The sequence below is a fragment of the Gordionus sp. m RMFG-2023 genome, chromosome 1 (genome assembly GCF_954871325.1).
Source record: "Gordionus sp. m RMFG-2023 chromosome 1, tfGorSpeb1-WG-v2, whole genome shotgun sequence".
In the NCBI taxonomy this organism is placed as follows: Eukaryota; Metazoa; Nematomorpha; class Gordioida; order Chordodea; family Parachordodidae; genus Gordionus; species Gordionus sp. m RMFG-2023.
The window spans coordinates 29,380,334-29,524,512 of NC_088775.1; the positions used below are offsets into that span (position 1 = coordinate 29,380,334).

General features: G+C 27.1%; 5 protein-coding genes and 1 long non-coding RNA gene across 9 annotated transcripts; 2 read left to right on the forward strand and 4 right to left on the reverse strand.

The window, feature by feature from the left end:
• Positions 1–3,625: 3,625 nt before the first annotated feature.
• LOC135922289 (uncharacterized) lies at positions 3,626–4,427 on the forward strand. Its single transcript, XR_010570828.1, has 2 exons — positions 3,626–3,809; positions 4,297–4,427. It is a non-coding gene; the product is annotated as an uncharacterized LOC135922289 (long non-coding RNA).
• Positions 4,428–12,740: 8,313 nt separating this feature from the next.
• Positions 12,741–16,701, reverse strand: LOC135923943 (proteoglycan 4-like). Its single transcript, XM_065458970.1, has 4 exons — positions 15,947–16,701; positions 15,511–15,681; positions 13,053–13,215; positions 12,741–12,843 (listed from the first exon to the last, which is right to left on the reverse strand). The coding sequence occupies exons 1-4, from the start codon at positions 16,677–16,679 to the stop codon at positions 12,741–12,743; spliced, it is 1,170 nt and encodes a 389-aa protein (XP_065315042.1). The 5' UTR covers positions 16,680–16,701.
• Positions 16,702–20,964: 4,263 nt separating this feature from the next.
• LOC135923951 (uncharacterized) lies at positions 20,965–27,014 on the reverse strand. Its single transcript, XM_065458981.1, has 9 exons — positions 26,963–27,014; positions 23,846–24,054; positions 23,462–23,596; positions 23,383–23,407; positions 23,070–23,248; positions 22,134–22,378; positions 21,183–21,229; positions 21,029–21,111; positions 20,965–20,984 (listed from the first exon to the last, which is right to left on the reverse strand). Exons 1-8 carry the CDS (start codon positions 27,012–27,014, stop codon positions 21,059–21,061), a joined length of 945 nt encoding a protein of 314 aa, XP_065315053.1. The 3' UTR covers positions 20,965–20,984; positions 21,029–21,058.
• A 20,557-nt stretch (positions 27,015–47,571) lies between these two features.
• Positions 47,572–48,288, reverse strand: LOC135923959 (putative uncharacterized protein DDB_G0288973). Its single transcript, XM_065458994.1, has one exon. The coding sequence runs from the start codon at positions 48,286–48,288 to the stop codon at positions 47,572–47,574; it is 717 nt and encodes a 238-aa protein (XP_065315066.1).
• Positions 48,289–62,496: 14,208 nt separating this feature from the next.
• On the reverse strand, positions 62,497–75,666 carry LOC135923007 (syntaxin-5-like). Of its 2 annotated transcripts, none has more exons than XM_065457593.1 (9): positions 75,536–75,666; positions 75,415–75,491; positions 75,320–75,375; positions 75,044–75,156; positions 74,677–74,760; positions 74,539–74,595; positions 74,171–74,315; positions 63,888–64,116; positions 62,497–62,861 (listed from the first exon to the last, which is right to left on the reverse strand). In XM_065457593.1, the coding sequence occupies exons 1-9, from the start codon at positions 75,596–75,598 to the stop codon at positions 62,702–62,704; spliced, it is 984 nt and encodes a 327-aa protein (XP_065313665.1). In that variant the 5' UTR covers positions 75,599–75,666; the 3' UTR covers positions 62,497–62,701. The 2 variants fall into 2 exon arrangements, with proteins under 2 accessions (XP_065313665.1, XP_065313664.1); XM_065457592.1 differs by having other exon boundaries at positions 74,162–74,315.
• A 2,789-nt stretch (positions 75,667–78,455) lies between these two features.
• On the forward strand, positions 78,456–117,967 carry LOC135932063 (protein UXT-like). 3 transcript variants are annotated; one of them, XM_065469409.1, is made up of 5 exons: positions 78,456–78,528; positions 78,732–78,813; positions 79,255–79,322; positions 79,368–79,539; positions 117,556–117,967. In XM_065469409.1, the coding sequence occupies exons 1-5, from the start codon at positions 78,464–78,466 to the stop codon at positions 117,586–117,588; spliced, it is 420 nt and encodes a 139-aa protein (XP_065325481.1). In that variant the 5' UTR covers positions 78,456–78,463; the 3' UTR covers positions 117,589–117,967. The 3 variants fall into 3 exon arrangements, with proteins under 3 accessions (XP_065325481.1, XP_065325480.1, XP_065325482.1); XM_065469408.1 differs by lacking the exon at positions 117,556–117,967 and adding an exon at positions 88,117–88,185; XM_065469410.1 differs by lacking the exon at positions 117,556–117,967 and adding an exon at positions 86,260–86,365.
• Positions 117,968–144,179: the final 26,212 nt, after the last annotated feature.

Consider the following 144,179-nt stretch of genomic DNA (forward strand, 5'->3'; position numbering starts at 1 on the left):
AATTTTTTTTGGAAAATCAGTTAATGGATGTAAAAATTTGTATCCTTTTTGCATTTTACATAATTTTAGTTCGGGGAACTTTTATCAGATTATTCCTTAATATGATTTAAAATTCTTTATTATTTTTAAATAAATAAATTTTTTATAAATAATTTTTATGTAAAAATATTTTTTTTTATTATTATAATATAAATTTATTTCTACATTTCATTTAATTATTTGTTCTCACAGGAGCCCCATGCAAATCATTTTTCTTAAGGAAAATAAATTCCGAAAAAGATAGTATATAAGTTTTTTTTTCTTCTTAAAATTTAATCCTATTATAGGATTACATAAAAAGATGTTTATATAGCATAAATTTGTAGAATGCACTTCTCTTATTAAAAATGATCTATTATATCATTAATTTTATTAGATTTGGAGTTCTTCAAAAGTTATGCCTCTTCTCCTGATGTAAAGGCAAAATACCACTTGCTAAGAAGAAAGCTTTATTTAGCTAGGTAATTTCTCACGCGCGTTTGACAGAGTATGAAGAGATTATTGTCAGAGCAATTATAAATATAAAAAACCCATAAGGATAAAAAAAAAAGAAATATTATAAAATTTTACTTAAGTGTATAATATATAATAAACATCTTCAGTTAAAAATGTTCACAATCATTATTGTTATACAATAAAAAATATTTATGATAACATGATTCTTTTGCAAATAAAGTTTGATATGATATACACGTGTCGTTGTTATACTTTTATACATCAGAGATAGTTTTGTTGAAGTGGTCATTAAAATATTATTATTTTATATTTTTTTAATTCTGATTTATAAAAAATAAATTACCTGGAATTCGTGATATAAAACCATCAAAACATAATGTAATTATGTAATTAAAATAAACATTCTTTAATTCAATTAAATTTGGTATTAATTAATTTTAAAAATAAAGGGTTCATAACTGTGTAAACAAATCGGGTTTTAAACTAGATATGAAAAAAAGGATTAATTTTCTTAAATTATATTGAACATGAAGTGAGTGTTTCCATTCGATTTTAAACAGGTTAAAAGATTAGCTGCCCGATCTTAACGATGCTCTGATATAAGTCCTACTGACATAATTAACACGAAACGAAAATTATAAAATAAAATTGAGAAAAAATCCTCTTTACATAAAATATGCAAATATACATCATATTATATATTCACACCGATTCCCCAGCAAAAATGGACTAAAAATTAGAAAATAATTTGAAATTGGAAAGAAAAATTCGTTACAAATATATTCAATGTTTATTTTAATTAATGATAGCAAAAAAAACTAATTCAGGAGATGACTTAAATTAGTGATCTGCATCGGGCCTAATTTTTCAAGCCCGGCCCGAAATTTTTTTAAATATAGAAATTAATTTTTATAATTACTCAAAATAAATAAAATGTTATATGTCGTTTAGTTTCAATAAATAAAATCAAATATTTTTGTTTTACATAAAAAATTCAATATAAAATTGATAAATTTAGATAATTTAAAAAATTTCTAAGGTCCGACCCGACCCGGCCCAAATTTTTTATTAAAAATAATAAGTTCGGCCCGAACCCGATTATTTTAAATAGGGCTAGGGTATGGGCCGGACAACTCTGCAGATCTCTAACTTAAATATTTTTAGAAGAAAGACCAAAAAAGTTTATATAATGAGAGGGGGGGGGTGGAGGTGTTAACTAAAATAAAACGCTAATAAGCAAAAAAAATATCCACAATATTTTAAGGAAATTTATTTATGATCATATTAATTTATCAAAACATTCTTCCTTAGAATCATAGGCCGAGCCAGAGGGAAGGGCAAGGATAAATCACCCCCCCCCCCCTTTTTCTTAAATTTGACTGTTTTCATAAATATCATTAGCTAATAAAAAAAATTCCCTCACACACGCCCCACTCCCCCAAAAATGTATCCAATATCACTATGAAGAAGAATTTGAAAGAAAAATTAGTAAAAGTTAATAACTTTTTAAAATAACGACTGTAATTCAAAATTTTTTTTGAAAAAAAGTGAAAACTTAATATTATTTTTATAAGCCATAGGCTTATAATAAGTGGGCCTAAGGACCTCCAATAAAATTCATGGGAAAAACCCCAACCTAATAATATTTTTTTCCTCTCCAAAATCCTGACTACGTCTATGCTTAGAATAATCTTATTCTAATTGTTTTTTTTTAGCTATATGAAGAGGTATATTTAAATTATAATAAAATTATTAAATCTAGGCTCCGACGCAACCCTGTCTGGAGACGTGTAAGTCTTTAATAAAGATACTATGAATGAATTATGTGATTTGATTTGTATTAAATATTTGTACATAAAAGCATGAGCTAAAATACCCACACATATATTCTCCAGAAATGGAAAATGAGGGACAAAAATCACCTATATACAAAAATTGTAAAAAATCGTAGGAATTTACTAAAACTACAACTTTTTTTGGGGAACTCTTTCCGCCTTAATCCTAACACAGTTAAGGAGGTTGGTCCAGGTGTGTAACTTCTGAGTTAGATGTTTGTAATAGGCTGCTTTTTAACTAACTCTCCCATTCACCCATTGTTTATGAAGAATGTATTCTCTTTTTTAAAATAAATTCACCCGCCTAAGTTTCACTATAAAATTTATTCGCAATAAACGACATTTACAAAAGTGTATCGCTATAAAAGTTTCACTGAAGAAGAATCGTATTTAACAATCTCTCAGAATTTTATTCAAAGAGAAATTTTGGGAAAACATGGGAATATAGAAAATTGCAAAATATGTTCAATCTCTGATATGGTGGAAAGGCCTTTGACTGCAACCTATAAATAAGATCACCTTAAAATTTTTATCGATTCCTCTAAAGAATGCTGCTCAGAAGAGAATTTGGTCTTATTTTGGAAGAGCTGATTCCATAAAAATCGTAATAGACTTATTAATAACGCGTGGGAAGTTAATTCCCATAAAATGCAATTTATATTTACAACATAAAATAATTGATACTAGATACAGTGGCGTATCCAGGATTTTCTTATAGGGGGGGAAAATTTTTTGGAGGCTTCGCCCCCAAACCCCTTTTACCTGGCCTTCGGCCACTTTCCCCCGGCCTTTGGCCGGGTCTTATTTAGCTATTCTATTAAATTATGAATAATTTAATAATAATTATATTTCTATTTTTAACTATTATTTACTAATTCGTGCTTATGGATAGGATATTACAAGCCTCTTTTTTATTATTTCAAGTTAGGTATATTATATTTAATAAAGTTTTTTTAAATGTAAAGGTTTATTTATATGTAAAGTTGAAATAAAATGTAATGTCATTTTTTTTATAAAATTTGCTTTAAAAACTAGCCTCAGTTTAAATTCTCATACAATATAAGTAGAATATAATTTTTTTTATTGAAAATACTAATAGTAGTTTAAAATATTGACTAGAAAATAATTAAATTAACAAGTTTTTTTTAACTTCTTATCAAATACAAGATTTTTAATTATTTCGTTTGTCTTTGGAACCAAATCTCTGTGTATATTTAACAGAGCTAACCCATTTAGCCGAGATTCAGTGTTGTAATTGTTGAAAAAAGAAGAAATAAATTTAATATAATACATAAAATGTCAGTTATTTTCTGACAGGGGAATTAAGTTTTCCTTGGGGGAAGAAGAGGAGATGATGATCACGGGGTGTATTTCATTGTTAGGAAAAACCCCTAGTGGGAGATGGGAAAATATTGAATAAGATGTCAGCTGTGAACCTTTGGGAGATGAAGAAATGGATAATAATTATATTAAATTTTGGTATATTTTTTTATGTTAATGTATAGAGATTGTTGTTGATGTTTTTAAAAAATAAATTTGAGTCTTATTATTATGAAATTATGGTTTGTTTTGTGTTATGGGATATGGTTTGTAATATTTATGGTTTGATATAGAGGTTTTTGAAATTGGTGCACGATGACTATAGGATAGTTTCGATTCCAGGGTTATTCGGTATTTTAAAGGTAAAAACAAAATTTTTGTATAAATATTATATGAAAAATTTTAACCATGCAATGTACTAAAAACTATACAGATACGTGAGTTTAAAAATTTCTATACTTTTATATTTAACTTTAAAAAATGTAAGATTGAAAGTAGGTAATGAGTATTAGGCAGAAATATGGAAATAAGATCAGGAATTTAAGACAGTAATATTTGGTATATTATCTTATGTCTAGATGTATATGGTACATCTAATTTTGATCATTATTTGGGATGCCTTAAAACTCATTGAATGGTGTTATAGGTATTCCGTCATAGGAAGCTGAAAGACCTCATGAACAGCAGGACAGAAAGGATTGTTAAATATTTAAATATGTGAAATTTATGAAAATATATATGGATATAGACTTTTGTAATAAAGTGTGTATTATTTAATTATGCATTTTGGGTTTGTAAAGGGATGAATATGTATGGGATAATTTATTATTAATTAATGTTAATATATTGCATAGGTAACATATGATATATTTAACTATGAATTATTATTTATAATGTTAATATATTGTATAGGTAACATATGATATATTTAATTATGAATGAGAATTTGAAGTATGATGAAGTCAGAATAATATCTATAATGTTAGATGTGGATAGTTATTTTGATTTAGTGTCTGCATTTAGTGTATATATAAATTGGATAGGAATTTATATGATACATTAGATGGTGTATAATATTTTTTTTTTCAAATTATGAAATCTTTATATTTAATATATATATTTTTTTTTAAATTATAAATTTTTATAAGAAGTTTTATTTGCAATTATTATATTATTTGTGTGGTATGCAATGATGTGAAGGGAAAATATTTTTACAGAAAAGGTCAGCCCGTGTTGAGGGGTATGCCTTGAGGTGAAAATATTGTTTAGTTTGCATACTGGGGAAAGTTTTTTTTTTGTAAATTTATGCTGCATAATACATTTTTTTTATCTTTTTAATAATTTTATAACACATCACATTTTACTATTTAATTATGAACATATTTTTAAAGAAAAGACTCAAATTATTTTATATTGTGAAGGTATATTAAAAATTCTTTACATATATACCATATAGCTCATTATATTATCAATTTTTGTTACTTTGCATTCTACATTTTTGTGAATTTGTGCTAATTGTGATGACAGAGTTAGGTAGAAATGGTATATTTTTCTTAGGATACTGAGTAATTCCTAGATGGAAAATATTGTATTTTCTACATATTATATATTTGTTCCTTCATATATAATATTAAATGTATTTATATACGTATGTATTGTAATTTTATTTATAATCTTTGTTCGGCCAAGTTTCGCAATTATTTTTAATACCTAAAGATGGATTTTTATATTCATTTTAGGAAATATTTATAAAGATGTAGCTTTGTTTTTTTTCACATGATAGAAGGAAAATTACATGTGTTGAAATTGCATTTCACACTTAGACAATGTTTTCACATTACATTATTATATGTAAGATCATTATTTCCTAATTACCATGAATCATACCCTAATAATGTATATTATAGCTAGTAGTTCCCAAATGTCTTAAAATGAATAAATTATTATGTTTTGCGGATATTACATTGTCCATATTAATGTTCCGTAGATTATAAATGCAGGTACCCCAATGTACATGTCATTATTGATAATGTCTGTTTTGGCGATTTTATATTGAAATGTACTGGAGTTATTATATTATAAATCATTATAAGGGAAGTTGATTCGACAGATTCCCTGAACGTCTTCAAGGCGTCTTGATACAATTCAAAAAGGTGATTCGATACAATTCAAAGGGGTGATTCGATACAATTCAAAGAGGTGATTCGATACAACACCACCACAGAGAGAGGGACGCTGGGCTTGTGAAGGGTGGGCGTGTTGTAATTGTTGAAAAAAGAAGAAATAAATTTAATATAATACATAAAATGTCAGTTATTTTCTGACAGGGGAATTAAGTTTTCCTTGGGGGAAGAAGAGGAGATGATGATCACGGGGTGTATTTCATTGTTAGGAAAAACCCCTAGTAGGAGATGGGAAAATATTGAATAAGATGTCAGCTGTGAACCTTTGGGAGATGAAGAAATGGATAATAATTATATTAAATTTTGGTATATTTTTTTATGTTAATGTATAGAAATTGTTGTTGATGTTTTTAAAAAATAAATTTGAGTCTTATTATTATGAAATTATGGTTTGTTTTGTGTTATGGGATATGGTTTGTAATATTTATGGTTTGATATAGAGGTTTTTGAAATCAGTACTTCGTAAATATGTTTTCAACCTTCTCAAGTTGGAAAAAGTCCTTTCATTTGTACATGTTGTAATAGGCCAACATGCAAGAATATAAAACAACTTCGAAATATTAGGAAATTGAGCCAAGGTTTCTTTACACCGATTGAGCGCATCAATAGCATGCTCAGGTAAAATAGCTAAACGTATAAATATTTATACCACAATTCGAATTCACTGATTAAATTTATTTCAGTATCAATCTCATAGGAATAAAATTTTTCTAAATATTTAATTTTACCAATAGTGGCATTAGAAAATGAAGAAGGATCTTTGGGTAATAAAACTTGAAGATTGCTAAAGACTTGTTTTTTATCTAAAACCCGTACTTTTATTTGCTATAAAAAAGTATCTAAGAATGGGATGAAAATGGATATTTTAGAATATTCTTCAGTTGAGCCAATATTTATTTTCATCTCAAAAATGGCCTAGGTGCTAGAGGAGGTTTAATTAGTATTATATCATAAAATTTAGCCTTCGATTCAACGTCTAGATAAATATTATGAAAATATTTATCTACATTCATTCTTATTGTATCTACCTGTTCATGTATATTTTCCGCCAAATCAATAACTTGAACCAAATCTAAATTTGGTTTTTGTAAATTTCTACAAAGTAGTGAGCTAAAAATAATTTATTGATGCAACTAGCAGCAATGATAAACTCTGATTGATCAATTGAATTCAATAATGATATCGCTGCTAACGACACATTACTTTTTTCATGCTCAGCCTTATTTATAAATTATCGTTTGATTTCAATCTCTTTGACTAAATATTTTTACAATTTTATTAATATTTTTGAATAATATGTTGGAAAATTAATATTCAAATATTTGTAAAATTTTGATTTGTGTGGGTAGGGGGGGGGTCTGGGGGGGTAAAATTTTTATTAGCCTAAAATGATATTTATGAAAATAGTCAAATTTGCGATGGATGGGGGGAAATTTCCCCCTTTCCCTTCCATTGGTTACGCGCCTGACTAGATACAAGTATAATCATTCAATTACTTCAAATCCTGAAATTTTAAAAAATGGAAATATATCATAGTGATATCACTATAGAGGATAGTTTGAGTAGAACTCAACATTCTAGGATTTATTAAATTCATATTTATAAATTTCGATCATTATATTTTTAAGTATGTTAAATAAAAGTTTATGCATTACAAATAAATATATTACTGTTTAAGATTTATTTATTCTATTTCTTAAATCTATTTCATTGAAGTCAATGATTTATATTAGACTAAAAAAAGTTTGTTAAAATTTTTTGATTTACAAATTTCCTTAAATCCTCCAGAAAATTACCGATATTCCCGGGAATTCTATAATAGTAGACCCCTTGAGTTCCTTTGGCAATTTACATTTTATTTAATTCTATACACAACGACAACATAATGTAATTTTTAAGTAAAGCCAAAATATTAAATTTTGATTGATGAACTAATTAAAGTTATCAACTGATTGTAAACAGATGGCCCCTGAAAAAAAATCATATAATTTATTATAAAATTTTCTATTCAGTAGCCCGAAAAGGATATGAATAACGATATAAATTTCAAATTTTGAATGAGTTTTTCTAATAGGTTATTCATAAAGTATAACATCGGTTATGTGCCTCGGTAGAAAGCCTTTTTAGTATAGCTAAGCTAAAAATGTCTTTGCAAATAAACGGAGAGGTGCTTTAATGATATAAATTCTGAGAATATTCTATTACTGAAATCTAACAATTATTATTTATTATTAAATGATATATTTTTTCTATATGTATTATTAAAATCTAGCAATTAGTGTTTATCATTTAATTACGTATTTGGTATGGATATATCTGTTGGAAGATTCAAATGAGTTAAAGAAAAATGAATAAAAAAAATGTATTATTCAGATTAGATAAAGTTCAAGATTATTCAAGTTTGTTGTTTAAACACTATGTAAATGAATAGTATAGAAAGGTATATATAATCGGGAATATTTTACTTGTAATATAATTATTATTATGAATTTGCGAACATCAGTCGCGTACGCAGGAATTTGGTCTGGGGGGGGGGGGGGGATAATAAAATTTTTTAAGAAATATTATTGTTTTTTAAAAATATCAAGCATAAATTTATTAGGACTAATAACTATTTCTAATACACAATTTTAAATTAATGTGAATTATAAAAAAATTATATGTAAAGAATCACTTAAATGACCCAAAATAGAAATTTGAATTTTTTGAGCTTTAAAATTTATATATAAAGTATAAAAAATTTAAATGTTAGAAATATAAATTAATACACAAAAAGCTTAGGGAATAATTGTATTTTGTATGTTATATATTTACAATGTAAAATCCAATCTTCGTTGGGATTGAGCTATTTTTTCAATTATCTCATCCTTGCTTGTTGTCAAATGCCTATGAATATTCAAAAGATCCAAACCTTTCAATCTACTTTCAAAAGTTGTACTTCTTGGTATGTTTTTCAGAGGCCGGGCCCGAAATTTTTTAAAAAAACACCAGGGCTGTGAGCCTGAATTAAAAAAAAAACCTCTAGGCCGGGCCTGAAAATTTTTTTAAAAAAACCTCTAGGCCGGGCCTGAAAATTTTTTAAAAAAAATATCCGGGCCGGACTGTATATTTTAAAACAGCTTATATTTGAAATCGTTATTATTAGCTATAAAAATCAAAAATTAATATAATTTATTTTTAAAAAATCCGGGTCGGGCTTGAAAATTTTATTTTAAAAAAGGCCGGGCCGGGCCGGGCCTGAAAATTGAGCTTAGCCGTAAAAATCTTTAAAAAAATCCGGGTCGTGCCCTGCAAATGGTACCTCTGCTGGGCTCTGTTATTCTTCTTAAAAAAGAGAATGTTCTCTTATTAGGTTACTATTGGGAAGAGTTGCTAATATATATAAACCCTTTTAATACATTGGGAATATAATCTAAAATGTATTTGAAATAATGCAGAGCATCCATAGCATTTTTTGGGACTGTATCAACCATAGTTAATCTTATAAACATAGTTATTCAACAATAAGGCATCATAAGATACTTTAACATCTTCATGATAAAAATCCAACAAATATTTTTTTTTCTATCACCATCTGAAAAAGGTTGGGAAGGCTTTTATGAAATTAATTTGCAGATTGGTAAGTGCTGCATAATGAATTAAAAACCATTCATTTATTTGGTTTATAAATGTATTTGTATCTAAGATATACTCTTCTATTGATCCTATATTAATGTTTTAACTATGAGCTTGCCTTGCTGCAAGTCGAGTGAGACAAATATTAAACACGTATAGCTCTGCTTTTGACTTAACAATAACATATAAAATATGAAATTCTTCATAAACATTAGCCCTAATTTCCTTAAATTCTAATAAAATGCTCTCCGTTATTCTCATCTTCTTAATCAAGTCATCATGTTTTTGAAAAGTAATAAATAAAATAGTTGTACATTCTAATGAGAAAAAAAATTTGGAATAAGCATTGAATCCAATAATTTTCTTGCTTCTAAGGAAAAATTTCTTTCAGGCCATTGTGATATGTCAGTAATAGCAAATAATCGGCTCTTCTAACTCCATAAAAGCTGTTACTGCTTGATGGCGGAGACTCTATCTCGTAGGACAAGGTTGCAATTTCTTTCTCCTTGTTGGACAATTTCAGATTAATTATTATTTAACTAGAAATTTAAAAATGGTAGATAAATATTACGCCACTAAAAATTTGAAAATAATAAGATGATATTACGCCGGAGAACTTGAAATAGAAATTAATTGATAAACTTAATGATGAATGTGATAATAAATGTAATTAAATATATATTTAATATGAGATAGGAATAAATATTAACAAATATAAATTAATAAAGTACTGTGTAAATTTAATTCAAAACATTTCCATATTTATTAATTTATTTGAAAATAAAATTATTTGACTTGTAAAAAGTTGTTAAAATAACATATTTATATATTCTTATCAATTTTTACAAGTTAAAATTTTTATTTACAAACGAAAAAAAATAAGGAAATGTTTGAAATTAAATCTGCACAACACTCTAAACAAAAATATTTTTGAAAAATATATCCGGCATCTGCATTTTTTGGCTTGTGGGGGGGGGGGGGGGGGGGGGGGGGGGGATTTGCCCCCCCCCACTGCGTACGCCAATGGCGAACATAATTTTTAATCTTTTAATTTTTCTTATATTATTTAATTATGTTTTATTTAATTACAATTTAGATTAATTAATAAAGTTTTAGTAATTAATATATTTATGCTATTTATTTGTATTCTCTAAATGCCCACTTACAAAAATATCTACTTAATAATTTTTTTAGTGCAGTTCAAAATATGAATTCTAACAATAAAATTTAAATTAAGCATTATACACACCTTTTTCATAATTATAAATAGAAATGTATCATGGGGAAAGTATCTAGATTCATATACCTCTTTAGATAATGTGTCTGTTTCTATATAAATTTAAGAAGTATATTTTAACAGTTACTTATCATTTTAATTTACCAAAAATACCTCTATTTTATTCAAATCAAATCAGAATCTAAATATGCTTAAATAATATAGATTTTTTCCTAAAAATCATCATACAATATAGGAATGCTTATAGTATTGAAATTATATACAACAGTATTATTGTAAAAAAAATAAATTCAAAAAGTAACACTATGTGTTTATCTAATTTCAGATTTTGAATCAAAAATATTTAGATCATAGAAGGCTTAACATTGGATAAAGCAATAGATATCTCTATGTCAATGATGTCAACAGAAAAATGGGTCAAATTTTATAAAGTCAAATTTGATAATAATAAATAACAAAATAAAATTAACAAATTTTAAATAAATATAAGATTAATTTTTTTTGAAATAGTTAAATTTATTAGGAATATACCTAAATAACATAATTTACTTAAAAATACGATAATAGATATGCTTTATGTTATAAGATATTTTAAAGAAAAAGCTTAAATTTATATAACACCTTTCTATCATTGATTTTCAAATATTAATTTTTGGTCAAATAAGAGGGCTCACAAAGCTAGAACGACTAATAATTTCTATCAATCATAATAACCAAATTTTGTAGAGCTTTGTCATTAATCCTCGCAATCCTTTTTTTTACATATCATCAAAAAGGAGTAAAATAAAATAAGAAGCCTGAATTAAAAGTTAAGAAAATTTATGAGATTCTGAATGAAATTTTTTAAGCTATATGCTGGGATATGTGATAATCTCCATAATTGACAAAATTAGAGTTGAATATGCAACGGGGGGGGGGGGGCAAGTTCCCCTACCCCAAGCCAAAAAATTTAGATTCCGGCTAAAATATTTTTCAAAATTATTACTATTTTATGATTATTAAGTTATATTTTTTAATAATCATTGCTACCTTTTATCTCATATATATTTCACATTCGAATTCACAATAGAATACGTTACTAATTTATTCTATGAAATAATATCGAAATTTTCCTTGGCGTTATATTTATCTACCATTTTAAAATTATCTACTAGGTCATTCAAAAATTTTTAATGTAGAACAATTATTTCAAAAAAATGGCATCAATTTGATTGAGGCCATAAGAATAGAAGCATTATATAGAACTTAAGGAAATTAGGGCAAATGTATATGACTAATCAGAAATTATATTTCATGGTTGAGTCGAAAGCAGAGTTCTATGAATTTAATATTTATCTACCTCGACTCGCAGCAAGGCAAGTCCTCCTCCAATACTTTAAAAATAAATCTCTTTATCCCGCTCTTGGATACTTTTATAACCTAAAATAAAAGGTTCTTTAATCAGGCCACACTACAAATCTGCAAACATTATTACAACAGAATCCTTTCGAATCTCTATTAAATCTTGATAGAGAAAAATTAAATATTTGGCAGATTTTTATTTTGAGGATATTGAAGTATTTAATAATGCATTACTAGCTGAAACCATAGTAATGTTAAATATGGTTAATAATGTTCCAAAAAATTTTATAGATGCTCCCCATATTTTTATTCAAAACGAATAAAAATATACTTGACTAATAATGTTGTTAAATGACTTGATTTGAGCCGATTTTTAAAAAACGGCTAACTTGTTATTTTAGCCAAGAAAATATTATGCAAACCTAAAGACTTTGCTCATATGGCTCATGTTTGGACATCTATTAGGGAAATCTCAAGGCAGGCACTAGTTTCAACTTTTAGCGTCTACAATAGTGAAATAAATTATACCATATCATGATAAATTATTTAAATAAATTCATTTGATAAATAATTATATTTTTAAGAAATATAGTTTCAATTAAATATAATTCAATTTGTATAAATTAAGTGTAAAAACATTATCGTAAAATAATAGAAAACATTTTTTTTAAAAATTAATTTGGAAAAAAAGTTATAAAAATTTAATGTCATTATTCATGGTTTTCGGACTCCAAAATCTTCCAAAGACTTTTTGATTGGTACATCCTTGCCTTTAGGCTTATCAGCCCCTTTGGCGAGATCTTCATACATCAAAATCCTATTTAAATAAAATTACAAAAATTATTGCACATGCAGTATAAAACTATGATTGTGTATGGCCAAACCAAAAGAGAGGTATTTTAATTACTATACCTTAAAAATAAATATGATTATTTATGACAAGTCTTTTTATAATAAATTTGAAATCTTTAAATAAATATATATTTCTTAAAATTGCTTATTAAAAAAAATAAATTCAAGATTTACTTTTTCAACACAGAGCTTTGCTTGCCAAGTATCATGGAGATAAAATCCATATACGTTATTACCCCAGATTTGGTGGTGTCCACTTCGGCTATCATTTTTTTGAGTTCTAAGTGGGTCTTGGCCTGTCCCAATTTTTCCATCATAATTTTGACATTGTTTAAATCTATGAAAGTCAATATTACATGATTTTATAAAAATTTAATTATATAAATCAGGATAAAACAAATTTTACATTTTTATTATGTTTTTGTTTCTTAGGACTGATAGGAGTAACCTTCGTCTCCTATGTTGTCTATAAACAAAGAAGAAGACTCTTTATTTGGTCCTTTCAAAATTTCGATTATACATTTAATATTCTTACCTTTAATAAGCACTTTCCATACCTTACCATTGGTGTACGCAGCGGGGGGGGCAGGGGGACAACCCCCCCCCCCCCAGAGCCAAAAATTGCAGATGCCGAATATATTTTTCAAAAATATTATTGTTTATATTAATTTATATTTGTTAATATTTATTCATATCTCATATTAAATATATATTTAATTACATTTATTATCACATTTATCTACTAAGTTATTTTATTAATTAATTTCGATTTCAAGTTTTCCGGCGTAATATTTACTTATTATTTTCAAATTTTTAGTGACGTAATATTTATCTACCATTTTCAAATTTCTAGTCAAATAATAATTATTTCTGAAACTTCGTGTCCAACAAGGAAAAAGAAATTGCAACCTTGTTCAACGAGATCGAGTCTTTGACATCAAGCAGTAACAGCTTTTAAGGAGTTAGAAGAGCCAATTATTTGCTAACTGAAATATCACAATGGCCTGAAAGAAATATTTCCTCAGAAGCAAGAAAATTATTGGATTCAATGCTTATTAAATTTTATTTCTCAATAGAATGTATTATTTAATTATACAACTATTTTAAGTATTACTTTTCAAAAACATGACATTGACTTGATAATGAAGATGAGAATAGCGGAGAGCATTTTATCAGAACTCAAGGAAATTAGGGCTAATGTTGATGAAGAATTTTATATTTTAATTTTATTGTTGAGTCAAAAGCAGAGCTATACGTGTTTAATATTTGTCTCCTTCGACTTGTAGCAAGGCAAGCTCATCGTTAAAACATTAATATAGGATCAGTAGAAGAGTATATCTTAAATACAGATACATTTATAACCCAAATAAATGAATTTTTAATTCATCGTGCAGCACTTACTAATCTGCAAATATTACTTTCATAAAAGCCTTCCTAACCTTTTTCAGATGGTGATTAAAAAAAAAATATTTGTTAGATTTTTGTTATGAAGATGTTAAAGTATCTTATGATGCCTTACTAGCTGAATAACTATGTTTATAAGACTAACTATGGTTGATATAGTCCCAAAAAATGCTATGGATGCTCTGCATTCAAAAACATTTTAGAATAAATTACCAATGTATTAAAAGGGTTTATAAACTCTTCCCATTAGTAAACTAATGTGAGAACATTCTCTTTTTTAAGAAGAATAACAGAGGCCTGCAGAAGTACCATTTGCAGGCACGGCCCGGATTTTTTTAAAAATTTTTTACCGCCCGGTCTGGGTTTTTTTTTAAAAAATTTTCAGGCCCGGCCCGGCTTTTTTTAAAAAAATTTTAGGCCCGACTCGACTTTTTTTTAAAAAAATTTGAGGCCCGGCCAGGCTTTTTTTTAAATAAAATTTTCAGGCCCGGCCCGGATTTTTTAAAATAAATTATATTTATTTTTGATTTTTATAGCTAATAATAACGATTTCAAATATAGGCTGTTTTAAAAAATACAGCCCTGATTGGGTGTTTTTTTAAAATAATTCAAGCCCGGCTTGGGTGTTTTTTTAAAAAAAATTCGGGCCTGGCCCGGGTATATTTAAAAAAATTAAAATACTGTCCAGCCCGGGGGCCGAGCCTGCAGATCTCTGAAAAACATATCAAGAAGTACAACATCTGAAAGTAGATTGAAAGGTTTGAATCTATTGAATATTCATAGGCATTTGACGACAAGCAAGGATGAGATAATTGAAAAATTAGCTCAATCACAACGAAGATTGGATTTTACATTGTAAATATATATAACATACAAAATGCAGAAACTTTTTGTGTAAAGGCTCAAAAAATTCAAATTTCTATTTTGGGTCATTTAAGTGATTCTTTACATATAATTTTTTTATAACATAAATTTAATATTGTGTAAGAAATAGTTATTAGTCCTAATAAATTTATGCTTGATATTTTAAAAACAATAATATTTCTTAAAAAATTTTATTATCCCCCCTCCCCCAGACCAAATTCCTGCGTACGCGCCTATACCTTACTTATTCATGATTAGGGATTTGTTTTACATTTCTGAAATCGATATCTCACTATATATATTATATTTATAATTTATTTAGATCAAATTGGTATTTCATATAATTTTTTTTTTAAATTATCACTTAAATGGCCTGTCATGTCCACATCATATATCATAAACTTTTGCTTAAATTTTTCCAACTTAGCAGCCAAATCTGGTACATCGCTATAAGTATTCTTTTGAGCAATTTCTTGGTTAATATGATCTAGCTTGGTCTCTAATTCCTGCTTCTTATCCATTTTCTTCTTATCATCTATAAAATGTTGTTATATAAAATTGTAAATAAATTTAGGACAAATAAATCCTATTTTTTTAAAAAAACCTCGTATTGTTTCTCAATGTTAAATTTTTTTATAACTTATAAGATATTCGAATAATTTGTGTTTTAATGTGAGCGAAACTGAGGTTAAGAAAGATTTTTGATCAAGCCCTATTTTGAATATTATTATACGATTTCGATTCGGCGTATTTTCCCTTCAAATTGAACAATTAACCTCTAGAAGTTATTACAAACTTACCTTGTCTTTTAGCATTCGAGGCTGGCATCTTGCTTTCATCTTTGGGTGACGGAGCTTTGGGTCTACTACTGTCAACGGTTCCGGTCGGAGGTTCTTTAGTAGCAATCTTTGCGGTGGGCTCTTTTGTACAAACCTTGGCTGCAGGCTCTTTAGTAATAATCTTGACGGGTTCTTTGATGTCAGCCTTGGCAGGTTCTTTGGCAGCAACCTTAGCGGGCTCTTTGATATCAGTCTTAGCCGGTTCCTTACTAGCGACCTTGGGGGAATCTTTGGCATCAGTTTTGGTGGAAGGTTCTTTTGCAGATATTTTAACGGATTCTTTGACATTAGAGGCAGGTTCTTTAGCTTCAGTTTTGGCAGGTTCTTTTACAGCAATCTTGACTGGTTCCTTGGTATCCGTTTTGGTAGGTTGTTTGGCATCAACCTTGACGGGTTCTTTTGAATCATGCTTGACAGGCTCTTTGATTTCCTTCGCACAATTCTTTACATCTTTGGAATCCTTGGATGACTTAGAGTCACGCTTATCCGAGGTACCAGCCTTGCTTAGTCTCTCCTTTGATTTAGCATCTTCGGGGGCTTCCTGATTGCTAGTCGTGATTTTTAATTCGGGCTTATGGGCTGATGGATGATGGGAGTGGACATTTGGAGCTAGGCAACACTCCTCTTCATTTACTTCTTTAATTTCATTATCAGTCGATGATTTAGTTTTAGGCAAAGTCTCTTCGGATGACATGGTCCTGATTTATAATTTTGGAATCACAATTTCAGCTTTAAAAAACAGGTGGTTATTTAATTGATCAATAAAGAAGATTTTATAAAAAAATACTAGAGTATATAATTTATAATATCATTCAGTTTCATCAAAAATTTAATTAATGAACATTAACATAACAGAACACTACGTTTCAATGATCGATTCAAGAACTATTAATTGATGACGAGATGTAATTATATTTAAATATTATACATACATTTTTATATAAAATTTTCTTTAAGAAAAAACGAAAGCTAACAGAAATAAACGCGCATTAAACGCAAGAGAAATTTTCTTTTATGCATCGTATAAAAAAACTTCTTTTTTTCACATCTTCACTTAAATATTTTGTTCATTATATATTAAATGATGCTATTCATTAGTTAGGCTATGCAACTTGCCGTTTCTTAAGGCTTATATTTATAATTTAATTATTATATAACCGCATCCAAAACTATATTTTTTTAACTTTTACTTAAATAAGTTATTTTGGACCATATCATAAAAAATTGGTCAAAGCTAGAGAAAAGTCGAAATAAATATAATAAAACAGCTTAGAACGTAGAGTGAGAGTGTGTTAACAAATATACAAATTTAAATATATATTTGTATATTTATTAAACGTAACTTTAAAGGTAGGGGGAGACCGGGGTAAAGCGATTGAAGGGGTAACAATGCTGTTGCGAATAATTTCTCAACTCTTGATCATAAAGATTTTAATTTGGGGTGAAGATGTATTTTTATATCTTATTTCTTACCTATGTTTATCTTTTAAAAAACTTTCCCGGTTTATTTAGTCAAAAAACCGTTTTATAACCCAAAAATGATAAAAATCACTCTCTAGCTTTTTCTCTCTTTCTTTTAGCAAAATATATTAAGGTTCAGAATTTCAAAATTTGTATACATCATATTTAAACCCATGGATATAATAAAATTTATCGGAAGTTTAGAGCTTAACTAAAAGTCACGTAATAACCATTTATACAATATATATCACCTTGTAGTAAAGTGGCTATTGGTAACGGTAACACGGTTAAAATGTTCCACTCTTCTACGTCATATAAAAAGAAACTTTTGTGAAAAAAAGAACATTAATAAATAGTTTGTGTTATTTGGAAAATTCTAGGAATAGTCGCAAAGGGGAGAATAATTGAAATATATTATGTGAAATTCTATTCAACATGGTAAATTTTATATAAGCCAAGCTTGTTATCAACAATATTTTATCCAAAACACAAAGTAATAAAATAAAATAAAAATTTTATATTCAAACTGAAACATTAGCCATGATAAGCAGGTTTTACACTCCTTTAAATTTGCCAATACTGCCCTCAAAATATAATCAACTAGAAAAAAAATGCAATAACTTTTTATGATGTTAGCCAGCTTTTATAAATATAAAAGAAGCATTTTAAATCTAAACAAATAAGATACATTACTCTGAAATGCTTTAAGCACTGCATATCTTTTAACCATTGGAATACACGTGAATCTCGTTTAAGATCCCTGAAACATTTCTTACTGCTTTCTTATCTCGATTGGCATGATTGAACAATGAATAAATTTAATCAATGATAATTACACCAAATAAAAGCTGCCGAGCCACCGCTCTAATCAAAGTTACTCCATTAATCCTTTTACTCATGTTTGAGGCACCTAGCTTTGCCCAACTAAAAATTTGATAGATAATTTCATGGAACTAAGTTTGCATATTATATTTTTTTAATATTAAACCTCGTGTTAACCGGACATATATATCTATTAATCTTTCAACCGGCTTAGGCGTTTCACCATTCTCAATAGTAACAAAGCTATATTGCTTCTGGTTTCGAAAATGTTCTATCAACTATAAAAAAGCATCTGTTAGATTAATTTCCACTTGAATTTTTTTATAACCATATTTTTCATGTCAAAAGATTGGAATTCTCTTTTGTTCATTTTTTCTCATCATCTTGGTGGTAAAATATTTTGTAAAAAAATTCTTAAGTACCCCCTTTCTAATATTAAAAAGCAGTTGATTCTAACCCCCCCCCCCTTTATAGGGCCACTGTTCCATGGTGCATCTACACTGAATAATTCAAAATGTTTATAATATATATTTTAACCCATTTGCTTCAAAAAAATTTAATAGCGAATATCATTTTTCAATGGTTTATTTTCATTGAAATTTTAATTTAATATGTTAACAATTTATAATATACCCAATTGTCTATAATTCTTTTTAAAAGCTTAAAAATAACGAATATGAAAAAAAGTTTTAAAACAATGCGAATTCTTGAAAAAGATTTTGTACAGCCTAAAAAGATAATAATTTTAAAAAAAAGAAAAGGGAAACCGTTAAAATTTTAAATTATATTTCATTCAAAATGATATACAAAAATTTATATCATATTTAATAAGGTATATATATTTATTTTATTATATAACCATCTTTTGAGATGTCAATCGACACCATAAATAGGTAAAAAGTGAAGAAATTGTGCCTATGATGTTGATGAAACAGCTACCAATGTATCGGAGAGAATTCAGCCAACTATATTGAGCTATTCGCCAATGGAGAAACAAAACATGAGGTGTTGGAAATTGCCTATATTGCGTTGTGTGATTAGCTATTTTAGGTAAAGAAACTTCCCATATTTATTTACGTATTATTGCCACAATCGAAGTCATACTCATTATAGTATGATTTTGTAAATAGTAATTATATTATACCAGTTTCCATGAGATAACGTATATTATTTCATACATATATACTTTAAATTAAATACTATATTTAAAATAGGGAATTGGTCTAATATTATGATTATCATTTTTGTTTTAAGTGCTGCTTTAAATAAACTTATTAAATCTTTTTGTCCCCCGTTATCATTTAATTTATTAAGCCCCAATTCCTATACCCATAATGTATGGGTTCGAGATGTTAGCAGATTATCAACGCAATAAGAACCACTCATAATATACCCGAAGATATCTTAAATATCCCTATAAATCATGTAATTTTTTTACAAAAGCTTATACAACCATAATTTAAATTGGAAAAAATATTTTATTCGCTATATTTATTATCATCCTTCCCCAATTATTCGTCAATATGTCAAATCACAATATTTTTAAAATCCTTTTTAGAATAATGAACATGTAAATATATTGGTAAACAAAAATGAAGATTTTTTAATGGATAACTCCAACAATACAGAAGTTTGGTTATGAAACAGTTATCGGTCATATCACAGTATTTTATAAAATTTTTTGGGATAATGTTTTACACATAATTATAGCAAAAGAAAACAAAATGAATATTTTTAATGGATAATATAGCAAAGTGTGTCCATCAATAATTTAATAAGCAGTCATTGATTTGGCGATGAAGATTTTTAAAAAAATATCATTTAAAAATGATAATTCTGAACTAATTGCTAAACACAATAAAACTTAGATTTAAGAATTTAATGTAACAAACAAATCAAGAATTATTCTCAAAAATAAAACCATAATCAATATTAATTTTTAAAAATATCAAATTTTATATTATTGAACCTTCTTATAATACCTAATTATATATTTTTTTAATAAGAAAATAAAAGTGATAATAGTGAATTTATTTCTATGAGAATTCTCCTATTGAAGTAACATCAGGATTCAATACATTTTTACATAAACTTTATATTGTAGCTACTTTTTGTTGCTTGCCACAAGGAAAATAAAAAAATAAAATGGCTAATTTTAAACAACCTAATAAAGTTTTAAACAACTAAAACTAAATTGAAAAATAGAAAAGTGGGAGTCCATAAGTTGCTCAATATGAGACTCTGATGGCTAATCGTTATGCAACAAATCTTTGGAAATAGTTAATATTCAAAGGAATGCAAGTAAAGATGCTATAACAGTCAATAAGACGTTTACAACGTAAAATTAAGTATAAAAAAAATAGTAGGCGAAAATGGAAAAAACAGAGGTTAAAATTAAATTAAAAAAAAAAATAATATTCCCAAAAGTAGGGAAAATATACAAAAATATATTAAAAGGAAGATAAATCAAACTCTCATCAAAATAATTAAATTTCTTTAATTATTCGAACTATCAAATTTTTTGTATATATTATATTTTTTTCACTTTATGAAATCATAAACAAATCAAAACAACTTTATTACAACAACGAAAATATGGTTGAATATTTCATATTGAGAATATTTTGAAGACCATTCCAAGGCGAAGTGTTGAGAAGGTAATATTTTGATGAATTAATGAATTTTGAACTTGATACATAAAATTTAGAACTTGGAGCTTTATATCAAAATAAAAGTATAGCTTCCATGTATTTTTAAAACTTGAATGTTTGTGAATTTAAAGCCATCATTTTACACCTTATTTGGTTTGGCAAATGCGCTATTCGCCCCGAAGGAAATGAAAACTAAAAAATATTTAATATTGATTATTAGAAAAAATGGTTATAATCATAAAATGCTTTAAAAAAATTCATACCATTGTAATTGCTGGAAAACTTTCTCCACGGAGAAGGGCGTGGTGTTCTACAATATTAAATAATTAATTATAAAAATTCTGAATTATTTATTCGAATTTATACATTGTATAATAGATAAAAGTATAGCCATAGAAAGTATATGTGTTATAGAATACATGAAATTTTTCAAATTTAAATCATTTACAGCGCTTTTTTTAAAGATTTATGCTATAAATGTATTCATAAATTTCCGAAAATCGTATCCTCAAATTTTGAATCAATTTTTTTATATTTAAATCATCTTTCCAATATATTTTTGTGCGTTAATTTATGTTAAGGAGAAATTTTCTGATATAAATCTTAAGTTGAAAAAATAGCCGCAATTATATTGTGCCATTAATCCGATTACATAAGGTTTCTTTCTAATATGACCAATATTCCCTGGGCCATGGTCAAATCCCTTATTTAGGATTATACACGTTTCTTATCATTTCCCACTAATAGTAACTTACTTACTCAAGCAGAAACTAAAAAAAAATAAACAAATACAAAAGCTTCAGCAATTTTATATTCTCACCAATAGCAATCTACCACTGGACCATTTGCTCCTATAACTTTTAGAAAATTTAGCTCACAAAATTAATCGCAAACATTTGAAGCCAGATTTCATTCCTTAAACACTTAGGAATAATTATGTTTTTCCTGATTTTTTTTTTTTAAGTTTATATTATTTTTTGTTTTAACATTTATATAGATTTTATACAGAAAATTACACCATTTATAATATAAAATGATGACCATTCAACGGTCTTAGTTAGTATCCATTTTATAACTGAAGCATTTTCCATTTTCATCCACCAAACCCTCAGCATAAGGAGGTAGAACCATCTAAATTTAATCACTTTTTCATTTATCATACTTATTTGATTAATAATTTTTTCCTAAACCTCTAAAAAATATTTCTTTTATACATAGTTATATCCGTAATTAACGTAGTAGTTTTGGGAGGATAAGTCGATAATAATGTAGTCATTTGTTCCGTAATGTCAAACGTAGATGCATTCAATGTCGTTAGATCAGCAGTGGGTATAGATCTAAGTAAATCAGTTGTAATATTTAATTTCTGACATCTAAACAAATGAATTTCGAACCCAGCTTTACCCTTGTATTCGTTCGGTAGCTCTATTATTATACGGTTGACATAATCCTTGCCTTTCTAAATCTCGTAGATTCATGGAAAATATAATATACAAATTTTATTAAATTTGGAATCGAATCAAAAATTAAGATAGGTTTTTGGTGTTGTTTACTAACTTCTTACTATTGATTTTATAGAAAATTATCAATTTAAAATATAGGTAAATATTTTTTTTCATGTCAAATTTATCCAGCTAAAATGGATAATCTCCAAATATAAGTAAGCCTAGCTACTTATATTATTAATTATACTATCAGTTATATTTTAAATTATTGAATTTACACCTACAGAAGTTATTGTGGTAATTGTCAATGTAAATTGATTATGCGTTATTTGTAAAAGAATTTTTTTAGTATGCAAATTTTATTTGTTAAAATTATTATAAATAATGTTTGTAAATGTTTAAAAGGGATCAAGCGAAATGTAATAATAAAAGTTATATTTTTCAGTTTACATATTTTACTTTGTTAATTTTCTAATTTAATTATTAACTTTTGTATTAAATAAAATTAAAGTAATTTTGTATTTGTTGTTATATAATATATATTAAATTAATTCTTTAGTTTCTTATTTGACAACCTGTGTCATATACAGTTATCTCAAAATTTATTTACGCTTAAATCTTTTCTAAAATTTCCATAAATATGGTAAACAATAAATCTAAAAAATTTGTTACAAATAAAATCTATATCAAGAAAAATGGTTGAACCAAAATAGTTCCACAATCATCGTAAGGTACGGTGAACGTTAAGTTTTTAGAGCCTATGCCTTGGTACAGGCATTTCCTTTTATTGGAAGGAGAGGCGCTTGTAGTATACAATTGGCCATCGAATGGCTTATCAAATATCAAATCAATTTGAATGTTCTGAGGATTGCATTTCGATTTTACTTCAATTTAAATAATAGAAGAAATTTTATTTTTTTATATAGTCTTTATCTTTCTTTCTTTTCATTTTTTACCAGTAAATATGAATAATTATTAAAATTTCTAATCATGTGCTAAAATAAATGAAAACACTTACATTTAGCGGTATTAGTTGATGTTACCTGTTAATAGAATAAATAATAAATTTTTAAGTTTGGACGCTATATAAAAAATACCTTTATCTTGCTAACATTGGACACTTTAGGCATTAACACACGATCCTTATAATTACATAGGATATGGTGGCTAGTATTAACGCCTTTCTCTGAGTCCTCGACAAAAATAGTATTTTTGTAGGTGCCCTTATTTACCTAAATATAGGGAAATAATATTAAAACCATATATAAATGTATCAAGAATAAATTTATCTAAGAGGTTAATTTATACACCTAAAATCAGAGAACTCAATTTTTTCATTAATATATGTGAAACAAAAAAAAATTTCCCTCGTGATATAGACTCGATTCATTTTCCTAATTCATATGCTCATTTATGATATTTTGGTGAAATTTTTCTTTTGTCTTAAAAGCAAAATATATTGTACACATATATATAAATACCTTAATTGAGCCACAGTGTTTAAAGGGGATTCTGAATGTAGTGATGGCGGTAGAGCCATTGATAGGCTTTATATCGGGATGATGTTCAACGTTTGTAGGAAAAAAGCAAAGGCTATTGTTGCCTTTCGAATATATACGTGATCTTTTCTCGAGACTTTTATCGAAAAATATTCTGACCTGAAAGTGGTCAGGTTGGCAAACCAAATGGACTTTTGTTAAAAGCCATTTAAAAAAAATATAAAGAAATATGATTTTAAAAGGTCAAACATCCCCACTTAATGTTTTTTTAGTATTAACCTGTTAAAACAAAATTTTTAGATAGTATTTAAAGTTAAATTTTTTAAAAACAAGTGGCGGGAGAGTGGTGTTCAGGTTAAAAATCCGAACATTGCACACCTCCCAGATATTCTAATAAATATTTTGCTAACAAAGTGATAATTATTTAAAAACACTATTTACTTTTTGTTTTTCCGTATGTTGGACTCTTGTGATTTTTTGAGCATTTTTTTGTATAATAAAAATAAACAAAAATAAATTAATTGCACATATAATTAGGTAATGAGGTTTCATTTTACAACTTTTCTCAATATTAAATATTTTACTTTTATTTTATGATTTATTTAATAATTTTTTATATTGAAAATAAAAACGATAATTACTTACTATGTAGGCGAGTAGGATTAGTATTGTACACACAAACACCATTATAAGCATTTATAAAATCTTTTTGTATATTGTAACAGATCAATCTTTCCTGGAAAAACCATATCTAGTAATTGACTAGAGCGATTATCTTATTTTAGTTAATTTGTTAACCGATTTTTCATAATAATAAAAAATAAATATAATTCTAATTTAGATTTAAATCCACTCATTGATAAATAATAATATTTTTTTTAAATAAGTGGTTATGATTGATTTTATTATCATTTTTTTAACATAAAATATATACCATATTATATAATATGTTGTCTTATTGGCCAAGGTCAAAACTTAACTAAACCAATCCAGTAAAAAAAAATACTTTGAAATATTTATTGTTATAATTGTATTATACCAAAGTTTGGAGGCCGGAAATAAAAAAGTGCCCTTTCGGTATTAAACAATTTTATTTCTAAATTAAACCCAATTCCCATCGAGGGCAAATGATAAAATTTTGAATTTATTATAACACACAAAGAAAAAAAACTTCTAAATTCAATGTCAAAGGAAAGATTTAATTTAACTTAATTATTTTCAATTTTATACATATAAATTAATTGTATACTTTTTGGTAGAAGATGGGTTTCAAATTCTGTTTTAATTTCTGTATTAATGCTCATTCATAATGATAAAAGAATACATCTAACTTCTATCTAATTATTATCATTAGTTTCTTTAAACAAGTTAGAAATTTAAAATATATAAATTAGTATCATATTATAAATGTAAAATAATTAAATAAATTTACCTATTACAGGTTATCCTGAGTGCAAATCATCTCGAAATTAAAAGACATATTTTGTTCCAAAATTTTTATAATTTAAAAAAAAAATTATTAATAAAATAATATATATACTTTGAAAAGCGTAAAATTTTAAAAGCAATTTGATGGAAGTTTATATTTATTTCATTTTGATATTTAAATAAATTTTTTATTAAATTTTATAATTTTTTTTTACCTATTTTCCTTCATTTTAAAAAATTCAGGTGATTAGAGATAATGACAATTTTTTTTATATAATTTTATATTATCGTAATATCCATTTTTATAGATAAACTAAATTACTGTAAAATTTAATAATTTAAAAAAATAAATTATTATTGTTCCTAATGCTATACATTTAAAAAAGAAATTTCTTTTTATCTTTCAAGAAAATTTTTATCCTATGAAATATATTAAGGAAAATGGTTATGCCAATTTCTTCGTCACAATAAAGAGGTGACCAATATATAGGATATTACATTTTTATAGAACATTCTATTTTTAATAGGATTTTGTTTGCATAAGACCTAACCGAGCTAGAAATGTCATGAAGTGAAGATATCCTATGGTTTCCAATCCACGCTTCTGAAAAGAAAACGTATTACAGATTAAGAGTAAGAAAGGGGCTATTTATGAAAGAGTTTATCTTACAATTTATATGTGAGACTCGACAGAAAGAATCACATTTAGATGATCGATAGCTGAACACTTTAAATAATTGTTATTAGTTTATTTACCTATAAAATAGTTATGCTTTAAAGGATAAGAGTCCAAACTATGGGGTAGGATTGGAGATGGTAGCTAAATACCCCCCCCCCCAAAAAAAAATCTAAGTAAATAGTCATAAATATATTAAAATGTAACACAAAATATATTTAAATGAAGCATTATATACAATTAAAAAGTGCAAATCCCCATGCCTAGGTAAACTACAAATGTTGTAGGTATAAATTATTTATATATACTAAGTTCTGATTTTGTATCTTATAAAATGAATAAGTAAATAAAATTAAATCACTGAATGTATTTAATAATGAAGTAACATATAATAAACATGTTACATTTTCTCTAATAATAGTTTAAATATGGGTAGCAAAATTGATTGAAGAATTAATAAGAAAGGCGTTGAATTTTAATGCAAACCAAACATTTAGAACTTCTATATTCTCATTCTGGCACGATGTCAATTTTTTTCTTATATTATCAATTATTTGAAAACCTTTAATCATCAGCCAAACATATTAATGAATAGACTATACTTATTAAGGACTACTTAATGGATTATAAGTTACAGAATGAATGTTTCCAAAGCTTGGCTCACTCCACACTAGCGTTACAATAGTTTTCAATTTGTTTTTAACTCGGTTTTATTTTGTGGTTTGCAAAATTGATTGAGGAATAATAAGTTATTGTAAACCAGACATTTCGTTCTTCTATATTTTCCATACTGGCATAATGCCAAATTTTTTTTAATATTTTACTAATAACTTTTTTTCTTCTTTTTATTGTCTAGGGTCTACAAAATATGAATATAATAATATAAGATACAATCACTCACTAAAGATAAAATTTTTAAAATTAATGCCTTCAGTCGCTTTTTAATAGTAAGACTGACCAAAATCTTGATATTAATATTTTTTTCCTCATTATACCGGCTACTATACTGATCAAGGCACTCGTAGGCAGTAATAAAGCACGAAACATTTGCATAGATTTTAAAATTAATGCTTCTAAATGTCCAGTAATGGTTAGTGGAAATGATATTAAAAAAGATTACATATTATAAAAATGGCAAAATAAAAATAGCCAAGGGAATATCAAAAATACCAACCTTTTTAATATGCGTGACCGGGCAGAATCCCGGGCAAATGAGTGTTTGGGTATAAAGTTGCCAAAAAAAATTCGTAATCCCTTCCCCCTGGATAAATCTGGTTACGCCCCTGATAGTATTATTAAATACCCTCTTTCACTTTGATTAGATTTATACGCATGTCTGTGATCAAATGATATTCTTATTTGTTCCCACAAAAAGAAAATACTAACAAATTTATTTAAATAACTATTTTAAAATTTTGTTTATTATTTTACATTTTTTAAAAAAGAAGTAATTGATACTAAATATTAGTAAATAAATGAATATTTTTCACCAATAATAAAATAAACAATCAAGGTAAATTACCAATTAAATACTTAAGAAAATTATACCATGATTTAGTGGTCAACGTTAAATTTTTAAAGTGTCATATTATTATTTTTTTAATTTTGTAACATTTTATAATAAAAAAAATTTTTTAAACATGATTCCATCAGTAAAAGTAAAGTTCTTTTTATATATCAATAATTTTTAATCTTACTCTTCCCATTTTCACCTCTGGAAATATTCATTTCGTCATTTTTTTTTATATAATTCTATAAATTTTTTTGAAAAAAAATAGTTCCAGCATTTTGTCTTGTTATTGTGCTCGGCTTCTATATTCGGGCAACGTTATCAACAAGTACAAAAACCTCCCAAAAATACTTATGATCGGAACCCTTTGAGGGGAGGAGTTCAAAAGCCTCCGAGAGTAACAAATATTCAACAGAAAAGCGGCGTTACCACATGTAAGAAATTGATAGCCGGAAAATTTTGCAAGGATCCCAGTTCCTACCCAAAGTTTAAAAAAATAATGAACTTTATTTGAATTAAATAATATTTTCATTAAAAAAATTAAACATGTTAAAAAAATATATATATAATTTATATTTAAAACAAAGGGCAAAAGAGTTGTCTTCCTTTGGTAAGTCTCAGACTGGAAGGAGCTTGTTTATCGTGGATGACCCCATTTTTATTCCGCCGGTAGTACGCTATTGCAAGGAGATATTTGAGGTCTTGGCTCCGAGATGGGCACTCAACGTTAACGGAGAAGGTAGATATATCGTTCAAAATGAAGATTTCGAACAAAAGATTCTTTTCAAATATTGTAGCAGGTTTATAAAAAGAAATACTTAATTTTAACCTTAACTTTATTATTATTATCATATATGATTATGTTCTCTAACTTTATAGAATAAGGTCCATTTGGGTTTCCCCAACACAGTACACATTTAAAATTTTTAGCTAGTTAAATATATTGAGTCATTTTATTAAAATAAATTACATATTTGTTTTTATAGAGGATTTTCGGGTCTTGGTGGAACATGCTACGATTATGGTAGGTGTGATCAACAATATTACAATATTCAGTTGAGAGTATACGACGAGATTAACGGAATTTTTTCTGATTGGTTTCAAATACCTTCTGGTTGCTATTGTCAATTCAATTAGTCTTTGAAAATTGGAAAGAAAAATTAAACATCTTTTTAATTGTAAAAATTTTAGAAATTTTTTAACTCGTAAATTTTTTAGAATATTATTTTTTTAATCATTTTTATGAAAGAATATCTTGAATAAAAAATTGAAGTTAACAAATTTTTCCACAAAAATTGAATATATTATATTCCAAAAAACAATCTTGATATATTGACGGGGTGGGGGGGGGGGGGGTTCTAATTTTTTATCGTTTCAAAATATATAAGCCAAATGTATTTTATAATATATTTAATTACAGACTTTAATTAAGTTAGTTATGTTACATTTAAAAAATAAACTAAGTTCCATTTCACATTTTTTACATTTCTAGCAAACATTAATTAAACTAGCATAATCCCTTGTCCCAATGACGTGAAACTAGTTATATATATTATAATGATAAAACTAGAGTTATTTACAAAAAATATTTTATCTCAAGTAAAAAAGTAACTTTGTTTAAAGATAAAGAAAAAACCCAAATTTATAAAAATATAGGAAAGGGCTACCAAAAAAAATATAAGAATGTTAGAAAAAGGATAATATAAAATCTTCTCGTCATACTCTTCGCGAGAGGAAAAAAGATATAAAACGACCAGAAATTATGTGAATAAATCATTTTCGTCAGAAAAAGTATCACTGTCTACCCATGTGTAGTCATGAGGAGACATTGCTAAATAGGAATAACTACTTTTAATCATAAGATAAATCATTACTGATTTTTAAGGAGTTTGAAACCTTATGGAAAAGTAATTTTGGTTCCTAAAATTTTCAAGTCACACTTGTACTTTCCAGTTTCTAAGTTTTTAGGTTGTGTTTTTGCAAACTCTGATTCTAGGGCATACCTATGGTTAATTTAGCGTCATCTTAAAAAACACAATTCACCTAAGTTTTTTGATGATTTTTCGCAATGAGAACTAATAACATATGTATTATATTAAATTTAAATCATAAAATGAGTAACACATTATAAAAATAAATCATAAACTAAAATAATGCAATTTATTTATCCTCCTCACCTTTTTATAACAACTATTAAATCGACTAGGGATAAATAATTAGAATTTATGCCTTTTGAATTATTATTTCAAATTAGATATTTATAGATATTTAAGGTTTTATAAATTACGCCTTTCAAGCAAGCAAGCCTTAGCTTATTTGTAAGTTTTTTTTCTATGAAAAAGAAAAATTTTTATTTAAAAAAAATACAAATAATATTATTTTATATATGGTAGATACTTTAAGCGCTAACTTAATACTCAAACGGCAATTTTATTTATGGCATTTAGGCCATAAAATACGATGTCGATCATAAATATTTCTATCACTACCAATGACACTAATATTAATACTAACCCAGATTAATGATTAATTTATTAAACGTGTACGTACATTGAAGTTAACTACAATTAGACCTGTATGCCGATAAAACTATAATAGGTGGACGAGATGTTTAAAAATCGAATTAGCAAAGAGATATTTTTATAATATATACATTAATTTGTTACTTTTTATAAACGCTAATTGATTTAACGGTAAAAATTATTACAATAAAACATTTGTAATTTTACAGTCATGATGCATAAAAATATTTTTATTCAAATTTGCCGGAAGGATGATTTCTTTGAATTCAACGTAAACCCAGCCAGCATCTTCATGAGCGAGGTAGGGGGGTAAGGGGATGTTACATTTTGCGTCTAAATATTCTAAATGAGGGTTGTGGAGAGGCATTAATGGTGGGGGGTTATCATTATTTATAGTGTTATTTATTACATTTTTGAATGATTTACGGATAATATCCATAATATATATAAAAGCCGTGTCATAGTATCACAATTTATAATATATATTTAAAAAATCGTGAATTTTGAAAAGCGTAAGCGCTACCGCTATCGCTATTTGTCAAAAATAGTAGCTCGCTATTAGCTACTATTTTTTAAAATTAGCTTTAGCTACTTTTTAAAATATATTTACAAACATTTTTTTTTTGCCTATAATTTTATTGTATAGTAAATATATAAAAATCAACATTTATAAATATTAAATGTAGTTAGTTTTGATTATAAAAAAATTTATGTAGTAAAAATAAATATTTATGGAAATTTGTTGCAAATAATAAAATCATTCAATATTATCATCCCCTAATCTAGAGCGACGATCAGAAAGTATAAGTTTTGCCTTACTAAATAATCTCTCGACACTAGCACTTGAGGGTAAGGGCTTATTTAATCTTATATATTAATATAAGATAGATTATCAATAATTTTATTTGCAAGTACATCGTATGTCTGGCATCCTATTATCATTTTTATATATATGATATCTCTGATAACTCTACTATGCATCTTTCATCATTTTAAAGTTATCTGCTATTTTATTCATTAGTGTCTGGCGGCATAAAATTGTTGTACCAGTGGATTTAATGATGGATTATCAACTGGCATTGGCTGAACTGTATAAATTATAAAATCAACAATAACTTTATCAGCCAATTTCTGATAAATATTGTCATTTGCATTATTAATTAATTTGGTGAATTGAATTAGTCTTTTTGGATAGTCACTTATACCAAAATTATTTAGATGTTTCTCCATTTCCTTAAAACTCATAAACAGTCTTATAAAATAAATATTATTGGAAAGTAAAAATGATAATTTACCTTTAGGTGTTTCTTGAGGTTATAGCTACTGGATTAATTTGAGGAAATATTATTTTTTTACATTTTAAACAAATAAATTTGAAACCAGTTTTGGTTATATATTTATTTTAAAAAATTTTCAAATCTACGGAATGGGAAATTTGTGTTATAGCTATTAAGAACATTTTCTTCCCTGGAGTTTTCCATTTCATTAATATCATTTTCTGAATCACTTTCAAAGATTTGGATATCCATAGGCGATGACATTTTAAATTATTAATACGTGATTTAGGTTTATATTACAAATGAAAATATAAATTACAAATTGAAAATATATTTCAATTTCAAAATTAAATAATAAATCAAAAAAATTATAATTAATTATGATAATATATTTAAATTTTCATGTTTATACTTACCTTCATTATATTTTTTAAAAGTAGCGAAGTAGCGGCAACTTAGCTACTTTCAAAAAAAGTAGCGCGCTAAAAAATTAAATAATTACAAAAAAAGTAGCCGCTATTAGCTATAGCTACCAAAAAGTTAGCGCGCTACCTTAACAACTCTGCTGTATCCTAATCGGTAAGAGCATCGCTAATTTGATGGCTTTGGGTTCGAATCCCAGCAAAGATCATTTTTTTTCTTAATCTAACTTGGTGGTAGTGTTGTTAAAAAGTTAAGTTATTACTACTTGCGACTCGAGTCGAAAAAACGGCTCCGACTCAAGCCGATCAAGAAGCCGCCTCACTTAGTCGGCTCACTTAGTCGGCTCACTTAGTCGACTCGCTGGGTCTGCTCAAATTTTTTGTTTTTTTATTTATAAGTAATTTATATTTTTATAAAATCTGGTAAATTGCCAAATTTTGGGTTACTGATTTATGTGAACAAAATTATAATTAGAATATTAATGTCGTAACTAAAAAGGGTTCAGGACCCGAATTCGGCTTCAGAGATCTTAGACTTAATTTTTCACAAAATGGTTAAAATATAATTTTTATTGTAAAGATGTTAAATTACAAATTCAATGAAGATGAATGGCAATTGTCATAATCGTTATTTGTAAAGTTATTTACATTTTTTTGATGTAAAAGTGGTAAAATAAGTATTGTTAACATGTTTAAATAAAACTTCAGTGAAGGTGTACCATAGAAAAGCACCATGTCATAATCGTTATTTTTAAAAAAAATTTACATTTTTTTGACGTAAATGGGCTAAATTAAGTATTGTTAACATTTATAAATAAAACTTCAGTGAAGATGTACCCTAGATATGTGACAATTGTCATAATCATTATTTTAAAGTTTTTTAAATTTTTTTGATGCAAATGGGTTAAAATATAGATTTTAAACATATTTGTTAGAGATGGACAATATTTAGAATCATTAAATTTGATTTTTATATACATTCATACATTAATTTGTTATTATTATTAAATTAACCATTTTTAGCATTAACATTTTTAGGTTAATTGATTGTGAATTGATATAAATACATGTTAGAAAAATATAAAATTTAGCAATAAAGTATTATGTGATAAAATATTTAAAAACTTATTTGTTGCCTTCCATCAAACTTTTATGGTGGCAGTGGAAAAAGTATCAATGGACACTGGAATGGTGGAAATGGACATTGGTTTACTCTAAATGAAATAAATATCAAGTTAAATATCATAATTCTGAAAGATTATAAATTCTATTGGATATCATGTAAGAAATTACAAATTAGCAATGAAACCATTCGAAATAAAATAAAAAAAAATGATATAATTATAAGCACAAATAAAAATAATTATAAAATAAAGTACATATTTGATGAACTTAAATTTTTTTTGAAATAAAGTAAAATTTAATTGATATGAATTATCCTATTTGGAGTGAAGACAATATAAGGAATTATATTGACGAAGTAGAAAATTTATTTTTAATTAATGAAGTTAGAGATAGCAGCAGATATTTAATTTATAAACTGCCTGATCATCTATATGTAAAGATGAAGGCATTTGAACCAAGAGACAGAGATTCAACTTTTGAGGAAGCTATTACAATATTGAAATTATTATGTAACTATAAAGTAAGAGCAAATATAAAAGTCGATGATACTAATATTAGAGAAAACATTAAAATTAAAGAAACTCTTATAATAAATTCAAAATGTGAAAATAATTATTGTGATGATTATAAAGACAATATGTCTATAAAAGTCGATGATACTAATATTAGAGAAAACATTAAAATTAAAGAAACTCTTATAATAAATTCAAAATGTGAAAATAATTATTGTGATGATTATAAAGACAATGAAATGTCTATAAAAGTCGATGATACTAATATTAGAGAAAACATTAATATTAAGGAAACTCTTATAATAAATTCAAAATGTGAAAATAATTATTGTGATGATTATAAAGACAATGAAATGTCAACTAATGAAAATTTTCAGTATAATGACTTTAATAACTGAAATTTTAAATAAAGAAAACTCTGATGATACAAATATAACAAGTAACACAAATGAAATAGATGAAATCTCTATATGGAAAACTTTAAATAAAATAGAATCCATGATTTATAGTAAAAAAAGTAATTGTAGGAACTGTGAAATCTTATTTATACTTAAGATGAAAGGATTTAAATTTAAAAATCTCTTAAAGTTTTAAGGAGGGAGAAGTTATAAAAAAAGATATGATTAATAATATATCTCATTTAAATCTTTAATTTTGACTTTATCAATGGAAAATTATTTTTTGACATATAAAAATAAACAAAAAAAATAAATAAATATAAAAAAAACTATATAAAACTCAATGTAAAATAAAAATAAACAAAAAATATATAAATAAAAAAAAATGATATAAAACATTATAAATAAAAAAAAACGATATAAAACGCAAAATAAATAATATAAAAAATTGTATAAAACGCGACACAAATAAAAAAAAACATTAAAACACGATTCTTTATACATTCTTACAAATTCAATATTATTTTCTAAATGATGATTATATTCAATTGGATCGATCTTATATTCAATTGGATCTATTCTTATGATTCCTAATTATTCTTGATTAACTAATAATAATGATAATGATTTGAAAAATAATAAAAAAAAATGATAATAATGACTATGGAAGGTGAACAAAACAAATAAGCAAAGAGACGAAACGTTAATAACAAACCAACGAGGTGAAAACAAGCCAACGATAAAACGTGACAAAAGCAAGACAACGCTAAAAGATAAAAGCAAAGTGACATATGAAACGATAATAATAGTAAAAAATCAAGAACATCGGGACGATTTTTCGGCACTCAAAGAGACCTAGGCTGGATTTCTTTGGAGGGTGGAATGTTAGAGATGGACAATATTTAGAATCATTAAATTTGTTTTTTATATACATTCATACATTAATTTGTTATTATTATTAAATTAACCATTTTTAGCATTAACATTTTTAGGTTAATTGATTGTGAATTGATATAAATACATGTTAGAAAATATAAAATTTAGTAATAAAGTATTATGTGATAAAATATTTAAAACTTATTTGTTGCCTTCCATCAAACTTTTAATATTAAATTAAAATTTCATGAAGATGTGCCATAGAAAAGTGACAATTGTCATAATCGTTATTTTTAAAGTTAATTAAACTTTTTTGACGTAAATGAGCTATTTGCCGGTCCAAACCACAAATTTTTTCTAAAAGTTTAACCAGCCCTGTCCGATTTTATTTAAATATAGAAATTAATTTTTATAATTACTCAAAATAAAAGACATGTTATATGGCGTCTATATTCATCATTTTTTAAGATTATTGAAACTTTGACACAAAAGGGCAAAAATAAAATTGATATGGTAAAGATGTTAATTTATAAATTCAGATGAAAATGTTCCTAGTGACAATTATAATAATCGGTATTTTTAAACATATTTTATTTTTTTTGACGCTAATAGGCATAAATATGTATTTTTAACATGTATAAAACTTCAGTGAAGATGAACCATATAAAAGTGACAATTGTCATAATTGTTATTTTTAAAAACTTTAAAAATATAAGACAATTGCCACATATCTAGGGTCATCTTCACTGAAGTTTTATTTATACATGTTAGCAATACTTATTTTAGCCCATTTACGTCAAAAAATTAAAAAAACTTAAAAACAACGGTTATGACAATTGTCACTTATCTAGGGTACATTTTCACTAAAGTTTTATTTATTTAAACATGTTAGCAATATTTATTTTAGCTCATTTACGTCAAAAAACTTTAAAAAATAACGATTATGACATTGTCACTTATCTAGGGTACATCTTCACTGAAGTTTAATTTAAACATGTTTACAATCTATACTTTTACCCATTTGCATCAAAAAATTTTTAAAAACTTTATAAATAACGATTATGACAATTGTCACATATCTAGGGTACATCTTCATTGAAGTTTTATTTAAACATGTAATCAATATTTATTTTAGCCCATTTACGTCAAATAACTTTAAAAAACAATGATTATGACTTGTCACTTGTCTATGGTACATCTCCACTAAAATTTTAATATAACATGTTTACAATCTATATTTTTACCCACTTGCGTCAAAAAAATTCAAAAATCTTTAAAAATAACGATTATGACAATTGTCACTTATGGAGGCTACTTCTTCCTTAAAATTTTAATTTAACATCTTTACAAAATGACTTATATTTAAACTATTATATGTTTAAAAAATTAAGTCTAAGATCTCTGAAGCCGTATTCTAGTCCTGAACCATTTTTAGTTGCGACATGAATATTCTAATTATAATTTTGTTCACATTAATCAGTAACACAAAATTTAGCAATTTACCAGATATAAAAATATAAATTACTTATAAATAAAAAAACAAAAAAATTTATAAGATCCAGCGAGTTGACTAAGCGAGCAGACTACACGAGTCGCCCCGAGTCGAAGTTGTTTTATCAACTAGAAACTAGACTCGAGTCGCAGCTAAATCGACTCGGCTTAGCCGTTTAACAACACTACTTGGTGGTTCCATCCTTGGGGAGATGATAATAAGTTTTTTAAGGATATATCATAGGCAATGGAAGTTAAATTTTTTAATTTAATTTATTATTTTTTTTAGATTCCTGCACAAGATACCATTCAACAAAAAGATACTGGAAATAAACAATCAAATTGTAGTAGCACCGAAAATCAAGAGCAAGGTATTATTGTTTCAACATCCTTAACAATAAATTTTATATTCTTTTTAATTTTTATATAAACTGGTTACAAGTAAGGTCCTGATAAAAAAAAACAAAGACCTATATAAATTTCTTATTTTGATTATATTTTTAAATGCATAATAATTTTTTTCTGAAAAACCATCAGATGTAAAATTTAAAAATTGCTGCCACGAAGGTCCCATTTTATTGCCTTCTCTACAATATCCAGATTTCATATATACATCATAAACATATATCTATAATAATATATATAAAAGCCGTATCACTGTCACAGTCACAATTTAGAATATATATTTAAAAAATCGTCAATTTTGAAAAGCGTCTGTGGCCTATTGGGCAAGGGCGTCGCTTACAAATTTGATGGCTTTGGATTCGAATCCCAGCAAAGATTTTTTTTTTCTTAGTGGTTCCATCTTTGTGGAGATTATAATATCTATCTATAATATAAATAAAAGCCGTGTCACAGTCAAGGTATCACAATGTAATATCCAATAGTATTCTTTTAAAAAATATTCGTCCAATAAAAATCACCATAGCTTATTCGGTCCAATGATAATAACATTTAAGCTACTATAACATATATACTAGAATTCTTAGGTTAATGATATATTGCCTTAAGGTAGTACTAGTACCTATCAAATTTATATTTTGTTTATTTTTTATTTAGGTACTACCAAATTTATTTATAATATATATTTAAAAAATCGTGAATTTTGAAAAGACTCTGTGGCCTAATCGGCAAGAGCGTTAACTTACAAATCCGATGGTTTTGGGTTCGATTCTCAGCAAAGATCATTTTTTTTCTTAATCCAACTTTGTGGTACCGTCCTTGGTGGGAGATTCGACCCCCTGATTCCGTTATGATATATGTTAAATAATAAGGGTCTTATTACATTTCGATAAATTTTGCGGTATTTAGCAAATTGGGTTGGTATTTAAAAAATTGCTATACATTGATTTGGTAGTATCTAATCATTAACTGAATTCTTACAGGTGAAATATTCATTTTCAAATGTATAATTTTTAACTAATTTTATTTTAAACAAAATCCCAAAACTCTGGAGAACATTGTACAAGGAGTGCTTTGTGCCTTTCATTATAAATTTCCCACAATCTAAAAAATATTTGTATTTTATACAATTATATATCTTTGTTACAATCTTTTAAAAAATTGAAATTGGGTCAAGCAAAACTTGGGGTGTGTTAACTAAGTTCCCATTGTGCCTGAAAATGTTGTCATTTAATGCATAGAAAAATAAAAGTGGCAGGGGTATACCATTTAAAAATGGATTCTTTGAGCAGAGGTAAAATCCATTATGATCTACTCCGATGTAATTCTAACTAGAGGTCTGCAATGGGCAAGTTTTAGTTCACTTGCCTGCTCAATTATTTAAAAATTTTGTTTAACTTGCATATCCAATGTTTAAAAATTATTATATTGGTTGAATTGGCTCTTCATGTATTATTTTAATGTTTTACTTAAACTTATAAATTATAAATTATGAAATAAAAAAATAATATCTAATAATAAATAGAAGTCAGTTGCTCATTTTATTTGAAATAATTTCAAATTCATCTACCCATGTGAAGGGGCGTCGCTAGCCTTTCCAATCTCAGGGGCTCACTAAAAAAAATTTATGGGGGGCTTCATCCCCGTACCCTCTAATTTGCGGGCCTTCGGCTCGATTTTGTACGGACTTCGGCCGGGTCCTTTATTAATATATTATACTTTTTTGAAATTTGCTAACTCTGGACAATTATTCTGAATTTAATATTTTGTCATTTTTTATATTATGCATACAAAATAAATTAGGGTTAATGATGCTTACTACCAAGTGAATGTATGGAAATATTCTAAATACCAACCTAATTTGCTAAATACCGACCAAAATTTATTAAAATGTAATAAGATCCTTATTATTTAATATATTAATACGGAATCACGTGGTCGAGTCCGGCCTCCTATATATTATCCCCCCAAGGATGGAACCACCAAGTTAGAATAAGAAAAAAAACATGATCATTTCCAGGATTCGAACCTGGGACTATGGTATAGTAAACCAAGCTCTTGCCTACTAGGCCATAGAGGCTTTCCAAAAATCAGGATTTTTCAAATATATATTATAAATATATTTGGTAGTGCCTATCCAAATGAAAAATGAACAAAATTCAAATTTGATAGATAGTACCTTAAGGTACCAAGCATCATTAACCATAAATTAGCATATAAATAAAAAAAACAATATAAGACATTTCAAAAAATAATATTTATAATACAAAATCTATTTATTACAGTATAAAATATATTCGATTGCTGATATAAAATAAAATTTGCGTCTAAGGAACTACAAGTGATAAAAAAAGTTAATTAATTCATACATATGCCTCAATTGTAATGGTTTTTAAAAACTACATAATATAAAATAATTCTTAGCAACTTACATTGTTAAAAGTTCATGAAGCTAATATAACTCTCTTTTACCATTTTAGACAATGTTTTATAGAATGGACTAATAAGGAAAAATTTATAGGCCTAACCAAATCAACAATTCTTGAAGAAAAAAACGACCAACTCAAATCATAAAACCAGGGATTCGAACCGAACCCGGAGAAGTGAGCCCGGGTTTTTAGAAAAAAACTCTGAACCCGAACCGAACCTGAACCCCATTTATAAAATTTTCAAAACCCCGAACCGAACCCAAGAATTTTATTTGAACCCGGGTTCAATCGGGTTCAGTGTATTATTTAAAATCATATATTAATATATGTAAATACAAATATTATATTTTCAAATTTCCAATTAAATGAAGTCTTAATAAATTTTAAACAACTTAATTCATTTATGCCATTTTTAAATTTATTCTCGATTCCTATTGGAGTGTTAAAAAATTTTAAACAATTGAATTAATTTACGCCATTTATTTTTAAATTTTTATCTTATTATTCTTAAAGATTATTAATTAGAAGAAAATGGTTAACAAATCAAAGTAAAAATTATTATATTGTTAATTTAAAAAATTCTAAACATCTAACTTAAAAATTGTTAAATGTAGGGCAGTTTTTGTGAACTTATTAAAATGATTTTAAAATTTATATATGCTAATCATTTATTTTTGGTTCAGTTTAATTTTTACAAGATATTAATGAAGTGCATATTATAAATGAAATTAAATTTATAAATATCTCTTTTTTAATTCTGAAATCATTGCTATTTAAAAAAATTGTTCTCTTTTTATAGATTTAAGATTAAAGATAAAGTCATATTTGATAGGCATTTTACCCTTAATACAATAGAAAAAAAATCAATATGTTCATATTGCAAAGTAAAAATGTCTGGTAATCACTTGTCAAATTTAGAAAGACACCTGGAAAGAAATCACAACAATGAATATTTAAATTATTTAAATGAAAAAACCAAATATCAGGAATTGTTATTGGCAAAAAAACCTAAAATTAATATAGAAACCTTTTTTCCAAAAAAGCATATAAGTATAAATATATCATCTAATGATTTGATGAGTTCTATATTAGAACTTGTTACTGTAAATGGCCGGCCTTTATCAATTATTGAAGATTCGGGATTTCAAAGAATTATAAATCCACTCCTATCTGGGCTCAATTTAGTTATAAACAAAGAAAATTTATCCAGAACTATTAATAAAACAGCCCAATCAATTAGAGACAAAATATCGAGAGAGGTAGAAGGAAAATTAATAAGTTTAAAAGTTGATGCAGTTCAACTACTAGATAGGTCAATTCTTGGTGTAAATATTCAATTTATATCAAAGTCCATTATAAATTTGAGGACTCTTGGAATTGTAAAGCTGAAAGAGAGATGTACAGGAGAATATATAAAAGAGAATATATTAAACTTTACTAAAATTTAAAATTAATATTCAACAAATATACACAATTACTTCTGATAATGGTTGTAATTTTTTAAGAGCTATAAAGCTCCTGCAACCTGAAACTGATTATAATATAAGGAGTGAATCAGCAGATGAGGAAAATATGGATGTAAATGTATATAAATATGATATTGATGATATACAAAATACTTTTTTATCAACTATTATATCCTATCCGATTTATAGTGTACGGTGTGCAGCTCACACACTTCAGCTGGCACTTCAAGATGCTATAAAATTATCACCTATTGTGGAAACCATTGCAAAAGCTAGGAGCCTAAATTTAAAATTAAGACATCCCACTTACCAAAAGTTATTAAAAAATATGAAACTCCCTAAGCCTGTGTTAGATTGCCACAGATGGCATTCAACCCATGATATGTTAGAAAGGCTGATTTTACTAAAACCCAATATCGAAGATTTTTTTACAGAGCAATCTGATTATTTATTGACTGAAGATTGGAAAGAGATAATAACGATTGTTGAAATTTTAAAACCGCTAAAAATCGCAACCAAACAATTCCAATCTGAACAGTTAACACTGACAGATTTTTATGCAGCATGGTTAAGATGCTTCATCGAACTGGAAAAAATCTAAACCAATTACTATATTCTTGTCTTAAGAACAGAGAAGAAAGGTTTATAAAGAACGAAATTCTCTTAGCTGCCATATACCTGGACCCAAGATACAAGGTTAATTAAAAGCTTAGTAAATTAATTATTTTAGATTTATATTAAAATTGTTATTTTATGAAATATTTAAATATAAACAATATAAATCCTTAAATATTACAGGTATTACTTAGTGATGATGATAAGATTTGTGCGAAAAAACATCTTGTCAATTTATGGAGACGAATTAAAAGCTTAAAAAACGCCGATTTTATCTGATGATATTAGTTCCGATGAAGTTATTGAACAAGAAGATGATTTAGAGAAATTGATACAACTTAAAGAAAGGCAGGAGAAAATACTTAAAAGAGGGCCAACGATTGCTGAGAAAAGTATTGGAACAATAATTACTGGATTTAGCGATTATAAAAGATTAGATAAGAGGAAAATATTTTGCATTTTTGGGAGTCTGCTAAGCTGGAACACCCTGAATTATATATTTTATCTAAAATCTTATTTGCTGTTCCTGCAACCCAAGTTAATTTTTCATATTTTCACATATAAATACATTTAACATAGGTTAGCGTTGAAAGATCTTTTTCACATTTGAAATTCATTCTTTCACCACATAGATCGAGGATGAGTGAACAACTCTTGGAAGATATTATGCTAATACGTCTAAATAAAATTTTTAAAATTGATACATGACTATATGCTTTGTATTTTTAACTATATTTGCCTATAAATAAAATAAAAAATTTATTTTTTATATCAAATTTATGTCTAGTTTTTTATTATGATTTAAATATAGAATTTTTTTTATCAACTCAAAAATTCTTGAACCCGAACCGAACCAAACCCGGGTTCAAAAATATTTCCCTGAACCGAACCCGAACCGAACCCACCTTTTTTTTATACCCCGAACCGAACCCGGGCAAAAATTTTGTCGGGTTCGCATCCCTGCATAAAACTATATGGTGGTTAGAGCTTCCTCTTAGATGACATGATGGAAGCTTTAATAATCGAGGAAAAAAATTGTGAGATATTAAATTTCTAAAAGATTATCTTCCATTTTTAATGATATATAAACGATTACACAGTTGATCATTATTGCTTATAAAATATGCATCATATGCTCTCAGCAGCTGTAGTAATAATCTTAAATTACATAGCCACACAAATAATAAATGCTGGTTAATTTGCAGTCATAGCCATGACCAATGATATACATAACATAGATTGGCGATTCATTCATTAAATGCATGATAAAAATGTCCTCACATTGCAATCAGCTGTAGCGCCATTTTGTAGTTTGGATATCCATTATTTGTCAGCATGAAATATTAATACATATATAATATTCCCAAAACTAGTCTACGAAGATAATTTATTTTGAAAAGTTTCCATTTATGATATATTATTTTTCTTATATTCTTAAATATTATGGTAAGATTATAATTTGTTTTAATTATTTCTTAGTCTAGTGAATTTTTATGAACGTAGATTAGCTGATTATACATAAAAAAAATGATTCTAAGACTAACCCTCCTTTTAATTTTTTAAAATATAGTTTAACATAATTCAGTATGGACTTATAAATCATATGTTAATGCATTTTAGGATACATACAAAACATGTCTTTTAATATCACAATCATTTATTATTTTATTTAGATAATGGGAGTGTGCTGTGTTCAGAATTGTAATAAAACAAATAAAATAGTAAACAATTTCCATATATCTTATAACAAGTTTATTATTTTTAATTAATATATAATTATATCAAAAATATAAATTTTTACATTATTAAACATTAAAAGATAATTATTATGTAAAATTTATATTATCTAATATAAACATAGCATTAAATATTAACCCTTCCTTTTTTAATATAGATTTCCATTAAAATCCAAAGATTTATTGGAAAAATGGTTGCAAGCTATAAATAGGAAAAATTTTATACCTAATAAATATAGTATTATTTGTGGAAGGCATTTTACTTCTAATTGTTTTATACATACTTTATCTGGTAAGATTTTATTGAAAGATGATTCAATTCCATCAATATTTAGTATATCTAAGCCACTTCAAGATGTATGTTAAAAAAATATTATAAAGTTAAAATAATATTTTAAAATATATATACTTTTTAGATAACGAATGTTTATTCTACCACACAATCACTACTAAATAGTGAAATATTATATGAAAATGATCAAATGATACATGTAACAAATGATCATAATTATTGTGTGACTTATAAAACATTAAAAAGAAAAATTCTTTACCAAGAGGTACTGATTAAACGTTTAAAAATAAAGGCACATGCGTATTATAAGCGCTCAAAAAGAAGGAAAAATAAAATAACCAATTTACAAACAATAATCAAATCATTAAAAGATGAAAATTTATTATCGGATGAGGTCGAAAGTATTATAGACAGCACTTTACAGGGACATCTTCTATATTCATAAAAACACATATACACAGTGGAGGCATTTCAAACCCACAAAAAAAGATATACAGATGAATTCCGTCAATTTGCATTGACTATGCATTTTTATTCACCTAAGGCTTATATATGTATCAAAGCGCACTTCTGTATGCCTTCAGAATCCACATTAAGGGCATGGAGTTGTAAGATTGAAATCATGCCAGGTTTATTATATTATTATTTTAAAAAATAATTAAATTAAATAAAGGTTTCCTTTCTATTTCATTTACGCAAATTAAAAGCTACCAAAATAAATCAGCAAAGCAATTATGGGACAAAATCAACAAAAGAAGATGAATCATGTCCAGAAGCAACAAAGGCCCTATTTCTTAGGGCAACCTGTATTAATAGCAGCTGGAAAATGCCAATAGCCTATTTTCTAGTTGCAAAAATAAATTCAGATATCTTAGCTAATTTAGTGATAGATGCATTACTCAATCTAAATGAAACTGGAGTAATATGCAAAGCCATTGTATGCGAATTATTAGATTTTATACTATTTTTTTTAAAGATATTTAAATATTAGATTTTATCATTTTGCTGACTTAAGAAACCAGGAATTGAGAACTGGTATGCCACAGAATCTTACGAAAGCAATACAATTTAATAATCAATAAGTCATATATAATAATATATATATCTTCTATTATATTTTAAAAATTATATTGTATAAGGAATGACCAGATATTAGGCATATTATAAAAATTATGATCTTATATATTATCTATGCTAATTAATTTTATTAATTTTTTATAGGTGATGATATAATCAAAAATGACGAAAATGTACTCAAAAATAATATGAAAGTGAATTGTTGCAATATCTTTTCCTTTTCAAGGCCTATACATTTATATCATTATATACTTATTAAATATACTTTAAATAAATGATTTATATAATATAATTTATACTCAAGCAAAAAATGATATTATTACATTATGTATTTATTGAAAAAAAATAAAAGATATTTTTCTATTTGTCATTTATAATTAAGATGAAATAATCAAAACAAAACAAATGATCAACTATGAAGAGAATCTTAATAGTATATACTTTTGGAGTTATCTTTAGTTCTTCCTTTATAATAAAATTAATAATACAAAATAAAAAAATTAACAGCACCTATTTCTCTTATTAGTAACAAAATTTGTAGATTTTATTTAATTTTATCTATACAGGTCTATTTTTTACATAAACTTATGAGTGATTATTGTTTTAAGTTATAAGCCACTATATTACATAAAATTAAAAGTACCAGCTACTACAATAAATATAGGTGCATCTATGATATTTATTATTAAGACAGGAATCATAAAAGATTATATATGTAAAATATAAAAATAATATATTTATTATTTTTAATTAAAAGATTCTATAAATGAACAACATGTGTGTAACAAGATTTTTATTGAATTATCAAGCTAATATTCTTGGAAATGAGGGGTGGTATTGTGGCTTTTTATATATGTATATCTTGAGTCTTATATTTTAGATTACTAATAAAATGAATTGAAGAACTTGCTAAAATCATCAATTGAGGTGAGAATTTATTTTGTATTGATATAGAGAATTTAAAAATATAATAATAATAGATGAGGCATTTGATCAACGTTCAAGCTACAAAATGGCGCTACAGCTGATTGCAATGTGAGGACGTTTTTAATGAATGAATCGCCAATCTATGTTATATATATCATTGGCCATGACACTAACGATGTTAACTCATATCAGAATTTATTATGTTAGATAAATTGATTAAACAAAAACACTAAAAATCTTTAGATGAAATTATGCAAATATATTGAAGTTTTAAGTTATTTACACGGCAAGAATGCTATATTCAATGATATTATATCATTGGCTATATTAGAAATAAAACATTTTTAAAATAAGAACCAGAGTGATATTATAAAAGCAATTAAAATTTTATATATTATTGTCGCACCACCTCTAGTTGGTATATTATATCTTAAAATAATACTAGTTTGTAAAAATCCAAGAATATACTCGTATTAAAAATTTACCTCAAAAAAAATTAGCTTTCCTAAGAACCGTAAAAAAGAGAAGAAAGTTATCTAATTTATTACATCCATAGTGGGATGAATAATAAGATGTTAGATTTTTAATAATATAAATAAATAGATGGCGTTAAATATTTAATTGCAAATTGTTACTTATATTTATTATCAAAAGCATTTATTAGTAAAATTTATTAAAATATTAACTGTAATATATTATATAATTGTCTACGGCTGTAAAAGTGGCATTTTACCTAATAGTTTATAACCAATTATATATAATAGAGGATTATAAACTATATGTCTACTTACTTTTTATAAAAAGTCAATTAAGCTTCAACTGTTAATGCTAAATTAATATTTATTGAGTGCACGATATAGCGAAGACCGAAACAGCAAAAATCAGGGAATGTTCCCAGTATGGCGAAAATTTTTGATATTATAAAAGTATATAGTTTTACAATGAAAATCCCAACAGTCTTCTAAAATTGAAAAATAATTATTAGGCGTAGAAAATTAGATATTCAAGTATAATAAATTTTTATAAACTTTTATTTGTAAATAAAATATTAATTAGAATCAAAAAGGTAATAATTTCATAATCTATAAAGGTTATGAATATATATACCATAAGAAAGGTAAGAATGCAACTTTACCTGTAGAAAAAAGGTGTGGAGGCCGAAATAAATTGATGGCCGATAACAAATATATCATAAATATGAAACATGATATAACTTGCAAATTAAATCAAGGTACATAAATTTAATGTGATACAGTAAATAAATTTAATAATTTAGGAGCAAATTCAATTCATGCCTCTCATAAGAGATAATCAATCCTTTCCTCTTGAAAGTAACTAGTGAGAAAGATAATTATAATGCTTGAATATTTAAAGTAGAATGGTTATTAGAATGGTCGCACAGGATGTAATATAGGCTAATGAAAGAGAATTTATATGGCTTGAATATTTAATCTAGACTGGTTGTTATAGTAATTTGGTATTTTATTTATATAATTTAAAAAGAAAACAATTCAAGTTATTATATATGAGAAAAACAAGTTATTATTGTAAAGGAAAAAGAAGTAATCGCAAAATAAAAATATATATTAATTTATATATATATTATGTTGCCTTGAGATATATATACAAATTATTTAAGTATTTAAATATATAATAGTTTAACTAAACTTTAAATATAAATTATTCAAGCATTTAATAATATAATAGCGCACGCACATGCAACATGCACCCCCTCCCAAAGAAAAAATATATATAAAAAATGAATATTGAAATAAAAAATAAAAGAAACTACAATTAATAGGGAATAAACGCTCGCTTGACATACGGGAGGTAACTCTTATAATGTTACATGCGTAATAATGTTAATATTTAATGTTACAATAATGATATCATTATTAAAATAATACCCTATACTTACATTAAGATTAACAAGGAATTATATAACAAATAATATATATGTAATTTTAAATCTTGAAAACACAACATGGTACAAAAAAATGGGGAAGGAAAGAATTCTTTTGGCATGCGAGAGGTAATTTATTTTTAAGAATGAAAATATATGTATCAAGGGGAATTGGCACCATAGTTGTACATGATAGTTTTTTATGTAATTACCCTTACAAAAGGTATAATTACACTATCGATAGGTACAATTAACACTATAGGTGGCCAATAAACAATAAATATATTTGGAATAAAATTAATACAAAAAAAAATTTGGAGATGGTGATAAAAAAAAATATAAGAAAAGCGTATTATCATAGAAAACAATTATAATTAAAGAACCATTATGATCTAAATGAATAATTTTGACCTTAGAAAATTTGAATTTAAAATGACATTACTGATCCTCTCAGTGACAATACCCCCACGCCATAATTGATTGATGCTCACTTTGAAAAAAAAAACGGAGTTGCGTAAAGTTAATTCTCAAAATTTAATTCTTTTAAAATTAAGGTAGTAAATCAAAGTCATTGTCATTTCTTTTAAATTTAAGGTTATAATCAAAGTCATTGTCATTGAACAATCAACCGATTCCTATTCGAAGCGATAACGGATTATAAAAAGTTAAAAAATTAACCCTATCTCCTATTTCTTTAGTATTAACAACTTCATCCTTCGTAAGCTTTTCAAACTCTTTCATGGGCAAGGATGACACCGGAGAACCAGTATCTATCATAAAAGAAAAATCATAATTATTAACTTGAAGGTCAATCATAATATCATTAATAAAATTAATTTTATTTCTTGGCCTTAAATTATAAGGGGTTTGTATCATCTCCGTCTTTTTGAAATTGTTGTAATCGCTGTTGTTGTTGTTGTTGCTGCTGCCGTTGTTGTTGTTGCTGCTGTTGTTGTTGTAATTGTTGTTGTTGGTATTGGCCTTAAAAGTCTGCTTGTTCTCTTTCCAAGACGAATAGCCTTGCCAATCGGTTCTATCCTCTTTTCTCCAAGAATCTTTCTCTACATATGTTTTATTATTATTGATCTCCAACGATTCAAATTTGACAACAATGTCCTCTATAATATTAATCTCTGTAGTACTTTCTTCAATCAACCTTGTTTTTAGCTTTTTATTACGACAATTCAACATAAAATGCACCGACAAAAATTCAGGATTGAGCCCCGAACCATACCCTTTCAGTCTATCGAAATACTCTCTGGAAGACTCAAGTCTGTCCGGTTTTGTATTGAACAACTCCAAAATACTCGTGATCTTTACATCATTCCTATCCTCCACCATAATGGGAATGATAAATTATAAGGCTTGAATATTTAATCTAGACTGGTTGTTATAGTAATTTGGTATTTTATTTATATAATTTAAAAAGAAAACAATTCAAGTTATTATATATGAGAAAAACAAGTTATTATTGTAAAAGAAAAAGAAGTAATCGCAAAATGAAAATATATATTAATTTATATATTATGTTGCCTTGAGATATATATATATAAATTATTTAAGTATTTAAATATATAATAGTTTAACTAAACTTTAAATATAAATTATTTAAGCATTTAATAATATAATAGCGCACATGCGCACATGCAACAGTAACCAATTGTCTTTAATATGTTAAATGATTTTAGGACCAAATTTAATTCATCCAACCTATAATGTAGTAGAAAAGGGATTATATTTAATTTAATTTTTTAGGTGCAAATTCAATTCAGCTTGCAAATGAAAATAAATCAGCAGAAGCAGCTATTGAAAGATTTTAATCCTTTAAATAGACATAATTAATATCGCCGGGGTGGCCTAATGGGTTAGATGACTGCTTGGAAACAGAAGGACGCAGGCTCAATCCTGGTATAGAGCATAAAAACTTTCAAGTTTTTCTTCGATGGCTGATGTGTAAAGACATATGGTAAGATGAATTTCGGAGCTTAGAGATGACACCCCGGTCACCGACAGGCCTGGACAGCTGAGTGCTAAGGATACCTGTCCAATAAACAAAATGAAGGAAACAAATGGAAATATGAATATGAAAGCTAGGGCGTTCCCTATAAGCGACGCGCAGGGTGTAGACCTCCATCCTGTGAAAAGTAAAGTAAAGGTCAAAGCAAAGAAGACAAGATTAGCAAGTTTGAATATTGATACGCTTAAAGGTAAGACGAGAGAGATGGTATCAATGTTGAACAAGAGAAAAATTGATATAGCGTGCATACAAGAGACGAAATGGAAATGTCAAAAGACTAATGATTGGAGATGGGCATAAATTATACTATAATGGAACTGTTAGCAATAGGAACGGTGTCGGCATCATCCTCAGTCAAGATGTAACCTCCAGTAGTAGAAGTCAACAGGATCTCTGATAGACTAATGAAGATAAAACTCTGCATTGGTCAATCAATACTACACATCCTTTCAGTATATACTCCTCAAACGGGTTGCAAGGAAGAAGAGAAAGATGACTTTAGAGCTATCCTCGATGAAGAGGTAATGGAAATCCCTAAGGATGATCTAGTCATAATTGGTGGTGACATAAATGCGCATGTGGGGAAAGCGAGATAGCTACAAAAGGCATCATGGTGGTTATGGATATGGAGAAAGAAATGATGAAGGAGAGCACGTACTGAAATTTGCGCAAGCCTTCGACCTTGCCTTAACCAACACCTACTATAGGAAAAAATACGAGGAAAACACAGATAGATTACATGCTAATCTCTCGCAGAAGATTAAAAGATGCAATAGACTGCAAAGTCGAAGATATCGCCGCACAACACAAGCTACTAGTCATGGATTTACACATCTCAAATAAATCCACTCAAAACAAGATAAAACTGGAACCATGCATCAAATGGGGCAAATTAAAAACAATGACAGTGCAATCAATGCAAACATTGAAACAATAGATTCCTCACAAGTCAGTTAAAAAATGTGGACAGACCTTTCTTCCAGATTAATAGACACTGCCAAATTGACACTAGGCTTAATCATACAAAGAACTATGGTGGTGGAATGAAGAGGTACAAACCACTATAAAGGAGAAAAAAGCCCTATATAAAATATGTTTCAAATCCAAAAACTCAGATGACAAGACAAATTACAAAAAATCCAAAGGCGGTGGCTAGGGCCAAATATATGGCATACGATGACATGTATGAAGAACTACATACCAAAGAAGGGCAAAATAAAATATACAGATTGGCCAAACAGTGAGAAAAGAACTCTAGGGATATAAACGGATCTCCGAAAGTTATCAAAAATAAAGATGGGGAAATGATAATAAAGGAAAAAGAAATAATGAATAGATGGAAAGAATATTTTCAGGAGCTTCTTAACTTTAATCCCCACATACTACATCTAGATATACACTCCCCATGTCAAAACTTTGTACAACCAATAACAGAACAAGAAATAATCACATGCCTCAAGCATATGAAAAACAACAAAGCTAGGGGTCCCAGATGATATTCCAATAGAAAGCCTTAAAGCACTAGGAAATGATGGAATACATTACTCACAAATCTATACAATAAAATACTTGGAAATGAAGAGGTTCCTCAAAAATGGAGGCAGATCTTCAAAAATAAAGGGGATCCATACAATTGTCAAAATTACAGGGGCATAAAACTAATGTCACACTGTCTAAATCTATACGAAAATATTTATAGAAAAAAGATTAAGAGACATAATCGAAATAGGAGAGACTCAGTTTGGCTTCATGCCTGGTAGATCAACAACTGATGCTATCCACGCAATTAGGCAAATGAGTGAAGAATACAGGGAAAAGAACAAAAAACTACACATGGTCTATCTCGATATAGAAAAGGGCTTCGATATAATCCCAAGAAGACTTTTCTGGTGGGCGCTACGCCACAAAAAGGTTCCCGAAAAATATATAAGAATAATACAGGATATGTATATGGGCCATACAACAATGGTCCGTAGCACAACAGGTACTTCAGCAGGCTTCACAATAGCCGAAGGAGTTCATCAAGAGTCGGCTCTCAGCCCACTTCTCTTCATTACAGTAATAGATGTATTAGCACAGTCTATACCTCAAACAATCCCGTGGAATATGATATTTGCAGATGATATTGTGATACTTGCCGAATCCAAGGATGAAATGAAAGAAAGATTAGTGAGTTGGATAAATATCCTAGAAAAACACGGACTAAAAGTAAATAGAGAAAAGACGGAGTAATGGTGATAGGAGGAGATGAAACAGAGAGTATTGATATAAATGAATGGCAGATATCGGCAATTGAAAGCTGCAAATATTTTGGCTCCACTATACAAACAAACAGCCAAAATAAAAAGAGATAAAGAGTAAAATTAATCATGGGTGGTTAAAGTGGAAATCTTTATCTGGAGTGCTATTCGACAAAAGAATCCCACACAAATTAAAGGGAAAAATTTACAATTCCATAGTACAACCAACTATTCTATATAGTTCGGAAACATGGCCAACCAAAGAATCAGACGAGAGAAGTCTACAAACTATGGAGATGAGAATGCTGAGGATGATTGCTGGGGTAACAAAAAAGGATAAAGTGCGCAATACAAGAATACTAAGTAGTTTAAAGGTAGTGCCCATTAAGATTAAGTTAATGGTAAACAGACTTAGGTGGTATGGGCACACAATGAGAAGACCTATGAACTACATAGGAAATAAGGTTGAGAGTTTGGAAGTGATGGGCAAACGTAAAAGAGGAAGGCCAAAACTTCAATGGGGCCATAAAGTTAGAGCCAATATAAAGAAGTATTAATTAGATAAAAGAGATTGTATGAATAACATAAAGTGGAGAGAGATGTTGAAGGAGCTTATCACCAGAAAAGGTGAAAGCTAAAGAGAAAAAAATAATAAAAAAAATAAACATAATTAATAAATCTATTTTAGATGATGGTGATTTTCCAATAGATTTAGAAATGCTCTATTGATTTACATAAATATAGTTTTTATATATATTTAATATGCAATATAGATATGAATTATGCTTATTCAGTGCATGGGCCCCTACAACGGGGGGGGGGTCCAAAGCAACTGCTTCAGTAAATTTGAATGGGGTACTTTTTTTTACATCCATCATGATCATGTGATTTCTGGTTTATAAATGTAACAATAAGACCCCCCCCCCCCACTTAATATTTAATTTAATATATTGACGGAAATTTTGGTCGATGTTTAGTAAATTTTTTATCCGAAATTTCTTGTTATAAATTATTTTTCCAATTTTAAAATATGCCTAAAGATATTAACCAATATTGACAATAGCAAAATTCCTAGAAATTGGATTACTTATAGTATTAAAATGTATAAAGTATTTTGCTTAACATGTCTCTTATTTGGTGGTCCACACGGAAAATCAAAATGGACATGTGAAGGTCTAGATAAATGGCAAAATATTAATCGTGAAATTATTCTGCATGAATCTTCACAGGAACATATGATGGCCTATTATGGAAGGCTTTCTCATAATAAAAATTCGATATTAAAATTTATAACACCTCAGAATGAATGTGTAGATAATAACCGTTCTATTATAAGAATTATAATAAGATGTTTAGATTATTTAATATCTCGTAACCAAGCTTACTGGAGGAACAGGCAACAAGAAGGCAATATGATGGCCCTTATTAAGCTTATTGCAGATTCTGAACCTTTACTAAAAATGTATAACAGCAAAATAAAGAAAGAAAAAAGGATAAAAAAAATAAGGGATTAAAAACGAAATTTTATTCAAACCTATTATCATATAATAACATAAACATTCTCATTGAAACCATGAAAAATATGGTTATAAAAAAAATTCAAAATGAGATTACATTTAACAGGTGCTTTTCAATCATAGTTGATGGCACATACGATGTTTCGAAATCAGAAGCAATAGATTTGATAGTAAGATATGTTGAAAATAGTGAGACGCCGAAGCCTGTTGAAAGACTGAGGAAATACACAGGTCTAGATATAAAGCATAATATAATATCCAAACTTGGCTCGATGAATATACCCCTTGAATATCTAGTTGGGCAAAGTTATGATGGCGCCTCAAACATGAGTGGAAGAATCAATGGTGTGCAAGCCTTGATTAGAGCAGAGGCGCCAATAGCAGCTTTTATTTGGTGTTATTGTCATCGATTAAATTTAATCGTTGTTCAATTATGCCAATCAAAAGAACTTCGAAATGTTCTAGGAATACTAGATGAGATTTATGTCTATTTTAATGGTGCAAAAAGATATAAGCTCAAAAAATTTCAGTGTAATGATCTGAAAAAATCGCAACGATTTCTACGCGTCAAGAATACCACTCGGTAATAGTTCCTTATTTATTTAAATTTTAAATGTTTTTTTATTTAGAAGCTGGCTATCGTCATATAAAGCTATTGTAAATTTTTTTCAACTTTATGATGCCTTGAGGGCAGCTTTAACAAATTTAAAGGATTCTGAAGATCCTGCCACTTCCACTATGGCTAGTGCTATAGTCTTTAGAATATAAAAATTTGATTTTATCTTATCACTTTGTGTTTTGGATAAAATATTGTTGATAACAAGTTTGGCTTGTACAAAATTGCAAACCATTTCGAAGGATATAGGGTATGCAATAAATCAAATTCAATTGACAAAAGATTGCTTGATTAATTTGAGAAGTATAATATAAATTATTGTCTTAATTATTTTTTAATCTAATAGATAATAACACTGAATTTTTGGATGTTTTTTCAAAGGCGCAAGATTTTATGAAGGAGAGAAATCTACATTTTGATTTTGAAAGTTCTAGACTTCAAACATTACAATCCAAAAAGGAGAGGTATATATACTTTCATCATTAAATATAGGAATTTTTTTTAGCTTTAAAATAGGTGTGTTTTATGCTGCACTCGATTTAATTATTATGCAGTTTAACGAAAGATTTAATGATGATTCCATGAAATATTTACATCAAACATCATTTTTTACGCCAAAGGGAATGGCAGAAAAATCAATTATTAAAGAAGATGTCGAGGATATCTGTGAATTTTACAATTTAAATTCAAGTCAAATTTTCGAAGAAATGTTGAAGTTTAGAAATATTTATAAGATGGCCAAAATGGGGAATGTAATTAATACTCATGACCTAGAGGTTCAAGAATCTAAAGATTTGTCAGATTCTAAGAATTGTAAATTTATTTAATTAAAATATTTTTACCAATACATTATTTAGCTTCTTCTGATGATGATGATAATTCAGGGACTTACGATCCAGATTATTGGAAAAACTATTCATTTATTTTACCTTATCGTTTACTTTAAAATTTTTCTGCTTTACCTAATTTAAGAATTTTATATAAATATCTATTAACCATTCTCACAACCTCATGTCCTGCCGAAAGAGTCATGAGTAAAATTAAATTAATTAAAACAAGACTGCACAGTACCATGAAAGATTCTTTTCTCAATAATTTAACCATATTATCAATGGAAAATTTTTTATTTAAACAATTAAATACTGATGAAATTATAAATTCATTCGCTTTCTCTTCCCCTAATTTATCTAAATTATTAATTTAAAAATAATATTTATAAAGTTATATTTTTTGCATTTTATTTATATTATATATAAAAATTTATGCAATAAAAATTATTTTTGAAATTTATGGGTGTCATAATTATCATTTTTTCGAAGGGGGGGGATACTTTTCAAGGGGGTATTCTGCTTCATTCGCTCAAAAAGTGTAGGGGCCACTGATTCAGTGTTAATATCTTATATTAATGCATATTGTATTATATATTATTCAGTGCAAATATAAATAAACAATCTGTCTATGCAATGTATAAATACTTAAAATAAATCATTTATTAATATATAAAGAAGACTTTAACACTAAAAATAAAAAATCAAAAGCCTATTAATTTGATAGGGACACTTATCAATAAAGTGAATGTAAAAGTTATTATTTAAAATATAAATAATTTAAAAAAACCCTTCATTTACTATGAATGAATTTTTATAAGAAAGATATATTGTTTGCCATGCTTTTAAATTAAATTTACAAAAAATCAGTATTTATAAATTGGAAATATATAAATACCATGTTTAGGCTTTAAAAATGATTCATATTATATTAGTACATTAGGCAATAATAATTGTGAAAAAATTAATAACATATTTATTGCTCTATAAGTAATTTTGTATAAATCATTTTTATATAATATTTAAAAAATTAATATTAAACATTATATTTAATTAAAAATACACTAAATAAACAAATTACTAGTATTTTATTGATAATATTTAAAGAGAGTTTATCTAATAGCCATATCCATATATATATTAATGTAATATACAAAAAAATAGTATTTATAAGTATTAAAAAAGTAACTTTGGTCAGAAGATGCTAAGATAAAAAGTAACTTTTGTCAGAAGATGCTAAGGTAACGCCTTATGTCTACATCTTATTTTGTTCAGTATTTCCCTCTTATTTCTGCAGTTTCTGTAGGCTTACTCTAAATAAAGTCCATCTTTAGTGTTTTCTATTTAACCTTTAAACCTGAGTTCTTTTGCCCTACTAAACAGGTTTCTTTGAAATTGTACTCTAATTTAACTGTTCCTGATCTTAACAGTTATCAGTAAAATTATGCAAATTAGAATACATTGATATAGCAATTTTCATCCTTTTTACTAATTTTATGGTTACTTAAGCGATTAAATTCTAAAAATTTAGTTGTACTAAAATCGTGGTAGTCCCAAAAACCGAACGAAGTCATATTGTAAAACCTCCTCTCGATTAACAATGTATTATTATACTTTTTCATGATTTCTTTTTATGAGAAGTAAATAAGTAGTTTAGACTACCCTTTATGCATAAGTAGTTCGAACACTACCACTAGAAATATAATGTTAAGAAATAGGAATCTATTCGACTATTAGTAGAGTGGTTTTTTGGAATTATTTTTCTTTATGAATTATCTAAGCATGGTAGGTTAAATAGAGGACAAAGTATTTGTTTTTTGTCCTAAATTTATTTTAAGGTATGATTTTCTAATTTAAATTTCTCTATCTTTTCTGTATCCATATTACTCACGCCTAAATTTATTTCAAGGTATTATTTTCTAATTTAAATTTCTATATCTTTTCTGTATTCATATTACTCACGGTTGGTTTGTTTAGGAATTATTCGCAGGAAAGCTACAAATAGCTTCATTAAATATAAATGGACTAAATAATAAATTGGCGGTTCTTTTAAGATTGTTGGAAGCAGAAGGAGTAGATTTAATAGGTATCCTGGAAACTCATTGCCCAGGTAACAGTACGGCGAATTTTAGTGTATATAAGATGTTTTGTTTGGGAACCACTTTAGTTGGGCCGGAATCGCCTTTTTGACTAAGAAACGTTTACATAAATACATTATAAAATTTGTACCCGTGTCGGAGAGATGTGGACTTCTATATCTAAATACCAAGTTTAGACCCACTATTTTTGTGAATTTTTATGCCTCACCAAATAGGAACATGAGAAATTGGACAAAATGATAAATATATTAAACTCTCTCAAATAGATATAACGTAATAATCCTGGGTGATCTCAATATGAAAATAGGTAAAGACAGTGAATATATAAGTAGAGGAGTTATAGGGCAAGCTGCCATTCAACAATCTAATGATGTAGACAGCATAAAATTCCTAGATTACTGCAGTAACAAAAACTTTAAGGTAGAAAATACTTTTTTCTGCCATCGTGATATCAACAAATATACCTTTGTGAGGGGCAGGCAGATATCTCAAATTGACCTTTTTATTTCTAATATTCATAGTTGGTTTGTGGATGTTAAAGCATCTACCAGGGTCAACATATCTGATCATAAGATGGTTACTGCAGTTATAAAAATAAAAAACATCTGGGGATATCATAATAATAGTATTCCTAACTCAATGGCCATCAATGTTAACTCGTCCAATATAATTTTTCCAAGTAAATCAAACAAGTTTCTATTGCAAGGAAATAAAACCCTCTTTGAACAATCCCTTATTTCGAAAAAGGAACCTTTATTAATGTTACCAGAAATGGAAATGTTGAAGATTGTTGGGAACTTTTTAAGAAAGAACTGGCGGAATCTTATGATAGACTACCAAACGTAAATCTTGTGTCTAGGAAAGAATGGATGTCTGATGAAACTCTTGAGAAGATATATCAACTAAGAATGACGAACAGCTCTAACATCGATTTATGGAAAGACATTAAAAGATTACTACGAAAAGAAGGAGAATTTTTATAGCTAAAAGGGCGGCAGATATTGATAAAGATATGAAAGAGAACAGAATCTACGATGCATATAAAAAATTAAAGTATTTCTGCAAATCCAGTTGCTTCGTGAAACTCCCTATGATCGTCTTAGAGAATGGGAAACCCATAACAGACCAAGATGAGCAAATGGCACTGTGGCTGGATCATTATATGTCGATTTTTGACTCCCGCAAGGCTACTCCTTTAATTACTATGAATTCTCATACAATTATATCCCCGGCTGGTTTCTCTTCAAATGAAATTTCAAACATTGTAAAGAAATTACGGAACAATAGAGCTCCGGGTTTGGACAACATTACAGCTGAATATTTAAAAATATCCCCGAACATAATCTCTTCTTTTCTCCTTGCTCTCTTTAATAAAATTTGGGAAAGTGTGAAAACTCCGACAGAATGGAATAAATCTCTCCTGTGCAACTTTCCGAAAATTAAGGAATAATTCGCGGACTATCGGGCAGTAGCTGTCACCTCATGTGTATCGAAAGTCCTTATGACACTCATCAAGAACAGGATCTTAACTTCTACACCCCATCTTCTTTCTAAATATATCTGCGCATATAGGCCAAATAAAAACATTTTGGAACCCATTTTATCGCTAAAAATAATTATGCAAAAGTGCTGGAAATACAGGATTCCGTCTTATTACACTTTTATTGATTTTAGTAGGGCCTCTGATAATGTAGACCATAACGCCTTATGGGTAGCACTATCAGATACAGGCATTGTACAAAATATTATCTCCATCTTAAGGAATCATTATTCCAAATTAACTTCATGTTTTAAAACAAACGATAAAATATCACCCTCCTTCAAGATAAAAAAGGGAGTAAAACAAGGTTGCACTTTATCACCGCTTCTCTTTAACATCATAATAAATAAAGTCATAAAGGAGGTAAATGCTGCTGCCGACTTGGCTGACTTTGGGTCTAATGAAAATTTTCAGTTTGTTAATAAGATCGTTTCGTATGCCGACGATATTGTTGTAATATCAAAAAATATTGAAGAGACTGTAAGCCTGATTTACCTAATCAAAACCATAAGCCTCAGAGTTGGTCTAAAAATTAATTTCAATAAAACGGTTATTCTTTCCTCGCCAAATACACCACCACTCCAAAATCTTTTGGAAGGCGGAAACGTTATCAAAAAAGTAGATAATATTAAATACCTGGGTGTGATGCTCAATAACAAGGGGGAATGCAAGGAGAAAATGAAAATTAGAACGCAGAAAGCCAAAAGTGCGTTCTATATGTACATGAAAATCTGGAAGTCTAAGGAAATATCGGTTTTTACGAGGTTGAGGCTATTCAACTCTACTATTATCCCCATTTTATTATACGCAAGTGACATATGGGAAGCTAACAAGACTGACTTAAGACGCATTCAATTCTTTATAAAAAATTGTCTGAGAACTATAAATATATTTTTTATCCCAGAGTCATCTCTACTAACCTCTGGAGGAAATCTAGCCACACTCCGATAAATATTACGTTAAAAAAACGTCGGATACAGTTCCTAGCCCATATAATAAGGAATTCAGATCACAACCTTGCACATGATGCTATCGTTTGGTTATATACACATAAAGGGAAACAGTATACTAAATATAAACCGTTATGGTATTACAAAGCTATAAAAGACGTGATGGAGCTGAATGTAAACATGAAACAATTTATAAAGCTTAATAATTGCAAAAGGTCTATCAGAAAACTCTTTTGCATCAAAGATAGATATTTCAGATGAAAATTGTTCCTAGGGATCTCTCGTTCACATACCTTTTTCTTACTTTTCTTCTTCGATTTCTTATGTGGATTTATTCCTCTCGAAAGTATTTTTCTTTAATTACCTCAAAAATAAATAAACTTGCTTTAATATAGTAAAATTTTTTAAATTAAATTATCCACCTCCCACCTTTAAAGTAATTAATTTTAAAAGCAGTTCTTGAGTATAGGGTATTTTTTGGTCCCGCTCTTTTCCTCTAAGCCTATAGACGTTTTAACAACATTTCTTAGAAATGCTGTGCGTACAAGTACGTGCGGCTTGCCCACAAACGTGTGGAGGGCTCCTCATATTTTTTTCTCCCCCAAATTAATAAATTCCAATTAGATGGAAATGAGGAAAACCTAGCGTTGCTCTGTTGTGTATTCAACGTTAGATGCGAATGCGCTATATATCACGTATCACGTATTTTGAATTTCGCTTTTCGTACAGAATTCAGTGATATTGATATTTTATTTTTAACACAGAATTTGATTGCAAGCTGACATAGTGAAAATATAATTTATAAGTATTAATCTAATCTAATAATTAAAATAGTATTCATTTAATAAAAATTTAGATAGTCTTATTAATTTTTAAATAATAAAATTAAATTTATATATTACTCAATAGAATTATAAAAGAAATCGTTCAGAGGGCAATTAAAATTATTAGTTCAAGGGGATATTAAGGAGCCATTAAAAAAACTATTCAAGTTTTTCAGAGGGCTCGAACCCCTGCGCCCCTTTCCCTAGTGACGTCACTACCCATGTGTCAATTATTTTGCTAATAATCTTCTAAATACCCCATTGCAATGAGTGGATACTACCACAGTGTTTGTGAGTTAATCAGGTTTGCCCCCATAAATGATTTGAATCTATAATTGCAGGTCATTTTTTTAAAGAGTATTTAGGTAGGTTTTAAAAACAATTTTATGAGATTAATGTAGATTTTATACGAAGTGAGAGGACAAAAACCATTTTGTCTGGATGTGGAAAATTTGTTAAAAGAACTGATAAATATAATAACTCACAAATCATTGTTAATTCAATATTTTCCAATATTTGGCCTTTTCTCTAAAAATTTATAGAAATCTTGGAAGAATGAATACGGATAATCTATTCCTCTCACTTGACCATTCTGATTCATCCATCGTCAAATAAAGGTAAAATTTATAATTTATCCATAAGGAGAAAATTCTGATTTTCCGTCATTCTTGACGAGCTATCAGCTAGTATTATAATAATTTATCATTTAAAGCATAAAAGTTGCAGAAGTTTAATGCTCTTTCTTTTCCAAAAATTTATAGCAAAGCATTTATATACTGCGTATAAAATTTCCCGAAAACAATATGACATTTTTGTTCTAATTTATTCGTAAAAGAATCTTATTCTACTTGTCATTGAATGTTTACTTGCTGACTTTGTTAGATAACGAGATATCTTGGCTTACATTCTATAATTAAATCTCGTATCCTGATTCAATATATAATTTTTGAAATCGGGCTTCTAATATAAGAATCCAACACCTAGATAAATATTATTCGCATATCGCTAACAGGAAGACTTGAAAAATATATTTTCCCTATGAACCTCAGAGCTATCATCCTTTACTAATAAATGGTTGTCTACCTTACCTCTCAAAAATGATGCTAAATTGAAATTAGACTTTTTTGTGATAAAATAAATTAACATGTTTCCTTAAATTTTGAAAGAAATATTAAGAGCTTCTTCTCTGTATATATAATTCGCAGTTATTTTTAAGATGTTGTTTTCCAATTCTTTTTAAAACATTATTAAGCGAATTTATATTAGCTCCGAACATATTTTTGAACATATCTAGCATAGTGCCATCTGGCTATGACGTTAAGTTTTATTGTCTTCGTGTGAGTTTTATTATTGTGCGTATCATCATTAGAATCACAACTTGGAAAACGGTTATCAGGCTAAAGATTGGTGCTATCAAGATCTATGCCACCTATTCGAAAATAGGAAGCCAGCACCTTTAGTTGTAATCAATGTCATTGGATGTAGAAGACGCCATTGAAAGGCATTTCGTCTACATAACTTTCGCATTCCCTCTATAAGTCATTTATTGGCGGATTCCAATATATATGCACTTTTGATTACATTTTAATGATGAATCGCTGTTCTATTATATTGTTTCTCCCAACATAAAATAAAATAAGGGATCTCTATAGAGCTCAAATGTTGCCATTGATGCCGATGAAATATCTATATTTAAATAAGAGCTAATAATTAAGAATTAAATTTTTATATATTGAATAGCTGGTAGGTAAAAAAAATCGGTAAAATTTTCATGACCCACATTGAAGCATTTTATCTACTTTTATCTCCTTTCAAATTTTACTTAAATCTAAAGATAAATTTATTAATAAGAAAAAGGGATACAAAAAAAAACATTACATATCGGTGACAACGGAAGAAGTCAAAAATATCTTATAAATTATATAAATATGGGTAGAGATGGAAAATCCATGCATGGCCTAGAGATAAGCCTCGAAGCACCATTTTCACGTTACATGAGGTTTTTATAAGGAACTCTTTATTAATAAAATCGTATGCGATTTGTTTTATCAATGATAATTTAGTGAATCACCACGTAATTATATGCACTCCAATTTTAAAAACTTACAGCAATTATTCTATGCATTATTTTGGTGTGTAAAATGAATTGAAAAATGGGTACTCTTTTGATATGATTTAAGAAAATATTCAATTATTATTTAAAAGAGTTACAAATAAATTCAATGATTATTAATGTCCAAATTTGGTATTCGTGGAAATTTTGATACTTTTATCTAAAAAAAATAGCTTTTTTAACGTTTATTAAAGAAAAAAAATAAATTTTCTCTCGACGTTTTATTAATATTTTAATGATCTAAAATGATCATAGAGCGACTGTAAAATGATATATTAAAAATTTGGAACGGGCTCAAAAATAAATTACAAATCCGGCCAATGCCAATAACTTTTTTTTGTAAAGCTTATGCGAAATTCTTTAAAATAATTTTAAATAAATTAACTGGAAAACAATTAATAGATTGTTTAGCATTCATTTACTGGCTGATATACTGATTTTTTTTATTTTTAACAATTTACAAAATATAAATTATATTATATGTGCGATTTCATAGATGCAGAGTTGTTAAAATATACTTTTTAAATGTATCTATATACAGAGCCCATATAGATACCATATTTTTGTAACTCGATACTTTAAAAACTCCGCATAAGCGTAATCAAGATTTTGTTAGAATTTAAAAAGAATAAAATATATCAAATTCTCTAAAATTAATTTTCATACTTTAGCTTTCCAATAAATGTAAAAAAAGTTTTCAAAAATATATCTGTTATTAACATGGATAGACAATTCAAATTTAAGTAACGATCTATTCATTAAGTAAAGGAAGGCTAACAATTAATTAATAGGCATATATCGAAACATATTTAAAAATTAACTTTTATTTGAGATAACCCAATGTCAACAATTAACAAACAATGGAATAAAAATGTGTACATATATAGGTAGTTAATAAATATAAATAAATAATTACAATAAAATAATTCAATAAGAATGTAGGGAGGGGTATATTTTGATTATAAATATCTTTCCAGCGCCTCAAAATTGGAAATGTGTTGAGGTGTTTTTTTAAGCGAAGAAAATGACGAATAAAACGACAAAAATAACGAGAATCGCGAAAATTTTTATCATGAGCCAACGATTGGACGAAAGGCTGTGAAAATATCTTAGTATTTCGCTATGAGCCGCCTCTATCGAAAAATGGGTTTCCTCGACGTTGGCATCTATCCTATTTTTTAAAAAAGGTAATTCATTTCATCGATATACCATAAATATGAATATGAGCGTTACGGTGTTAATTTTTATGAAAGAGTTGCCCAGCCTTATTTATTTTCTACCTCACCTTTTTCGATCTCATTTTTCAAATTTTTCTTCCTATCTATATTTATTTTTTGATCGCACCCTTTTAATTAAGTACAATTTTTGTATAAATAAAGGTGCTAAGAATGTTGTAATGAATATATTTTAGACAGCACGTCTCAGAAATTATCAAATGACGAATCCAATATGAGTTCTGTTCCTTGTCTTTCAATGCTGGTTCAAATCTTTAATCTAGAAATATCGATCCGCCAGAACTAATAGTATATTTGATTTAGAAAATTCAAATAATTAAAGAAAAAATTTATTTAGGTTTGGAAAAATAAAAGAATAATAAAGAAGTAAAAAAAAAGTTGGTATGGACGAATCTATAGAAGATGTCGAAATCGAAAACGGTATTGAAGCCTCATCATTATTAATAAATATTAATCTCCAGCAATTAATTAACTTTTTATCAATCATACACTGCACCAATAAAATCTCGATACAAATTATATATGCTATAGCTATTAGTGTTATAACTTTCTTAAATTAATCATTTTATCCCTCGTTACTAAATATGATCTTACCATCGCTTTCGACCAAATGAAGAATTTGTGTATTTTTTTTTGGTGTTCAGTTAGAGATTATCGTTTTTTCGGTCGACTTAATCAATCTCTCCAGTTGATTTCGACTTCTTTCAGCAACTCCGAATAATCTCGATCACCAATTTTGACTATGAGTGAATTTATGAGATTTCATTCCCAATTCTTTTGTTCACATTTTTAAGTATCATTCCTTTCCCCTCCAACTTAACTAATTTTCTTCCCCTATCCTCAAATCTTTAGCTGGTAATTTTCTAACAGACTACTCGATAAGCAGTTGATTTTTAAAAAAAAAGGTTAGTGATATCCCTGATCAGTTATTTATTCCCCATTTTTTTTCGTCCATGTACTACCTCTGAATAATCTCGTCCTGTTCTTTGACCATGTTAGCTAACTGTGTGAATATGGTGCCGAGTTCGACTATGGTTGATTCGATGGTCTGCACGGCTCCAGCCCGGCTCTCGAGCAATGAGTCTGTTTGGTCTCTCATCGTGGATTGGGCCTGGGCTTGCAAAGGCATAGGGATAACGGCGGTAGCGGTGCGGAAAACGGTGGGGTCGTAATTCGTAGCGAGAGCTTTTTCTGTTAAGTGGTTATCATAATTATATTAAACTATATACTACCCTACCTCACTTATATGTGCCGATCCTTGATTTTCGGTGTATGTTCGTTTTTAGATTCAAAATAATATTACTAATCTCTATTTTTAAATCATTATTAATATAAATATTTAGGATATTAATTATTTCAAATGTAAATTATATTAATTATTATAATATAGTTATGAATGTATGTGTATGATAAATAATTCAAAAATATTATAATTATCCAGTCCGGTTTGTTGTTCCTCAAACTCTGTTGATTTATTTCTTAATTCACATAAGCCCCAAGTTCTTACCAGGATCCCTATAGCTGCCCGAGAATCGATCTCAAGATTCCTTACGTCTCTTATGAATATTTTAAACTTAGATTTCTCCTCAACACCCTTGTGGTTAGATCTAATTATTTTTTGCTTTCGAGTTTTAGTTAAGCCCAAGAATAGAATAAATAACTTATCTGCCTCAATAAGGGAGAAAGTGTCCAATTTTGGAAATACTAATATTGATGAATTTATCCCATCTAACTTTTTCCGCTGTAAATTGATATCTGAAAAATTAGATCTTGGAGATATTAATGGCGCTGCCCGAATATTGACTTCTGATGATACGATTTCCCCTATCAACGTTACTATCTTTCAACAACTTCTCGAGAAACATCCACTAGCTTCCCCTTTTAACATTCACCCGAATGCCTCTTCCTTTATTCCTTTTACCTGTGATGAAGTACTTAAGTGCCTAAAGTCCTTTAAAAAAGGGACGACAAGTGGGTTGGACGGTTTCAGACCTGGTTTTTTGTGGATTCAATGCTCTGATAGTGGTTTTACTGACCCTTTGCTGAAATCATTAACTGAACTTTGCAATAATATCCTCTTATACGAAGTTCCTCTTTGTATTCGTCCTATTCTTTTTGGAGCACGTCTTGTTTCTTTAACCAAGCAGGATGGTGGCATTAAACCCTTAGCCATAGGTCACTCTATCGTCGATTAGTCGCCAAGGCTATTTTAAATAGGATCCGGCCTAAGACCAGTTCCCTCCAATTTCCTCACAGTTGGGATTTGGAGTGAGAGGTGGGTGCAAAGTGGCCTCGCATGTAGCGCGTATTTTTATAAATACTGAGGCGGATAAGGTTTTCTGCAAGTTAGACTTCAGAAATGCCTTCAATAGCATCCATAGGAGCGCATTCTTACCCTCTTTCTACATCATTTCCCAAGATACTAGAAATTCCTTAATTCTTCGTTACTCAAATTCGGGGAATTTTCTATATCCTCTAAAGAGGGGATTAAGCAAGGTGATCCACTAGGTCCCTTGCTTTTTATTATAGGGATTCAGGTTTGATTAAAAATTTAAAGTCTGATTTCAAATTAGACCTTAATTTATGGTATCTCGACGATGGCTCTTTTGGCGATTCTTTATCCAATGTTTTGTCCATCGAGTACGTTGAAATTGAAGCTTCGAAAATTGGTTTTTCCTTAAATAGAAAAAAAGTGAAATATCTTTCCTCAACAATAAAGATTTTATCCCTCCCTAGATTTTAAAATTATTCCCCACGAGTAACTCTGTTTGCTAGGTTCTCCTCAGCTTTTTAACTTCCTTTTGTCAAAATTTTTTGACAATTTGATATAATCTCTTTTTAATTCGCTAAAGAATCTTCCTCACCTTCCCAAGCATCAGTTCTTTTTCCTCACAAAAAATGTCTTTTCCTACTGAAATTCTTACACATATTTAAATCTTCCCCGGTTTTCCAGTATAATACTCTCCTTAAGGCCTTCGAATTAATAAACCTTTTAGTCTTAAAGTTTTCCGATTTTAATTGGTCCTTCGCCTCTATGTCCGCTTACCGGGGAGGACTTTGATTTTCACCCCCCTTTCTAATGGCAATTGCGTGCTTTCTTTCATCTCGGATATCCTTTAACGATTCTATTTCCTCGCCTATCAAGTTATGATCCCTCTTTATCTTCAGCTAAACAAGAGTGGCTTACTCTAGCTATCCAAGGATCCGATAAGCCAGTTTCCACATCTAAAGAGCCTCATGGTCCCTATGCTTCAATGCGCATTTGAAAAACTTTGTCTGAATCCCGATCTAACTAACCTTCAACTGTTCTAAAACGCAAAAAAAAATTCAAAAATTCTAACGATAAATGACTAGACGCGATTCCGAGTGGTAAGAAGGAAACGTTACTCACAGACGATGAGTTTCAAACTGCCATTGGCCATATGCTTGGTTGATTTATCCCTTCCACCTGTGCTGCCTGTTGTAAACAGGTTGATCCCTTCTCTAGACATGTTTTTCTTGTCTCAAAGTCAGTGGCCGTTTTCTGAGGCACGACAACCTTAATAGGTTAATCGGCAAAGCCTTGATTTCGGCCGGTTTCCCCAATAATTTGGAGCCGTTAGGTCTCCTGAATGCGGACGGTAAGCGCCCCGATGGCATGTCTTTGACGTCTTGGCACGACGGCAAAAGATTTATCTGGGATGTTTCGTGTTACCTCCTCTCCGGCTAACAGAAGTACCAACCCCTGGAACTCATAGAAATCAATAAGTTCTATTATATTTATTCACCTAATATTTAGCGTTCGGGGAAACCCCGGTCCCCAATCCCTAAAGTTCTTATGTCAATTGGGTAGAAGAATTTTATTAAGGACAGGGGTCAAAAACGAGTCCTTATCTCTTAAACAAAAAATCCAATTCAAAATCCTAAAGGAGAACTACAAGTGTTTCTTCGAAACACTCCCTTTTCCCTCCTAGTTCAGCACGCATGGTGTTCCTATTTTATAAAAATACAAAATAAATATTATTTTCCTTACTACATATAATTTTAATTTTTACTGTTTTACATTACATTATAATATATTTAATACCTATAATTATAATACTTTAAAATCATTTATCATACACATACATTTCATACGGATATTAATTAAAATAAAAAATTAATTTATATCGATAAATTTTTATCTGTCTTAATATCTGCCCAATATAACCCTAAGATTCACCCAAGTATAAAAGAATCGTCTGCCTTCTTTACAATTCAGTTAAATGACCAAAAATATATAATCAGTGAGATTGTTATTGAATTAAAAGAGTGTTATTCCTTATTTGAATTTTATTTATTAAAATATTTTAATGCATATTATTAAATTTACTTTAAATAATATTTTAAATTTCATTTGACTTTATAAATTTTATATCTTTTGGTAAATATTTTTTAAACTCGAGATTGTTCTTCATAATATATATAATATTAATGATTTGTCTGGAGGCAAATATAATTTATTCTATAAGTATAATAAAACAAATTTATCTATTATAGACTATTTTTCTAAAATTTTTACCAGGGGCACGCTATCAAAACGATTGGGAGGGGCAAGCTAAAATAGGCTAACTATAAAAAGTGTCAAAAAGGAGGTGATTACGACTATAACATTATGTTCAAGTATTCTATTTCGTATAGGTTATATTCTATTCTAAATATTAGCAAAAAGTTAAAATCAATTTAATATTTATTCATTGTATAAATATTTTATGTCACGAATATGTAAAGTTTATTTCCTAACATTTTTTAAACCTTAAATACTGATGGATGTAAGAAAATTTATCAACCAAAAAAAATCTATTTTATTCATTACAAATAATTATGATTAGATTTAGAGTATATGAAATATTCAGCTATCCAAATAGACAAAATTTACTGAATATAATTATTTCTGATACTTATTATGCTACAGAAAAAAAGAAACTGCAAAAAGCCTGCATGACAATATGGAGCTTTTGACATAAAGCTGTTACAGTGTTTTTGGATCCAGAAGCGCCTATTTTGTATGCCCTTGGTGAAATATCAAAATCACCTGAAATGGATATTTCATCTGAAACTGATACATTATTAGATTAAATATGATTGCCGATTTTTAATTGAAATGTATTATTACTACACAACAATCTTATGCATTTTCAAAAAAAATGGATGGTTAAAGTTATGAGAATCGCGAATGTTATTATATTACAACTTATAAAACCAAGAGATAATATCGACCAGGAATTTCTCGAGATTTATATGATTGTTGTGGTGAAAGCGAAATTATATCATTTTGAGATTCATAAGCCTTGACTTTCACCGACAAACAAATCGTTCCAATATTAACGTGGACTCGATTGAGAATTACTATAAAATAACCTTTTTTATTTCACCTTTGAATTTAATTTTGACTATCAATGAACAATTTGTGATTTATTATTTGGCTCTATCCAATTTACAAATACTATAACTTATAACTCATTCTGATTTAAGGATATATTTAATCTAGAAAAATTAAATATTTCGCTAAATTTAATTCATAGAATATAAATGTATCTGAAGGACAATTAATTTCAGAATTTAAATGTTATGAAAAATTCATTTTTGTAGATATCTTTCAAGAAATAGAGTGGAAGTATTGCATACCTTAAAATATATTTAATAAGTTTTCCTAATATGTTAAGATTACTGTATATTTTGGCAATGATACCAACAAGCACAAATGAGAAGATCTTTTCTTCATTACAGAGAATAAAAACCTATATCAAAAGTATATCTTAATATTGATTGAATAGACTAGATTTATCGAGATCTAATCCCTAACACAGAACAAATTATTAAAAAATTGGTCGTACAGAGATTAAATTTTCATTTAAAAATATTTTAATTAACTTTTTAAATCATTATAAACCATTTAATTTTAAATTCAAACTTAATATTTTGTATTTTCCAATATTTCATTATTTGTGTTCGAAATTATCATATTTTCAAATATGATTAATTCTAATAAATTTTATATGATGATTAGTTCTAATAAATTTTTAATGTACCCAAAAAATCATACACTGAATTTAAGTAAAATTTGAATCAAAATTATTAATTTAAATTTAAAGAATTCTCATAAATTTTTTAACAAAAATGTGGGGCAATTAGTTTTTGTAAACTTATTAAAATCACTTTAATAATGATAACTAAGTTTTCATAACTTATATGTGCTCATCATTTATTTCTTGTTCAGATTAGTTTTTACCATATCATGTTTTACACATTTAATATGATAAATATAATAAATACATATAGAAGCTTTTTTTTGCCAGAATAATCAAAAGTATAATTTTAACATCTAATGATTTGATGAGTTCTATCATAGAACTTGTTACTGTAAATAATCAACCTCCATCAATTATTGAGGATTCGGGGTCTCAAATATGATAAATCCACTTTTATCTGGGCTTAATTTAGTTATTAACAGAAAAAATTTACCCTAAAAGAAAAGCCCAATCCATTCATGGCAAAATATCAAGAGAGGTAGAAGGAAAACTAATAAGGTTAAAAATTGAGGGTGTTCAACGACTAGAGTCAATTTTAGTTTAAATACTCGATTTATATCAAAGTCTATTGTAATTTTGAGAACTCTTGGAATTAAAGCTAAAAGAAAAAAGTACAGAATATATGAAAGAGAATATAGTAAAAACTTTACAAAAATTTAAAATGAATATTTATATAATTACAATAGTGCAAATTTTATTAAAGCTATAAAGCTCTTGCAATAATTGACTATGACATAGGTGATGAATCAGCGGATGGTAAAATATAAATGTGAATAAAAATGCTATCGATTATATAAAAAATACCATTATCAATGGCTTTATCAGATTCATGCACGTTGTGCAGCTCACACACTCCTGCTCACTTCAAGATGCAATAAAATTATCATCCACTGTGGATATTCTTGCAAAGGCTAGGAGCTTAAATTTGTTATTAAGGCATCCCACTTATCAAAAATTATTCCAGATAGGCTGATTTTACTCAAATTAAATATCGAAGATTTCTTTTCAGAGCTATCAGATTATTTATTGCCCGAATTTGAATTGTAAGAATTTTAAAACCAATAAAATCGCAACCAAACGTTTCCAACATGAACAGTTAACACTTACAGATTTTTGTTTAAAATGGTTAACCTGCCATCTTGAACTAGGAAAAAAATTCAAGCCCCTTTTCTCAATTACTCTATTCTAAGAGGAGAGAAGAAAGGTTTATCAAAAATGGCATTCTCATAGCTGTGGTATACATGGACCCAAAATTAATTACAAGTTTATTAAATTAATTATTCTTGATTTATATTGAGTATAAATCCTTAAATATTACAGATATTACTTAGTGATGATGATAAGATTAGTGCCAAAAGGCATTTTGTTAATTTAAGAGTCGGATTAAAGTCATATCCAAACGATTTTATCTGATGATAATAGTTTGGATGAAGTTATTGAAGAAGCTGATCTAAAGAAATTGATAAAACAAAGGCAGAAGAAAATACTTTAAAAAGGGCAAAGGATTGCAGAGAAAAGCATTGGAACGATAATTAGTGGATTTGGCTATTTTAAAAGATTGGATAAGAAGAAAAATATTTATTTTTGTAAGTCTGTTAAGCTACACCCTGATTTATATATTTTATCTAAAATCTTATTTGCTGTTCTTGCAACCCAAGTTAATTAGTTATATTTCCATATAAATATATTTAATAGTTAGCGTTGATCTTTTTCACATTTAAAATTCTTTCAATGTAAAGATAGAGGATGAGTGAAGAACTCTTGGAGGATAGTTAAAATTTTTAAAATTGATATGACTATCCTTTGTATTTTTAAATATATTTTGCCTATAAATAAAATAAAAATTATATTTTTAATTATGAAGAAATTAAAAAATTGAATTTCTAATAATCAAGAAATATGCAAAATATAATTTATATAACATTCAAATATTTCTAAACCCAAGTTGAACCTGGAACCAACCCAGGGTTCAAAAATATTACCCTCGTACAACTTACTTAAATTTTTTTACTTTGAACCTCGTTTTTACCAGGTTCACAACCCCGTTTTTCTAATTTTATACAATTCTAATAAAATTTAATCAATTTATAATCTTTTGGTTATATTTTTTTTAAATAGGAAGAGATAATTATAATAGGTTAATAAATACATATGCAGAAACCTACCTTCTTGATTACCTATAAATAATGGTTAAATTTACATATATCATAATATGGAAGTGCATGAGTGTAAATGTTCTAGGAAATATTCCATTTATCAATAATCATAGTATCGTGCTAAGTCGGTATTAATATTTTTTTTAAAAAAAATTAATATCGGACTATATCGTGTTAAATTTCTAAATATAATATCATTCAATTTTGTGAAATAAAGTGGTATATTTAAAAAAATTTCCAAAAAAAACAAGCACTCATTTTTTCTATATTTAAGTAATTTGGGTCGAGTGGACAAATAATTTTCATTTAGGGTTGGCCTTTTGGAACAAATTAAAAAATTACGGTTCGGGATTAAGTTGGGCAAATTTTTTTAAAAAAATTTCAGGCCAGGCTTGAAAAATTAGTTGTACTAATCCCCTCAATTCACTTATTATGGCTCAAAGAAAACATCTTCCAGTAAAATAGATTTCCTTTGTCATATCACTAATAATATAAAAACCTTAAAATGATCATATTTTAAATGCAATTATAAATATATAGGCAGGCGCGTACGCAGGAATTTGGTTTGGGGGGGGGGATAATAAAATTTTTTAAGAAATATTATTGTTTTTTAAAAATATCAAGCATAAATTTATAAGGACTAATAACTATTTCTAATACACAATTTAAATTTATGTGAATTATAAAAAAATTATATGTAAAGAATCACTTAAATGACCCATAATAGAAATTTGAATTTTTGAGCCTATACACAAAAAGTTTCTTAGGAATAATTGCATTTTATATGTTATATATTTACAATGTAAAATCCAAACTTCATTGTGATTGAGCTAATTTTTCAATTATCTCATCCTAGCTTGTCGTCAAATGCCTATGAATATTCAAAAGATCCAAACCTTTCAATCTACTTTCAGATGTTGTACTTCTTGGTATGTTTTTCAGAGACCTGCAGGCCCGGCCCCCGGGCTGGACAGTATCTTAATTTTTTAAATATACCCGGCCGGGCCCAAAATTTTTTTAAAAAAACACCCAAGCCGGGCCTGAAAATTTTATTTTAAAAAAAGCCGAGTCGGGCCTAAAATTTTTTTAAAAAAATCCGGGCCGGGCCTGAAAATTTTTCAAAAAAACCCCAGGCTAGGCATTAAAAAATCTTTAAAAAAAATCCGGGCCGTGCCCTGCAAATGGTACTTCTGCAGGCCTCTGTTATTCTTCATAAAAAAGAGAATGTTCTCTCATTAGTTAACTAATGGGAAGAGTTTATAAACCCTTTTAATACATTGGGAATTTAATCTAAAATGTGTTTGAAATAATGCAGAGCATCCATAGCATTTTTTGGGACTATATCAACCATTGTTAATCTTATAAACAAAGTTATTCAGCTAGTAAGGCCATAAGATACTTTAACATCTTCATAATAAAAATCTAACAAATTTTTTTTTTCTATCACCATCTGAAAAAGGTTGGGAAGGCTTTTGTGGAAGTAATATTTGCAGATTAGTAAGTGCTGCATGATGAATTAAAAATTCATTTATTTGGGTTATAAATGTATCTGTATTTAAGATATACTCTTCTACTTAGCCTATATTAATGTTTTAACGATGAGCTTGCCTTGCTACAAGTCAAGGGAGACAAATATTAAACACGTATAGCTCTGATTTTGACTCAACAAAAAAATATCAAACTCTTCAACATTAGCCCTAATTTCCTTGAGTTCTGATAAAATGCTCTCCGCTATTCTAATCTTCTTAATCAAGTCAATGTCATGTTTTTGAAAAGTAATACTTAAAATAGTTGTAAAATTAAATAATACATTCTAATGAGAAATAAAATTTAGAATAAGCATTGAATCCAATAATTTTCTTGCTTCTGAGGAAATATTTCTTTCAGGCCATTGTGATATTTCAGTAATAGCAAATAATTGGCTCTTCTAACTCCTTAAAAGCTGTTAATGCTTGATGGCAGAGACTCTATCTCGTTGGACAAGGTTGCAATTTCCTTTTCCCTGTTGGACAAGAAGTTTCAGAAATAATAATTATTTGACTAGAAATTTGAAAATGGTAGATAAATATTACGCCACTAAAAATTTGAAAATAATAAGTAAATATTACGCCGGAAAACTTGAAATCGAAATTAATTGATAAAATAACTTAGTAGATAAATGTGATAATAAATGTAATTAAATATATATTTAATATGAAACAAATATAAATTAATATAAACAATAATATTTTTAAAAAATATATCCGGCATCTGCATTTTTTGGCTTTGGAAGGGGGGGGGGATTTGTCCACCCCCCCCCCCCCCCCCGCTGTGTACGCCAATGTATATAGGGGTTACTAGCAAGGGCTTTAAAAAAGCCATGTAAAACAAAGCATTCGTTAAAGAAAAAAATTTGAAATGATATTAAAATCAATATCAAAGAATATGCACCAGGATCTTATTTATTAAATGCCACTATACTGCCGTTATATTGGCAAAGATGAATGTAACACAATTTAAATATAGCTGAGCAAAAATAATGATATTTTAGCAAGGAATTTTGAATAGTTAAAATTGGTTCATAATATATTGGATTTTATAAAAATAGAGTATTTAATTTTATGAGTGTTAATTATAAATAAGCAATAAATGTTGGATTTAGATATAGGTATTAGTTATAATATCAATTTCAAGATATTTTATATTATTCTAATTCGTTTATCTTTTTATTTGAAATTTTGACTTAACTAATCAATATTAATATTAACTTGAATTTTATTATTTTGTATTTAGACAAGAACTTATTATCTTGTTATTTATCTTTATTTTGAATATTGTTATAATAGAAAAATTAAATTATTCAAATGATGACTTTAAATTGGTATAATAGGAAACGTTTAAACATATTATATAATTATTATCTATTTTATGGAAATTATTATTAAATTTTATATTTGGGAATAGAAAGAAAGAAAGAAAGAAAATGCATCTTAGTAATTATGTATTTTTAGTGATATGAAATTGGGGTTATTTCTTAATTTTTGTATGTACCATACTTACGAAATCGCATGAAAGGAGCAGTGGAAGATGTAGGGACCATATTCGATCCTTCTCCATAGTCTCGGTGGAGACTGTGAGCAAATTTTTTAGTATTTGTATCACATTCGACTATCTTACTTTGACGTGTTTTTTGTTGTTTTAGGTTCTAAAATTAGTTAAATAAATATTTAAAAAATAAATAAACCATTATATTTACTTTGTATAATATAATATAAGCAGTTTAAAAAATTTTCTTTTTCAATTAAAACGTTTTGTAAGTAATAATAAATCATATTTATATTTCAAATAATCTATATACAAATGTATAATATATGTATCATTTATTTTATATTCATAAAAATATGTATAAACAAATAAATAATATTAACCTCAGAACGCATCTCCAATATATTTTTGAAGTCATTTGAAATAGAAGCTAGTTTACTCTAAATAAAAACCAAGATTATAAATTTATAGAAACTGTTGAATATGATTTAGCATATTAAAAAAATAAATCACTTTTATACTTGAAGGGTATACAATATGGAATTGGAATGCTTTTCTACATGTTTATTGATTCTTGTTTGATGGGCTTTTTGTTGCTTTAAAAACTTATTAATAAAATTAAAATTTAGTTAGTGAGGGCTAATAACATGCAATGTTATTTGCAGAGATAAAAATATTCATAAGCTAAATTTTTGAAGATTATTTTTTATAGAAGAGATATTTTTGATCAAAAATGCCAAAATCTTTTTTAAAAAAATTTTTTACAAGTAAATCTTTTGTAATTTTTATATAAAAAATCTTTAAAAAAAATCTCCAAAGATTTTTGCTTAAGATGTTTTTTTCAAACTCTGGTTACTTTTATATTGCTATAAATTTATATCAATGTACTTTTTGCAATTCAATTAGTTGAGAATTCATAGAAGAAATATCTTGTTTGATAATAGAAGATAGTTCCTGAATTTCTTGGGACTTATCATCAAAAAGAGATTTGTTAGATGCAACTGAATATATTTAAGAATTATAAAAATAATAACGATCTTCATTTTGGAGTATTATCTTTAAAAACGGGCGTAATATTTTAATTTTATTATTAAGTAAATATATTATACAGAATTTCTAATATTTTTGCTAATATTATAATCGAGAATAATTAAAAATCATTACGCAATGTCAATTTTTCTAATTTTGAGTAGGTATTTGTCAAATCTTTTCCAATAACTCTGTAAATAAAAATATAGATGTTTTTTTAATATAAATACTTAGCAATACGCCCAAACATATTAGCTTGCTTGCCAAGGGAATTTGAGTGCGGCTTTGAGTTATCAAATCCATTAATCTAAATATCCAAATATTTTAAAACAAATTAAAATTATTAGTTACTATACGGGACTGTAATGCCTTAATCGTGACACCGAATTCAAACGTTCTATCCTTGCTATCCATGTCCAAATGATATCTTCGCCTCAATCAAATAACATATGATTGTAAACACGTATAGTATTTGAATTGTACACTAGGAAAGTAAATAGTAATATTTTTAAAATAAAAATATTAAATTTTATTGAATATCTTGTCATATTTGTTAAGAAAAAGAAATACAAATATGTAAAATAAATAGTGGAACCTGTAGTTCATAATGTATTTTATTTACTTTATGTAAAAGAAATAAATAGAGTGGCAGCAAAGGAATTCATTTTGTACTTTAATGGGAAAAGATTGTGAATATATGTTATTTGAAAGGATCGCTATTTTGTATTTGAAGATACAGTTATGATTTTGGATGTATATATTATTATGGAACACTTCCCATATCAAAACCTTGTACAACCTATAACAGAACAAGAAATAATCACATGCCTCAAGCATATGAAAAACAACAAAGCTAGGGGTCCAAACGATATTCCAATAGAAAGCCTTAAAGCACTAGGAGATGATGGAATACATCTCACAAATCTGTACAATAAAATACTTGGAAATGAAGAGGTTCCCCAAAAATGGAGGCAGAGCTATTTAGCTCCTATCTTCAAAGGGGATCGACATAATTGTCAAAATTACAGGGGCATAAAACTAATGTCACACTGTGTAAAACTATACGAAAATAATAATAGAAAAAAGATTAAGAGACATAATCGAAATAGGAGAGACTCAGTTTGGCTTCATGCCTGGTAGATCAACAACTGATGCTATCCACGCAATTAGGCAAATGAGTGAAAAATACAGGGAACATGGTCTATCTCGATATAGAAAAGGGCTTCGATAAAATCCCAAGAAGACTTTTCTGGTGGGCGCTACGCCACAAAAAGGTTCCCGAAAAATATATAAGAATAATACAGGATATGTATATGGGCCATACAACAATGGTCCGTAGCACAACAGGTACTTCAGCAGGCTTCACAATAGCCGAAGGAGTTCATCAAGAGTCGGCTCTCAGCCCACTTCTCTTCATTACAGTAATAGATGTATTAGCAGAGTCTATACCTCAAAAAATCCCGTGGAATATGATATTTGCAGATGATATTGTGATACTTGCCGAATCCAAGGATGAAATGAAAGAAAGATTAGTGAGTTGGATAAATATCCTAGAAAAGCATGGACTAAAAGTAAATAGAGAAAAGACGGAGTAATGGTGATAGGAGGAGATGAAACAGAGAGTATTGATATAAATGAATAGCAGATATCGGCAATTGAAAGCTGCAAATATTTGGCTCCACTATACAAACAAACAGCACAATAGAAAAAGAGATAAAGAGTAAAATTAATCAAGGGTGGTTAAAGTGGAGATCTTTATTTGGAATGTTATTTGACAAAAGAATCCCACACAAATTAAAGGGAAAAATTACAGTTCTATAGTACAACCAACTATTCTATGTAGTTCGGAAATATGGCCAACCAAAGAATCAGACTAGAGAAGTCTACAAACTATGGAGATGAGAATGCCGAGGATGATTGCTGGGGTAATAAGAAAGGATAAAGTGCGCAGTACAAGAATACTAAGTAGTTTAAAGGTAGTGCCCATTAAGACTAAGTTAATGGTAAACAGACTTAGGTGGTATGGGCGCACAAGGAGAAGGCCTATGAACTACATAGGAAATAAGGTTGAGAGTTTGGAAGTGATGGGCAAACGTAAAAGAGGAAGGCCAAAACTTCAATGGGGCCATAAAGTTAGAGCCAATATTAAGAATTATAAATTAGATAAAAGAGATTGTATGAATAACATAAAGTGGAGATAAATGTTGAAGGAGCTTACCACCAGAAAAGGTGAAAGCTAAAGAGAAAAAAAAAATTATTTTGGATAAATTGATTACAAAATAAATTATGACTTATTTTTAATATTGGATTCAAGGTAAAAAGATATTATTAATATAATTTAACATATTAACATATAATTAGATAATTTTCTTTCTTATCAATTAGGATTCTTTTTATATCTAAATTATAATAGAAAATGATTATTCAAAAAATTAATAAAGAAAAACTATTGAATAAAATAGTTATTCGCTCTGCTTTTTTTTCTCACTTTTGTGTTTGTCTGCATTAAGAGTTAGAGTGAATTCGTGATGAAGTATACAAAAATTAATTTAAAATCATTTACACTACCCCGCTCATTTGTAATAACTGTGAATGCAGGGTTAGGAAATTGCTATTATTGGCTAGGCTATAAATCTTATGGCTGTCTAATGTCATTTTTATATTCAAATATCTTAAACAGCCGGTTTTTGCTATAAGATATTTTTTTTGAAAACTTAAAATTTAAAAAATTAGAAAACAGTAAGGCAAACAAATAATTTTCTACAAAGAACTATTAATTCCATTTTGAGAACTCTAAAAAATGTAAACAAGAAAAATAAAGGATAAACAAAGAAAAAATAATTATTATTAGAGATTTTATGAGAAAAAAAGTTAATAAATCCTTCTAGATATAACCTTCTAAGACAATTTTTTCTATAATCCTTAACACCTAACACTATATTTCATAGCCCTGTAGGATAAAGAGGCAGATGGCTCCTCTCCTTATGGCTACATTAAATTTGTAAGAGAAAGAAAATTATAATTAATTATCTAACTATTAAAAAAATATATATATATCATATACCATCATTCTATTTTGTTATTATCATAATTTAAAAAAAATTTATATTCGGAAATGCAGCATGCGGCAAATCGTTTAGATTATTTATTATATTATTCAAATTATCTGAATTTGTTTTTGTTATTCTAAGAGATAATAATATTTTGAAAGTTAGATTTTCAAAAATTCCATCTTTGATAAACCCTTAATAAATCGGTTTTTTTAAAAAATTATTAAAGATGGACCAAAAAAGTGTAATCCAATATGAATATTTTATCAATGATAAACTAAAATCAAATCTTAAGTAGCTAAAATATATTGACATATTCAAAAATGTTAACGATTTACTAGACTGTATAAATATGATTAATATAGGTTGAGAGGAACATAACCTAAATCTTGACTTATAATGAATATAATAACTTAAAAAATATTTAAATTAATTATAAATGTTAAAAAATTAATCCTATCATATGTTAAATTTATTGGAATGGTTTATTTATTTAGAAAACTTAATGAAGCTAGAGAGAAAATTAATGGAAAAATTGAAAATTATGTACAAACCAAAGATATGATTCAAACACTCCAGGTAATATTTGATCATAATATTATCTATAAAGTTATATATTAAATAATGGTTTGCAGTTTGACCAGGGACAAACCACATTAACAAATATAATTTATTAAACTATAATACTTTTAAAATTGGGAATTACCAAAACAAAATCTTTTAAATTAATATAAATTTTTTACTTGTTTTTTATATTAATTATAACATATGCTTGGTGCCAAAGGATTAAAATATTCTTTTAAATTATTTTTTCACATTTTTATTTTGAATATGGATCGATTAAATAACACTAATGAGTAGATTACAATATTTTCTAAGAAACATTAATATATTGACCCAATGATATATCATCATTTAACAATGTTCAAGAGTAATACATTCCAAAAAAAAAATGTTATCGACACTTAAAAATTTGTATTTATATAAAAAAAATTACATAATCATTGTAAATAACTTAAGGCGAATGACATGAAAGAAATCAAAATACGCACAGACATTGGCTGCAATTTCTACATGAAAGCTAAAATGTAAACTTAAATTTTTTTGCACATTTTTATTTCTATTATATTTAGAAAAAATGCAGAGTACATATATATTGATATAGGCCTTGGTTTATTTGCCCAAATGAAACTTAATGAAGCAGCATCCTTTATAGATAAAAAGGTTAAACTACTTGATGATCGTGTTGAAGTTATCAATCAAGATATGTGCAAAGTTTCGGCTCTTATAAGACTATATTTGAATGTAATTCTTTTTTTTATTGTCCAACAATTATAACATTTTAGTGATAACCTTTTTTTATTTAAGAAGCCTTTATTGAACAGAGTTGCAAAATCAAAATTTTCAGTGTCCTCGGATCATAATGAGATTTTCTTTTTGCTTTTTTAAATTCTTTTTTTTCCTCCTTACGCCATTTCTAAACAGAATGGTTTTTTCAAAGTGGTTTCCTATACATGTTTCCATGAAAAAAATTTTTGTAAACAAAGGGCATCAATTTGTTGAATTAGTTTTTTGAATATAATATTATATATTTTTTAAAATAACAGCTTGGTAGTTTACAATTCTCTGTGCCCATTTTATTTTTTGGGGGTGAATACTTTCTTCCTTTTACAATCTACAGTTACTTTGTTAATATATATAAATTAAAGGATAGAGTTTATCAAAAATGCATTTGAAGGGTGGGCAAAAAGGGAAAATAGCATACAAGAAAGGGGGGGGGGTTGTAAAGGCCCAATGTGACTAATATTTAAAAGTTGGGGAATAATTTCACTGTTACTTACATTAATTAAAATTAATGTTTTGTTCAAATTACTTTTTTGTAAGATTATTGTTATTATTAAGCTATAATTTTGTCTAGGCACTAAATTAGTAGGTAATAGTATTATGAAATAGGATAATATTACTACTAAGGAGATTAGGATTGAAATGGTTGATTATCCACCATAACAGCTACACAATATAATTCTTCTTACACTATGACTTTTGCAAATAAGGATCAACATAATTCTCACCTTCAATTTTTTTATCAAATTGTTTAAGATGGGAAACACTTATTGGGAATTTGTACAAAACTGTTTATATTTTGATATCCATGATTATTTGTTATTTATGGAAATTTCTAAAAGAGATTGTGGATGGGGGGGGGGGGGTAAAAAGAACTTATGATATGGTATATTGCCATACCTTGTTAAAATTCAAATTTTAAGTGAGCTAAAAAAAAATTGCTTATTAATAATAATTGTTTGATTTCAATAATAGAATGTTCTCAAAATATTCTTTATTAAGTCATTCCCATTTATCTATAATGACATTTTTAGCTGCACTAAGAATTTCTATCGGGTTACCTGACGACAGTATGGTGTTATACTTTATTAACAATTTTATATTGGTATGACTTAAATACACTATAATCCTGACATTCATTTTTAAAAAAATTCAAAATTTTTATCATTCATAATCATATCACCTATAGGACGCTGATACATTATTTTATTTTTTTCATAAGTTATCTATTTACAATTAGTTGGAAACGTTGTTAGTTCATTAACTTCTCTGTGTTAATTATTTTTATAATTTAAATTTTCTTCCATTTGTATCTAAGTCAAATCAATGAAATAGGAATGCATTTTAAAATAGGTTTTATACATTGGCCAGGGAAATTCAATATTTGAATGGCTAATGCTGCGTTGATTATTTCTTTTGATTCTTTGTAATCACTTGTGATTAGGGTTTGAAAATTCTCTGGAATTTTTATTGAAGTAACTTTCAAATGGGAATAAACGGGAATTAATAATGCATAAATTGTAACCAACAATTTTCTTTATACTATTATATTCAAGTAAAACAGCAGATAAATTATAATGCAGATAATAAATATACATTAAATGTTTAGTAAAATACATTATATAAACGCTCACTCGTAAATAGCAAATTACTTCAAAGTTAAAAAATACATTCTTAATATAATTAAAGGTATATTTGTTATTAAGCTTAAAACTAAAACTATAAAATGTAATCCACTAAATAATGAATAAACAAATTTTAAGCTATTCATGATTATTTATTAGAAAAATTAAGATTTGACCTTTTTAAATAGCATTTTTAGTATAATTAAATTGCTGTAAAGTAACGTCGTTACCTTTATTAAAAAAAGGAACGCCATTAGTTACCTTTTCTAGAGGTAACGGTAACGCGTTTCTTTTTTTGAGTAATTTATTATACTATAAAATTTCTTTTATTTATTTAATATAAATAATTTAAGCCGAGTTTTTAATTTATATAAACCACCAATCCTTCATTTTTATTTGAAATTCTCTTTGTGGTAAATAATATCAATAAATAATATTCATTACTAAGAAATTTTTTTATAAATTACTAGACAGTGAGCAGTGGCGTAGCCAGGATTGATCCATGGGGGGGGGGGGGGTTTAAAAAATTTTTGGGGGCTTCGCCCCCAAACCCCCTTATCAAAATTTGCCAATATTTTGTGTATTATACCCAGGCCAGCATAAATATTAAAAAATATTAGAATTAAAATTTTTGCCAAATTTATAATTAATAAGCGTCTGAAAGCATTATTTTGAAAATGTTATCAATGTTTAGTAAATTGTATATTAATTCAATCTATTCGATGTAAAAAAAATTTGCCTCCCCCCAAACCTTCCAATTTTATGATCAACTCAATATATCTTATTCTATGTTAAAAATAATTATTTTAATTAAATTTTTGCATATAACAATATTTTGCAGATATTAAATTTATTATTAACTTTATTTATTTAACTATGTATTTATTTTAATAATATATAAAAAAATAAATTTCAAAATATATAAATTTTATACAGATTATTATATTAAAAATTGAATGTAAATAACTATATTTTAAAAAAATAAAATTGCAATAAAATATGTAATTCTTGCTAAAAAAATACAATTTAACAATTTTATTTAGTATAAACCCTTTATTTAACTATGTGTTTATTTTATATACAAAAAATAAATTTCAAAATTAGAAATTTTATACAGATTACTATTTTAAAAATTGATTGTAAATATCTATATTTTAAAAAAATAAAATTACAATAAAATATAAGTAATTCTTGTATGCAATTTAAAAAAATATAATTTAACAGTTATATTTAATACAAATGAGTATATTATATAAATAATTCTTATTGTAGGTGCAATACTATTATTAAATATAGTATAAAAATATCATGACTAAAAATTCATTATAATTAAGTTTTACATTTAAAAATTTTATGACTAAGAAAATATTACAATTATATGATTTGAATTTATAAAGAGAGGTCTACTTTTCTCTGAGATTTGGCTAATTCATCTAGAATCAAATTTTTATCTAGAATAATCTCCTTATAAATATTTAATAGGACTAATCCATTTAAACGGTTTTTACCGGTGCTATTTCTTAAATAGGTTTTTAACCTTTTCAAAGTTGAAAAAGACCTTTCATTAGTGCAGGTACTAATCGGTAAAGTAGCTAAAATAAAAAATAATGTTTTGATATTGGGCAGGGAATCTAAAATGCAATTACACATGGAAAGGGCCTGCAAAGCATTTTTTGGTCTCAAAGAGTACATTTTTATACCAAAATTCGACATCACAAAGTAACTTATCATACGACCCTAATAAATCATCAGAATAAAACTCTGAGATGTTCTTAATATCCTCTCGCGTTTCAAGTGTAATCAACAATTCAGACTCAACCGGCAAAAGAAAATAAAAGCTTTTTAAAATAAAATTGTGACTTATAAATCTTTCCTTTAATTGAAATAAAAATGTATCAATAAGTGGAATAAAAATGTTAATTTTATAAAAATCCTCAATCGTAGATGCATCAATATTTGAGCGATTCGATTGTCTAGAAACTACTCTAGGTTTAAAAATTTCAATCCCAAACATATTAGCTATCTCCTTTACTTTCTCATATATTTCGTGAAATTTTTCATCCACATTATCTCTGATATTTGTTAATATTTCAACAATATCCTTTGCCCTATTAATAACCTCACTTAAATCCAAATCAATTTTTTGTAACATTTTGCTAAAATCATATGTATAATTAAATAAAAAATAAACACATTGAATAGAAATTAAAAATTGAGGCTTCGTAATAGCCTGTAAAAGATTTTCCGCATCTGCGGAATCTTTATCTTTGTGTAATATGTATGATTCCAGTGCCGCAAAAATAACCTCATATAACTCGATGAAAACCTTCACCGATTGTTGTCTTTCAATGAATCTTGTGGGACAAAATCTTTTTAATTTTTTTTTTGAATTTTTTGAATCAATTTCATCGAACGTTTGGGTAAAAATCTCCCTCTTCTTGGGTGGGGTAAAGAAGTCGCAACCCGACGATATTGTTTCTAAATTTTGAAAAATATATAAAAATTATATAAAGATATCTATAATACATAATAAAATCTAATAAATTTCAATTAAATCAAAATATTTTTACCTAAACTGTTCCGGATGTCTCTAATTTCACATGCCTCAGTTATCATCAAATTCAGGCAATGTGAACTGCAGTGAACATAAAGAGCTTTGCTATAAAGCTCTCTAATTCTTGACTGGACCCCTTTAACATGGCCACTCATCGAGGGAGCTCCATCGTACCCTTGGCTTCTCAGTAGATTTAAATAAAAATCCAGGTTTTGAAGTGATTTAATAATTTGATTAGCAATCGTTTCTGACTTAGTGTCAGGTAATTCAATATATTGAACAAATAGTTCCTTCATTTTATAATTAGTTGTTCAATATTACCAATATCGGAAGTTTCATCCGCCAAAACACTAAAAAATGGTGATGCTTTGACTTTTGAAGAAACTTCCTTTAATATAAACTGATTGCATATTGATATTATTTCATTTTGAATAGTGGGACTTAGGTAAGTAGCATTTTTAGAGGAGCTTTCAAAAAGCTTTAGGTAGTTGTCATTATTATTACATAAAAATTTCAATGATTCCTTGAAATTTCCTTCATTGTGAGAAGGGGATGTAAGTGTTAGGGGGCCAGGAGATATCTTATGAGCTCTTAACGCCAAGCCCTGCCTCCCTAACCAAATGATAGCATCAATAATTATAATTATTCTTGATCGATTTTGGTCTTTCTAATTGCAAGATTTAAATAAAAGATATTATAAATAATACCATTACCTTCGTCATCTGAGGATACAACGAAAACCAACTCAACTGATGGCTGATTTTTACTAGCAAGAGCAACATCTATATCTATATATATTTCTAAATCAAATTACACAACTTAAATTTTTATATACCTTTTTCTTTTTGTTGTTGACGAAAAAACTTACGGATATCCATATTTAAAAATTATAAAAAATTAAAATTTACAAACTATCTATATAGTTTAAAAATATATATTTAATAATTAAATTTATAAATATCTAATTTAACTATGCCAAGCCAGAAAATATTTACAAAATATCTTTATTGTTATTTAATAAATTTAACTATGCCAGAAATTATTTACATACAATATATCTTTATTCTTTTATTGTTATTTAATATTTTAGTTCATATAATTTATATATATTTTTAAACGATGTGATCATTTAAAATTAAAACTCCTTTTTTTATAAATATATTTCATTGTGATATTCATATTCATATTGTATTATATATAATATATTATCTTATTTCTCTAAATTGAAACCGTTTTTTAAATATAATTATTCGCAATAAAAAAATAATAATTTTTTATTTTATAAAAAAAAAAAAAATTTACAAAAATAAACATTTAATTTTTTTTCCATGGGGGGGGGGGTAAAACCCCCCTTGTCTACGCCACTGACAGTGAGTTACAATACTTGAAAAGGAGGTCTTTTAATGAAAATTCCCATAATGTTCTACACGTATATGTTCTTCTAATTTTAGACTGTTGTTAACAACTAGTGATATTAGTTTTACGAGTTTTCCTGTATTTTATGGTAAATTTCTTATTTTCATTTACACTTTAGTGGATAATTTCTACTAATAGTATTTTTCTTTAGCTGCTGAATTTTCAGTTTTATAAAGTAGTTCGTAACTTTGTTCCACTTGTAGTGAAGTTCTTTCGTTTGATTTTAGAGTATTACTTATCATTACTGTAAAATTAATTAGGAGTATGCTCTATTATTAAGTGTTGTAGTTTTGACAATAATTAGTAATAAATTATAAAATGAAGTATTACACATAATAATACAACATGAATTATCTTATTGCTAAGTGAAATTAAATAAGTGATATTTTTATCTTTGTCCTATTGTAAATTTTTTTAATTAGTAAATAATCCATTAAAAGAATTTCTAATACTTAATTATTCAATAGGAATCTCCTAATACTAGGTTTTATAAATATGATATACTATTTTATTGTATTGTAATTTATTATAATTAGTGAATAATTTATCAAATGTAACCGATAATAGTGATAAATTTAATAAAGTTAATATATTTTAACATCATTAATTTCAACATGAAATAAATAATAACAACTACTAACTCATTAACCTTCTGTACCAACAAAAATTTAAACATTATGAAATTCATTTGGATAATTATAAAGTATTCCTTAAAGTTTTTAATTAATTTAATAAAAGACAATTATATTTGGGATTTTAAACAGCATTTCTTTTCTTTTTCTTATTTTATATCTTATCTTTTCGCTTCTTTCATTTCTCTACTAAATCATTATTTACTAAAACGGTATGGGTAAGTTCCACTCACTTATTTAGTTTCATCTGGGTGCAAGGTGAGAAAAAAAATCGGCATAATTATAAGAAGGCGTTCGCTCACTTTGGACAGGTTATGACCAACGTGCTAGATAAGATAATAAATTTTCAGTCGATTGTTAATCTAATTAATATTCAATCAAAATTCAAAGTAAATGTTAATAATAATATTATTATTCTATTTTATAATTTATTTTAAAAATATTATGTCCATAGTACATACTTCTTCAGATTAAGATGATTTAAACCTTCCCTGGCACCAATTTGAAAAATATTTCACACCAATAAAGAAAATTGAGGGTACACAGTCTACACTTTGTAAATGTAAATTATGTCCCAACGCAAATATTTCAACTTCAATGTCCAGCAGTTCAAACTTAAAAAAGCATATGAAGGTGAAAAGATGAATTAATATATTATTATCTTAAACATTACTTTAATAATAGAATATTAAATCATGGGTATTATAAAATATTCCATAATGTTTTGAAATTAATCATGAAATTAAAATATAAGCAATTAAATTATACTATAGTATAGAACTGGGCTTGGAACCAGCATTAAAAGTCAAGATTAACAAAATATTGATATTGGTTCAAAATATTATATTAAGTTTAAACAATATCTTCTATTTCTTGTTTTAATTTTCTATTGGTTTAACTTCAAATTGTTAAATTTAAAGAATAAAATAGCGATCTGTAAACGTTTAAATAAATATATGTATTGAATAAAACTAAAGAAATATTGTTTTAGAGGATTGAACCAAGATATTTTCCCTGATTCCTTTTTAAATGATAATTCTGAAAAAGATAAGAAATTGAAAAATTATCTTTCGTAATCATAATTTCAATTTTTAATGGTTTCCTTGACAATAAGCTTAGTGAAGGATGAAAAATGCAATTAAATTTTTAAAATATTTATCTTCAATTATTGAAAAAGCTAAGTTATTTTTTATAAAAAATTCAGTAATTATTAATATTTTAATTAAAAATAGACTGTACATTCCTGAAAAATGAAAGATATTAATGAACATTTGAATAGTAAAAAAAATTGAAGCCAATCAACTAACCCTATTTGAGATGTTTAATCCATCTACATCGAAGATATAAATAGCACAATCATATGTTGATAAATTAGTTTTTAATTTTGTAATTGAGGAATTACTCATTTTCAATTTTAGATTGCACTGCATTTATTAAAATTATCAAAAAATTGCAGCTAATTAAAAATGTGACGTGTAGGCCTACTCTCGCTTTAAAAATTAACAGAGCTATGCCACCATGGCAAAGAAATTAGTGGATTTATTGTGTATCCCAAAATTGTATATTTGTAGATTCTTAGTCAGCTTATCGGTATATAAAATATATATTTTATAGATTGATAATATTGTCCTTTAAAAAAGTTCTCATTTAGAAATCACGGTACACTGGCTACACCCAGACACTATTGAGAGGGATTCAGCCTGCTTAGCTTGTAAAAGGCTAAACCAAAAACACCCATTTGATTATATAGCAAAAATAATCTTTGAAATTTTACCACATATAAGTTACAAAATAAAGTGACCAAATGCATTACCAACAAAGCTAGAAATTATATAAAAGCTTTCAATTAGAAAAATTATAATATATTTATTAAAAATTTATTAGAGTATATGAAAAGGAGAAGAATCGGATGATAAAATAGTTCCTCTGACATTATTTGAAAATTAAAATAATGATAGTATTGTATACTTTCCTAAGCATTATTCCTGTTCAACACACTTTAAATCTCATTAAGTCTTGCTTGACATTGAAAAGCCAGGTAACGATGTTCATATTTCAAAAATTACATTTTCTAAGTGTAAGCTATTGTGGAATAAACATGGGCAATCTTCAAACTGTGCAGCTATTTTTAAGGAAAACATAGTAAAATATCTGATTAAAACGGTTAAAATAAGATGGAAGGGAGAATTGTCAAAAATTTGACGAATTTTGTGATAATTCTGCAGAGATTTTCAGATAACAAGCCCTTCATGGATGAATATTTTATGGTTAGTGTAATTAAGAAATATGATATATATATATTATTTTATAGGTTATGGAACCGATTGTTACAGCTCTTTCAATTTAAGAGAGTGAATAAAAATGATTTGGGATATCTCACTCCCACGATAACTATTATAATATTAAAACTTAAAAAAATGGCTTTAAGCCGCTTATTAATTCAATCCTGGAAGGCACAGATTAAAGGTATACAGTTCAATTATTGCTTACAATTTATATTTTGATTATCTTTTATTTTCAATAGATTCTAACATCCATTAAGATGAATATATACCATCCACAATAATTCACACGCTATTTAAATTGGATTGACCCTGGATAAAATTAGAGGTCAACAAAGGAAAAATGCTGGAACTTAGCAGTTTGAGAAAAGACTTAATAAAGAAAGTGCAGACCTAATTCCTTATTCAACACATGCCAGAATATTTTCTGATAAAGATAAATTTTTTTTGATGAGGAAATGAATCATATTAAGCTTTTTTAAAAATAAAGATAATTCTTTCAATATTTTTAATAAATTGCTTTAATTAAAATTTTTATTTATTAAATTACAACTTTCCCATCCTCTGTGTGTGTGTATTTAGAACGGCGAAAGCTGTGTTGAGCACTAAGCGCTCTTTTTTGTCTGATCAAAATTTTGAAAATCAATTGTTGCTAAGAATAAATAAAAAATTCTTATTGTATAGTTTTATTTATATTATATATTGTAGGAAAAAAACAGAGTTGTTAATCGCTACTTTTAAAAGTAGCGCGCCATTGCTATTTATCAAAAAAATTAGCTCGCTACCGCTATAACTATTAGTCAATAAAAGTATCGGCTATTAGCTACTTTTTATAAAAAAAATTAAGAAACAATTTTGTTTTATTTTTTGCTTATAATATTGTAAAGTAAATATATAAAAATCAATATTTTTAAATATTAAAATATAATTAGTTTTGATTATAAAAAAATTTATGATAATTTGTTGCATTTTATAAGTTTTTATGTTATGTGTCCAACTATCTGCCGTGGTACATATATATGATATCTCTGATAATCTACTATTAGAGCATCTTTCAGCACTTTAAAGTTATCAGCTATTTTATTCATTAGTGTCTGGTGACATAAAATTGTTGTACCAGGGGGGGGGGATAAAGTTTTAATCATCATGGTAAATGATGGATTATCAACCAAGGACATTGGCTGAACTGTATCAATTATAAAATCAACAATAACTTTATCAGCCAATTTCTGAGAAATATTGGCATTTGTATTATTAATTAATTTGGTTTGAATTGAATTAGTCTTTTTGGATGTAGAGTCGGCTATACCAAAATTATTTAGATGTTTCTCCATTTCCTTAAAAATATTGGCATGAACAGTCTTATAAAATAAATACTATTAGAAAGTAAAAATGACAATTTATCTTTATGTGATAAATTTGAAGCCAGTTTTGGTTTTTATATTTATTTTAAAAAAAATTTCAAATCTAGGGTATGGGAAATTTGTATTATATTGAAAACATTTTCTTCCCTGGTATCTTCCATTTCATTAATATCATTGTCTGAATCACTTTCAACGATTTGGATATCCATGGGCGATGAAATTTTAAATTATTAACACGTGATTTAGGTTTATATTACAAATGAAAATATAAATTACAAATTGAAAATATATTTCAATTTCAAATTAAATAATAAATCAAAAAAATTATAATTAATTATGATATTATATTTACATTTTCATGTTTATACTTACCTTCATTATATTTTTTAAAAGTAGCTAAGTAGCGCTCAAAAAAAGTAGCCGCTATTAGCTATAGCTATCAAAAAAAGATAGCGCACTAAGTAGCTCGCTACTTTAACAATTCTGGAAAAAAATTAATATTTTTGTTGTATATAATATTTAATTTTTTAAGAAACGAGAAACCCGTTACTTTTTTGAAAAGTCAGTAGCGCGCGTTCCTTTTTTAAAAAGGTAACGGTAACGCGTTCTTTTCTCAGAAGTAACACTGGCGTCGCTAGGGGGTGACGCGCAGGGCCTCGAGCCTTCTGAAAAATTTGAATAGCCCACTGAAGCAAAAAATTTTTTTTTTAATGGCTCCTTAATATTCCCTTGAACTAAAAAGAAATTTTTTTGATTGCCCACTGAATGATTTCTTTTATAATTTCATTAAGTAATATATAGATATAATTTTATTACCTAGAAAATAAGACTATTTAAATTTTTATTAAATGAATATTATTTTAATTAATAGATTCGATTAATACATATAAATTATATTTTCACTATGTCAGCTTGCAATCAAATTCTGTATTAAAAATATAATATCAATAACTCACTAAATATTAATTTAGCTTTAACAGTTGAAGTTTAATTGACTTTTATTATTTAACCTTAATTAAATATATATAATCATATATTATTTGAAAATTAACAAATTTAATATTGTAATTAGCCGAGTTATTAAATTTATTATCATACCTTAAAAATATTTTCAAGGTTGTAGATATATAGTTTATAATCCTCTACTATATACAGTTGTTTATAAAATATTAGATATAATGCCACTTATAGATGTATGTGACAGTTATATAATATATTACAGTTAATATCATAATAAATTTTACTAATAAATGGTTTTGATAATAAATATAATAACAAGTTGCATTCAAGTATTTAACGCCATCTATTTAGTTATAAATAATTTTAAAAATTAAACATTTTATTATTCATCCTGCAATAGATGTAATAAATTTGATATCTTTTCTTCTCTTTTTTTATGTTTTTAGGAAAGCTATTTTTTTCTTTTTCGAAAAACAGTCTTGAGTTAAATTTTTAATACAAGTATATTTTTGATATTATTACAAACTACTATTATTTTAAGATATAATATATCAAGGTAGTGTGACAATATGTAAAATCTTAATTGTTTCATCATATCATTCTGGTCCTTATTTTATAGTTAGAAAACGTTTCATTTCTATTATGGCATTGCCGTATAAATAACTCTAGGCTTTAATATATTTACATAATTATTTCTTCCAAAGATTTTTAGTGTTTTTATTTATCAATTTATTTAACATAATAAATTCTGATATTAGTTTACATCGTGAGTGTCATGGCTATTACTGCAAATTAACCAGCATCTATTATTTGTGTTGCTATGTAATTTAAGATTATTACTATGTGGCTGAGAGCATATAATTGCATATTTTAGATAAACAATAATGGTCAACTTATATATCATTTAAAATAGAAGATAATCTTTTAGAAATTTAATATCTCACAATAATTTTCTCGATTGCTTATCTAGCTCCCATCATGCCATCTAAGAGGAAGCTCTAACCACCATATAGTTTTATGATTTGGATTAGTCGTTTATACGCTCTCCTTCAAAAATTGTTGATTGGGTTTAGGCCAATAAATTTTTCCTTATTAATCCATTCTATAAAACATTCTCTAAAATGGTAACAGAGAGCTATACTAGTTTGCAGTGACCCCTACACTTTTTGAGGGATAGAAGCAGAATACCCCCCTAAAGTACCCCCCCTCCCCCCATTGTAAATTATTTTTTGACACCAATAAATTTCAAAAATAATTTTCAATATTTATTATAATATAAATATAATGTAAAAAATATATGCTTTAAAAATATTATTTTTAAATTAATAATTTAAATAAATTAGGGGAAGAGAAAGCAAAAGAATTTATAATTTCATCAATATTTAATTGTTTAAATAAATTATTTTCCATTGATAAAATGGTTAAATTATTAAGAAATGGATCTTTCATGACACTACGAAGTCTTGTTTTAATTAGTTTAATTTTACTCATGACCCTTTCGGCATTACATGATGTAGTAGGAATAGTTAATAAATATTTATATAAAATTGTTAAATTTGGGAAAGCAGAAAAATTTATAAGCAGACGATAAGGTAAAATAAATGAATAGTTTCTCCAGTCTGAATCATTCATCTCAGAATTATTATCATCATCAGAAGAAGCTAAATAATGTATTAGTAAAAATATTTTAATTAAATAAATTTACAATTCTCAGAATCTGACAAATCTTCTTTAACCTCTAGGTCACGAATAATAATTACGTCCCCCGTTTTAGCCATTTTATAAATATTTCTAAACATCAACATTTCCTCAAAAACTTGACTTGTATTTAATTGATAAAATTCACAGATATCCTTGATATCATCTTTAACAATTGCCTTTGCCGCCATTCCCTTTGGGGTAAAAAATGATGTTTGACTCAAAAATTTTATCGATTCATCGTTAAATCTTTCACTAAACTGCATAATAATTAAATCAAGTGCAGCATAAAACACACTGATTTTAAAGCTAAAATAAAATATTATATTTAATGATGAAAGTATATATATACCTCTCCTTTTTGGATTGTAATGTTTGAAGTCTTTAACTTTCAAAATAAAAAGGTAAATTTCTCTTCATAAAATCTTGGGCCTTTGAAAAGACATCCAAATATTCAGTGTTATTATCTATTTTAGGATTATAAAATAATAAAAGATAATAATTTAAATTATACTTCTCATATTAATCAGGCAATCTTTTGCCAATTGAATTTGATTTATTGCTAACCCTATATCCTTCGAAATGGTTTGCAATTTTGTACAAGCCAAGCTTGTTATCAACAATATTTTATCCAAAACACATAGTGATAAAATAAAATCAAATTTTTCTATTCTATAGACTATAGCACTAGCCATAGTGGAAGTGGCAGGATCTTCAGAATCCTTTAAATTTGCCAAAGCTGCCCTCAAAGCATCATAAAGTAGGAAAAAATTTACAATCACCTTATATGATGTTAGCCAGCTTCTATAAATATATAATAAACATTATATATCGAAACAATTAAGATAATATTACCGAGTGGTATTCTTGATGCGTAAAAATCTATGTGATTTTGTCAGTAAATCACTGACATGTTTTGAGCACTTCATATCTTTTAACACCATTAAAATATACGTAAATTTCGTCTAATATTCCTAAGACATTTCGCAGCTCTTTTACTGATTGGCATAATTGAACAACTATTAAATTTAATCGATGACAATAGCACCAAATAAAAGCTGCCTTTGGCGCCTCCGCTCTAATCAAAGCCTGCACTCCATTAATTCTTCCACTCATGTTTGAGGCGCCATCATAGCTTTGTCCCACTAGGAATTCGAGGGGTAGATTCATGGAGCCAAGCTTGGATATTATATTCTTTTTAATATCGAGGCCCGTTATATTTCCCGTACAATAAATGTCTATCAGCCTTTCAACGGGCTTAGGTGTCTCGCTATTTTCAACATATCTCACTATCAAAGCTATTGCTTCTGATTTCGATACATCATATGTGCCATCAACTATAATTGAATGGGCACCTGTTGAATACAATCTCCTTTTGAATTTTTTTATAACCATATTTTTCATGGTTTCAATAAGAATATTTATGTTATTATATGATAACAGATTTGAATATAATTTAGATTTTAATCCCTTAATTTTTTTCTCACTTCTTCTTTCTTCATTATCTAGTATATACATTTTAAGAACAGGCTCAGAATCTGCAATAAGTTTAATAAGGCTCATCATATTGCCATCTTGTTGCCTGTTCCCCCAGAAGGCTTGATTGCGAGATAAGCATTTATATTTTTTTTGGTTAATATTTTTGGGCATATTTTGATAATGATCTAAAAATTATAAATGATTATATATAAGATTTAATATTTAAATTTTTACTATTCACTTTGATAAAATTTTAATTTTGCGTCAAATCTTGAAAGTGGAAAAATAATTTTATGATAAGAAATATCGGATAACAAACTAATTTGCTAAACATCGACCATAAAAATTTTTAAAATAAAAAATTTTAAAAAAAAAGTACCCCCATAGAAATTTATAGAAGCAGTTGCTTCGGACCCCCCCCCCCGTTGTAGGGGTCACTGCTAGTTTGATAACCTTTTGTCAATGTAAGTTGCTAAGAATTATATTATTGCATTATGCCGTTTTTTATATGCCAGTTTATTTTGTATGCATAATATAATAAATGACAAAATATGAAAATCAGAATAATTGTTCAGAGTTAGCAAATTTTAAAAAAGTATAATATATTAATATAAAACCCGGCCGAAGGTTGGGCAAAGCGGGCCGAAGGCCAGCAAATTGTGAGGTATGGGGGGCAAATCCCCCATAAAAAATTTTCTAGTTGAGCCCCCTGAGATTGTGAAGGCTAGCGACGCCCCTGACGTAACAAGTAATGGTAACGCGTTTCCTTTAACGTTTAAAACACTAGGTACAAGTAATATATTTTAAGAAGTTTTACAGTCAAATAAAATATATTTATTATTAGGCTTACGCCTGATATATACTATATAGTAAACACGTTTTGTTAATGCGGTGCAATATTTAACGCTCGATTTTATCAAGCCAATAAATAGTCATAATTTATAAATATGGAGCAAAACGATGAAAAAAATATGTTGCAACTTTTATTTCGAAAATTATCGCCTGTGAAGAATCTGTGATTATGATAGTGTTAAATATCTCATTGCTTGAACAAAACGCGACTATTGTAAACGAGGCTTTGGGGAACAAAAATATGGAATGTTCCAAGCTATTCATAATTATTATGTAGGGTGGTCTTGCACTGAGAATTGGTCGATAAAAGTCGTTGAATCTGTGGTTGATAACGCTCTTGAGATACAGAAACGATGATAATTGTATTTATTTAAAGAAAAAGTTTTATTATCTCTTTTTTTCATTTAAAATACATATATATATATATGTATTTTAAATTATACATAATTAATATAACTAAATGTCCAATTAACATATCAAGATCTACAATTATTGCCTTAAACAGTAAACATTTAAATGGGCATTATATTAACGCTTTAGACAATAATAAATAAAGAAATATAATATAATATGACATAAATGTCTTTATAAACATTAAATTTTAAATTGAAATAAAACATTATATATTACATGTTACCAACATGTAACAATTGTTTATAAGAAAAACTAGGATTCAACCTTTTTTTAATTTTAAATCATACCAAAATAAAATATATATAAGTAATCTATTTTGAGAAAAGTTGTATCAAATAAAATTTATTTATTATTAGACTTAAGAAACAAAAACTATTAAATGTGAGCTAAGAATATTTTTAATGAAGGCATCCATATTCATGATTATTTATAAGAAAAAGGATTTAACTTTTTAAAAATAATTTTTAAAAAAATTGGGAATATACCCTCTCAATAAATTCCCAGGTTTGAAACCACTTATTGTAATATTTGCTGAATCTGATATAAATTAATATAGTTTACTATGCTAACGTTTAAAATAACACTTGTGTGGTTTATTTATGTAATGAAATAAACTCGTACATAATATTTAATCAATTGAATTCAAATATTATTTCTTTTACAAGGTTTCCCATTCAAAAAAGGAAAAGTCCCAATCTAAAAAGGAAAAGTTTCTATCATAAAAGGAAAAGGTCCGATCAAAAAAGGTAAAGGGTCAATCAAAAAAGGAAAATGTCCAAATAAAAAAGTAAAAGTGTCAATCAAAAAAGGAAAATTCCCAAAAAGAAAGGAAAAGGTCCTATCAAAAAAGAAAAGGAAAAGTGTCAAAAGTAATTTATTAAATTTTTTGTCAATTTTTATTTATTTTTGTTATTCCTTCTTAATTTATTTCTAAATTTTTGCGATTTCTTTACGTTTTTTTCTTACTGTATCTTTTCTCAATTTATTTTAACTTTTTGCGATTTTCTTTACTTTTATTTTTCTTACTATATCTTCTCTCAATTTATTTTTCTTCTCATTTTTGATAATTCTTTTGTATTTTTGAAAATAATTTATAAATTTAGGTCCATTTTTATAACAATTCTTTACCTTTTTTTTCATCATACATACAATATTCTTTTTATGATTTTTTCATTGTAATATTTTACATACATTTTTAACCTTTTCAATCTCGTCATTTTTATCTTTATTTTTTGAGCATTTCAATTTTTTTTCTTCTCATTTTTGATAATTTTAAAAATAAGAATTTAAAAATGATTATATTTTATTAATTTATATATCGTTTAGTTCAAACATATTTAATTTTAAAAAGGTTCATTATAACCATACTGTTAAATATATATTGATAAAAATATTCAGACGACCTTTTCGTATTTTTTCTTTTTTTGAAATATATTTATATGACCTTTAAAACTTATTGTACTTTTCTTTTTTTGATATGTAAAAACTTGTTAAAATAAATTTTTTTAACTAACCTTAACCCTTTCGCGCCCAACTTTTTCCCCTCGATGAAAATTTTTTTTGAAGAGATACTTATTATAGACACAAATAACACATTTTTATCAAAAAAACTTATTTCGAGTATTTCTATCAAAAAATTCAATGATTCCAAATGTCATCAATGGGCAAAATGCAAGTTCATTTAAAAAAATATTTTATTTTATATGAAATGAAATGACCAGGGTTGGGCAGTATTTTGTATCTTTTTTAAAATTTTGGATAGTATCTTGTATCTAGTATCTAAGATACATATTATTTAAAAGTATTTGTATCTTAACCAACTTTGTATTCAAAAAGATACAGATACTTTAAAAAAAATTATATTGGTTAATTTAAATAGTATTAAAATTTAAAATGATATTGTTTTAAGATTTAAATGAAAAATTTAATCAAAATTTAGATATTTAAAGATAATTTTTGATATGACGTTGGTCGTCATATAGCAATTTGCTAACAATTAGAACTACCATATTTGAATTGTTTTATATCTGTCTATTTTAAAATTATGGAAGAAGAGAATAGAATAATATGTTTATCTTCTTCTTCAGATGATTCTTCAACCGAAAATTATAACAATAAATTTAAACTAAGCATACTTAATGGCAAATTTTTTGAAGTACTTCAAGATGATCATAAAAGAAATTCACGTGACTTTGGTATTGACTAAAAAGTTATAGCAACTGTTACAGATAACAGCTCTAACTTTAAGAAAGCTTTTAAGGAGTTTGGATATTCTATGGAAGCTGTAGATGACTTTGACATCAATGATGATGAATGTATAGAATTCGAAATCATTGAAAGTATTATTTAATACTTCTTTAAAATTTATTATGATATTGTAAATTTAGTAAAAAAATTTATTCAAATAAAATTATTTATTTGTTTATTTAAGGGTCTAAAGAAGCCTCAATAACATTGCCTCAACACATTCGTTGTTTGTGCCATATGATAAGTCTAATTGCCACAACAGATGTCGAGAGAGCTATTAAGGATTCTCCTAACATTTCTATCATCCTGCAATAGCTAAATGTACTAAGCTATAAGAATGCAAATAATAGGCCTAAAACTGCAGAACTTATCAAAGCAGTTTTAGGAAAACAATTAGTTACACCTTGTTGCACTAGATGGAATAGTTTGTATGATAGTCTTCATAGTTTATTAAAATTTAAAAGCGAACTTCCTAAATTATGTCAAAAATTAGAATTTCCGAAATTAAGAGATATTGAAATTCAATATTTAGAAGAATATTGCAATATAATGGCCTCATTGGCTATAGCGATTGACAAAATACAGAGTGAAATCAACTGCTATTATGGAGAATCAGCTCCAATTTTAAATGTCGTTAAAAAAAATTACAAATTTAATTCAAACCAATCTACAATTTTGCAAACCATTAGCTATTGCCATAGAAAATTATAAATAAAAGATTTAAAAATATATATGATTTTGATAACAATTTTAAAAGTGCATTTTTGGCAACTATTTCTCATCCCTATTTTAAAAATCGTTAGATTGATGGTGAAAAACAAAAAAAAATACCTTCAGGATTTGTTATTACATGAAGTTTTAATTGTTTTTAAAAATAATATTGAAATTAATACTTCAACAAAATCTTCAATTGATGAAGATGATGATTACTTTTGCCTTAAAAGTACCACATCCAATTCTAATAATTCAATAAATGATATTGAAATAGAAGTCCTAAATTATATGAAAGATGACAGGCGGAGTATAAATATGTTAAATAGTTATAAATATATAAAAGAAATATTTATTAAATATAACACAATATTACCCTCCTCAGCCCCCGTTGAAAGATTATTTAGCTTTGCTAATATGGTTAATAGACCAAATCGTCAAAGATTGAACGATAAATATTTGAAAAATTAATAATATTAAAAAATAATGCTGATTTATTATTATTTCCTAATTATATAATTATTAAATGGAATATCGCATTATCTTTTATAATAAATTTGTTATTTTCTACAATTTATTTTAAATATTTTTTTATAAATTTATATTATAAATAAGAAAATAAAGCTTTATACATTTTGATTTTGACTATTTAAAGTTTTTAAAAAAAGTATCTTGTATCTTAGATACTTTTTTTTAAAAAAAATACAAGTATCTTATATCTTATTGAAATTTTTCTAAAGTATCTTGTATCTTAAATACAAAATTTTATAAAGTATCTGTATCCGAATATAATTTTCTGAAAATTTGCCCAACCCTGGAAATGACAAGTAACAATTTCGTTTATTATTTATACATAAATAAATATTACACTTTTGACACATAATTCTTGAATATGCATCTACGCAATACTTGCACCTTTGTTTAATTGTTACGGGCTTTGGGAAATGACCTACTTGGTCATATCTTATATCCGATATGGGGACAATATTTATGGATTTTCTTCTCTTTACAACTATACTGGAAGGTCTTCCAGTCTTCTTGTTATTATCCTTTCCTGCTAGCATCAGCCCTTTTGCTATTTGAAATTTAAATACCAATAATGTCATAAATTTGATATTATTTGCTTTCATATGGCGTCTATAAAGGAGACATGCATTTATTACACAAGAATCCAATAAATGGAAAACCATTCGCATATAATATCTTTTCCATTTGATATCTGACCCATATAACTCCACCAGCATATCGTGAAGATCTACTCCATCCATTCCCTCATTATAGTTTTTTAATTATGCATTTCTACATTTATAAAGGTTTTGTCCGATACAGACCATCGTTTGGTCGTAGGTAAAACACCTATAAAATTAGATATTGTAATAACAGCTTTGTTGTCCTGCCATTTGCAGATAATAATACCGTTTTTTTCACTTTTATATTCTACAGCGCCTCTTCCTTCCTTTTTTAAGTGCGCATCCTGATAATCGATTAGACCTTACCGTTCCGGACACCAAATATCCCTTTTTTTTAAGAATCATAAATAATTGGTATGAGAAGAAAAAATTATCCATATATAATTTATGGTTTTTATTTGATGGTATTATTTCAGACAGGCGAAGTACGATATCTCCACTGATGCCTAAATATGATTTTATAGTATTAGTAGACTTTCCCTGGTGTATTTCAAAATCATACATAAATCCAGAAAAGCCACATAGGGCAAACACTTTTATCCCCCATTTATGGGGCTTCGATTTAATGTATTGCCTTAATTTAGAGCGCCCCTTGAAAGGAATTATGAATTCGTCTACAGCTAACTTCTCTTCGAGTTGAATTTTTTTGAAATTTTTTTTTAGCTGGCATAAGAAAGGTTGAATTTTGAATAATTTGTCGTAACCTTTATCTTCTCTATTTACCATATTTTTGTTATTATTAATATGGAAAAATTTTCGGATCAAAAGAAAACGATTGCGGGACATAGTTTCTGATACTTGTGGAATAGATGTCTCAACCGACCAATACTGCCGTATAAAAGGCATCCTAACTAAGCTAGTATACAAATGTATTCCAATAAATTTTTCAATTTCATTGCTATCAGTATTTATAGATTTTCCACAACATTGGAAGGAATAAATATTTGTTTCTGATACAAAATTTCATTTGGTTGTCCAAAAATTTACGAAAATAGGTTAGAGGAATTGAATCTGGTTCAGGAATATCCAACATAGGAGTAAATTCTGTATTCATGTTAGGGTTATCTTTTACTTTAGTTATAGTAGTATCTTCGATTATATCCTCCAATTCAAGACCTAGTTCATTTGTAATATAAGATGAAGTTGGCAAATCATCTCCTAGCAAAGGATAATAATTGTCATCTTTATCTGAGCTCTCTATATCAGCTTCAGAAATATAACCCTCGGGGATAAGTGTAGTCCTATCTAAATGCATAGTGATTAAAAAGTATCTCATATTATTACATGTTATATATATATATATATAATATTTATTACCTCTCCCTATATCCAAGAAAACTATTAGACATTAAATAATCAATACAGTTAACTATTATCAAAATATAATCTGATTACCCCCCCCCCTCCCCACTTCCGTTTTAACCCTAAATCTATAAACCTAAATAATTTGACTAAAATTCCCATTTATTGATAAAAAAATATTTTAGTGCATAAAAAATGACCATTGATGCCAAATGGCATTATGCTCAAATTCCAGCCCCTAAAATGTTTAAAAAGATGATAATTTTTATATAAAAATATTAATATATATGTCGTATTGGGATATGGAATCATGTGGGATTCGGAATCCCACTTGAATCCCCACGTTTTATTCGGGATCTTTTTTTTAAAATATTTTTTTTAAAAATATTTAAAAATATTCAGAATCCCCATGAAAAAAAAATATATAATTACTTTTTCTTCTCTTTTTTGCGGCTGGCACCATATAATTAAAAGGCCAAAATAAGGGATTTAAAAAGAGAATTTAAAAAAAAGTAAAGAGTATAAAATTAAGGCATATAATGAATGAAAAGGGATGAGGTTAAGATTTTTTTGTTTTAAAAAATATTATAAAATATATTTATAAAAAATTCGAATTATTGCAAAGCAAAAATTATTCAATGCAATATGGCATTTCATTGAACATTTAAGCAGGGATCCAAACATTTATAGCGGTTCAGTTTGGTTACGGTTCAGTATATAAAAAATTACAATGGTTTATTTTTCTGGATGTAATATTGAGTTAGCCGTTTTTAAAAATCAAATATGAATAAGGAAAAATACTATGTATCTTTAGGCTGAGACAAATAAGGTCAGACTCATTTAGAGATTGTTAAAACTAAATTATTTATAATAACGAACAAATTTTAAGTTGAGATTATCAAAATGTTTTTTTTAAAAAAAAGCTAAGGACCAATATATATTTTTATTTAGTTTTTATATTTTTTTTTTACATATTTTTATATAGTTTTAATATTTTAGTGTTTTATCATTTTTTTAAAAATTATATCAATATTATCAAAATAAAATTTTGAAAAATAAAACAAATAACAATGGCAATATTTTGAGGTTTTGGAAGCAGGAAAATTTTTCATTTTTTGAGAAAATTAGAGAGTAAATCAAAAAATAATTATATCGGTTCGGTTACGGTTATGGTTCAGATATTTATAACAAAAATAAATTTTTTTAAAAAAAATATTTAAGGGGATTCGGAATCTTTTTTTTAAAAAAACAATTAAATTATATTTTCACCAGAAAATTTTATTTTTTAGAGATAATTAGTATGTATTACTTTTATGCTTTAAATCATTAAATAGAAGGCAATATTTTGTTTCATGCCCGAAAATTCACGGTGTTTTTAAATTTTTCAAAACTTTAATGCTATTATTTTTTTACACTTTATTAAATTTATTTCTTTAATTTCATAATCCATAATAACAAAAAATAAATACATATTATAAATCCAAATTTTTACTTAGAAAAAGAAGAATGTCTATTTTTTATATTTCAATTGTGTACGCCTTTCTTCTAATAGGCGATTGGCTACAGAAAATAACCTTTCACTAGAAGCCGAATTTGCCAGGACTGACAAAATTTTACTCTCTAATTTTCTCAAAAAATGAAAAATTTTCCTGCTTCCAAAACTTCAAAATATTGCCATAGTTATTTGTTTTATTTTTTTAAATTTTATTTTGATAATATTGATATTGGTATAATTTAAAAAAAATGATAAAACACTAAAATATTAAAACTATATAAAAATATGTTAAAAAAAATATAAAAACTAAATAAAAATATATATTGGTCCTTAGCTTTTTTTTAAAAAAAAATTTTGATAATCTCAACTAAAAATTTGTTCGTTATTATAAATAATTTAGTTTTAACAATCTCTAAATGAGTCTGACCTTATTTGTCTCAACCTAAAGATACATAGTATTTTTCCTTATTCATATTTGATTTTTAAAAACGGCTAACTCAATATTACATCCAGAAAAATAAACCATTGTAATTTTTTATATACTGAACCGTAACCAAACTGAACCGTTATAAATGTTTGGATCCCTGCTTAAATGTTCAATGAAATGCCATATTGCATTGAATAATTTTTGCTTTGCAATAATTCGAATTTTTTATAAATATATTTTTTAATATTTTTTAAAACAAAAAAATCTTAACGTCATCCCTTTTCATTCATTATATGCCTTAATTTTATACTATTTACTTTTTTTTAAATTCCCTTTTTAAATCCCTTATTTTGGCCTTTTAATTATGTGGTACCAGCCGCAAAAAAGAGAAAAAAAAGTTATATTATTTTATTTTTTATTCATGGGGATTTGGAATATTTTTTAAATATTTAAAAAAAATATATTTAAAAAAAAGATCCCGAAGGATTCCGAATCCCACATGATTTCATATCCAAATACGACATATATATATATTAATAATAAAATGATTACTTATATTTTTAGCAAGTTTTGATAACCGAATGAATTAAAATTTTGGCGCGAAAATGGTAAGAAAAAATTAATTTTTTAAAACTATAATATGATATAATAACATATGAAACAAAAGAGTTAGTGATAAAATACGAAAGAGCAAAAATTAAAAATATGATTTCAAAAGTTATCAGTGACCATTTTTAATGCATATAAATTACTATTGAAAAATTACGATTCCAAAAGTTATCCATGGGCGCGAAAGGGTTAAATTGTACATAATGTAAATATTATAAGAATATTATATATATAGAGTTTTAAAAAGATATAATTTTTAGAGTTAGAAAAATAAGATAAGAGTAAACGACATCTATATAAATAATATGATGGCTTCTTATCGTGATAACGTTACCTTCTGATTTTTATATTCGACAATTCTGTGATAATAATAAAAACGATTTGACATACGCTATACATGAAAGCAAAACAATCATTCTTTTACTATATGATAGACTAGAAGACATGCAATATGCTTATAGACTTATCAATGGCAAGCGATACATAGATGGTAATGGGAGACTATTCATATTAAAGGCGAAGCGTTATCAAAGATATTAAAGAGACCATACTGAATAGTTATATTGTATTTCAATATACATATATAATAAATTATAATTATAAAACATTGATATAATAAAATAATAATGAAACCGTTAGTAAATGTTAAAAATAATTTCATCGAGTGTCCAAATCATAATAATAATATTGAAGTTTTTTTAAAAAAATTTAACGCTATTTTTAGAAACCCTCAATTCTCAGACGCGAAGAAGGCGTATGCGTTTACTCAAAAACTTCCCGAAGAGGAATACTTGAAACTAAAAGCGATATGTGCTCCGACAGAGTTTAGCAATCCGTCAATCGTACTCTAAAGATTTAGACTATTACATCCAGATAAATCGTATATAACGTATTTAAAAGAGTTTAGTGAAATTATTCAATAAAAAAAGAGAGTAATTGGGTAACTAGATTATGTATATTGAGTAATAAATGCAAATTCAGTAATTATAGTAGAGCGATTGAGAGAATAAAGATTTTTTCTATTAATAAAGAAATACGGCAGAAAATTTTACATATAGAAAGTGTAGATATACCAGAGATATTAAAAATAGGAAAGGAAATTGAGGAACAAGAAGCGTTTGATAAAATAATAATAGATAACATAAAAATAGAAGGAGAAACTATGGGAATAAAACAAATAGAGATGCAGAGAGACAATCAAATGGATATGGATAGAAGGATGATGAAATATGATGATCACAATAAAGGGATGAATGCGCAAACAAATAACGTACACAGATATCAATGGAAACCTAGATACGATAATTATCAGAGAAACAATTATCAAGGGAATAATTTCAATCCGCGATATCAAAACAATTTCAATTCGCGACATCCAAATAATTATGAATCGAGATATCTAAACAATTACAATTCAAGAGATTACAATAATGAAAAGGGGTATAATGGGCCAAGATCATATAATAATTTTGCAAAATTTAACAATAAAAATAATTATAATAACAATTACAATAACTATAGGTATAATAATGATGATAATTAAATAATGAAAATAATTACAGATTAGACAAAATGAATCGAGATATATACCAAGATACAATAATAATCAAAACTATGATCAATCATACAATAACAGATATCGAAGCAATAATAATAATCAATCCAGGAACAATATAAATACCGTTGATATAGAAGAAATAAAAGAAGATAATAATGATAAGTAGAAAAAAAGGAACACAATTTATTTAACGTTGACGTAAATAATATGGATGATGGTGACAAGGCAAATGACGCTTACAAAGTTACAATATATCTCAATGATATACCGATAGTAATGCAGGTCCATACAGGTTCGAAGTATAATATATTGCAAGAAAAATAGGAATCAAAGTCTTAAATAAATCGGACACGAAACTCACTGGCTATGATGGAAAAAGGATAGAGGTGTTAGGAATTGTTCAAATAAGAGCGAAATATGAAGAAAAAACTCAAAACTTAAATGCATATGTAGTCCAAAGTGACAAGATTGCACTTCTGGGAAGGACATGGATAAAAGTTTTCAAGAACATACTTAGTAAATTTGTAAATCTAATCGAGGAAAATAATAATGATACGATAGAAAAGTTGATGAAAAATTGTTATTCGTGCAATAAATACACAGATAACCCACACAACATACAAAACCCATGGGAAAAAGCAACTATAATTTTTGAACGCGTACATATAGATTTTGCACAAATTGAAATAACAATTTTATTGTTGTAAAAATTTAGAGTTGGCGGACTACTAATCAACGTTTTCAAATCCAAAACTTTTCTGATGTGCATCTTCCCATATCCATTTTTCTTTGTTAACTATTTTATATAACGGGTCTGCTAAATCTGCAAAGTTACACAAAAATTTTCTGTAATAACTGGCCATGCCTAAAAATGTTGCTAACTCCTCTTTTGTTGTCGATTTTGGCATGTTTGTAATAGCTTTGATTTTATCTTCATTTGGATGTATGCCTTTTTCGTCTATATCATGTCCTAAGAATCTAATCTCCTTCTTCATAAACACACTCTTGTTGAAGTTCGGTGTAAGTCCATATTTTGTCATTTTGTCGAAGACTTTTTTTTATGTTGTTCACATCATTATCACCAGTTATCAGTAAATCATCTATGTAAAATATGACATCTTTCATATCTCCAAAAATTTTATCCATGGTACATTGGAAAATTGCTGATGACGTTTTTAAACCAAAAGGTAGTCTCGTAAATCTATAGTAACCTTTGTGCGTTGATATTGTAAGTAAATCTCTAGATTCTTTATGTATTGGTATTTGAAGAAATGCGTTTTTGAAGTCAATTTTTGTAAATTTTTTTCCTTTCGATAATTTTGAAATTAAATCATTAATACGTGGTATCGGATATTTATAGTCCTCTAATACAGGGTTTATCGTATTTTTAAAATCAGCACATAGCCTTAGTGATCCATCACTTTTATAAACTGGAGTGAGTGGACTTGCCCATCGTACTTCATCTACTGGTTCTATTATCTTATCATCAATCCATTTTTGTAATTCTTTTGTTATTAAATCAAGTCTTTTATATGGAACGCGTCTTGGTGGTATAATTTTTGGTTTTGCATCTTGTTTCAAATGTAATTTAACATCACTACGATATATAGGTTTTTTAAATTTTTGAATTGCATTCTTTTATTTTTTCTATCATATCATTATTACTTTCCTCGATTAGATTCACAAATTTATTAAGTATGTTTCCGAAAACCTTTATCCACGTCCTTCCTAGAAGTGCAATCTTCTCATTTTGGACTACATACGCATTTAAGTTTTGAGTTTTGTCTTCATATCTCGCTTTTATTTGAACTATTCCTAACACCTCTATTCTTTTCCCACCATAGCCAGTTAGTTTCGTATCCGATTATTCCTATCTTTCTTGCAATATTAATCGGCAATATTGAAAACCTTGACCCGGTGTCGATCTGCATGACTATCGGTATTTCCTTAAGGTATATCGTAACTTTGTAAGCATCATTTGCCTTGTCATCATTATTCACATCAACGTTAAATAAACTGTGTTCCTTTTTATCATTATTATCCTCTTTTATTTCTTCTATATCTACGGTATTTATATTATTCGAATATCTGGATAGATTATTATTATTGTCTCTATATCTGTTGTTGTATGACTGATTATTGTTTCGATTATTATTGTATCTTGGTATGTATCTTGATTCGTTTTGATGTCTATAATATCTATAATTATTTTCATTATATTTATAATTATCATCATTATTATATCTATAGTTATTGTAGTTGTTATTATAATTATTTTTATTGTTAAATCTTGTAAAATTATTATACGGTCCTGGCCCATTATATCCCCTATCATTATCGTAAACTCTAGGATTATAATTGTTAAGATATCTTGGTTCATAATTATTTGCATGTCTCGAATTAAAATTGTTTTGATATCGTGGATTGAAATTGTTTTGAAAACGCGGATTAAAATTATTCCCTTGATAATTGTTTCTCTGATAATTATCGTATCCAGGTTTCCATTGATATCTGTGTACGTTATTTGTTTGCGCATTCATCCCTTTATTGTGATCATCATATTTCATCTTCCTTCTATCCATATCCATTTGATTGTCTCTCTGCATCTCTATTTGTTTTATTCCCATAGTTTCTCCTTCTATTTTTATGTTATCTATTATTATTTTATCAAACGCTTCTTGTTCCTCAATTTTCTTTCCTATTTTTAATATCTCTGGTATATCTACACTTTCTATATGTAAAATTTTCTGCCGTATTTCTTTATTAATAGAAAAAATCTTTATTCTCTCAATCGCTCCACTATAATTACTGAATTTGCATTTATTACTGAATATACATAATCTAGTTACCCAATTACTGAATGTCTCTTTTTTTATTGAATAATTTTTCTAAACTCTTTTAAATACGTTATATACGATTTATCTGGATGTAATAGTCTAAATCTTTCGAGTACGATTGACGGATTGCTAAACTCTGTCGGAGTACATATCGCTTTTAGTTTCAAGTATTCTTCTTCGGGAAGTTTTTGAGTAAACGCATACGCTTTCTTCGCGTCTGAGAATTGAGGGTCTCTAAAAATAGCGTTAAATTTTTTTAAAAAAAACTTCAATATTATTATTATGATTTGGACACTCGATGAAATTATTTTTAACATTTACTAACGGTTTCATTATTATTTTATTATATCAATGTTTTATAATTATAATTTATTATATATATATATATATCTAAATACAATACAACTATTCAATATTGTTGGTTTCTCTAATATCTTTGATAACGCTTCGCCTTTAATATGAATAGTCTCCCATTACCATCTATGTATCGCTTGCCATTGATAAGTCTATAAGCATATTGCATGTCTTCTAGTCTATCATATCGTAAAAGAATGATTGTTTTGCTTTCATGTATAGCGTATGTCATATCGTTTTTATTATTATCATAGAATTGTCGAATATAAAAATCAGAAGGTAACGTTATACGATAAGAAAATCTGCTATATACGAAAAAGTCGTCTGAATATTTTTATCATTCGAAATATGTATTTAACACAAACGATTTATTGTCTGACAAAAACATTAAATATAATTTAAAAAAATAATTATCAAAAATGAGAATAAAAAAATTGAGAAATGCTCAAAAAAATAAAGATTAAAAATGTCTTAAAGAGATTGAAAAGGTTAGAAATGTATATAAAAGATTACAATGAAAAAATCATAAAAAGAATATTGTATGTATGATAAAAAAACGTAAAGAATTGTTAAAAAAATGGACCTAAATTTATAAATTATTTTTAAAAATACAAAAGAATTATCAAAAATGAGAAGAAAAATAAAGTAAAGAAGCAAAAATATAGAAATAAATTAAGAAGAAATAACAAAAATAAATAAAAATTACGATTTTCCTTTTTTGAATGGGAATTTTTCATTTTTGATTGACAACTTTTCCTTTCCTTCACCAAATCGATACGTGGTCCAAGATTTCGGATGACCCTTGGGAATTTTCCTTTTTCGATTGACACTTTCCCTTTTTTGATTCAACCTTTCCTTTTTTGTTTGACACTTTTCCTTTTTTGATCGGACTTTTTCCTTTCTTTTTGGGAATTTTCCTTTTTTATTGACACTTTCCTTTTTTGTTTGGACCTTTTCCTTTTTTGATTGAACCTTCTCCTTTTATGATTGCCTTTTCCTTTTTTGATCGGGCCTTTTCCTTTTTTGATTGGGACTTTTTTATTTTTTGAATGGGAAACCCTGTAATATAGAAAAACTTAAGATTAAATTATAAAATGCACCTAAAAAGATACAAATACCTTACTCTAAATACCAGAATTATTAAAGTAACGGTATCTAGAACTATTTAAGAGGCACCTATATCTTTTTTAAATACTTTTGTAATTTAACGCAATTTTATCTTAAAAATTAAAATATTGCAAAATTCATTTTATCTCATAGAACATATAATTTAAATAAATATTAAAACTAATATAATAAAAAATATATAAATTTATATACAAAATATTAAAACATATAAAAAATATTAAAACTTACATATAAAAAATATATATGTTGTATTCCATATCAAATCAACTGAAGATTCAACCCCACCCACTTCGATTTTTTTTAAAATTTATATGATGGTAGTATATACACTAACTAAAAATATAAAATTTTAATTCTCAACTCAGCTTATTTCATGAGATATGGCCATTTTTATAAACGCGGAAATTCCAAAATACACTATATTTAATTTTAAATATCTCAAAAAGTAATTAAGCTAAAGACATGATTTAAATTTTATTAAATAGCACTAGAATAGCTCTTTAATATGACATAAAATTTATTTTATTGAAAGAAAGTCTATTACCAAAAACCGGAAATGGCTATAAATTAAAAATTGCTCTTTTTTTTCTTTTAAATTTTTTTTACAGATAGACATTATACTTCTTAATATTTGTACAAAATCGTAGATTGGGACGAGTACTGGGCCAAAAGTTATTACACTTTAAATATAAGTAGTATGGCTTAAATCCTATATTATACCAAATATAGAGTAATTATTTTTTTAAAATAGTGGGCAATATATGTGAATAATAGCATTAAAACTAAAATCCTAAAAAATCTGATTATTTGCATTTATTAAATGTTAAAAAACTCAAAACAACATTTACCAAATTGTATTGTATTATTTTAAATATAACGCATAAAACCAAGTAAAATAATTTCGAATAACGTTGCAAATAAAGTAATAGAATTTTATAATTCTGATGATAACAGCAGACTTATGCCAGGTATGAAAAATTTTATATCAATGAAAGTTAATGGAAAAAAGAACCAAGTGCAAAAGAGATTAGTTTTATATAATATAAAAGAATTATTTACCAATTTTAAAGAAATAAACAGTAATATAAAGATAGGTTTTAGCAAGTTTGCTATCATGAGACCAAAAAACTGTATTTTAGCAGGCGGGTCTGGAACTACAATGTGCATCTGCACATTTCATCAAAATTTTAAGTTTTATAATTGGTGGTAAATTAGATAAGTTAACTGCAAACCAGCATAACTTTCCATTTCCTACCTTAAAAGATTATAAACACTACATTACTCAAAGTCTATGCAATCCAGTCCAGCCTTGCTGTTACTTAAGGAAATGCCAAATGTGTCCCGGCACTTTGGAACTTAAAGAAAGACTACACTTATTGTTTGATAATAATGCCATAGATTATATAACATTTAAACAATGGTTGGCAGCTGACCGTACTACACTCTAAACTTTTACAAAGTCCGCCAAGAAATTTGTGGAGTATTTGATTTAAAAATTAAATATTTTAATTCCTCATGTATTTATTCGGAACAATCTTCATTTTTTAAGTTATTAAAATCAAATTTGAAGGATGGGGAATATCTTATAATATCCGATTTTGCAAAGAACTACTCTTTTGTAGTTCAAAATCACACTCAAGATTTCCATTGACTAATAATCAAGCAGCACTTCACCCATTTATGATTTATTACCGCGAAGGCGATATAATCAAACATTTAAGTTACGTGATTATATCAGATTGTCTCAAACACAATACTTGTTCCTTTCATTTATTTCAAATAATATTAATTCTATTTTTGAAAGAAAGATTTGATAAGATTTCAATAATATTTTATTTTTCTGATGGAGCTGTTACTCAGTATAAAAACAAAAAAAACTTTGTAAACCTCTACAACCATTATAATGATTTTGGGATCAAGGCAGAATGGCATTTTTTTGCAACTGCACATGGCAAAACTCCTTGCTTGCGATAGTTTAGGGGGAATTACTAAGAGGTTGGCGGCTAGAGCAAGCCTGCAACGTCCTCATGAAAATCATATAATAACATCTATTGACTTATATAATTATGCGAGAATCAATATTCCGGGAATTAATTATATATTTGTTAGCAACGTAGAATATTTAAGAATGGAAATCAATCTTGAAAATAGATTTTTGGCCAAACGAATTCCCGGGACACAAAAATATCATTCATTTATTCCAATGGAAGGAAAAATGAAAGTCAAATTTTATTCTAATTCATTAGATTATTTAATGTATGATATTATTTAATTAATATATTTATTAAAATATTAATTTCCCATTAATTAGCTAAATAAAGTTATAAATATTTTTACAATTATTTTCCTTCTAAAATATAATAGCTAAACTTATGTGCTAAACATGACACAATGTCTACTAGTGATCTGCATAGGGCCTAATTTTTCTAATACGGCCAGAAAGATTTATAAAAAAAATATATCCGGCCCGATCCCAAACAAATTTTCTTTTTATTTATTTTGTAAATTACTATACATTTGGTATAATATATAGGATTTAAGTCATACTACTTATATTTAAAGTGTAATAACTTTTTGCCCAGTACTCGTCCCAATCTAGGATTTTGTAAAAATATTAAGAAGTATAATGTCTATATGTAAAAAAAATTTAAAAGAAAAAAAAGAGCAATTTTTATTTTATAGCCATTTCCGTTTTTGATAATATACTTTTTTTCAATAAAATAAATTTTATATCATAATAAAGAGCTATTTAATAAAATTAAAATCATGTATTTAGTAGCTTAATTACTTTTTGAGATATTTAAAATTAAATATAGTGTATTTTGGAATTTCCGCCTTTCTAAAGATGACCATATCTCATGAACAGGGTTGCCAGGTCAAAATTTTCAAATTGCGAAAGAAATATAAAAATTGCTATAAAAAAAAATTTTTGCGGGCCAATTGACTTAATTATCCGCCTATTATTTTTTATAATTAGTTTATATAAATGCAAAGTCGGTAAATATTTTTCAAAATAAAATAACATCTTGATTTATAAAAATATATAAATTTATAAAAAAAAATCAACGATCTTTTTTAGATATAAAAGAATGTAAACAAGATAAAATTCTATAAAAAAACAAACGATTTTAATTTTACAATGTAAAAAATAAATTTTATGCGAATATCCCGGAAGACCGCAATTGGAAATCTACCCTTAATTATCACGTATCAAGTTTAAATACATAATAAGATATTATTGTACTAATTTCTATGATAATTATTTTATTTATTATAGTTCAATCACATTATTATAATCCGTGCAGGGGAGTATATCTACAGTCATTGCAAAACAAAAATATTCTCTATAAATAAGAAATAATACAGTTGCAACTACAGTTGCGGCAATTGTAATCACTTATCTTGTAGTACAACATTCACAGAGCTACTTATTATTACAATATAGGTAGAATCTTTCCCCATAATATTTAACGACTCCAAGATAAATGAAAACTTTACTTGTATAACAAAAATGAGCAAGAATATCATCAATGTTTTAGAACCTGAATCCAGGAGGTCAATTCTTTACGATTTGAAATATGGGCATGCATATGCGATTCTAACAGGAGCATCTAATAAGGGAAATATTAAAATATTTCCCTTGATCCTCCGCCATTTCAACAAAATTAAGGACGTTTCAATTAAACTATTGAATTTTTTCCCCTCAAATAGATAAAAATTCAAAGACATAGCTATGGTAAAAATAGCAGTTTGGGATTATCAATGAATTGCATGTCAGCTTTCTGATCTGATAATGCCTCAGTGAATTTGGAAAAAACCAGAGTGTATTTATAGAATTAAGTCAGCACAATGTTGGTTGCGATTTGTTCCTAATATCCGCCATCGATAGAATTATAAAATTTTATAACCTTTAAAAAAATATTTCTTAAATATAGATTATAAAAATTGTTCTAACATTTTGAAAATTTTTTCAATAATGAATGGCAGAGGTATATTTAGGAATGATTTCACATATAAGAAATCTACTACATGCTGTTAATGTGCAGTTGCAATCAGAAGAATCTTAACAATAATTCACAAAATTATGCTGCAGATGTGTTCATCTTTACAGTTAAAAATTGACAATAAATTTTATGACGCCATTGCTAAAACTATATTAAAATGTTCAAATATTTTAAAAATACCGATAGACATTGATGTCTTGTTTGAGGAAATTGTAATGCTCTCTATTTTTTATTTATTTTTATGTATAAATAAGATTTTATAAAATATAAAAAAAATATGGAAAATTAAATAGTTATAATTTTAATTATATTTTATTTGAGATTTAAATAATGGAACATAACTTTTACCGTCGTTTTTGAGATATTTATATCCTGGCATGACATATTATAAATTTGTTTAACCATTAGCTAGGCCTTTAATGTTGTTAAAGCATCCAATTTCTCTCCTTTTTCCAGGCAGTCCTCATCAGGCTAAAAATGCGCTCGGATGAGGCATTAGAATGAGGTAAGGAGAAGACATAGTCGCATTTTTTTCCAATCATGGGGATTTATTGTTATTACAAAAAAATTCTACCCATTTCTCCTCAGCTTTTAGACCATCTAACTTTAAGTATTCTGGCGAATCATAAAAAATAGAGAGAATTACAATATCCTCAAACAAGACATCAATGTCTTTCGGTATTTTCAATATATTTATTAAATTACAAAAACCTCAATTGATGGTTTCTGTTCCAAGGTCATAATATTTATACATTTGTAAATAAAGTTATTAAAATCATATTTTGATTGTAAATATTCTAAAATTGTCTTGATAAAAATATCTGCTTCATTTAAAAATGTATTAATATTTGAACATTTTAATATAATATTTTTAATAATAGCGCCATAAAATTTATTATCAATTTTTAACTGTAGAGATGAACAGAGCTAGCATGATTTTGCGAACCTTTATTAATAAAAAATATTCTGATTGCAACAGAATATTAACTGCATGAAGTAGATTTCCTACATGTGAAACTAATCCCAAATATGCTTCTGCCATTTCATACTCGAAAAAATTTTTCAAAATTTTTGGACACCTTTTAAAATTTTAATTTAAGAAGTATTTTTAGGGTTTGTATGATTTTAAAATTCTATCGATGGCAGATATTAATGATAACCACCTGATAGGTAAATATCGCAACAACTCACACCATTCCAAGTCAGACTACTCCACTAACTATTTTATTTCATTAACTCTTTTAGTTGATGAATTAAATTCGTTAAAACATTTCATCACAATTATTTCGACATCTACAGATAGTACATTCATTTCATTGCCTTCTTGCAAGAATTATGTAGTATATGGCATATACAGCCAATTGGAATTAATTCATTATTGTTCTCCCTCAATTCGGTAAATACACTTTGGTTTTTGCCAAAATTTACAGAGGCATTATTAGTGCAAAAAGCTGACATGCAAATCATTGATAAGCCTGAATTAGCTATATTTACCATTGTGTGGTTAGCTACGGAAAATTTTTTAACAGTTTTATTGAAATGTTCTTATTCTTATTGAAATAGTGAAGGATCAAGGGAAATGTTTTAATATTTCCCTTATTAGTTGCATCTGCTAGAATTGCATATGGATGCCAATCTTTCAAATCGTCTAGAATTGAATTCTAGGATTCAGGTACTAAAACACTTGTGATAGCCTTGCTCATTTTTATTCTACCACAAGTAAGATTTGCACTTATATTGGAGTCTTTAAATATCATGGGAAAGATTCGTCCCACATTGTGATGATATAGCTCTGTGAATGTTGAACTACAAGATAGTTGTATACGATTTCCGCAACTGTAGTTGCATCTTTATTATTTTTGGACAATATTTATGTATTGCAATCGATGTTGATATACTCCCCTGTACTGACTTATATGAATGAAATGATGATTTATTATTGGATAAAAATAAAACAGGATAGAAAGAAATTTATAAACTAGACATGTTTTTCAAATAAATATTCAAAATTTATTTTAAAAATATAAAAATAATCAATTACTGTCTCAAAATTATTATTTATATTTTAAAAATGTTAAAATACTTTTAAAAAAATTGCGGGAGAAATTAAAAAATTGCAATAGATTTTTGCGGGAGATTTTCAATTGCGGTAGTTTTGCGGGAGAGAGATGTCTGCGTGTAAACTAAAAAAAATTGCGGGAGTCTCCCGCTGATAGGGGGAGACATGGCAACCCTGCTCATGAAGTAAGGCGATTTGAAAAGTAAAATTTTACATTTTTATTAGTTAGTGTATATACTACCAACAGGTAAATCTTTAAAAAAATCGAAGGGGGTCAGGTTGAGAATCGACTTTTTTGGTTGATTTAATATGGAATACAATATATATATTCAAAGTTGTTAACGCTCCTTTTTAAAAGTAGCTAGCTCCCGCTTCTACCTTCTCAAAAGGAGCTAGCTCCCGCTCCCGCTACTACATTTTTAAAAGAGCTAGCTCCCGCTCCAAGTAATGGAGTGCCACTCCATAACCGCTCCTTTGATTTTTAATTTTTTTAGAAGTTATACGAAATAAAATCATATTTTTATTATCAAAAAGCTTTATTTATATTAAATGAACTATCAAAATATTTATAACCTTTTATTAGCTTTTAAAAGTAATAAATTTTCTAAATTAGACTAACAAATATCCACGCCTCTCCCCTAAGACCTGTTTTGCAATACTAAATAGGCACTCCACAAAAGCACTAGAGGGAATCAGGGTATTGTATTTTATAAAGATATTTTTTAATTCGAATTTATCAAAAATAGTAATTTTGGTATCATTATTTAAAAAAATATTTGTCCAATATATTATCTTCCTGATGATCAATTTCATGGAATCCAAAAAAAATCTTTCAAATTAATTTGTATTTAAAAGAAAGATTTTTTACTTTTAGATGCTTTTTTAGATTAAAGCTGCTCACTTTTGAAAATTAAATAGTTTTATTTAAACACAAAAGACATTTTGCTCGTAATTTGTTTGATCATTTGGATCAACATCTTTTAGAAGTTTAAAATATTTTTTGTATGATGGAAATGGAAATTCGATTTCTTCATCTATGATATCTAAATCCATAATATCTAAAACTATTTTTTATTATATATCTATAAAACGAATATTAATATGACTTATAAGATTTTCCAAAAAATTAAAAAAAAATCGGATATTTTAAGATATTCCCCATCCTTCAAATTCTATTTTAATGACTTAAAAAATGAAGATTGTTCCGAATAAATAAATGCATGAGGTATTAAAATATTTAATTTTTAAATCAAATACTCCACAAATTCCTTGGCGGACTTTGTAAAAGTTTCGAGTGTAGTACGGTCAGCTGCCAACCATTGTTTAAATGTTATATAATCTATGGCATTATTATCAAACAATAAGTGTAGTCTTTCTTTAAGTTCAAAAGTGCCGGGACACATTGGCATTTCCTTAAGTAACAGCAAGGCTGGGCTGGATTGCATAGACTTTGTGTAATGTAGTGTTTATAATCTTTTAAGGCAGGAAATGGAAAGTTATGCTGGTTTGCACTTATCTAATTTACCACCAATTATAAACTTAAAATTTTGATGAAATGTGCAGATGCACATTGTATGCGTTCCAGACCCGCCTGTTAAAATACAGTTTTTTGGTCTCATGATAGCAAACTTGCTAAAACCTATCTTTATATTACTATTTATTTCTTTAAAATGGGTAAATAATTCTTTTATATTACATAAAACTAATCTTTTTTGCACTTGGTTCTTTTTTCCATTAACTTTCATTGATATAAAATTATTCATTCGGAATTATTCTACTTGGTTTTATGCGTTATATTTAAAATAATACAATACAATTTGGTAAATGTTGTTTTGAGTTTTTTAACATTTAATAAATGTAAAATAATTAGATTTTTTAGGATTTTAGTTTTAATGCTATTATTCACATATATTGCCCACTTTAAAAAAAAATAATTACTCTATATTTGGTATAATATAGGATTTAAGCCATACTACTTATATTTAAAGTGTAATAACTTTTGGCCCAGTACTCGTCTCCCCAATTTTAAAAAGGAGGGGCACTCCAGGTGTTTTTGAAAAAATGTAGCGCCGCTCCTTAACAACTCTGTAAATATTCGTTAAATATCATTTTTTTATTAATACTTGCTTATCCATGACGTCAAATAATTTTTAAAAACAATACCATTGATGCACAAAATTTTTTTAAGCAAATAAATTTATTTAGAATTTTTTAATTTATATATATTCCGCTAACTCTTAATTAATAAGTTTAATGTTAAAAATTTTTTTTATAATAAATGCTAGTTTTAAATTATAATTTATTCAAAAGAATGATAAAAATAGGGTATTGGCATTTTTTTATATGGTGTTCGAATTGAATGAAAACAAAATATTAAAATGTTGTTTACGTATTTTGTTCTCTCATAATCAGAGTTTCTGACAACAACTAACCCTATATATAAATTATAATTTTGTATCTATTTCTAAATACATTTTTAAAATTGTATCTATGCCTAGATACATCTTTTAAAAGTTATCTTTTCGATACTTTGACAACTCTAATGTCTATATACAAAATATTTTTAAATAAATAAAATATAAAACATAACAGAATTTGGAATCTAAACAAAGAAGGGTTTCTTGTTCCTAAAATTTTGAAAGGCCTCTCAGTTCACAAATTTGATTTCTGGTTCCTAAAAATTTTAATAAATTGGTTCTGGTTCCTCAAATGATAATTTTATAAATCGAATATGTATAATATAATATTTTTATTTGAAAAAAATATATAATCATGTATAGGATCTAGCTGCAAAGCAAGGATTGGAAGATTGAAAATCTTACTTTTTTAAAAATTATATATATTGTTTGTTAATTGAAACCATTAAAAAAACAATCAGGAATATTTTATTTTGCCTATGTGTATATATTTTATTGTTATAAATATTATGTTGTTATTTGAAATTGAAACTATAAGAACAATTAATATTTTATTTATTATTTAAATCTGTATAATAATACCTTCTTATATACATTAATAATCAGAATTTGTTTTAGATAGCAATGGCCTATCTTAGCCTCCCCCCCCCCCTTTTTTTACTATATAGGCATAAAATAAATTTCTTTTGTTAAAAACAAAATATTGACTTTTAACAATTTTTAATTTCGAATTATTTGGTTAAGTTTGACAGAATATATACTTAACATCATTCGAGTTTACTTAATATTTAGAGTAATCTTTAAAATTTAAAATAAATTATGCTTTTTGAGAATCAAGGAATTAAATTTTTTTAAACTGAAAATACAAAAAAATTCGTTGTTTATATAATAAAATATTTAATTTAAATTATTACCGAAGGTAAAAAAAAATTCGAAGTAAATTGTAACTTGTATAATTGTTTTTGAATGTCATTAACATTTAGAATTTGTATAGTTGAAGGCCATTAACAAAACAAAAAAAAACTTATAATTTAAAAGAAAAAAAATAACAATTTAAACGATTTCTTAACATTTCACTCTTCTTTTTTTTTAGTTTTTGCCCTCTGTCTATCATCTTATCGTTTGTCTTGCTTACAGGTTTCTTCGACATTTGTTGCTCGTTTATCCTTTATTGATCTTGTTTGTTATCGTTAGCCATCACAAGTATATTTCATTAGTTTTCATCAACACAAAAAAATTCTTGTTTATATAGTATAAGCTATTGAAAGTTTATTTTAAATTTAAAAATTCTTTATAAAAAATTTATTTTTTAAAAAAATCTTTTTTTATATTCATTATGAAATTTTCGAGTCAATATTATATTTCTGATTGGTCTTTGACTGTTGTGGCTCTGATCTTGAACTTGTATACTTTGATTTCGTACTGGTTCATCATTACTTCTTCTCCTTCTAAAATTAAAGTATAAGGTATTGAATTATTAATATTTATTTTCAAATCTGTTGTACCATTATTAAGAGGTATAATAATCGTTGATCTTTTTTTAATCTGGTCTAAATGTTTTTTTATAATTTTGTTTCCAGTATCTATTTCATATGATAAATTCCCATCTTTACGTGTTACTGTTACCTTTGTCCCAAATGTTTTCCTTCAAAGTTTTATACCAAACTTTGTCACCCATCACGATATTTCTATATGATGATATATTCCGATTTAATTCATTCACTTTATCTTCTAGTGGTTTAATTAAATCCCATCTGGTTCTTATTATTCTTGAAAACATCTATTTGCTTGGTATCATTGGTTGTGGCGTTCGGAGTGTTTCGATAATTAAACAAGAATTTTTTTTAAAGCTGTATCTAAGTCTATTTTCTTGTTACTTTCCATGCTCATACGTTCACATTGAATATTAGATTGATGGTGATGAGGAGCGTGGAGTATATGTTTAATTTTATGATCTTCACAAAACTTCTTGAACAGGTGGCTAGTGAAGTTAGATTATCAGTTACTATCTTTTCTGGTATTCCAAATAAACTGATTACTTTCATCAATTCTTTAATTGTTGATTCTGTTGTTATGTTTCTCATTCTTTTGATTATAGGGAACTTGCTATATGCGTCTACGAATATCATCCAATCATTTTCTTCAAATTGAGCAAAATCTATGTGTACGTGTTCAAATTGTTGCTGAACCTTATGGGTTTTGTAGATTGTGTGGATTATTTGTATATTTATTACATGAATCACAATTTTTTACTTCCTGATCTATTTCTGCGTTTATACCAGGCCACCATAAGTAATCTTTTGCTAACAGTTTGGTTTTACCAGCGCCTAGATGTTTTTATGTAACTCTTGTAACATCTCATTTTTCATATTTCGGGTATAATCCTTCCTTAAAAAGACAATCTTTTACCAGGCTTAATTCCATTTCCATGTTTTTATAAGTTTTGTTCTTTATCGCTTCACTATTTCTAATGTTGTCGATGATTTCCATCAATTCTTTGTCAAGATCCTGTTTTTCATTATTCTTTTGAAATTTACTGTTATGTCCCATCAATTATTATCAAATTTTTCACAATCTATGTTTTATCATCTCTTCTGTATACGTCTGTGGTAATCTCGACAAACAATCTGGTACTATATTTCGTTTTCCAGATCTATGGATTATTGTAACATCGTGAGCTCTTATCGTCAAATTCCATTTTCGAAGTCGCATTGATATTTAAGAATTGTCCTTGAGTCCCTTCGTAAATATATAAACGAGTGTGTGATCTGTGATTATTGTAAATCTCGTACCAATTAAATATTTTTGAAATATTTTTGCAGCATATATAACAGATAAAGCTTCTCTTTCAATATTTGTATAGTTTAACTCTGATTTTAATAATGCTCTTGAAGCGAAAGCAATGGGGTTCTCTTTACCATCACCCTCAATATAAAATAAAACTGTGCCTAGACCTTTCTTTGAAGCATCAGTTGCAATGCCTAGTGAAAAATTTAACGTAGGCGGAGTACTTATCAGTTTTTTTAGGTCATCGAAGCTTTCTTGATGTGTACTATCCCATAACCACTTGTCTTTATTAACTATTTTGTATAAGGGATCAGATATGTCCGCAAAATTACATAAAATATTTTGATAATAACTCGCTATGCTCAAAAATGTTGCCAATTCCTTTTTGTTTTCAGTTCCAGAATGTTTGAAATAGCTTTAATCTTGTCTCCATTTGGATGTATGCCTTTGTCGTCGAAGTCGTGCCCCAAGAATCGAAGTTTTTTTTAAAAAAATACACTTTTGGTAAAATTTGGTGTAAGTCCATGTTTTAATATCTTCTCAAATACTTTTTTTATGTTGTTCAATTATCAGTAGATCATCCATATAAAATATAACATCTTTCATGTCCCCGAAAATGTTATCCATGGTTTGTTGAAATATAGCTGACGAAGTTTTTAATACAAAAGGAAGTCTTGTAAACTTGTAATAACTCTTGTGTGTTGATATTGTGAGTAAATTATTGGTTCTTGAAGAAGTGCGTTTTTGAAATCAATTTTTATAAATTTCTTACCTTTTGATAATTTTGCAATTAGATCATTGATGCGTGGTATTGGGTATTTAAAATCTTCTAAAGCAGAGTTTATAGTATTTTTGAAGTCAGCGCAGAGCCGAAGTGAACCATTACTCTTAAGAAAGGGAGTGAGATGACTAGCCCATCTAACATCTTGAACAGGTTCAATAATTTTGTCGTTTATCCATTTTTTAAGTTCTTTTGTTATTAAATAAATTCTTGAATATGGTACACGACTTGGTGGTATAATTTTCGGTGTTGCATCTTGTTTTAAATCTAGTTTGACATAGCTGCTAAGTATTGTCTTTTGTTTTAAATCTAGTTTGACATAGCTGCAAAGTATTGTCTTTTGTTAAGTTTTACATTGCATTGCTTAATTAATTCTTGTATAGTAACATCATAATCTTCCTCTATTAGATTCACAAATTTATCTAGTATATTTCCAAAAACTGTTATCCAGGTCTTTCCCAGAAGTGCAATCTTGTCACTTTGGACTACATAAGCATTTAAGATTTGGGTTTTGTCCTCAAATTTTGCTTTGACTTGGACAGTACCTAATACTTTTATCATTTTCCCATCGTATCCAATTAATTTTGTATCCGATTTATTAAAGATTTTTATTTATATCTTGCAATATATCGCAGGTGGCCTAGTGGGGTATGATGTATGCTTGTAAACCGAAGGTCCCTGGTTCAATCCTGGAAAGGAACTAAAAGTTTTAGGTTTTTCTTCGACGGATGTGTACAGACATATGATAAGAGGATTTTTTGAGCTGAGAAATGTCACCCCGGTCACCGACAGGTTTGGACAGTCTGGTGCTAGAATACTTGTCCAATAAACCAAATAAGATGACCAGCTGAACCCGTGGGTCATTCAAGGATGATAACGATCTCTTTGCCAGCGCTAGAATAATGGTGACCTCGAGGGCCTTTCAAGCACAATGTATCCAAGTTACAATGGACTTGATAATGATACTCCGGTGGGAGATCCATCGGTTGATACTCCGGTGTGGGAGATCAAGTTTACAAAATCGATAAAAATACTCCGGTGGGATATCTGTCGATATTGATACTTCACCAAGATACAATGGCCTCGATAGCGATATTCCGATGGGAGATCCAAATGGAATCGATCAGAAATATAAAAATAGATAGTATGAGTAATAAAGTGGAGAGAGATTAAAGGAGCTTACCACCAGAAAAGGTGAAAGCTAAAAGGAAAAAAAAAATTCCAATCTTGCAATATGAATTGGTAGAATGGTGAATCTTGATCCTGTGTCTTTTTGCATTAATGTTGGCACATCATTCAAATATACTGTAACTTTATATGCAGCATTAGCTGTGTATTATCGGCATCCATATTGTTTATGTCCAAATTATATAAATTATATTCCTTTTTCTCTAACTTATCATTATTATCTTCTTTTATCTCTTCTATATTTACGGTGTTCACTTTGTTTGAGTATCGTGATTGATTATTATCGTTTGATATCTACAATTTCATACTTGATTTCTTCCTTGATTTCCAAAATTATGATTATTGTTATGTCTCTGTATAAATCTTGAATCATTATATTGTCTGTTATATCTGTAATTATAATCATTATTAAATCTATGGTTATTATAGTTATTGTTATTATAACTAGTTCTATTAGTAAATCTTGAAAAATTATTGTACGATCCTGGGTAGTTCGCCCTGACGTTGTTTTAATAACTCGCATTATAATTCTGATATCTGTGGTTGTAATTATTTCCTTGATAATTATTTCTTTGAAAGTCATATTGCACCTTGTTGTCCATCGTTGTCTGTTTCCATAATTAGATTGTAAATTTTATCTTTCGTTGTGGTCTCCATATCTAACCATCTGTTTTTTTCTTCTGTTTTCCTACCTCTTTGCCTTTCTAAATGTTTCAGGTTGTTTCATCCTCTGTTTTTTCGTCTAAAGAAATATTTTCAACTTTTGCAATTATATTTTTTTTAAATTCTAATTCCTCATAATCATCTCTTAAAGTAAGAACTTCTGCTAATGTTTTCTTTTAACGTAATTTTCAGCCTAATATTTTTGCTGATTGACAAAATTTTTACTTTTACTATAACTCTACTATCGTCTAGCAAACACTCATTTTTTAAAATACATAATCTACTTACCCAACTGTTGTAACTTTCATTTATACCTTGTATAGCGGCGTTAAATAACAATAATTCGAACTTTTAGAAATTCTCGGGTGTAATAACCTGAATTTTTCAATCAATATCGATGGATTGTTGAAGTCGGTAGGTGAACATATCGATTTGGGCTTGATATATTCTTCGTCTGGTAATCTTCATGTGAAGGATCCAGTTTTTTCAATGTCCGATATCTGAGCATCCTTGAATATGTTTTCGAATTTACTTAAAAAAAGATCGCCATTGCCTGACTATATCAGAAATTCAATACTTATATTAACATTAATGTTGGGAACCTGTTTTATGTCTATTTATTTATTTACGATTTCATCGATTATGTAACGGACTGCCACCATGATGTTTTTTGAGAATCAAGGTATCAAATTAATTTTTTTTACTGAAAATACAAAAAAATTTGTTTGTTTTTATAATAAAATATTTAATTTAAATTATCACGGAAGGTAAAAGAAATGACGTTTCGAAGTAAATTGTAACTTGTATAATTGTTTTTGAATGTTAAAAGAAATAAAAGTAAGGACTTATTTCAACTATTACTATTTAAATTTAAATCAAATTTATTACTATATATTTTTCATCTAAAAAACATTATATATATATATAAATATAAAAAGTTAATTGAACAACTTAAATAGTTAATATATAAAATAAACAATATTCAAATAAAACTAAAATTAACTATTCAAATTTAAATCAATCAACATTCCCCCTCTTCTAGAAAGAACTAATCTTCTTCTCAGCAGTCATCGAGAGCTTGTTGTCCCAAAAGTTTTTTCCCGTTTACTCGGTTTCATCTTGGTTCGCGCATAAGTCTCAAATGTTCTCGTAGGCTTGATTCTATCACGTAGGTTTGATAAAATCGTTTATTAGAGTTGCGTGAGTTTGTACGTTTATTGTAGGCTTGAATCAATTGCGTAGGTTTGATAAAATCGTTGAACGTTATCGTTGGTTTGATATCCTTATCGTATGTTGTTCACATTTCTCAAAATTGTTATTATCATGTTTCATAATTAATCCAGTTGAATATTGGAATTTGGAATAAATCGGAATATATAATTTGGAATAGTTGATCAAATCAAATGTATGAATAATATGCACGAATAAAATTTTGAATTTCGGAACAATAAAATATGTAATAAGGAATGATAATTTAAGGAATAAGGAATAAAATCCAAAATAAGGAATGATAAATCATGATGATTATTATATTATTTTTTAGGTGTTAAGTTAATCATAGCGTTTTATACTTTTAGCGTTTTATGCGTTTTATATTTTTAGCGTTTTATATTTTTTGCGTTTATATTTAAATTTTAAGCACTTAATCTTTTAAGTAATCAGGTTTATTTTTAATTCTTATTGGTCTAGTAATTGGTATCTTAATCTCATTCTTTGTGTCCACACTTCCCCCCTTAGAGGAATTTTTAGGGTCAATTTCATAATATTTTAAACTATTGTAACATTCTCTTTTCCTTAACTGATCAATATGCCTACTTACTATCCCTTTATCAGTATAAACTTGAAACATGGTGTTACTCTCTTTAAGCTTGATGCTGCCTTTGCACCACGTATCATCACCCTGTTTCTTATACCAAACATAGTCTCCTCTATTAAAAGTTCGATTTCCTGGTAACGACATGAAGACTTCACCAACTTTATCCTCCAAAGGTTTTAATAAATCCCACTTTATTCTAATGTCGCGGTTAAACATTCTTTTGGACGGTGTAACTCCCGTAGTGTCATTCGGCGTGTTTCTATAGTTGAACAAAAATCTGTCCAGCGCAGTTTCTAAGCCAATCTTTATGTTTCTTTTCATATGAGCTTTAAATGTTCTCACCATACGTTCAGCTTGTCCATTAGATTGCTGATGGTAGGCCGACGTTAGTACATGTTTTATACCATAATTGCTACAAAATTTTTCAAAATCTTTGCTCGTGAAATTGGTACCATTATCTGTAACAATGGTTTCAGGTATACCAAATAGTGAAATAGTTTTATAAATTTCCTTTAACGTGAATTCAGTCGTAATACTCTTTACCGGAACTATAACCGGAAATTTACTGTAAGCATCAACGATTATCAACCAATTCTTTGTAAAAAACGGACCCGCATAATCTATGTGTATCCTTTCAAATGGTTTAGTTGCTGCTACCCATGGATTTTGTATTTTCTTTGGATTGTCATGATAAATATTACAATCATCGCAACTTTTGACTTCCAAATCAATGTCGTTGACCATACCAGACCACCACATACGATCTTTGGCTAAGGATTTAATTTTACCTGCTCCCAAATGACCTTCGTGTAACGCCTTCAGTATGTTCTTTCTCAGACTTGACGGAATTATTATTTTGTCGCTTTTGTACAGACAATCTTTAATGATACTTAGTTCTTGTTCAATATTTTCATAAATTTTATTTTGGATAGGCACATTATTTCTTATGTCATTCATAACTTGAGATAATTCAAAATCTTTGGATGTTTCATCACGTATTCGGTCAAAACTAAGAGGTATATCGCCAAAGTCATTTATAATCGCGATATCATCAATAACGTCATCATCAATTACTTGTGGTAGTCTTGAGAGGCAATCGGGAACAACATTGTATTTACCAGCTTTATATCTGATGTTAAAGTCGTAACCCCCCAAAATTATACTCCACTTCTGTAACCTTAATGACATGGTGCTATTATCTTTGAGCCCTTTGGTGAAAATATGGATTAGCGGCTTGTGATCCGTTATAATAGTGAACTTAGTCCCTATCAAGTATTCTTGAAATCTCTTGATAGCAAACATAATGGCCAAAGCTTCACGCTCAATATTGGTATAATTTGTTTCAGATTTTGCTAAAGTTCTTGATGCAAAAGCTATCGGTTTTTCTTTGCCATCTTTTTCAGTGTGAAACAAAACAGCTCCTAAACCTCTTTTAGATGCATCAGTCGCAATTCCGATAGGTAGTTCAGGCTTAAAGTACGTCAAAGCTGGAGGAAGACTAATCAATGTCTTTAGATCATCAAAACTTTTGGAGTGTTCTAAATTCCACTCCCATTTTTCTTTGTTAACAATCTTGTATAAAGGATCAGCTATTTCAGCGAAGTTGTTCAAAAATTTTCTGTAGTACCCGGCCATACCTAGAAACGTTGACAATTCCGCGGCTGATGGTTCCGGCATTTTAACGATCGCCTCGATCTTATCATGGTTGGCGTGGATCCCCTTGGCGTCGATGTCGTGTCCTAAGAACCTTAGACTTTTTTTGAAAAATAAGCTTTTTGTAAAATTAGGCACTAAACCATGAGATAGTATTCTTTCAAAAACCTTCTTTATGTTGTTGAAATGAACTTCGTCACTACTTCCCGTAATTAGTAGATCATCAATATAAAATATGACATCTTTCATGTCACTGAAAATTTGATCCATAATTTGTTGAAAAATCGCAGATGAAGTCTTTAACCCAAAAGGAAGTCTGGTAAACCGGTAGTACCCCCTGTGTGTAGATATAGTTAATATGTCTCTGCAGGTTTCATCGATGGGAATTTGTAGGAACGCATCCTTGAAATCTATCTTGGTGAACTTCTTCCCTTCCTTGAGCTTAGCGATAAGATCATTTATTCTTGGAAGTGGGTATCTGAAGTCCTCAAGGGCTGGGTTGACAGTGTCTTTGAAGTCTGCGCAAACCCTACCATTATCCTTGTAGACAGCGGTTATCGGACTTGCCCATCGGACATCTGTTACAGGCTCAATGACTCCATCTCCTATCCATCTCATAAGTTCTCTAGTAACGGCGTCTATCTTTGAATAAGGTAACCGTCTAGGTGGTATGATTTTCGGTTTGGCATCGTTACGTAGATATATCTTGACATTCCCTTTGTTGATCGATTTTTTAGTCAGTTTAGATTCGCAATCTTTTATTAATTTCTTTATTTCATCTTCATAGTTGGTATCAATGTTTGCTATAAATTTGTTCAAAATATTACTAAAGGCATTAATCCACATACGTCCCAATAACGCATTTTTATTAGATTTAACGATCACGGCTTGCAAGTGTTTGGTGATACCTTCGTAGGTTACTTTAACTTGAGTGACGCCAATAATCTTGATTAAGTTTCCATCATAAGCTGTGAGCTGTAGAGTGGACTTTTTAAGATCTTTAATACCTATTTGTTTAGCCATATCATGAGGTATAATTGTAAACTTGGATCCCGTATCAACCTGCATAGTAACAACAGCATCATTTACTTTTAAAGTGGTCATGAACGCATTATCATTAAGTTTAAACTCAGTTAAATTGTTGATATTAAAATCACTACCATTATTATTTTGTGTAGGGTTATATTTTTCTTCAACAATCTCTTCAATGTTCATGTTACAATTGATGTTACTTTGATTCACGTCATTATATTGTAATGGTTTTCTTTGATTAATATTTTGATTATAATTTTTCCACGCATTATTTTCTCCATTATTGTTGTTATTATAGGATTGATATTGATAACCATATCGATTATTATATTGACTCTGATTTCTTTGATTGTTGTAAGACCAGGAATTGTTTCTCCCATTATAATTATTGTTTTGCCAAGTACCTCTACCATAATTGTTTGAATTGTTATTGTATTGCCAGGCATTGTTTCTATTATAATTGTTTGCATTATTGTTGTTGTGCCACATGGAGTTTCTTCCGTAATAGTTTGAATTGTTATTCGAAGATTGGTTATTACGAAAATTTCTAGAGTTACCCTCACTGTCTCGAAAAATATTGTTTTGATAGTTTCGGCTAGCACTATAATTAGGCCTAAAATCATTATAATTCCTCTTCTTAAAATCAAAATTTTCCTTATGAATGTTACGTCCATTATAATTAAAATTATTTTCTTTAAAATTATTACGTTCATAATCATTAGAATTATTCTCATTATTACTAAAAGTACTTTTGCATGGTATTTTATCCATGTTTAAATTGTAAAACTTTTTATTTTTATCCAATTTTTTATTATTGTCTACATAATTTGTATCGCTAACGTCTGGTTTAATATTGCTGCCATCTAACTCCACTCCTAATTTCATCATCTTATCTAAACCTTCGTGCTTATGTTTATTTAACTTCCTTCTAATATTATCATTTAAAGAACAAGTTATTAATTTCTCAATCATTCTTGTATCGTTATCAAAATCGCATTTTTTATGAAGTTTTGAAATTCTAAAATAAAAAGTATGGAAGGACTAATCGGCACCTTGTACCGCTAAATTAAAGTTCTTTATATTTACATTAATGTCCTCACTTGGAATTAACAGTTTCAATTTACCAAAAACAATATTAAAATCTTTTAACTGTGCTTTAGAACATATCGACGTAACTTGGTCTACAATCTCAATTGGTAAGCTGCATAGTAGTGTCCTAACTTTAGATGAGTCTGACTCAATGTGTCCTTCAAAGTATGTTTCTATTAAGTTAAGGTAAGTCTCAGATAATTTTCCTGATAACTTGGGAAATTTAGGAACATATTGAGTGTGTGTAAGAGTTAATTTTTCGTCCATGATATAATTTTATTTGAGTAAAGTAAACTTACAATATTTAAAATCGTAAAAGCAAAACATTGTAGTTCATTAAAATCAAATTTAAGTTGTCTAAAAATTTTAATTTTAATCAAGAGAATATGGTCCATTAAGTTTTAATAGTTTATCTATAAAAATTCTAATTCGAATTCGTAAAGAGGATTTAATCCGCTAAGTTTCAATATAATTTGTCTGTGAAAAATTTAATACTAATTCGTGACTAAGTTTTTAGAAAAAAATTTATTGATATTCTATAAGTTAAATATTGCGTAAATTTATATTTAATAATGAAATATAGGGAAAAATTTTCTTTACCCTATAAATATAATGTCAAATATGTAGAGCATAAAGATATTTAAATTTTAATATTCAATAATTTTACAAAATATAAAAATAAAATTATTGTCATCAAGAATATAGGGTTTTCCATTTAGAGACATATATGCATCAATCATTTTTCGTAAAGATTTAAAATAAAAAACAATTTCGTTCGTCCTATTATCACGTACATAAGAAAATTCTTTACATATACCCATTTCTTTCAACATTTCATCAATAATAACGTATTGAGGTATATCATAAGTTTTAAAACAAAACATCACGACGTAAAAATTGAAAGATTTAGACGAAAAAATATTTTTTATCATATAACTCCTTTATTTATATATATATATACTCTATTTTATTTTTTATTTTTTTTACCTTTTTATAATTTTGTAAATTTGGATAAAATTTTGACTATCGAAAAGAAAAGTCAAAAAATTTTATTTGTCCTTTTATCATCTCCAATATCGAACGACGAATTTGATAAGTAATTCGTTTACTTTTTATTTTTAACAAAAGAATTCAAGGTAAGGATATTTTTTAAATTTTTTTTAAAACTTTTATCATTTAAATTTAATTTAAAACGAAAAACGTACCACCGTAACCGGGGCACCATAAAAGAAATAAAAGTAAGGACTTATTTCAACTATTACTATTTAAATTTAAATCAAATTTATTACTATATATTTTTCATCTAAAAAACATTATATATATATATAAATATAAAAAGTTAATTGAACAACTTAAATAGTTAATATATAAAATAAACAATATTCAAATAAAACTAAAATTAACTATTCAAATTTAAATCAATCAACAAATGTCATTAACAATTGGAATTTGTATAATTTAATGTCATTTACAAAAAAAGAAAAATAATTTAAAATTTGCATGTAATTAATAAAACAAAAAAAACTAATAGTTTAAAAGAAAAAAAAACAATTTAAACGATTTCTTAACTATTGAATAATGTAATTGCCCTATATAGTATATTTAGGTTTCGTTCGTAACAAAATAATATCGGTTTACTAATCTTTGCCCTGCATTCTCAGCGCGAATCCACGGCCGGTTATAGAAAATACGCCTTATTTTTATATCCCCCCCCCCAATTCGCTCCAACTGAATGAGGATTCAGAGTTAGCACGAATCATGCGCCAGAATTTGCGCTAACTGTTAATGCAGGGTTATAGAAAATCATTTTTTTTATAAATTTTATCACTGAAACCCATACTAATATTTATTTTCTTATTAGACATACACTTCAAATATTCCGAAATTATAACAGTATTTATTAATCGATAATATATTCACCTTTAAAAAATATTATTTAGCTATCATTTGGACTATTTTCAAGATTCTCTTCGGTCAAATTATATTTATAAAGAAAAAAATAAATTTTATGGCTGAGGACTCTTCTATATGCTAACATGGATAGATGATTTAAAAAATAGCCACTGATACTTATCAATCAAACAATATTTATTACTAATTTTAAATTTTTTTAGTGATTCGATGTTGGTTATGGTAATATTAGTGGTTCAGGTTCGATTTTACTTTTATATATCAATATAAACTTTCAACCAATAGTTTAAAAATAAAAATTGTTATAAATTCTTTATTATAGTGCTTACAAATTAAGCCTTTTCCAAATTATATTAAGATATAAAAGATAAAAAAAAACTGCACACTTCTAATTAAGGCGATATTATAAATGTTAAATATGGCGCCAATCAGAATAATATCATCCAGATTCAACCAGGGGCGTCACTAGCCTTCCCCTTTACAATCTACTAAAAAGTTTTATGGGGACAGCCCCCCTACCCCCTATTTTTGCGTGGCTTTGGCCCATAGGCCGGGTTTTATATTAATATATTATACTATTTTAATTGAAATTTGTAAACTGAACAATTATTTTGAATTTCATATTTTATTATGCATATAAATAATAAAAGTAAAACAATACAAGACATTTCTATATAATATTTTTTAATATAAAATATTTACCAAATTTTTAAAATATTAAATATTTTTGTCTAAAGAATTATAATGATAGAATTGATAATTGTTTTTAAAAACACATAGGGCGATATGATTCTTAGCAACCTACATTGACAAAAAGTCATTAAACTAATAAAACGTTGTGTTACTATTTTAGACAATGTTTTATAGAATTGACTAATAAGGAAAAATTTGTAGGCCAAGCCAATTCAATAATTTTAAAGAGGATAATATAAACGACTAATCCAAATCATTAGACTATATGGTGGATAGACCTAGATGACATTATGAAACTAGATATGTAATCAAGAAATCTATTGTGAGATATTAAATTTTTAAAAAATTATCTTCCATTTTTAATGATATATAAACAACTAGACAGTTGACCATTATTGCTCATTTAAATTATGCAATCAAATGTCTCAGCAACAGGAATAATCATAAATTAAATAGCAATACAAATATTAGATGCTTGTTAATTTGCAGTCATAGCCATGCTCACGATGTAAACTCACATCAGAATTTATTATATTAAATAAATTGATAAAATTAAAACATTAAAAATATTTGGAAGTAACTATGCAAACATATTGAAGCCTTCATGGTAAAGATGCCATATTAGAAATGAAACATTTTGTAACTATAAAATAAGGACCAGAGTGATATGATGAAAGCAATTAAGATTTTATATATTATTGTCGCATAACCTCTAGTTGGTATATTATATCTTAAAATAATAGTAGTTTGTAATAATATCAAAAATATATTCGTATTAAACATTTAACTCAAAACTGTTTTTTAAATAAGAAAAAAATAGCTATCATAAAAACGTAAATAGAAGGGAAAAAAGATATCTAATAAGATTATATCCATTGTGGAATGAATAGTAAGATTTTTAAATAAATTGATGGCGTTAAAGAATTGAGTGTAAATTGTTGCTTGTATTTATTATCAAAAATATTTATTAGCAATTATTAAAATATTAACTGTAACTATACTGTCAAATACGTCTATAAAAGTGGCATTTTACCTAATATTTTATAACCAATTTTATATAATAAAGGATTATCAACTATATGTCTACTTACTTTTTATAAAGAAATCTCTTTGGACCTTGAAAATATTTTTAAAAAGAAGTATGGTAATTAAATTTAAAAATGAAAAATATAGTTGATTAGTGATTTTGAACTCAGCTAATTACAATATTAGGGTTAGAAAATAATTAAATAATAAAAGTCAATAACTGTTAATGCTAAATTAATATTTAGACATGAGTGATATTGATATTCTATTTTTAACACTGAATTGATTGCAAGCTGACATAGTGAAAAATTTATATGTATTAATCTAATCTAATAAATAAAATTGTTAATTTAATAAAAATTCAGATAGTCTTATTTATTTTTAAATAATAAATATAATTTATATGTATTAATCTAATCTAATAATTAAAATAGCACTCATTTAATAAAAATTTAGATAGTCTAATTTTTAAATAATAAAATCAAATCTAATATGGGGCTATCAAAGAATTTATTTTTAGGGGAACCATTAAAAAAAAAAATTTATTCGGGGTAATAGCCCTTGCGTCTCCCCACCTCTCTAGTGACACTACTGGATTTAACGCACCAAATAGTCTAATTTGAACGCACTATTGTATGGATATGTTTTATTATAATATTTATCTTTTATTTGTTTCGAACTTCTTATATATATTGGAAAATTTATTTACAATAAATATATGATTAAAAGATAGGAATTATGATTTGAATTGATTTGCTTCGGTGGCGTTTAGTTTCAATAAATAAAACCACAAATTTTATTTTACATAAAAAATTCAATATAAAATTGATAAATTTAGATATATTTAAAATAATTTTTTTAAAAATATTAGGCCCGGCCCGGCCCGAACCAGATCATTTTAAAAAGAATTAGGCCCGAGCGAACTCAGGCATGGTACGGGCTGGGCCTTTGCAGATCACTAATTTGAATATTTATCAATTAACTTATATTTATGTTACAATATATAACCATCTATCATTTTCTTAAATATAGGTTAAAAAAAATTTTAAACAAAAATATATAATTTTGAAAAATAATTTTATTTGCCCCAAAAGCTCGAAAATATTTACGGGCCCCCATGATGTAGAGAGGTGACTTAAAAGTCTAAGCCATTTCATTGTCTTTGGGATCTGAAGAATTAAAATTATATTAGAGATTTGGCTAAAATTCTAGAATCTTCTCTAATTTGTCACTATCAAGATATGAAGAATTAAAAAATATTAAACATGAAATTATTTAAATACCGTTCTTGTGTAGAGAAGGGATTAAAACACTTAAAAAATACATAATGAAATTACCTTAAGTAACACCATAAAATTACTAGTTCATGGCATGATGAGTATTTATTCTTATAAATAATTTAAGTCCCCGGTAATATAATTAGTTTCTGATTTTTTTTCACTAGAATATAAAGTTAAATTGTCGGTCGGTCTAAATTTATTTCGAATAACAGGAGAAAAATCTACCATCAAATCATAAATGGCCGAAAATAAAATCACAGTATAATTTCCTAATATATATGAAAGTATTTTTAAATATTTACTTGTTCTTAATCATATTCTTTTAGGAAAAACATCCTTTTATGTTGGCACTATATTATGATTAAAAGAAAAAAATCAACTGAATCGTCTAAACCTCTTATTAACCTTACCATTTCTTTTAAAATTATATGGAGGTGGTTATTGAGTTAATGATCTTTGATGTTAAGGTCTTAACTTTGTGAGTGTTGTCAAAGGTCAGAGAAATTTTATCAGAACTACAAAACTTTACTGCATCTTATGTACCCACTATTAGTGTTGTTAAACGGTAAGCCAAGCCTGCTTAGCCGAAAACTCAGCCAAAGCCGATTATTGAGGCGATATTTATTTATTTGAGATTAGTGTTAGTGTTGCTAAACGGCTGAGCTAAGCCGGCTTAGTCCTAAACTCAGCCAGTTTTTGAGTCGAAAATTTATTAAGGTTCAAGCCTCCTCATTGAGCCATTTTAGTTGGCTGGTTCGAGTCGGCTCAAGCCGGCTAAGGAGTTGCCTCAAGCCGTCCTTTAAGCCAAAATTTATTTATTTGAGATTAGTATTGTTAAACGGCTGAGCGACGCCGGCTTAGCCCTAATCTAGTTTTTGAGTTGCAAATTGACTCAAGCCGGCTTAGCCCTAAACTCATTTAGTTTTTGAGGCGAAAATTGACTCAAGTCGGCTTTTTGAGCCAAATTAGTCGGTTGACTCGAGTCGGCGCATGACTTGGCTCAAGGCGACTTTTGAGCCGAAATTTATTTTTAAACATCTGAGCCAAGCCGGCTTAGCCATACAGCTTGTTTTTGAGTCAATAATTGGCTGAAGCCCAAGCCAAAAGAAAGATCTCATAATTTAAAAAGGATCTACAACACATATTGCATCGGTATGGCAGACTTTTGTTTTTTTTTCTATCCGCATTATGAAATTGTAAAAAGTATAATGTATTCCTGACGATAATAATTGTTATTTAGGCAAAACACATTCACAAGTTGCTTAATCATTTTGAGTATAACACCTACTTTAAAATTATTCATTTAAAAAAAAAGACTATGGATATTAAATAATCGGAATCAGCTATAAAAAAATAACATAAAATAAGGATTGATTCATTTTTTATATTTTTTATTTATTATTATATTGAATTTGTTTAATGTAATTTTATAAATTATTATTTAATATTATTTATTCTTATATACTCATGCTATAAATGGAAAAAAACACAAATTTAAAATTTATAAATAAATTATTATTTATACCCCTCATATATATTTTATTTTTTTGTTTTTAAATTTTATTTGTACATGTTATTTTATTTTATAGGTATATAAATTAAAATATAAATCATTTTTTTCTTTTAAGCTAAATATATTTAGGTAGATAATCTTTCATAAACTCAACATTTTATTTCTTTATTTTTTCATAGAATTTGATGTAAATATTAAATAATTTTTTTTTAAAGGTGGTTTATATTAATACAGCTAATAACCCGTCAAGAATGACGGGGTTGAGGGGTAATTAGTTAGTTTGTGTATATGGTACTAATAGGGGTGGGGCCAATACTAATATAATATTGTTTACAATACCAATACCAATATAAACCAATATATATTTAAATATTGGTATTGCTTTTACAACCAATACCAATTACCTAAATATATTGGTTTTGATATATTGTTTAAATACAATTTTAACCAATACCAATATTAAAAATAACATAATTATTTGGGTTTATCGTGGATAATTATATCGTGGTATTTTTTTTACTTTCATTGCAAAAACTGATTACATCTGTTATTTTTTCCAAATACTACTGTGATATCAATATTTCTGTTATTTATAATTATAGTTTATTTTTATTATGGAAGTAAATTTTTTACATGATATCTATCAATTTTATCTATTTAGGATATTATAATAAATGAAGACCAAAATGCTGTTGGTACTAATAATAATAGCAATAAGGAACAAGAAGAATTATCAATATCTAATAAAAGACGAAATTCAGCAAAAATCTGGGAATTTTATACTGCTTGTGATGTGATAATAAAAAAAAGGCAATTTGTAATAAATGTAAAAAAAAATATCACTTCCCAATTTTGGAACCTCAGGATTATGGACACATCTTAAATCTATCCACCCAACATAATATAAGAAATGTGAGCAAATAAATATTGGCAGTAAAAAAATTAAGACAATAAAATCATTTTTACTTAATAATATAAATAATAAAGCTAATTTAAATAATTTAATTATAAACTTTTTCATTCAAAATAATTTAGCCTTTTCAATAGTTGAGGATATCACTTTTAAAAATTTAATAGCATATTGTAACCCTTCACTAACATTAGTTTCTAGAAAAACACTAAAAATAGAAATTATGAAACATTATCATAGTTCTTTTATCAATTTAAAATCTGTACTTTCTAACATTACATCTAAATTTTCCTTAACAATGGACATTTGGTCCTCTCCAAATAAAATACCCTTTATGGGCATAACAATTCATTATATTGATAATGATTTTAAATTTATAATCATTTATTAGATTTTATTCCTTTTAAATCAGCACATAATTCTATTAATATTTTTAATATTCTTAATTCTGTATTAAAAGTAAAATTTGAAATTGATTTTTTTTGCATTACATTAGACAATGCAAGTAATAATTTAGCATTTCTAAAAATTTTAAAACAAAAAGATAATTTTGATAATGTGTGCGAATACTTTTGCCATATTATACATTTGGCTGTCATGGCTGCATTGGAACCCTTATTTAAACTTTCTATATCTAAATTTAATAAACTCGAAAAAATATATCTTGAAAAAAATCCACACTTAAAATTTCCTCACCCAATTTTGGATATACCAACACGTTGGAATTCAACATACCAAATGCTTGAAAGAGCAATATTGCTCAAACCCTATTTGACAACATATACCAATCATTTACAAAATACCAAACAAGAAAATTATATTAGTGCCTTAGCCTGGAAGAAATATACCGAGAATTTCTGGAACCATTTAATTTTGCTACAGAGATGGCCTCATGTGCTAATACTCCAACAATTTCAACAATTATTCCTTTATATTCCAGTATTTTTGAGCATGTGGAGAGTTATAATAATAATCCTAATGCTATTTTAAAGACAGCTTCTTTAGCTGCCTTAACAAAACTTAATAAATAAATTATAATAAACACCTCTTTATTATTTCAACAATGATTGACCCAAGATTTAAACTATCAAGTCATTTATTAAAACATAATAATATGGAAACTCTTATTGGATATCTTACTAATGAATACAATATTTATAAAATAAATAAAAACAATTCAGCGGAACTTACAAATGAAGCACAAAATAACAAAAAATTGTCCTTTTATGACAAAATTTATCAGGTGAAACCTCATAATAATAACAACTTAGAAATAAGTAAATACGTAGATGAAGCCACAATTTCTAATTATACAAATCCATTAGATTGGTGGAAATTAAATAAAAATAGATATCCAGTATTATCAAAAATTGTCAGAGATTATCTAGCAATTCCGGCCACCTCATCTAGTTCTGAAAGGGTTTTTCAGAAGGACGATATGTTATAACAGACCAACGTTGTTCACTAGATGAGCTTATTATACAAGCTTGTCTGTGCCTAAAAAGTTGGATGCGCATGCAAGATTCTTCTTAAATACATAAAATTATTTCCTCTTCTTATATTAAAATTATATCATTCTTTTGCATTATATTTTGTATAAATAGACAGTTAGTTTACTTATTTTTGCTATGTTCTTTGTGATAAATAAAATGGTTCAAAATCAATACGTTTATTATTGTTGATACAAAAAATACATGATTAAATCAAAATTTTTTATATTCACATCACCTAATAAATTCTTAGTTTAAAAAAAGAATTTGAATTCAGTAAAATTTTGAGAGTTGGTTCTTAGCCCTGATTTTATGGTATCATGATTTTTTTTCCCATGTTTATTTAAAATTAGAAATTAAGGGTTTTATAATCACTATTTCTATTCTTTTAATTAGTAATTTGAATTTAAACCAATACCAATATAAACCAATAGTTAGCAATATAAACCAATACCAATAGCAATACCAATACAAGAAAAAGAAAATATTGTTTAAACCAATACCAATATTTTAGACCCAATACCAATACAATATTTTGTTAATATTGGGTTTTTACTATTGGTTCCCAGCTCTAGGTACTAAATATGCTTTATATTAAAATTTAAGAGAAAAAGAGGTAAAATTTTGAAATGTAACCCGTGAGCATTAAGGGTATTAGAAATATCAAAATTTAAATTTGTGATAGGAATCATATTGGGTAAAATTAAAAATAGAGATTCTTCAAAATTTTTAAATTTTAAATATGGGCTAGACATTGGCCTCAAAATTTGGTTTTGCAGACACAGCTAGGCCTGATCAAAAAACCATGTCCCATGCAACTTTCCCAAAATTTTGCCTTTTATTTCTATTGTAATTTAATAATAATGTCTTAAATTTAATTTTAATTTAGAATCAAATTTAAATTTGTGATAGAAATAATATTGATTCAAATTTAAAATAGAGATGGTTGGAAATTTTTTATTTTAAATATGGGGTAGACATTAGCCTGATATTTTTTTTTCAGACATAGCCAGGCCTGATCAAAAAACCAAGTCCCATGCAACTTTTATAAAATTTTGCCATTTAATTCTATGAAATCCTCAAATATTTCCTCCACCCTTGAATCATCCGGCCTCAGCCCCGACAATCAAACCAGACCAGATGGTATGACGCTAGTCTCTTGGAACCAAGGTTTACCCCTCGCCTGGGATTATACTTGCGTGGATCGTTTTGCCAGATCTTTTTCTTCCAACTCTATCACGAAAGCCGAAAACACAAAAACAGACAAATATAGCAACCTTAATAATGTTTTGTTTGTTTCGGTAGTCTCAGATACCTATGAATCATTGGACCCCAAGCCCTAAAATTATTCAAAGCAATAGGGCAAAGGTTACGCTTAATCACAGATGACCCAAAAGAAGGCTTCTACCTTCGACAGAGAATATCCACTGAAATCTGGCGTTCTAACTGCAACATACATAAGTCTATAAGCCCCGTTGATCATACCTAATTTAATGTTTAATTATTATTTTATTTAATATAGTTTTTATATAAATTTTATTTTACAAATAGTTTGCATGTTATTTTAAATATATATAATTTTTAAAAAATAAAAGACGAACATCAGAAAAAAAAAATTTAATAACAATGTCTTAAATTTAATTTTATATTTCATTTATTTCTATTGTAATTTAATAACAATATCTTAAATTTAATTTTATATTTATAATAAATTTTAAATTTGTGATAGAAATCATATTGGGTAAAATTTAAAATAGATATGCTTGAATTTAATTTTAAATATATACCAGACATTTGAAATTTTTTTTCTCAAACCTGGCCAACCCATAATAATTTTGTAATTTTTTCCCAAGCCTGGAGATAGGTAAATCTCTGAAAACCATATTGTTGGAAAAATTTTCTCAAGCCTGCCAAAGACCATAATAAATTTACAAACCAATGTCTAGCCCATATTTAAAATAAAAAAAATTTTCAAGCATTTCTATTTTATATTTTACACAATATGATTTCTATCACAAATCTAAATTTTATTCTAAATATAAAATTAAATTTAAGACATTTTTATTAAATTATAATAAAAATAAATGGCAAAATTTTATGAAAGTTGCATGGGACTTGGTTTTTTGATCAGGCCTGGCTATGTCTGCAAAAAAAAATTTTCAGGCCAATGTATAACCCATATTTAAAATTCAAAAATCTTAAAGCATCTCTATTTTAAATTTTATCCAATATGATTTCCATCACAATTTTAAATTTTGATATTTCTTATACATGCTCACGGTATACATTGCAACAATTTTACCTCCTTTTCTCCTAAATTTTAATATTTATATAAAATTTATTAATAATGTATCTTTAGTACCATAACCACAAACTAAATAATTACCCTTCGCCCCGTCAGCTAGTATGGTAATAAACGGAATTTTAAAAATATCAGCTATTAATTAATGTATATATATAATTAATATTTCAAATTTGAGTATATTCAAGTTGATGCATGCTTAAAACATACGACTTTGAAACGGGAGGTTTGTGGTTCACTTTCGTAGAGAGCAAAAAAATAACATTACACTATATAGTCTCCTTAAATTTTAAATACATTAGGAATTATGGAAATTATATATATTAGATTAAGTATTATTTATGAATTTTAAATGTGTTTATTTTAAATATTAATATCAGATAGCTGCAGAGGTAATTTGCATGGCCCGAATTTTTAAAATAGAAAAATTTCGTCTAGGATCCTATTTTCAAAAAAAAAATTAGGCCTGGCAAGGATTGTTTTAAAAATATTTAGACATAGTCCGTGATTTATATCAGGGCCGGCCCGTCCCGGACTTTTTTAATGTTATTTTTGGTCTAACCACCATCTTTCAATCGCTTAAGTTGTTATTGATATTTCTATCTTCAATTTCAACAAAGATTTTACCTTATAATATATATATATACAATTTGTTGAACATATTTTGATTGGATGAGAATATTAAATCTTCTTTGTAAATAAATCATTTTTGAGGAATTCTTTTGAGAATTTTATTATAAATAAACAATCTATTAGCTAAATCTTTTATAGTTTTTTTTAATCATCTTTGTAAAATTATCTATCTTTTTAGCATATTAAAAGATATCTTTTTTATGTTATTTTATATGATCTTTTTAACGAAGATATTTTAATGTGACAATTGTCATATTCGTTATTTTTGAACATTTTTGAAACTTTTTGACATAAAGGGTAAAATAATATTTATATTGTAAAGATGTAAATTATAAATTCAATGAAGATGTTCCTTGGAAAATTGGCAATTATCATAATCAATATTTTTAAACATATCAGATTTTTTTGACGCTAGTGAACAAAAATATGTATTTTTAACATGCTAAATTAAAATTTCAATTAAGATGTAACATATAGAAGTGACAATTGTCATAATCGTTGTTTTTAAAATTTTTTTTGATGTAAATGGGCTAAAATAAGTATTGCTAAAATGGTTAAATAAAACTTCAGTGAAGATGTACCCTAGATAAGTGACAATTGTCATAATCGTTGTTTTTAAAATTTTTTTTGATGTAAATGGGCTAAAATAAGTATTGCTAAAATGGTTAAATAAAACTTCAGTGAAGATGTACCCTAGATAAGTGACAATTGTCATAATCGTTATTTTTAAAGTTTTTGAATTTTTTTAACGCAAGTGGGTAAAAATATATATTGTAAACATGTTAAATTAAAATTTCATGAAGATGTAGCATATAAAAGTGACAATTATCATAATTGTTATTTTTAAAGCTTTTGTGAATTTTTTTGACGAATGGGTTAAAATATAGATTGTAAACTTATTAAATTATAATTTCATAAAGATGTACGAAAGGGACAATTGTCATAATCGTTATTTTAAGATTTTTTGAATTTTTTTGACGCAAATGGGCAATTATATAGATTGCGTACATTTTAAAATAAAACTTCAGTGAAATGTTTAGATAAGTAGCAATTGTCATAATCGTTATTTTTAAAGTTTTTTGAATTTTAAATATATTGTAAAAATGTCAAATTTAAATATAGGTTGTAAATTGTCACTTTCCCTACATCTTCATTAAATTTAAATTTGACATTTTTACAATATATTTTAACCCATTTGGGTCAAAAAAATTTAAAAAACTTTAAAAATAATGATTATGACATTTGCTTGCTTCTTATCTATACATCTTTATTGAAGTTTTATTTTAACATGTACGCAATCTATATTTTTGCCCATTTTTGCAGAGGTACCATTTGTACGGCCCGGCCAGATTAAAAAATTTTCGGCCCGGCCCGGATTTTTTTTTCAAAAATTTTTTACGGCCCGGCTCAGCCCTGGTTTAAAAATTTTAGGCCCGGCCTGGCCTGAATATTTGAAAAAAAAATTTATTAGGCCCGACTCGGAATTTTTTAAAATTATATTTGACCTGGAAAATTCATTGTTTCGTATTTTATCATATTTTTCGGCGAGTATTATCATTTAATAAGCAAGTATATTAGCTAATGTTAACTCAATATTTTCGCCAGAAAATTATTGACTAAGCCTCAAAATTTCGATACTATATGTCTAGACCTTTGCTCCTTCTATGAGCAAATTTTCAGGCTTGCATAATATTTTTCTGGATAAAAAACTGAGTTAGCCGTTTTTAAAAATCGGCTCAAAACGAGCCGTTTAACAACACTAATATTTTATTTTTTTTTATTCTAAACAGATATTTAGTATATTACAAATTGATACTATAAAAAATTTGTGTAAATAATATTTTGAGAATATACTATGTATTTATAAAACAAATAAATATGATATTTTAATTAATAAAAAATATAACATATATTATATATTATATAACATATATTATATAATATATAATAATGTATTTAATCCTTTGCGTATTTATTCCATGGCAGGAAAGCTATAATTTAAAATATTTATTTTCTGATTTATAATATGTCATATTTTTAGAGCTTATTTAGGAGTAACTGCACATTGAATTGATCCTAAAAATCTTAAACGAAAATCTGTAGCGTTAGCTCTAAAGAGAATAATTGGCTGTCAGACTTATAACATTCTAGCCAATATTATCGCAGAAATCCATAGGTCTTACAAAATTCAAAACAAGGTTTGTAAGATGATTACGGATAATGGGTAAATTTCCTGAAGGCCTTCAGGTTTTAAATTTATTATAATTTTTTTATAATATGATATAAATAATATAGAATATTTGGGGAGGATAATAATAATAATAATACTAGTAATATTCCTGTCAAAAATATTGAAGATGGAGAACAAGAAGAGGATGATGAAATGGAGTTTGAGATAATTGATGTTGATGACATCCTTGGTTTTAAATTATTTTATATTTAATTTTTCACCAATATAAAATAAAATTTATAATATTTAGGATCTTCAATAAAGTCTTTTATGTTACCTAGCTGTTATAAATGAGATTTATATTATATATTATCAATGTTATAAATGTCATATATATATATTATCAATGATATAAATGTCATAGATACAAATCAATCATATTAATATATTTCATGAAGTGATTGCCAGTCAAATAAACTTAATTAGTATATTGGCGACGTTGTCGATGATTTATTATGAATAAAGAAGAAAAAAATGATAACATTATGATCAAATTCGATAATTTCGATAATCAAAACAACTTTGCTGATTACATTGAATATATTGATGATATGTTGGAGATAAGAGGTATATTAATAAATAATGAAACCAAAAAAAAAATATTATTTGCGTATATGGGTATTAGTAATTTAGCTGAGATGAGGTCCTTTGTTTATCCAAAAATATTGAAAGATCTTAATTATGAAGAGATTATTGAAGTTGGTAAGAAAGTTTTTAAGCCTATTTCAACATTATTTAGCTCGAGAATTAAATTTATTCGGATAGAAAGAGGGGTTGGTGAATCAGTTGCGGAGTTTGCAGCTCGACTTAAAAAATTGGCTCAAGAATGTAAATTTGAATCTGACCTAGATGGGAGATTGAGGGATCAGATGGTGGCTGGAATCAAAATGAGTGCATTGAAGAAAGATATTCGCACTAGATTTCCAGATGGAATAAATGACTTAGGAGAAATGGTGAGTTTTCAACAGGTTTTAAATATGGCTTTGGCAATGGAAAGGGCTGAGGATGAAGTGACAAATATGATGGTAAAAAAAGTCAATAAACCTAAGGAGCAGATAGAGAATAATCAAGAAAATTTTTCAAATCAAAAGTACTCATATAATAATAATAACAAAGAAAAGGGTAATTTTAGTTATTACAATAATAATAATTTTAAGTTTAGAGATAACAATAAATTTAACAATAATGATATGTATAAGTTTAATAAATGCTCAAAATGTGGAAGAACTCATCCCCCTTTTCAATGTTTTGCATCAAGGGTGAAATGTTATAATTGCCAAAAGGTAGGGCATTATGCTAAATATTGTAAGGGACAGAAGTTACATGCTATGCATATAGATGACAATGATTCATCAGATTCAATTAATAATATATCCCAAATTGGTAAGTGCAAAGATATTTGTTTGGATTAATGGAGTACCTATAGAATTTGACTATGATACGGGGGCACAGGTATCGGTGATTGGGAAACAATATTGGGATGAAATTGGCCGACCCAAACTAGGACCAACCAAACCTTTATCAGTATATGGTAACCAACCGCTAGATGTGCTGGGTGAAACTATGGTGAGGGTTCGTCTTGGAAAGATAAGCAGATCACTACCGATTGTGGTGACCGGTTCAAATGACATTCCATTATTTGGACTACCATGGATACTGGCATTTAATATGTTTATTCCACGACAAGTGACTATACGTAGTATCACAAATAAAGAGGTTATGACAACCAATAAACAAATTGCTAGCATGACAACAGAATTTATTAGTGTTTTTGATGACAAGCCTGGACGGGTGAATGATATAGAAGTTAGCATACATTTGAGTGAGGCAGCAAGGCCGAAATCATGGCCAGCTCGTAGAGTATCTTTTCCATTATGAAAACCAATTGAAATGGAACTCGATAGATTGGTTAAATCAGGAATATTGAAGGAGATTGACCCAACAAAAAAACGTTTGACATGGGCTACTCCAACAGTAAACATAGTAAAAC

Bases quoted from the DNA above. Each gene is read 5' to 3' on its own strand.
- LOC135923943 (XM_065458970.1), bottom strand. From the start codon at position 16,679: ATGTCATCCGAAGAGACTTTGCCTAAAACTAAATCATCGACTGATAAT. The intron at 15,682-15,946 runs GTAAGTTTGTAA...AACATTTTATAG, and splicing joins CTCGAATGCTAAAAGACAAG to ATGATAAGAAGAAAATGGAT. The intron at 13,216-15,510 runs GTGATAATTTAA...TGACTTTCATAG, and splicing joins GGACATGACAGGCCATTTAA to ATTTAAACAATGTCAAAATT.
- LOC135923951 (XM_065458981.1), bottom strand. From the start codon at position 27,014: ATGTTTCGTGCTTTATTACTGCCTACGAGTGCCTTGATCAGTATAGTA. The intron at 24,055-26,962 runs GTATAATGAGGA...TTTTAACAAAAG, and splicing joins CTTGATCAGTATAGTAGCCG to TCCATTTGGTTTGCCAACCT. The intron at 23,408-23,461 runs GTATTTTTTATA...TTCTATTAACAG, and splicing joins CCAATGTTAGCAAGATAAAG to GTAACATCAACTAATACCGC.
- LOC135923959 (XM_065458994.1), bottom strand. From the start codon at position 48,288: ATGGTGGAGGATAGGAATGATGTAAAGATCACGAGTATTTTGGAGTTG.
- LOC135923007 (XM_065457592.1), bottom strand. From the start codon at position 75,598: ATGGATAGCAAGGATAGAACGTTTGAATTCGGTGTCACGATTAAGGCA. The intron at 74,761-75,043 runs GTACATTGATAT...TTTATTAATAAG, and splicing joins AACTAATTGAATTGCAAAAA to TTTTTAAAGCAACAAAAAGC. The intron at 74,316-74,538 runs GTTAATATTATT...AACTAATTTTAG, and splicing joins TATTGGAGATGCGTTCTGAG to AACCTAAAACAACAAAAAAC.
- LOC135932063 (XM_065469408.1), top strand. From the start codon at position 78,464: ATGGACCAAAAAAGTGTAATCCAATATGAATATTTTATCAATGATAAA. The intron at 79,323-79,367 runs GTAAACTTAAAT...TATTATATTTAG, and splicing joins TTCTACATGAAAGCTAAAAT to AAAAAATGCAGAGTACATAT. The intron at 79,540-88,116 runs GTAATTCTTTTT...ATTATTTTATAG, and splicing joins TTATAAGACTATATTTGAAT to GTTATGGAACCGATTGTTAC.